The sequence below is a fragment of the Thunnus maccoyii genome, chromosome 22 (assembly GCF_910596095.1).
Source record: "Thunnus maccoyii chromosome 22, fThuMac1.1, whole genome shotgun sequence".
Lineage (NCBI taxonomy): Eukaryota > Metazoa > Chordata > Actinopteri > Scombriformes > Scombridae > Thunnus > Thunnus maccoyii.
Genome location: NC_056554.1, coordinates 2,896,987 through 3,041,165, shown reverse-complemented (window position 1 = coordinate 3,041,165; position 144,179 = coordinate 2,896,987). Strand labels below are relative to the sequence as shown.

At 39.7% G+C, this 144,179-nt stretch overlaps 2 protein-coding genes across 10 annotated transcripts; both read left to right on the top strand.

Annotated features, from left to right (window-relative positions):
- The first annotated feature begins 3,717 nt into the window (after nt 1-3,717).
- arsj (arylsulfatase family, member J) lies at nt 3,718-17,050 on the top strand. 2 transcript variants are annotated; one of them, XM_042402264.1, is made up of 2 exons: nt 3,718-4,775; nt 14,868-17,050. In XM_042402264.1, the coding sequence occupies exons 1-2, from the start codon at nt 4,465-4,467 to the stop codon at nt 16,261-16,263; spliced, it is 1,707 nt and encodes a 568-aa protein (XP_042258198.1). In that variant the 5' UTR covers nt 3,718-4,464; the 3' UTR covers nt 16,264-17,050. The 2 variants fall into 2 exon arrangements, with proteins under 2 accessions (XP_042258198.1, XP_042258199.1); XM_042402265.1 differs by lacking the exon at nt 3,718-4,775 and adding an exon at nt 6,030-6,222.
- A 15,957-nt stretch (nt 17,051-33,007) lies between these two features.
- On the top strand, nt 33,008-142,735 carry camk2d1 (calcium/calmodulin-dependent protein kinase (CaM kinase) II delta 1). 8 transcript variants are annotated; one of them, XM_042402383.1, is made up of 20 exons: nt 33,009-33,346; nt 36,087-36,181; nt 80,286-80,345; nt 85,562-85,616; nt 95,003-95,068; nt 97,761-97,833; nt 110,774-110,876; nt 112,175-112,258; nt 113,602-113,696; nt 115,351-115,473; nt 115,583-115,666; nt 115,899-115,941; nt 118,527-118,564; nt 124,820-124,879; nt 127,487-127,531; nt 129,672-129,720; nt 139,029-139,104; nt 139,217-139,311; nt 139,823-140,051; nt 141,049-142,735. In XM_042402383.1, the coding sequence occupies exons 1-20, from the start codon at nt 33,285-33,287 to the stop codon at nt 141,050-141,052; spliced, it is 1,539 nt and encodes a 512-aa protein (XP_042258317.1). In that variant the 5' UTR covers nt 33,009-33,284; the 3' UTR covers nt 141,053-142,735. The 8 variants fall into 8 exon arrangements, with proteins under 8 accessions (XP_042258316.1, XP_042258317.1, XP_042258318.1 ...); XM_042402382.1 differs by lacking the exon at nt 141,049-142,735 and having other exon boundaries at nt 33,008-33,346; nt 118,524-118,564; nt 139,823-140,055; XM_042402381.1 differs by lacking the exons at nt 97,761-97,833; nt 141,049-142,735 and adding an exon at nt 99,961-100,033 and having other exon boundaries at nt 33,011-33,346; nt 118,524-118,564; nt 139,823-140,055.
- The last annotated feature ends 1,444 nt before the right edge of the window (nt 142,736-144,179 follow it).

Here is a 144,179-nt window from a genome sequence, read left to right as displayed (position 1 = left end):
TTTGAATTCTTCTCACTTTTTATATGAGGAAATATAAACTATTATGATACTGCAGCTATTGTGCTAAGTGGTTTAAACAGTTTTCGGGAATATTTATGAAAACAAATACCCTCTGGGTTGCCATTAACCTTTGGCAGCGGTTGAATGAAGACTGAGAGCATTGCTAAAAGACACGGTGTCAACTACTACTGAACACTGAATGTCTTACTACAAGGCATTTTTTCCCTCCATTTTTCAGTAAGCTCACATAGCATTGGCTGTCAAGTATAATGTAAATCTCTTTCATATTCTGTAGTGTGGATGGCAAAAGACTAGACTGTCAAAACTCACAGCAACAAATAGTCCTTTAACATCAGCACTTTAATTAGAAATTAATATATTTAATTACAAATTACTTTTAGTGAACTACTTTTAGCAGCCCTAAAACTTTGACTTCTGCAGGATATTTAATAAATATCCTGCAGAACTCCAATAAAAGTGAGAAAGCCTGTAGAAACCGAGTTTGTCCTGCCACTGCAGCAACCTGAGACAGTAAAAAGGATTCCTCCATAACAATTATGTCTGGAATTTAACTAGTCTATCCATAAGTAATTTGGGTATCCTTTGCCACCCACCCACCTAAATACTTTCCGACAACAAAGCATTTACAGTGAAGGATAGTTCTCCGGTATGTACCGACAGGCTGGAGTATTACCTCTCTCCAGTGTCTTGCCAATGTGTGTTGGGCATGGTTAGAAGGGTAGGGTGGGGGTTTGGCAGCAGTCTGCACGGGCACTTTCCTGCTGTTTAATGCAACCATCCAAAAAAACAAAGGATTTCTTGGAAACAGGGGGTCTGGCACTCATTTGGTCTGAGCGCCTCTGGGATTTTATACTCGATGGCACGCACTCGCACTAAATCCTGGCGTGGCTCTTAATATCCTGTGCCACTGCATCATAATAGTGGGCTATGGCAATGAGTTGTGACTTAGGATGAGATCACCCAGCTCCTTGAGGATGTTAGGGAGCTTGAGGTCACGTCTTGGAATGGACTGAACTGAACTGTTTCTGAGTGATACCAGCATGACTAAGGGAATTGTACCTCTCCTGCAATGCTGAGGACTCATTTTGTGAATTGGATTTGTGCTCCAGAGAAATGGGATGAATATGAATACATCTCATTCCAACACGTACTGTAATGATTCATAAATTTATGCTCATTCTGGTTACATGCGTAGACACGCTGGAGACTCTCTCCTGCTTGCTATTTGCTCTGGACGCTGCTAGCTGTCAACTTTGTTTTCCAACCACAAAATTTATTCATCTCCCAATACCACTGTGCTGCTGGGTGTGTTTGTGCATGTGTGGTGCATGCATGCATTTCCAGGACCTTGAGAGTCAACGCATGTGAGGGTCTTTCACAGCCGCACTGTACAGGCCCCCAGACACCTCCTGTCCAATTCAAAAGCTCACAGCAGGCCTCTTTATATAGGATCATACTAATATGGGAAGTTATGGAGTAGCACCAGGTGGAAGTTGTTGCTGCATCACCTTTGAGTCACCAAACACCCTGAATGAGATAAAGCCCCATACAGGAAGCCTGTTTTAGACACTTTGGGCCTATTCAGGATTCATTTTGGGGCTAAATTTACCTTTAAAGATCAATGCAACCTCAATGTCTGTGCACAAACTACATGTACTCCTGAAAACTTGTCACTGTGTGGTATTTAAAGGAAAAATAAATACCAACATGAATCAGATATATAGTAGCTATGGAGAAGGATACCAAAATGTTACCTTGGCCAAATTAACTGAATATTAAGGTGAGCTAATTTTAGCTTTGTTTGGCCAACGAGCCCTAGAAATGTCCACAGGAGGCTGTCCACAAGCATCCCTGTTCACTACGACTCTATTTGAAAAACTAAGAATAAATGTCTGAAAATCTGTTTGTGGAATGGTAACCTTGGCTCTACATGTCACTCATCGCCTATGTACTTATATTTCAACAAAGAGAATGTGAAATATATCTCTCCAGCTCTGTTTTTGTCATGTATATGCGTTCTCTCTAGGGCTGAGGCATAAATTAGATGCCCAGATTTCAGGAGTGTAAATCCAGAAAAGAAAAACAAATTGTTCTACTCACCAAGGAGGCACCATGAAAACAGATCAATTCTTTGGCAAGACAGTCCTGAGACTCCACCAACTCCATCATCAGCGCTGATATGTCCAGTCAGTGTGTGATTGATACCTTAAAGCAGTAATGGAAGAAGTACTCAGATCCTTTATTTAAGTAAAAGTATCAATACCACAATGTAAAGATACTTCATTACAAGTAAAAGTCCTGTGTTTAAAATCCTACTTAAGTAAAAGTACAGATGCATTAGCAGCTAAATAGCTAGTTTGAACTGCTTTATGAGGGTCACAAAATAAATCTCAGGGGTCGTGAGATGATAGATTGGGTCTGATAGAAGAAAACATTTGGATTCATTTTTCATGACTTTTCTTTAACTTTTGCATTCTTAAGCAACTTTGAGATTAATGTCTTTGGACCTCAAACAGTTATTTATTTGAAACCATTTGAGGGGAAATGACAAAGAGACACAAATACACACTGATTTTTTTGTAAGAGATGACCAAAAAGCTCAATCTTTAACAATGTTTTCTAATTTATAAGTTAATCATTATGTTATTTATGTAAATTTTTAATCTGAAAAGTAACTAACTAAAGCTGTAAAATAAATATAGTAGAGTAGAAAGTTCCCTCTGAAATGTAGTGGAGTGGAAGCATCAAGTATCACAAAATGAAAATACTCAAGTAAATTACACGTACCTAAACATTGTACTTAAGTACAGTACTTGAGTAAATGTACTTAGTTACACTGCCATAAAGCAAGATGATGTTATTGATGATCCTGCACTCATACTAGTTATGTTGCTACCTTCAAGAGATGCTGGGAAAACGGCCTTTATGTGTTGATTGCACATTAAAAGACCAAACAAAATGATAAATGTGTAATCTGTGTATATGAGGAGTTTTCTTTCACAACATGTCAGTAACATGTCAACATGTCACCTCTACAAAATGTCAATGACAAGATGGAAAAGTCACGTAGTAGCAGCGATGCATCTGAAGATGTGTTCCATTGATCCAACATCCTGAATTTTAACATCACCAACTAACAACTTGAATGACTTATATTAAAAAATTTAATTACACATCCGCCCACCTTTGCCTTTGACTTAATTAAAAAAATAGCTCTTTCACACATATTAAGCTTTGCAATTGTCACAGCACAGGAATGTGGCTCCCACTGAGGACAATGAAGTCATCTGTATTTTTTCTCAGAATTTGGCAGTTTCAGCAAACAAGCATGAGTTTACACTGAGCAAAAAACAAAACAAACAAAAGAACAGATATTTTTATAGGCTGATTACAATATTCTAAGTACTGACTCATTCTATTTAAAATTGACTTCTTTTATGCCAATAAAAATAAATGAAAAATGAAAACTTGGGGCAGGAGTGTGTTGGGGAGAGGGGACTCATGAGCCAAGTATTCCTAAAATCCTGGCTACAGTCCTGTGACAACCTTTTACCCAAACACTTTCACTGCTGCTGTGATGTTCTTACTGTAATATTGAGATTACACATCCCAGATTCGCCGCCAAAATGTTCCCATTTACTAAGAAACCACAGTTTATTTTGGGGGGGGGGAGGAATTCACTGATTTATTCATTTGGAAGAAACAGCTGTGGAGGAGCAATAATGTCATGTCATCATACATAACAATGTGAGTATTGCCAATTACAAATAAGGAAAAAAAAACGGAGCAACAGCGACCAAACATTACGCAATGGCTACATGACAGATTTATGCGGCGTTGCCTGTCTGGAAGTAGGAGTATTCGAGCTGCTCGTGAACTCATCTTGATGTAGTGTAGTGCAGCTAGTAGAGGACACACATGGACCTGCCTCCTCAGACACTCAGTAGTGTCTGCCTTCAGTCCTCTGTGCGCTCTCAGTTTGGAAGGACCGCTGTCAGGCAGCATGGAGGACATCTGCTGCGGACACTCTGCACCACCTGCTCTGCTGTCTGCTAGTTTTTGGGAACTTCTGCGCGTCTTTTGACAAAAACTACACAATCGGAGGAATGACAGACTGTAGTGACAAACCTCCGTGTGATTTCAACTTGTAGTTCTAAGCTGTGTGTGTGTGTATGCTGACTCAGGTGTATCTTGTAGAAGTCAAACACCGCCTGGTTGGGAAGTGTATGTGCTTTTCCACGTTCATTCATCGATAGTTTTCCCCCCCTCACAAACCGCCAAACTGTCAGTGGACTGTTGTTGGAGAAAAAGACTGAACACGATGCGAACCCGATTTCCAAGTGTTGCTGTTCCCCCTGAACATGTGCAACACGCCGCCTGCCCCACAGCGCGCCCCACCGACCGACACTAACCGCTCCTGGGGGGTCTAATTCTGGCTGAAACATGTTTATTTTGTGGGTCCCGTTGAGTTTATTCCTCGGGTTCATCATTTCTCAGACGTGGAGCGTTCAGATGTCGTGGGAAAACTGGAACGCAGAGCTTCGCAACCGAGGAAATGAATTCGACAAGCAGAGCTCTCAGCCGCACATCGTTTTTATCCTGGTAGATGACCAGGGCTTCCGGGATGTTGGGTACCACGGCTCCGAGATCAAAACCCCGACACTGGACCGGCTGGCAGCGCAGGGAGTCAAACTGGAGAATTATTACGTGCAGCCGCTCTGCAGCCCGTCCAGGAGCCAACTCATGACCGGCAGGTACAGTGCACCAGTTTCCACACCCTGGTCCTTCAAGAGCCCACATTTATATTTGGTACAGTGGATTAAATGCCTCACAAAGGGAGTCCGAGTAGTCTAATGCATCTGTCAAGGAGTCTTGAAAAAATATATTGAAAAAAGCTTGGAATCAGCTGAAAGAATTCAGGTTATCATCTATGATTATAGCTGACTGTCCATAGTATCATGTGGTGGTCATGTGGTGTCATGTGGCTATCTAATAACATTTTATTATTAACAATATTAGCCTACATGATCTGGGTGAAGTCAGTAAAATGTGCAAGATGACTGAATGCATGGAGTTAACAAAAATCTTCAATTGTTTTTCAAACCTTTATTAATATTCAATTAAAAAAAGAACAAAGAACATTAAGATACAAAACAAGATCAGCAGTAAGATCTCAGCAGGATCCAAATGATAATATGAAAATATATATAATATCACTATTTAACAAACCTCTAGGGTTGGGTTCAAAGTTCATTCATGATCTTGGAAGCGGATGAGAAAACAGTTATCCACGAGGTTCATTTAGGAGCTGTTCTGGAGCTTTCTGTCACATCACATGATCTTAATCAGCAGATACAATCCAAGATGAGAGATAAGATTTTGTCAGATCTTTCTCAGCTTTAAAGCCAACATTGACAAGAACACGTGCTAAAAAAAAACATTTACATGGTGAACTGGGCGAACTCCACCTGTTGATGAAGATCACATGACATGTGATTGAAAGCTCCAGAACAACTACTAAACGGACCTTGTGGTAAGATTTTTTTTTTCTCAAAAATTGTAAGGCATTTCTCTAAGATGCACAGAGAAGAAAGTGACGTCAATAATGGTACCCAGTGTCAAATGTTGAGCATGAAAGTATTAGCAGTTTGACAAAAGACCTTACTACTTTCTGATGCTTTCAACTGCATCTCATGATCTTCTCGCATCTTGTGGATTGACTTTGCTCAGCTGAAACATACTGGGTTGTACTCTGCTTGGGAGGAAAAAGCAAGAGAGTGGGCTTTGAGAGACTTTTTTTTTTTTTTGTCAAACTAATTTTTAAGTGTTTGCAAATCAGCCGCAGCAGCGTTGCCCCAGCAACCACCTCATGTTTTAGCAGGAAGCTGTTAAGAGATATTAAGGGCGAGGGCTGGGTACCATATACTATATCAGAGATGGGGGCCAGGGTGGGGGTGAATTGTGGTCTGGCTTTGTAGTTTGCTCACAGCATGTTTCACATCAGCAGTTTCCTTCTTCCTACATGGTGCTCTGCAGGGCTTCTCCTCTAGCGCCTCCACCATCTGTTCCACTCCTTAGCAAAAAAAAAACGGAGGAGGCTTGTCGGGCACCGATGTTTTTTTGGCAGGCATCCGAGATAGTAATGAGAAAAGAGCAGCCACCTCCTCATTCTTCTGCCCTCCAAAACATTCATGTGGAAATGTAGGTGTATATTCAATTATGTTTCCAGGCTTTTGTTCCTGAATGTACGGTTGCAGAGGAGTATGTGTGTGGTTGACTTTGACTGAAGGAACACCATCCATCCGTGAGTAAACATTAAAACATCAGGTGTCTTTGTCAGCTGGACAGACTGAGGCTCTCAGAACAAAGTTATCCAAAATCTTTCTGGCACGCTTGCAGAGACTTGTCAAGGCAAATATCAGATGGAGTAAACGACTCAATCCAAGACATAAGCACCTCATACTGTAAGAGCCTGATTAAGTTTTTACAGGCTGTTTAGACTGTTACCTTGGCAACCACCTGCATCTGAACTCAGTTTCATGCTCACTGCATATAATCAGATTTTATTATTACTTTATTTATGTTTCATGCTTTCTGCAGATATTTGCCACGGGCTGCTAGCTGATGTTTTTTCTCAAATGTCACCCAGATGGATATTTGTCTTCCTCCATAAATAATTAAATATACACAAGAGATTTCATGGTCAATACAAACATCCTGAGACCAAATGATACAATCATTCAGTCTAGAATGCAGTCGTTCCTATGGCAAGAAAATTGTTTTGGGGATAAGGCTGTTTTTTTTAAGAAACATTAACTTGTTTGGAATCCCTAAAAGGCAGATTTACTGTTCAGCTGAAACTCCCCCAACTCAGCTGTAACACAACACCTGCACACTGGAGTGAAAATCAACGTTTCCATATGAGGAAATATGAAAAACCCAAGGAAAACCTTTGTTCACTGCTGGTGTGAATAGATCAACATGTATTGTTTGACCTGACAACGTAACTTGTGACTTGTAACTTGTGACCTGGGTTTTACATCATGTCTGGCACTGCTCAGCTTTAGGATGAAAGGTACTACAGTTTCATTCTGCAGTAAATCTACAGTTTAACTTTACAGTTAAGTTTATAGTTAACTAAAGAAAGCCATGACTGCTAATGCTCTCAGCTATACATTCTACTCTTCTTGATCACTGTATTTAAATATAACTGAGGAGGATGGATGCAAAAATAGTTTATGCTTCATACTTTCATAAAGAGTCCAAATAAATAAAAGAAATTCTAAAAAAGTACACCAGTTGACAAAGGCATGAAATTACAAAAAAATTGTGTACACACATACATACACAACAGAACCATGTTTACACAGTTATGACGTTACAAATCAGTAGTCTTACAGTTTGCGTTGATTTGGCGATTTGCAGGTCTAAAAGATGTGCAACATCTGGGATAAAAATATCTAGATATCTAGGATACATTGTCTCAACCATAATTCACTTACAATATTTAAAACTCTATTTCATGTTGTTGAAATGTAGTCATTGAAATGCTGTTGAAACAACAGTTATCTAAAAGCACTGACATTTAAAAATGTTCACTTTCAACCACATTTAGCCAGATGTCTTTTTACCTTCAAATGACCAAATCAGCGCTTATAGGGCTGGTATGAATGATCAAATACAGGTTTATGTGAGCCATATAACCAGTTTCTTTTAAATTTAGTAATAACTTGAGGTTTCTGGGTGAAGCTGTATGACAACACTATGGCTCAGAAAAAAAATTTATCTATAGGTGAATCCTAGTTGTAGGCCAAAATAGATAAGCCACCATTACTGTGGTGGCACCTCGCTCGTAAACCAGTGTGTAACACTATAATTCATAAGGATTTCCACAGGAGGTCCACATCCTGGCAAGCAGAAGCACAGTATGTATCCCTTAGCAAGTTGAAAAGATTGTGTCAGAATTAAACCATATGGGAAAATAGCATCCATGTCAAAGATGGCAAGAGATACCTTTTAGTTTTTGAAAACTAAAAGATACGACCTTTATGAATTGATAAGGCTACCAAAACCAAGCGGGAGAAGATAAAAGGGACCTAGCAGATTACAAGAAGCAGTTGTGTACAGCTACTGTTGGAACCGTAGCAAAGCACTTTAACCTTCCAGTAACAGGAGCTTGTGAAAAGATTTCCACGCTATCCACCCCCTGGGAAACTCGGCATCAGAAAAATTTCAACCTGTCTGGTTTTCTTTAAGCTGCACTGATGAGATTAGAGACTTAACATGGGAGCTTTTCTTCAAGTGCAGAGTTATGTGCTCTTCAACCCTGTCACTCTCCCACTGATCTTTCCTGTGCGAGAGAGGTGGATTGTCAAAGGCAGAGGTTGCTCCTTGTGGCAGCCTCTAAAATTGAAAAATGTTTGAGGAATGCATGCTTGACCGAGGAAACAATTCCACTTGGTTTTGACGATGGAGCTCCTTTGTAATTTGGTAAGCCAACTTCTAGAGTGTCAGTGATGATTTCAGAGCTTGAGAGCTATGTTATCATACCTGTCCAGACAAATCCAGCATGTGAACTCTCTGACATGCTACATACATCATAAACACAGTATTTAGCTCTTGCATCAGCTGCTGAATCTCTAAGCCTTTGCACTCTTTTAGATTGGTCATCTACATGCTTGTCGATAAGATTTTGTTAATACCAATTATAGCCGGTTTGATGTTTCCATTAATATCTCAGACAACTGTATATGTACTGCACAGATAAATTTTGTCCTCATACTCACATCCGCCCACCTTTGCCTTTGACCACAGGTGTTTAAGCTGCAGTCACTCTTGTCAAGCAAAGAAAAAACAGATCGAAAACTAAATTAAATTTCATTATCAGGCTCCTACATCGCTGAAAGAGCTACCATCCATCAACAAACAAAAGATGAAGAATGCGCTCTGGGGTCCCAGGGCAATGAGGAGCAGACCTTGAGTAAGGATAGCAGCTAGATTGCAATAAGCTCCTCTGTCATCCTTGAACACTGCACTCCTATATTATAACCTGCTGGATTTGAATCTGGTCGAAACCTGAAGGAGCGTGGGGTTGATTGTTTGCTCAAAGCAGCTCTTTTTCACTCTGCTCCTCATCCACTGTAGTTCCATCTCCTACTTATCCACACACTTCCCATCTTTCCACACGTATCTCAAACTCGTCTTAGCCTCTCAGTCACCCATTTCTTGTTGTTTCAGTGATCTGTCACTCTTTCACTTCCCGTCCTCTCCCCACACTGGTCTGTCCTAGAACTCTGGGTGAAGTTGCACAATGATGAACAGAGTCAGTGAATGTTTGAGGTGATGAATAAGCAAGGTTTCTGGAGAATTTTGGGTCTGGATTTGTTTAAAAGGAAACCTTGAAAAGAAATACCCCCATTACCTGTAAGATTCTATAAAATTGAGAACATAAGAGCTTAAAGGCCAAGGAATTAGCAAAACTGAAGGGAGTTATGCAGAGATGGCAACGAATGTAAATGAAAAGCCTGCCGAAAAGAAGAGCTAAGTAAGATGAACTACTCCGGGGCTGACTTGATTAAATGCAGAGCGCCAAGTTGTGGCTGCTTATTTGAACCATATGTGAGGAGGAGCTGGAGTAATACAAGAGAAGGCCCCGGTCTGGGCAGCAGGTCTGCTCAGGAACCTCCACAACCTCATTGGATGGAGCAGTGGCCAGTGCACTTGACTTGTGAGACTTGAGCGATTGCCGGTGCTCAGTGATTCGAGTTTAATGGCGTGTGTGATTTGTTGGCCTTGTGGCTCAGCGGTCCTGTAAATAAACCAGAGAGATAGCATGATAGTAGTAGCCTTTAAGATTGTAACTATATTTTATTCAAGGAATTCACCAGCACTCTATGCATGATAAGATATGGAAGCGAGCCACTGTCTGTTAGAAGTATTTCCCGGCCTGTGCGTGGCTTGAATCTATGCTGGGTAAAGGATGTAGAGATTCCTGGCCCAAGAACTTTGGTTCCTGTGCTGGGGCTGCCCATTCATACTCTGCTTGGGTTTAAAAGACCCTATAAATCAGTCACATCGGACATGTGGAGGGACTGCAAGGAAGGAGGGGAGATCTCCAGAGGGCAGTAGTTACTAGAGTCATTATTTTAAGGCCTCATAAATACTAAAGACCTAGAACTGTCCTTCAGGTGCCCCAAAACCTGTAAAGTCAAGACCTAGTTCCCTTGTGAACCCCCTCGTATGTCAAAGAGAAACAAAGCAGGGATACTTTGAAAGTCTTTGCGCTCTATCTTGTACCGTTCCGTCAAGACCTTGGGCTGGTTGGACTGATTTGTGGAGGGATCATAGGCTGCACTTAGCATGACATTCTCATTACATGGCTGTAACCTTTTGGTATGTGAGCACCACCAAACCTGCAGGAGCAGCAAGAGCAGGGATAGGGGCTCTTAAGGGGTCAAATCTTACACACACACACACACACATACATGTCTTCATAAATTTGCAAATACATTCTTGTGTTCTCCTTTCACCCTAAGTTTTGCAAGGCTTTTCCCTTTCAATCCCATTACTCTCTTGGCATTGATGCAGAAGTGCTTGACAAATAAAAATAAATTAAGTGAAATGCTGAAGTGGAAAAATGATCCCTCTAAATGGAAGATAATAGAGCATACTGCATCCAAAAGTCATTTTATAGACATTTATAGGCAAATAACAAGGCTAAATTTACCATGTACTTTGCTTGTGGAAACTCTGGAGAGATTATGGGGAACAAGGTTTTTTAAGTACTCACTTTTCATTGAGTTAATCATGTATTATGTGGGTTTTTTTTCATCAAAATAGTGGATGGAGTAAACAAGCAAACAAGTCTTTTTTCTAAAGAAACACATTCTTGTGCCAGGCTTGTTTCTTGGTGTTGATGTTGTTGTCTTACCCACAAACACATGTTGACTTTACTTCTTCCCTTCATTCCCATCCTTCTCTTAGCTCATTGCATTCAAATCTCATCGCCTAATCAACAGACCAACAATGCCTCCTCTATCTCCCAGTGTGCATGTTTGTAGTTGGGTTTCAGAGCTCCCCCTGCCTAGACCACCAAGTGACATGAAATTCTTCCCATCGCCATATGAAACCTAGACTCTCTCTTGGCTCCCATCAGGGCCGTAGTGGTCTCATTTTGAATTCACTGACCTGACCTCAAAGACTTTCAATGAATAGCAGTATCAAATTCTGAATTGTGCCGTATTATTATCCTTAGGAGTTAAACATTTTAAAGGTCCTGGGGATAAGCTTTGAAATCCGTGGGAATCGTTTTTGCCAAGTTGTTGTGAACATTCCAATTTCCCAACTTATTTCCAAAGGCTTTGTAGGCATCAAACCCAGATGGCATTTTGTATTAGCATTTCACAGTGCAGAACAGTGTAATTGTCAGCAGACAACAAACAACTCTGCCACCAGGTTTGTCCACAGTGTCTCCGCCAGCTGCAGCTGGCATTGAAACACACTGGTGATGAGGTGTGTCAATGGTCAGGGTTTGCCTCAGGACATTGGTTAGTGGAGGTGGAAAGGGCTGAACTGTTGCACAAATGCATACATATGGAGTGCAGTTCAGAGTGCCTCATGATAAAAGTTAAAATGAAAAGAACAAATGGGGAAAAACAGATTATTCAAAAGTGCCAAAAGCAGACAGAAAGAGCATATGAAAGCAATTAAACTAGAGTTCATAAATGTGTCTACAGCCATGCTAGCTGCTCTGTGAGGCTGTACTTTAAAACAGCAGAGCCTTGAATTAAATGCTAACTTCAGCATGCTAACATGCTCACAGTGACAATACCAACATACTGATGTGTAGCAGGTATAATGTTTATCATGCACTCCACCTTAGTTTAGCATGTAAACAGCTAACGTTTACTACTTTGCACTAAACACAAAGTACAACTTTGACTGTATTTGGTCATGATTTTTGGTCATGAAATTATTGAACAAACAAAATTTTTGACCTGATATTAGTGCTAGGTGAAAAATCGGGATCAACAAAATCATAAGGATTCCAACTGAAAACTAAACTTGCTTATGCGGGGTCCACCTCAAGATGAATTACTATGGAGAAAAAACATTTGAAGTTGGACATTTTAATAGGGATCCAAACAGTCATTGACTTTCACTATCTAAAATTTCCAAAGGAACATGCAAGGACTGAAAATCTGAACAACTAAGCTTTTAATGCTGATGATGATAAATGCTAAAGTTGACTTCAGTACTCTTATATCATAGATCTCCTGACATCATGCCAAGGTTAAGTAAACTTCTCCAAACTGAAACAGAAGTGCCTATAAACTAAGATGATGGTCAGCAAGCTGTGCTACAGAGAGGAGTATGTATATGTTTGCAGTTGCAGTCTGTGATTTTATGGGGATGTGTTCTTAGTGTATTGTTTTTGTTGAATGTAGGATTTGAGTTGTAAATCACTGAATTTATTGCTGTGTTTGGAAGGTTGTACACACCACATGGAGGTGTAAACCTTGAAGGACGTATGCATTTTCAGTGGAGAGTGCTAAACCTGACCACCCTCTGGTTCTCCTCCAGCTGAATCCTCCTCTCTGGAAACCTAAACCAAACACTTAATTTTCACTCCCTTTCCCTGATGACAGTTTGACTGTATGCCGCTAACCTCAGGAGAGAGAGGGAGGGTCAAAAGAGGGGAGAAGGTGAAGAGGCATCTCGCTGTGTCTGATCCTTGTCTCCTGGGTGTCTTGCTTTCGCTCAAAGCAGACGTAAGGAGTCAGACAGAAATGAAGTCACAGCTCATTGTTCTTGTCTTCAGAGTGCTTCCAAAGTTCCAGCTGGGTTGCTTCACTGTGGGCCAAAAGCACAAGGCAGTCACAGTCTCAGTAAATATAAAGTTGGCTTGCTGTTTTAGAGTTACCCAACTATTCCCACAGCTCTTAGCTTTAATTGATTGCATTCACAGTTGCAGTTAGTAGTCCACTCAGTACTAAGCTGGATATCCTTTGAAAAACTTTGATATTAGCGCCAGATTGAGGTCTTTATGGGTCAAAAGCTTTAGCTCAAATCCATAGCAGATATATTGAAGACCTACTGGAACCCGAAAAGCATAAATTCATTAAGAGATCCAATACAAGAGGAATGCGGTCCAAATAGACCCAATGATTGTTACACCCCTTCCAAAATGTTATCAACCAAAACAGTGAGACCACCAACACTGACAGCAGCATGATGAACCACCAATTACTGAGCAGCCACATTTGAAAGGAGGAGCAAGATAATTTTGCACTGCATTTGCTCCCCTCACCCTCTCCGTCTCACCTACAGAAAAAAACATTTTTCTTCTTTGATGAAGGTTATCAGGGCTGATGGATCACATGGATCCTGTCCTTATCATACATGATGTTACACAGACCGATTTCCACAGTGATAGAACAGGACCCTAGGTGGACTCAATTAAATTAATTTCACACCTTGTCCAACACCAGTTGCCAGATTGCGTTTTGGACACTAGGAACCAGTTGGACCTGGACCTGAGAGTAATTACAGTGTTGGTTGATAATTCTCTGTGGAATTTTCTCTATGATTAGCAACACCTTTCACATTACACATAGTCATTTAACCCATTTTCATAAAAATATTGACAAGGGAAGCTTAAAATGAAGAACTTTGCCTAAATAAAATAAAGTCTAAAGTTAGAAGAGTTTCCTGATTTTCAATCTGAATAAAGAAAAACAAATTTCGGTCTGTACACAAAATGAATTAGGATTTGATACCCAGCCCTACTCAGTACTAAGCAACTGGCTTTGTTATAGAGGCATCAAGTAATTACAAACTGAGATAAGATACCTAATTTGAGCAGTGGGAGTTCATAAACATTTCTTGCAGATATACTGTGGTGTAGTAGTAATTTTTTGCTATGTAGCAATCAGTCAAATAAATTACCCCAAATTTTGGACTGACCTATGGTAAATCCTATCTTCTCTGCCAAACACACTTGCAAGTTTACAGTTGCAATGTAAGGTATTGGAAAAATTACATAATAATTACATACACATTGCATTCTAACTATATAAAAATTCCTCAATATATTGTGTCTGTCTATAACACATTAGTAATGTGTTAGCTTGCTGCCAAAGTGGCTGCCACAGCATCATTAGCACCAGGTCAAAACTCTGTTTCCTGTCTGGCCTTGAGTGACGGGTCTTCTGTTTTTGCTCTGGGCCTCCCCCCTCCACCTACTATTACCCATCCACCTCCTTTCACTGCACTGTTAGACATCAGCTGAACATTAGCCTGCGCTTGGGTTGCCAGCCTATAAGCACTCAGCTCTAATGTGTTTGTTTTGGATGGGGTCCATTGTAATTATAATTGGATTGAATAATCTATCAGTGTGTAATTTCCAGTACAAAGATTTTCTCTGTGACTAGACAAGATTTTTCTTTCAAAAGGTCTATGAGAGGAGTCCTCTGTGAGGGGATTATGATATCGAAATGTCATACAGTAGCATGTGAACATAATGTAAATAAGCCTATTATCCTATATACAGCATAATCCTATCAGTTGTAATGTCATGGCAGACTGAACTATCATGATTTGGTGCTTCCCTCAGTAACAGACATTAATTTATTGTGCAATAGCTAATGGATACAGTCCTTTTTCAGTTTTGAGTAGCATATATTTTCTAAGTGAACAATGTCCCTAAAATGATTACAGTAATTGTTTTTCAGGTATTTTATATTAGATGACCAGCTTTCATCAATTGCATATTTGCATATAAAAGTTGCATATTTCTTTAAAATTGTTAATGTCTCTGATGGGCCAATATCTGTTTCATTTTATAGGTATCAGATCCACACGGGCCTTCAACACTCCATCATTCGAGCTACCCAGGCCAACTGCCTACCACTGGAAAATGTCACCTTGCCCCAGAAGCTCAAGCAAGCAGGATACTCCACACACATGGTGGGCAAATGGCACCTGGGCTTCTATAAGCGTGGCTGCATGCCCACTCAGCGTGGCTTTGACAGTTTCTTTGGCTCCCTGCTAGGAAGCGGGGACTATTACAGTCACTATAAATGTGAAGGGCCTGGCATGTGTGGCTATGATTTGTATGAAGGGGAAGAAGCCGCTTGGGAACAGGACCGCGGCTTGTACTCAACCGTGATGTTTACTAGAAAGGCTATCAGTATCTTAGCCAATCATGACCCTCGCAGGCCCTTGTTTCTGTACTTAGCCTATCAGGCTGTTCATTCCCCGCTGCAGGTTCCCGCCCGCTACCTCGAGCGCTACAAGGGTATTCCGAACCTGCACCGCCGTAAATATGCTGCCATGGTTTCCTGCCTGGACGAAGCGATCCATAACCTCACATTAGCGCTAAAACGCTACGGTTATTATGACAACACAGTTCTGGTGTACTCCTCAGACAACGGGGGCCAGCCATTAGCGGGTGGGAGTAACTGGCCCTTGAGGGGTAGTAAGGCCACTTACTGGGAGGGGGGCATCAGGGCAGTAGGCTTCGTTCATAGTCCCTTGTTGGTGAACAAAGGGACAAAATGTCGATCTTTGGTCCACATCACTGACTGGTTCCCCACACTGGTGACCCTGGGTGAAGGGGCTTTAGACGAAGATCTAAATCTGGACGGGTATGATGTCTGGGAGGCTATCAGTGAAGGCCGCCCCTCGCCTCGCCAGGACATTCTTCACAACATTGACCCAATCTACATCAAGGCCAAGAATGGTTCGTGGAAGGCTGGATATGGTTTATGGAACACAGCCATCCAGGCTGCAATCCGAGTGGGCCATTGGAAGCTCCTGACAGGGGTGCCTGGTTACAGTGACTGGGTGCCTCCCCAGACCTTCTCCAACCAGCGGTTGACCAATCGCTGGCATAATGAGCGTGTCCGTTGGGACAGGGGTAAGTCCATCTGGCTGTTCAACATAACCGCTGACCCTTACGAGAGAGTGGACTTGTCTCAGCGCTACCCACACATAGTGAAGAAGATGCTTATGCGGCTTGCACAGTACAACAAGACCGCAGTTCCGGTACGCTACCCAGCGAAAGACCTGCGTTCTAACCCTCAGTACAACGGGGGCGTGTGGGGACCCTGGTACAAAGATGAGAGGGAAGAGCAAGAGGAGGATGAGAGATACAATAACCTGTTCACTAACCATCTTGGTAAAAGAAGGTGGAAAAAGAAATCAAAGAACAGAAAATTGAAAAGGAAGGTAGATGAGTAGTCTGCCCCATTTGTGAAAGACTTCAGTTGCTTTTTCTCAGGGATTGACACCTCCTGTTTCAGGATTGTCCTCTTTAGACTTTCTATTTCCATTTAGTTTTAACTTGACTCCAGTATATACTGTATGAAAAAATAATGCAGATGGACCTTTTGAAATGCCTCAAGAAAATATGGAAAAGATCCACTCGTTTAAACACTACTGTCATGCCCAGACACAACTAAGACCTCATGTTAATGTAAAGGGCATTTAATGAATGTTTATTTTTCTAGATCTTGTTGCATGCTTGAACTGTTTTCACCTCTAGATTGTTCTGTAGACTCATGTTTCACTTAGAGTAGGTAATACATCTTCATAGACAGTTGCCATAAATTTTTGGTGACAGAAATAAAGTAAGACATAGTTCTATTATGTTGATTACAGCGATACAGTATCATTGAGACAGATGTAGGATTTATGTGATGTGTGAGTTGATTCTGGTTTTATAAGCACAGACTGCCTTAACTTAGAATAACAGATTTTGTTTCCTGTTTTAGATAATGTCTGGTCTGGCACCAGGCCAACCTGAATGTAAGACAAACAAACAAAATAAAAGCCCCAGACACAAAGCTCTTTGTCTCCTGCAATCTCTCTAACTCTGTCTGGTTTGCATTTTATTACAGTTAGATCTCTTTTGTTCTGATGACAATAAGTACTCTTGTACCTGGAAAAGCTGGAATATCTCTCATATTTAGAAGCTGAATCACTGCCACTGAGTGCATTTGTAAATGGAAAATACAATAAAGTGGGATCTGACCAGTGATAAAGACCTGATTTCTTTCTTGCAATGCCTGCCTCATCAGTCATGGTGCACTGTACAAGCAGCCATGATCGAGGAAAAGAGAAATTGAACTATTCACATGGAGTGAACATAATTTGTTCATACTGAACCATATTGTTCATACTCCTGTTGCTTGGCACCCATATAAACAGTCACCAAATCCCCAGCTTAAAATGTTGATGACTGACTTGAATTGTTCATGAGTTTTGCTGGTAGATGTTTTGTTGTATTTTATAGGCCAATTAGCTATTTTAATGACACTAAATTACTTCTAAATTTCCTGTACCCCAAAAGATTTATAGTTGCCTAAAAATGAATTGGAACAGGATACTGGAACATGTATTGTACTATTTTTATTTGCTTTCCCTAGCTTGTCTATTTGTGTTCTTAATTAGCTAACCATACAGTTTCCAAGAGCAATTTATTTATTTAAAGGGATCCCCATTAGCTGATGTCCATGGCACCAGCCAGTCTTCAATGCGAGTCTGTTTTGAGCAATTCGTTTTGCTATAATCTGCTAGCTTGTTACAAACCCATGAAACAACAGGAGCTCCGGAGAGAGGGGCTTTCCCTTGGAAAAAGTGCCAGGCTGCATTGCACATCCCTCCCATCCACACTAACTTGGATCCCTCTGCCTCTGTATTGTACTCAGTGCCAAGTTATGACCTCAGACCATTCAGGCACTGACTCAACTTTCACAGCGGCATTTGTGTTAACAGCTTATGCTGATATGAAAATGGTTCTTTCGATCCTTAACCTCTGTAAATCTGAAGCAGGTGAGGTCTATTTGGGTTAATCGTGCTGGTTTTCCTCAGCTTTTTCACTTTGAGTTGTGTCAGGAGGCCAGATTATACCCATGGGAAACAGAATTTACCTGGTTAAGCTCAGGTTCACTCTTGACCATAAACTACATGGGATGTCCTCCCTGTATTATGAGCCACAGCTGAGAATTATAGAAGATCAGATTCTTATTTTGTTACGTCGTGCTGAATTTCCTCTCCCATGGACCATAGGAACAGTTAAACCCTAGATTCTCTGGGAATTCACATTTGCTTTCAGTTATGGGCATTAGCATCCCTCTTATGGGAAAAAGCAAGGGTATTTTTTTTCCTGTAACTGAGCTTTAAGGCAATATATCAAGATCCCTCACCATGCCGCCTCACATTAAGAATGCCCATTACTGCTCATTTGGAATGATATGAGAAAATAAACCTGATGGATGGCAGAGCCAGAAAGCTTTGATCTAAGTGAAGTGCGGCAGTACAGTTGTGCCAAACTGCGTTGGTTTTCTTTCAGCTATGCACTGTGTGAAACGTATAGTTTTGGTTCTCTCATGATCAAGGTGCAAACTAGCCGAATTATGTGTAGCCAACTGGAAAGAGCCGCCCATCTCACTGCCAAGAGTTACATGTGAAACACCATGACTCAGCTAGGCTTGAGCTCTGAATTATCTCTCCCAAAGTCGAGTGATGAAAAACGAGACAAATATCAAGCAGCTGTTGTCCAAAAGAATCAGAATTAATACTGAATCCATGAAATATCTTGTGAACACCACCCAAAATGCCAAAACACATTTAATGCATGCAATGCATTCACTCACAGCATGACACTCTGCAGGGCTGTGCTTTCCAGCTATTTGGCGAAAGTGTGACATTCCATTCGTAAGAGGTAGTTGAGAATTTTTTTCAAGTGGTTGTACAAGCATAAGAAATGGCTGCTGTCATGTTTGACAGTGATGTCATAGGAAGCCCTGCCTAGGAAGAGGTCTAAAAAGTCAAATAATGGGCCAATATGATAAAAAATGATACATCCTCTTTCCTGTAGGAAGCACAAGGGTTCATATGTACATACTGAAATGTTTCTGAAAATGTTTCACGCAGGAAAATACATACTGCTCCATTGTAATAACAGGTCTACCTACATGAGTTAGAGCAACTTTGACACTTGTTGAAGCCCACGAGAAGATTTTAAGTGTGTGAGAGAAAACAGAACAGTGAATTAGCTTGATGGACAGACTCTCTTGGCTAGTAGTCCTGTTCCAGACATGGGGATTTCCTGTAATGAGCAATTTCACCCATGCACAACTGGAACTTCTCTTGGCCTTCAGCTGAGGACCAGCACTCCCACTTTATCCAGTTTATGACATATGGCCCCATTTTGCACTTCCCTGGGACCACTCCCTTAATATCTTAATATTTCTTCTTCTTCCTTTCATTACTCTTGTTGAGTACTTGCCCTTTTAACCATTCACCGTTTCCTTTTCTTTTTATCCCAGACATTATTCCTGTAATGCCTTTTTTACGTGCTGTTCATCCTCCTGTTTCTCTTCCATGCTTCCATACTTTGCTCAGCAGAGGTCCTCCGAAAGTTATGCTCAAGTCCAGACCTGTGGGGATTTTGTTGTTGCACCAGCTGTGTTTCAATGAAGGCCCAGATCTTGCACACAAACACATTGCCGTCCATCTCTCAGCGGTAGTTAGCCTCCAGGCCTGTTGTCCACTCGCCACCCCCTCCACCTCTGAAAACTCTTTGACACTCCTCCACCTCCTTGATGTCTCCTGCAAAGCACGTCACAGAGATTTTCCCCTCCACTTTCAGAAGAATTAATCAACTGCAGATGATGAGCTGTACTGTACTCCACCCAGAACGTGCCGGCACATTTCTTGACATTTTCAATCCAACAAGTTTGAAACAGGAGTGTTGCACACTTTAAAAGTGCTGCATGTAACACTTTATAACATCAATGTATCACTGTCAAAGTAATTTTGACACCTCAGCATAATTGTAATTATAAACAGAAGACTGCTGGAGACAACTGGCAGACTTTTTTCCTACACCAGTGATAATATTAGGGTTTCTCAAATTTAAAGCCATATTAGCCATACACCACATTGCTTTTATTGAATATATATATGAAAAGACACTTGTAAAGCAACCTGGGTTTTTGATGTGCATAAATGCAGCATATATCCTATTACATCTGGCTCGGTTCATACATAAATTAAAATACAAAGCCGAGGCCATTTAAATCTGTTAGTCCTGTTGAGGCTGGTCTTTTACCTCCAACAATAAACCTACCACTAAATAGTATTATAGATGTATTATTATTATTATTTCCAGTCAAGACCAGTGTTGCGTTACAGTATTATAATTAATTTTTGCAGTAAGTTTGAATAGTGTAAGGGATTACAATTTGAAATTCAGTAATCATATTACAAATACTAATCCCAGTAACACTCTTACACTTGGGGGTCAGTGTGCTTGCAGTCTTACAGGGATTCATGGAGTGGTGATCTGCGTTTAGCTCTGGACACTCCGGAGGAGGAGATATGTTGTCTTATTCACATGTTGTGTGTTCTTAGCTGGCTTACTAACATTAGCTATGAGTATGCCTTCATTCAGGAGTCACCTGACACTAGTTTAGTTCAGGATTGGAGGATGTGTGAATCGTGCAGCTGAGGTTGGGACTTCTGGAGTGCTGTGCAGTGTTGCCAGACATGTGATAATTATCGTTTTTGTGCGATAATTTTGCCCTCAGACTACCTATTTCTGGACATCCTATAACTACGTCAGTATTTTTTTTTTTTTTATAGCCACATTACAATGTGGCTAGATTTGTTGGAGGTGTTAATGGTTCATCTCAATAAATACGTGTTTTCTGAAGATTACACATTTATTTGTTCTCTTTGTTATGACTTGCATACAATAATTTACCTCAAAATATGACAATTTTAAGCCTCTGGTACAATACTTCAACATTTCCCATCTGGCAACGCTGGTGCTGTGTGTAGCCACTGAGGCTACACTAACACTAACTGTTGGATTGTCAGTAAATTCTTCCAAACTGTCTCCTGCCTGCTTATTAAACCACAAATGTCTCATTTTGTAATTGTTGTTATGTGTACAAAAGATGCATGTGGCTGTGGAGGATTTTGAGTGGAGGAGTTGAGTTGCTGACAGCTGATTAATGAAAGAAAAATTATGCGTAGCTTAATATAACATGTTACTTTTGCTGCCGAGTAATAAGTAAATAATGTTATTACTCTTACGATGAATAATATGTAATCAGTAATTAATTACAGTTTTCAAGTGACTTGCCCAACACTGGTCAAGACCTACACTTTCTGTGCCTGTGGCTAAGATTTTAGTTTTTTAAATTAATTTGATTCTTTAGCCAAATCTTGACCACTGAAAGGTCAGGACAAAGAATTAGCAGCAAGTTATGTAAAGCAAGCACCAACAGACTGAAAAAATGAGACTAACTAAAAATTATTGGCTGTGTGTGTTGTCAGTACACCAGTCATATAAGCTACTGATATCATAACTCTTCATCTAGCTTAACATGTCATTTCAAATGAGTTTACCCGGTGTTGTTGAATATGACTTGAAACACAAATTGGGATATTATCTTAAGTAAAGGAAATACAGTATCTCTCCCACTATTTCAGATAAGCTAATTTATATTATCATTAAAGCTGCAATGGCACAGTACCGTGGCACTGTGTGAAATGTATAAATTAGGTTCTCACATGATCAAGGTGTAAACTAGCTGAATTATGTGTAGCCAACTGGAAAATATATAAAAGGAAATACAGTATCCCTCCCACAACTTCAGATAAGCTCATTTATATTATATATATATCATTAAAGCTGCAATAATTCAATTCATTTGGCAACTTAAGGGCTGTAAACAAGTAATAAACACAACATCTGACATATCGTATATGTCAGATGTATGTGCGTACATATATCTGTCCGCTGTTTGGTGCTGAGGAGGTAGTGTACAGTGGGTTTATCAGAGCTTTTTCAGAGAACAGCTGCCTGTTGTTCCTGGAGGTTGATAAGAGTGGTGAGAGTGAGCTAAACAGCAGATTTTGCCAGCTGTAAAACCAAAACAATGAGCTAAAAGATGTTAAAATGCTCCATAGAGCTGATGGGAACTGCAGAGTTGGGATTTCAGAGTGAAAAATTTACTTCTTGGACACCCAATAAAGCAATCTGTACACCCCTGCATTATAATGCTACAAATAGCACCTTTACCTTTCACTAGACCGCAGGGAAATAACACATTGTCTGACCACTTTAGATTTACACAGGGCTCTAACAGTGTGTAGTGAGCTTCTTCGTGTAAAGCCCACTCAGCATAACAGACATATCTTTAACAATGAAGGACCAGTTAGATCAGCAACACTTGTTTCCCACATTTTACTGAAGAGAGAACATTGTTTTCCTCACTAATTAACCGCTGATGTAATGTTCAGCTCATCTCTTCCTCATTATTCAAATACACACAATCACATCCTTGTTTGATTAATGTTTATACTCTGAGCATGAGTGCGGAAAGATGAGGTCACACACCACCTGCCGAGTCGATTACATTGAATGTCCGAGCCTGCAGTTTCTCTCTATAACATTAGTTTAATTAATGGTGTGATCCAAATGTGGTGATGCCATTTGCTTTTTATGTTAAACCGATGTCATTAGTTGTGTGAAATGACTTTCTGGCAATTATTTCTATCTCTTTTTCTCAGCTGTATTACTCTTGCATTTTTTTATGATTAATTTTCAAACTTTTTCACTATTCTCTTCTGTCATTCTTTACCTGTCCACACCTTTCAGATTTCCCTGTAAAGAGGCATTTAACCTACTTTCACTCCATCTTCTCTGTTTGGCTGGTTTTGGGTCCAAACCTTTGTTGGCCACAACAGTGATCTTTTATGCCATTTCATCAAGTACAGACCTGGAGTCAGGACGCGGTTAGCCTAGCTAAGCAAAGACTGGAAGCGGGGGGGAACAGCTGGCGTGGCTTTATCCAAAGTTCAATATGCACCCACACTTCTAAAACTCACTAATCAACACATTTTATCACATTTGTTTAATTAGTTCACAAACAAAAATGTATTAAAACTGTGCTGGATGTATTTTCCGAATAACAGCTGGGTGCAGTGACTGTATGCAGCTTCCCGAAGTCTTGGCACCACAATGAGCAGGGCTGCCAACTCTCGCACATTGACTGTGAGACTCAAGCAATTGGCACTTTTCACATGCTCTCACACCACACATACATTTTCTCATGCAGTGAAAATCAAATTCATAACTGATAACTTTGCAGCGCGAAAAGAGGACACTGACAGTGCTCAGACAGAGAAGACAGAGCAGCACAGCACAACAGCAGTACCATGCAGCAGCAACTTATTCAGACCATTTCTGGGGAAAGCCAGAAATATACACAAATCTGTTATATTGTAATTTATTCCTACGCATGCTGCTCAGAGTAATCTTACTCAGCATCTCTTCTAACTTAATCCAAGTGGTTAAGTGGTGTAGAAATACAGGAAATTTGTTTGAAATTACAATTTTTTTTCTGTGGGAGGACCCCCAGACTCCCTGCCAAATATAACCAGGCGCCCATGCATAGACATGTTTACTTTTATTTGGATAGACTTCAGAGACTAAAGTGGAGACTGTTGGATGATGGGAGCGACTTGGTGAGGAACATAGATCTTTCTCATCCTATCTTTTGAAGACAAATTTGTGTAATATCTGGATTGTATATCAAAAATGCTACCCAATAAACACAAATTAGCAAAAAGATTTGTTCCCAACCTTCCCCTTCCCCTCCCTCCCATGGGAACAAATCCCACTCCAAGCTGAAGTCAGAAGTTGGCAGCCCTGACCATGAGTTTGCTAGGTTTGGTACTGTCATGCCTGTACAAAGACCAAAACCAAAACCTGTGCTATTGTGTTATAGCCAGAGACACTTGACAGAAGTGGTACATGTAGGCAGATGGATTAACTGTTGTTTGTCAAGGCAAAAGTTTCAGCATGTAACTCCCCCTAAAACCACAAATTGTCGTTTTCATGCCTCTGTTTGTGTACAGATAAAACAGACAAGATCCAACATGTTAATTAGTGATCTTTACTGTTTACAGTCTCTATGCTAAGCTAAGCTAACCAAGTCCTGACTCTAGCTGCTTTTTTAACAGAGAGACATGATATACTGTAGATCTTCTCATCTCACTCTAAGCACAAAAGCAAATAAGTGTATTTTCCAGAATGTTCAACTATTCATTCAAGCTGTTCAGATGTTTACAACTGACTATTTGAGTAGTATTGTTACAGTTGGCCTTCATTTTTTCTTCCATGTTTGACTATCCTGGGGGTTTGTTTAAAAATGTCCAATCATTTGACTGCTTGTGTTTCCACACTGGAACATCTTTTTAGTGTTGTCTCCATGTTCTCACATCTCACCAATTAAATTGGTGAGTACAACTTACTATAATGAAGGAAATGATGGCTATGTTGCAATAAACCTGAATTATCCTTGAAGAAAAGAAAAGTCATACTGGATATAGGACATGATCAGATGAGTTGCCTGTTTTAATGTAGCCTCATACAGTAGCATCAGCTGGATGACAAGCTTGTCTGCCAGGTCAGCAGAGCAAGAGGGAGGAAAGAAATGAAGCCCGTCCTTCCTCCCCCATCACCTCAGTGTGTCTGGCCGGGGGGAATCAGAGGCCCGTGTGTCAGATCCTGTTGGAGTTGATGTATCACAGCTGGACTTTCACCTCCTCTTCAACCTGGTTGAAGCTCAGGTCACGTCACCAGAGCGTGATTGATCGATTCATAAACTGTTGTGCTTTTTCAATACACACAATACAGTTAAAGAAACACACACATAAGCGCACATGAGGCTAAAGCCAGATGTGCTGAAAAAAGAACAATACACAGTATGCTCACACATGCATGTGAATGGCAGTTATAGTCAGTTTTATTTATAGAGTGGTTATCAAAAATCTGAGTTTATGAGGTGCTTTACAAGGAATTCCAGAAAAAAAGGTTTAAAAGATGTAGAAAAGTAGATATTTTTTGAAAGAAGCGTTTTAAAAGGCATTTTCAATCCTATAGTTGGTTTGCTGGTAAATTGTGTTTTCCCCGTGGTTTGGTTTCTCTTCACCCAGAAGAATATTTAAAACAAGCCATAATGCATCACTAGAACCACCTGAGAATGCTCACTCTGCTCATTGGTCAGATGTGTCTCGGGTAGGAGCGAGAGTGTGAAGGAACAAGAGTCTGATTAAACCGGACTAACACTGCAGGTTTGAAACTGGCCTAATTTATTTTTTAAAATGACATCACCCATAGTCTGGTTTCTTTACATTATCTTGTGTAAATCACCCTTTAAGCTTGTTATCATTTCTCAGTATCGTTTTAAATAATAAAACTGTACCCATCAAAGTAAGTGCATTGCTTTTCTTTTTTGTCCTTCACAAACTGACTTCCTGGTTCAGTTTAAAAATTGTGTGCACAAAGTTTTCCTGTGAAATGAGGGATTATTACAGGCACTCACTTTGTTTTACATGTAAATACAAGTAGTGGTAAGCTGTTGTGATTCTTGCCCCCGCAGTCTTCATTGCAGCATTGTTCCTGTGTTCCCGGATCTCTACTTTTGTGAATAAAATGTTATTATAACTGACAGAAATGATGACCATAACTATGAAAACATAGTAGTAATAAAAAGTCTGTCCAATAATAATAATAAAAAGAAATATCCTTTAAGTCTCAACAGCAAAGTAATACACATTTCAGATCAGACAGAAACTGAGGAGAAGGTGAGGTGGGAAATCCAAAATGAAAGCAGAAGAAGACAATAGAATATATGAAGCAGGAGAAAAAGAGGGAGGGGAAATTACATGGCAGCCCTCCACGGATCCTTACTGTAAGCGCAAGGAGGTCAGGCAGGATATGGGAGGGATGAATCGCCTCCTCCTGATGACTCCCATATGGCGTCATGCCGGACCACTCAGCTGTTCACTGTACTGGCAGAAACCCAGTCCTCCATACACCTCCTCCTTCCTTTTTATTGCCAGTAATGGAGAAAAAAGACTGGATACATTTCAGCTGCAAGACTTAAAACCTCTCCACCTGTCACATGCCAGGGTGTGTGAAGGAAATCAGAGGCAATGGAAGGTTGGACAATACTGGACTGCAATCACATGATGGCATGACGTAAGCCTCGGGATCACCTTTCCATTTGTTTCCTCTTGGAGGAATTTGGACGTAGTGTTAATATGTCTGAGAGTTAGTCTGTGTTTAGCCAGTGGGTAGACTCATCAGTGAGGTTCCACTTTCATATGATGCAATTTGACTGATTCTATACTGCATGTGCAGTATGTAATGTAGAATTTATCAATGCTATAGAAGATTTTGATGGATAATTTGATTCTAATGCAGCATTTTTATCAGATTATAGTCTGAATATTTGGTGTGTTTGCCTGGAAAATACCTGAAATGATTTCTTTTTGCAGCTCTAGTGTAATCACTGTTGGGTAAAAACCTGTTTTGGTTGTTTTTTGTTTTGTTTTGGTTGCATTCAGATTGAATTGAAGTGAATTTTTCACCTTGCTTTCTTCCTACAAAATTTTTCTCTGGACTGTTTGTGCAGTCCTTATTAACCACAAACAGCCCATTTGCTGACTATACATTAGCTGTAGCTAGCATTAGGTGTGGCTAGCAAGCATCCATCTCTGTACATTCATTAAAAGTCACACAGAAACATTTTCAAGTAGCACTGACCTCTTCACCTCAGTTCACACCGCCTAGAATGCATTTGCATCGTTTCACATTCACTTGTGTCTTTCCATTGACTAGAATTTGCTTTGTGTTAAATCTAAACCAACTCTATTGCCAGACAGGAATATCAATATTTAGCGGTTCTGCAAAACCCTGGATTGTCCAAGGAGGGTTGAATCAAGGGCAACTGGACTTCTTGGTTGTAGATAAGTACAGTTGCCCTCAGTTCAACCCTCCTTGGACAACCATGACCTGGATGACTGAGTATCTTCACAGACAAAACCTTGGATTACGTCCAGTTATGTTTTTTCACATTTAATGCCAATGTTTTTTAAAATTATGACTTTCGACAGTGTCTGCACATGATATCTACATCATAGCTAAAGTGGGGGAAACATCCTGGTCATGGCAAATAAACTATGGTTAGGGTGAGACAATTTAAACTCTTGGCTAATGTTAGAGAAAGATTGTGGTTACTGTAAATAAGGCAAACATTAATTGCAGGTTTGAGACTGCATGTGATCCCCAGAACTGCATGAAATTCTGGAGGACCACCTACGACTCCAACCTCTATACCCTTACTTGCCAAGTCGCTACATACAGGCCACACTAATTCCTGCATTGTCACTGAATGCGGTGGATCATCCTACATCCTTGGCTGGTCTGAACATACAGTCAGAATTGTCAGCCTTTTATCATTTTTGTCTTTGGCTATTCTTTTTGTCTTTTGGCTGAACTGAAAAGATGGAAACCACCAAAACCATAGACACTTTTTCATCTAGACATAAACAAAGTTATGTAGGAAACATTTTGTACTGGGAAATTTGGTACTTTCAGCAACTTCTTGAGAGGGTAATTCCAGTTTATTACAACTTAGGTCTTGTAGTTGTAGCTGTTAGTCCTATTATTTCTAATGCTAACATTGGTACTTGCTGAGATCTTGGAATGCAGGGCAAGAAACATGAGCAGTCAGACAGGTTTTTACCAACATTCCAGGTGCACTGACCATGGGGTTTGCCTTCAAATAAAGTTGTTTACTTTAGATAATCTAGTTAAACTGTTGGCTTGTTTACAGTACAGTGATAGATATACTGGTCAAACTACTACTCATTTGCATCTTGAATCCAAAGATATTGATAACCATATCTGCAAAAGTCTAGCATGTTTTTTGACTTTTAACCATACTTGTTTCAAAAAGAGAATTAGAACAAATTTACAGAAATAAAGTAAATTAAGTATCAATTACCAGTATCTTAAGACCAAAAATGTGATCCTTTAGAAACGACCGTCAGGCACACAAGAGTGTGAAAACAGGAACATTATATTAAGGAAAAAAAAAAGAAAGAAAATCATTGACATTGCTATCATTATTAGCCTTCAAAAACCCATATGTTTCAAACTTTAGTGTTACGTTATGTAACTACAGTATGTGTGAGAAGAGTTTTACTGCAGCAGTAAAAGCTCAGTCTCCTCCAGCCTCCTGGGTCTCCACACTGACCTTCTCTCCCACCACCAGATGGGAAGGTTGGATCGTCTCTTTATAAACTCCATATGCTGTCTACAGCTCACGCCAACACCAAGTGAGGAAAAATGTACGGTTGTGTGTTACAGTATAAATCTCTGCCTTCAAAAATCTGATCCCACCGTGCATTTAATGACACTGAGTAACATGAGGCCACCTATGAGCTGAGGCAGGGTAAGTTTATTTTGTCCAAGTGTCACTCATCTTACAGTGTGTACTGTTGTTCTTTTAACATTGTGCTGGATTAAAAAAAAAAAAAGTCAACAAAATGTAAGATATGCATGAAGACACCTGATTGCCTCAGGTGCTACTGACACATTGGATGTGTTCCTATTTTAGCTCCTCCACTTTTTGTCTCCTTTCATCACCTGTCAGAGTCAAGCGTCCTGAGAGTTTTTGTCTCACTTGAGCTGGAAGAACAGCGCCCTCCTCCTGTCAGGGCCCCCACCTACTGTCCTCTGAGTGGCTGCAAGAGTGTGGAAGCTTATGAGAGCTCACTGGGGCACGCTTGATTAATGAACACATCATGTGACTCACATATAATCAGATGGCAGTAAAAAAAAAATACACATTCAGGAGCTGAGAGGAGAAACAATAATAAAGCAATTAATTTGAGTTATCTAGAAGCATGTGAGTTTAAATGACGTAACATTATTTGGAACAGTTTCTGTCTGATAACATTTTTAAGGATGTTTCCCACAATCAAGAAGTACAGATTGTTAATATGATCATTGACATAACTTTGTGTTGTTTGGACGTGGAAAATAATATTCATGCTCAATCCAACATGTCATAAACGTAAAGGAAAGTCCTGGTTTATTTTAACCTGATATGCCCTGGTATACGCTGTTTTGTGCAAGTCCTCATTTCCCTGAATCTCTATAATGGAGCTGGTGAGTCACAGTGGCCACATTTATGGGAAATACAGTGTGCCAGGTTGATATAAACTGGAATTATCCTGTAGTGGTGTTGTGCAGTAGTCTGTGGTGAATTGTGGGATACACTTGGCTCTGAATACAACTTCCAAGCAATATAATTGTTCATCAAGTGCGGGTTAAATGTAATGCGTATTGGTATTTTTCCAGTGTGGAGCGTATTTGCCTACCACCTGCCATCACTTCAATGTGTATTTATGTGTGGCTTTGGGAACAGATCCACTATTTATGCTTGTTTTATGGTAATTTGACTAAATACCACTTCATTAGGAATACATATCATGTGACCACTATATAAACCAAAGTAAAGAGAGGTCTTAAAACCAGATGTTGACACAGCCACCAAATTAGCTAATATTGTTGGACTCAACTGTTGATACTGTACTTGAGATGCAAACTTCCTATTAAATAACGTAATTCCTAACAATTTATCTAATTGCCCAAACCATTTGTCAAGCAGGTGACCTGGGCCTTTTGGGGCTCCTCTACACTGGGGCCCTGGGGCAGTTGGTAACTCAGCTTTGGTCATTTGGACAAAATCATATTGAAAAAAAAGGATTTGGTGCCTGAAAACATATGAATTATATGCATGAATGAGCACTGTATAAAAATCCCAGCAATAGCAACTATTACCAAACACACAATGTATGATCATAATATTAGGTGCATAGTTCATTCTTGATCTTAGAAACAGTGGTTCACTCAAAGGCTTGCTTGCTTGTTTTGGAGCTTTCCAATGTGTCACACAGCCTTCAACAGATGAAGTCTGCATGGTTGTCATGAAACTGCAGACTGTGTGATGTGATCAAAAGCTCCACAACAAGCAAATACGTGTACCTTGAGTGGAGATTCTTTTGTCAACTAGAATCATTTCTATCACAATCACAGGTTAAACAACATTATCAGGCTCTCATCTTCAGAACCTCTATGGATGTCTATGAGGATGTCTTGTCAGTAGGTGGCAGCAGAGAGCAGGAGGATCCATGCATAGGAGACATTTCTGGCCCTTCTAAAAATAACTCATCGTCATGGTGATGCCGCTGATGTAGTTACATATGGGCAGCTTACTTTTTGTTTCCTTTACCAACATACAGCCATGCAGTCATTCCTCAATGAAATGTTATAATCTGGGAGTATTTGCAAGGTGATAATCACTCCACTCAACAGCACACATGTGATAGCATTTCAGTGTTACAGAGAACTGATGGTGGTGATGATGATGGGTGTTCACACAGCCTATAACATCTGTAACTCTCTCTGCACAGGAAGCAGCCAACAGTGTGTTTTACAACCTCACCTCCTCACTGTTGGATTAGATCAGATTATAGGCTGAACGGGGATTAATGGAGATCAGTTAACAGCAGGTGTGCAAGGTGAACCTGATGAGGCTCTTTTTGAAGTGGTTCTGTGCTGGGACAGAACAGTTGGGATTTCTTGAGGGTTGTACTTCTAAAGAGGTTTGTTTTCTTAATTAAATTGCTTTAATATTTTTGCCGGAAGACATACAAAACAAATCAGTTTTAGAGACACCATGACCTAATTACTTTGATCAGTCATTAGCAGGAAGCTAATGACTGACCCAATATATTACAGTAAATGTGTCCACAGGAGCTACTCTGTTGCCTTTAAGGTCTCCATCTGCACGTATACATCTCACAACTCAGGTTAAAATAAAAGATGCAATTAGCTGAGAGTGAAAGCTCATCCCTACCCTCAGAAACAGTAGTTTGACAAATGGAGGTAGTTGGTTCAGTTGTGATGGAACATCTACAGTAAATCCATGCAGTACAGCAAACCAACACTGCTCACAGCATAGACTAGTAAGAGGTCAAAGGTCATTGAGCAGGAGTCATCGGATGGCCAGACAAAGATCAAAGAGGCTAGGCTGTTTTAGCAGTTAATATAAAAATGAACATTCATACAAAGGCATTTGGAATATCAGTACCAATTAAAATTCACAATATTTAAGACTTAATTCTTTGTTTTCCAGTGTCTTTCTGCAGCTGTTTCACCACCACCACAATCTATTTACATTTTCTGTGAGGAGCTCCTTCATTCCTTTTAAGCTTTAACATTGTGCATTACAAACTCTAACTTCACATCTTAACCCCATATACAACAATGTGACCGAAGCTCTATACATAGATGAGTAGTCTGAGTTATCTCCATAACAACTGAGCCAACTCCATTTGCTGATGAAGACTAGGGGTGAGACATACCATGAAATTTGGTTTTGATCTGATATCAAGTTCTCTGTTCATTGCATCATCACATGCATGTTAAAATATACAGCCCCGAATATTCTTTAATAAAACAATGGAATAACAATAAAAAAAACAGCTTTCTAGTGTCAGACTCTGCACATACTGTACATCATTCTGCACAGTGAAGTAACTCATGCACAACAGTAACTCATGAGTAACGTGTGAAAAGGAACATACAGCTCCTGTTCTACATATTACTTTAATAAAATTTAACTCAGCACATTTTGTTAAGAGTTGATGAGAAATGACATTAGTTTTAGTTTGGTAGTATGGGTGGCACACATCTCTGTCATTTTCTAAAGGGGGGCACAAACAGATCAGTGTTTCTTAAAGCCTTTGAGACAATGTGGACCCCAATGATAATCTAGTTTCCTTGTTGTCTGTGGTGGGAAATGCTGTGACGAAGCAAAATATAACATGTGGAGCTCGAAAATAGTTGTTGAAGCTGCTGCAGAGAGAGGAAGATCAGATGAGAGCGCCACGTATTGTGTTACTGGATTGTTTCTGGGTGATACATTTATTACAACAGTGTGTTTTTAATTTACCATCTAAAAATAGTTGTTTCCATTGTAATTTTTTGCAGGAAAAGTAGAGTTTCTTTTCTAATTGGATTCATTTATCTAACTTCACTGAATAGTGTGGATTAAATCAACGAAATCTAAAACAGGTGTCTGCGGTTGGACCTTGTGTTTATAGAAATGTGCTTCAATAAGGTTTTAGACACTTGTGAGGTGAGAAAACATGTTCAGTTATTCAGACATGGTAGCAGGTCCACCGTAAAGCCTCTAGATGGAGGCCTTGTGCAGCATTTCTAACAAGGAAGCGTTCGGAACACATTCTACTTCATCAAGCGAGACACCGCAAACGGAGTAACAACCGGATACTGGTTTATTCACCTCCAAAATAAAACAAAATATTAAAGTGACCAAGTCCCAGGTAAAATGAAATTAAACTATATATTCAAATGTACACAGTGGTACACTTGTCAAAGTACACGTTCACAAGATAAAATAAATATGAAATCAAAAATTTGTCATCTATTTGATAATACTTTATTTGAAGCCATATTGTTGTACAATGGAGAGCATGGGATGACAGTGAGGATGATGGGTCTGGGTATTGTTAATTTGTAATTGAATTTTGAGTGTATTTTTAAACATAAGAAACATTTTTCCATCCATTTCCAGATTATACTAATATGGGGCAGAACAAAAAAAATGTTTCACTGAAAAATTATTTAGACTTCTGTTAAAAAAAAAAATCTTGGGTAAAAGAAAAATCCTGAGATTAAAACCTTTAAGCTTAAAATGATTAAAATTAGGATAAAAAAAATTAATAGTTCAACATGCAATTTAAACAAATATAACTTGCCTACTCTGCATGATGGCAACTTTACAATTGAATTTACAGGAAGATATTAAAACGTGTGTGAAAATAACGATAAATTACACGTAAAGAGGAAACAGGATTTTAAAATTACGTAAAATAATAATCACTAGATGAATTGGGTTGAAAACAGGTTGAAATTTGTGTTTGAAATGACTGAGACAACCACAGCTACAGTCATTAAAATGCATGTCGATTAAGGTTTTATGTTGAAGTTTCTCTACCGGATGTGTGATATTCTACATTAACTCGCTCTTGACAGCGCTCAACTAATCCAAATGTCTGTGTAGAGACAAACAGAGCAGACAGCAGAGGACCCGGGTCTGCAGGAGCAGCCAGGAGGAGGAACACCGAGCCTTCAGCGCATCCAGGAGTCACTGACAGGTCTTTCCTCACTTTGCTTTTGTTTCCTTCCCTGAAAGGCGACAGCGGCACTTTTGGAAACACGGGGGAAGATCTGAGGAGAATATTAAAGCGACTGAGGCTTTCAGTTTCCAGAGTCGGTCTCCTCTGCTCACCTTAACATGGCTTCAACAACCTGTACCAGGTTCACCGATGAGTACCAGCTGTACGAGGAGCTGGGAAAGTAAGTCCTCTTCATTTTTACATCTTTTTTTAAATAAAAAATGTGTTATCAAGTGGACTCTAAAGTGGCCCTGCAGTGCTTTCACTGTCGGTGATTCACCGAAATCTCCGACAGAGACCTCCGCCTACCTGTTCCTACCTGGATAGCTTCCCATTCAAAAACCTTTTTACTTGTTTATCGACGAACAACCCGCGAACACGAAAAAAACATTTAATAAACCACTTATTGAACCTCACTGTCTCATGTTTTAATGTTTGTCTCAACTTTTTGAACTGCTTTTCCCACCTCACTGCCGCACTACCGTGTATTTCAGTGGAGGAATATCTTGAAAAAGTTTTAAAAAATTTAACAGAGGCGCCACCAGGTGTGTTGGAAGTGGAGCTGAGCGACATGGACAATATCAATTATCGCGATATTTTGACCAAATACCTCGATATCGATATTACAACAATATTGTAGTGATGACTATTAGTGCTTTCAAAATACACAATGAGATTTTTGATAAATAATCATCAGTAATGTGGATATAAGTGGGTAAAAGCTAATAATAGAACAGCTAGAACAGTCTGGTAAGTTCAAAACTTTTACATTACAGCACAAAGACAACACTTATACCATATCATGATATTACAATATCCTAAATCTAAGATGACATCTAGTCTCATATCACGATATTGATATTATATTGATATATTTCCCAGCCCTAGTTGGAAGTAAGGCCGAATATAATAGTAGCACGTGATAATTTGTTGGTGGTCTTAAGTTTTGCTGCTGCTGCTTGCATGTGACCCTGTCGACGTGCCAGATAAACAAAAATTAGCCGTTAGCATCATTAGTAGCGCAGGTTATTGGGTATTAATAAGCTGTCACATGCCTTGCTCTGAACCAGCTGTAGTGAAATGATGTCCACTTTGAATAAGACTATGATTATAAGATGATACGCATCATCAGCTGAATGTGTTTCTCAGTAATTCGGTTTGTGTTCGCAGAAGTTTCCGCCCCTTCATGCAATATGAGAGGGGTTGAATTCTTCAGTGGTTTGCCTGGAGTTCACACACAAACAACAGAGTATTCATATTGACATCATTTTTGCTTCTCCCTACTATGTCAGTGTGTTTTCTGTGAATCGTTGCAGACAGCTAAATGTGCTCACAGGCCGACTGTGTTACTGAACAAATGCAAGAAAAACATGATGTTCAGTTAGGTTTCAGAAGGTGTGGTGCTCTACTTCTTTGCTCGGCTGCAGATTAAATCTTGTAATTGATAGCAAAGAGCACAGCCAGTCCGTATTTAAAAAAAAAAAAAAATAAATCACAGTGGAGAACTCCGAGCTGATATACATCAATCTTTTGTCACATTAACTAAATATCAGCAGTCACATCAGTCATTGCTGCATTCGCTCTGCAGGTTTGGAAGTTTTTGAAACAGATCATTGATGCAAATATTTCTCTACTGGTTCTCTGGAGGTTTACTGAATGTGCACCATCCACATAGTAATTCAGATTCTTGGTACTCCAGCTGCCTATTTTTAGACCTATTTCTAGCAGGCCTTTAGGGTGGGAATATGTGAGCTGAATTAGTCTTCAGATTGTCAGGTATGTCAGGATTGTTTGTATTCTGAACACTCTTGTTGAAATCTGTTGGGTTCTCCAGGTATGCAGAGCAGTGCTACTCATGACATGTTGACACTTGCTGGCATCCTTTAAATACATTCTTTATTTACATGCCTTCATGGAATGAAAAATACTTTTATATGGTTCCACTTTCCATTTATATCAGAGTATTGTTGGGCAACATGGATAAAATCTAATATCACTTTAGGTGTAAAACCATTTATAGATAAATAGCTAGATGGGAGTTAAGTTTTTGGTTAATCCACTGAATTAAATACCTGACAGTCATGTTACTGCAGCTAACAATCATTTTCATTATCAATTAATCTTTTGATTATTATCTTGGATTAATCGATCAGTTCTTTGGTCTGTAAAATGGTGAAACATGTCAATCAGTGTTTCCCAAAGCTCAAGGTGACGTCCTCCAGTGTCCTGTTTTGTCCCAACCAACAGTCCACAACCCAAAGATCTTCAATTTACTATCAGAGGACTAAAGAAACTAAGAAAATATTCACATTAGAGAAGCTGAAATGGACAAAATTTTGACTTTTTTTCTTGATTAATTCCAAACAGTTGGTGATTAATTTGATTGGTTGGCAACTAATTGATGATTGCAGCTCTAGACTGATGTTAAAACCACAGCGGACTATCTGACTTGTCGTAGCAGGAAAAGCAAAGGTTACTGATAACACTAATGATGGCTCCATTCTGTTGAAGTGTCTCACAGTGAACCAGCACGCACAGTACAAAGCAAACTGAAGCAGCTACATGGAATTCACCCATTTTTTTTTAATTTGATTATTTATACCTGAGTTTTTCCTGCTGTCTCACATGTCAAAACGTCTGGAAAAGGTTTATATTGCTAACAGTCGGGCTAAAATGACCAGAGACATTAAAGCCGTAGTCCACCTACACTGGCGTTTTCACTTGCATTGCCTGATTAGACCTCTTCTCCTGACTGTGTGGGTGTGAACAGACTTCAAGGAGATTCAGGAGGTCAGAAAATGATCATTGTAATGCTACGATTCACTATTTTAATGTCGTTCTCAATATTATGGCTGCCTTTGAATATATTCTTGTAAAATCTCGTCATATATTATATTGACTGGTTCTTATGTGTCATGCAGGGGTGCTTTCTCCGTGGTGAGGAGGTGCATGAAGATATCCACAGGGCAGGAATATGCCGCCAAAATAATCAATACCAAGAAGCTGTCTGCCAGGGGTGAGTAACCTTTTGCTTTGGACAAACTGTACCAGTATTGTTAGTTTTTTTAGACGGTGGCAAGCAGTGGTACTCTGCTTAAAAACAGTTCCTTTTTTAGCCATGCTACCCCTCAAAGCGACTTCCTTTCTGACTGTACATGTTTTTCTCACGCCTTCACTATTTTGTGGTAGTCATGTCTGTAGTGGGGGGGCGGTGGTGGTCAGGTTCCAAATGGTAGCAGCAACTCTAACCGCACATCCTCCTGCTTTTAAAGTCACTTTCACTTTCATGCTCTCCATCCCCCTTTTACATTTTTTTTTTTTTTTTGTAACTCCACTAATCAAAGTGGCACTGACACGAAGGAGGCCAGCAGCAGCTCCTTTTTTTTTTGTTTTTGTGACTCATTCCGCGATATCAACCGCAGCCGCCGATTGGCGATGAGCTGTACATGACTCACAGCGCCGTCTTTCACATTAAAACACAAGCCAGTGAAAGCAGCATGTGTTGGCAGAACTGAGAGAAACTCTCGCTCCGTCCAGGAAGCGGAGGCCCCCGGATTCCTTTATTTTCCTCTCCTCACCTTTTTTTTTAATTATTCTCTCCCATCGTTATCTGTCGCGGCGTAGGCCGAGGCTCCCGTTGTCTGGATGTTTTGTCGCTGATTGATCCAGGCGTAAGACCCTAATGGGCGCATAACGCACAATTACACAAAGGAGATAGGCTTGAAAAGGCTCACAGTGATGGGCGAGCGATAGCAGCGGTGGCGGCAGATGCAGCGTCTCATGGGGGAAGCAGAGCAGAGGGGGTGGTGGGGGGGGGGTTTCCTCACAGATTTAACAGCTGCATGAAGAAAAGCTAGACGTGGGAGTACATTTGTGGTTTCAAAAAAAAGAGAAATCACTAACAATGAAAGGAAAAAGTAAAGAGATTTTGCTTTGCTCAGTGATGCAACAGTGTATATAGTAAAAAACTGAAAGCTTTTGGTTCCCTTGTCTAATCATCGCTGCCTCAGCTCCAGAGGTGAGAGGAGAACACGAGCGGCGACGGGGAGGAGGAGGAGAGGAGAAACAGAGGAGAGGGCAGAGGTTTTATAGAAAGGGAGTCCATGATTGATTCCACACTCGGATTGCTTTGGCCGAATTCCTTCGCTGCGAGCGTGAGCCTCCCTCACCTGAAGGAGAAAGCGAGAGTGAAATGGAAAGAAGAGGAGGTGTGTGTGTGTGTGTGTGTTTGATGTTGATGTAGGGCCAGGAGAGCGTTCGTAAACAGCGCTCGCTCTGGTGTTTGTTCAAGGTGAAAGCTGACTTTTCAGGAAGTGATTAAAAAGTTCTACGTAGTTATACAGTATTATCCAGTGAGATTTGTAATTATTCAAGGCTACAGATGTGATTCAAGATAATACTGGTTTATTTACAACTTGGGTAGTTTTGCTTGTCATTCTTAGGGGTAAAAATAAGCTATGGACTCCCAAGTTCACCGCTGTGGAAAATAAAAAATGACCTACGCTGTAAATAACAGTGCAGACCAGTAAACAGCTGATTTACAGCAGCCTCCCCAGTCTTCTGAAACTGGACTGTGACCAGACTTGAATACTAGCGTCCTGTGATGATCACAGTATTCTCTTAACTGATGGAAAGGATGAAACTATGAAAATAAACTCCCAAGTTGTAATAAACCAGAATTATCTTATAATGCTTGAACTGAAAAGAAAAAAAAACCCTCCTTACTTAGACAAGTACCCAGTTGTCTCCCATGCTAATGAGCTGTTGTCGAGCTGTCCGCCCTCAAATGGCATCTAGTCTGAGGCTACCATAACAATCACTTTTGAAGCCTCTACTGGTGTTTGTGAAGTTCCATTCTCCCTTTCTTCTTGCCATCATTGTTACTGCTGTGATTTCCCTGCTCTGTGGCCTCTACCCCCACCATGATAGCCATAGCTCAGCTCACCACTGGTCCCACCCACACACACACACACACACACACACACCACAGTACGGCTAAAAATGTCCAAACAGCACTGAAAAACAAAAGTCAGGCAAACAGAGGCTGATAACATGCAACGTTTCTAGCTCTGTCTGTTGATTTTTTTTTTTTTTTTTTTAAAGGGGAACTCCACATCAGCGTGTGTTTCTAGGTGTTGAATTGTAAAAAAGTTAGTATAAATCCTTTTGTGGCTCCAGAGGAAGCTGTGTGGCAATTGATAAATTGCCTCATGTGATGTCACTTGAGTCAGTGTCGGTCGAGGACTACAAGTTTGAAAATGAAAAAGGCTACCAGACCTCTGTAACCCGCTCCTCATCTCTGCTCGAGGCTAGCAGCTATTAGCATAACATGTCCCAATCTCCAACCAAACTGTTGGCAGTAAATTTGCATTGTGGGTAGTGTAGGAAGGAAGAAGAACATGCATGGAATAAAATAAGACAATACTGCTGGTTCTGCTGCATCAGTGTCGATCGTGAGTCCAACAATGTCATAGGAGCGCAGTGATTATTCAGTGGAGTCCTCTTTTATGCTAAAAAATTTCACATTGCATTGTCAAATCATGAAAACCACTATAATCCAGCTTTCGGGGGTTTCACATGACAGCAGTGGTACGCTGAATAGACAGAAGAGAGACGGCTCTGAAGGCACGTTCTGCCTTCAGGCAAACTGACAGTAGCGTACTGTTAGAGCGGCTGATAGATATTGAAGCAGGCAGGCTGATCTGAAGGTCACGTTCAGTGAGGGGAAACCCCACAGTCGCTGCCAACACTGCTGCTGCATGATGAGAAATCCCAAACAGAAATCTTAACATCTCATCAGAGAGGCTTTATGTGGCAGTAAACCTCAGCTTCACATCAACACCAGTGATTTCTGTTCTACCTTTCCAAGGAGTACTGACATGACTATCGCAGCTGAACTTTTAAGGATTAATCCGTGCTTTTGGGAAGTACACACAGTTGTATTTACATCCCCATCTGTTTGCGTTCACCTTTGGTTCATCTGATTTAACAGTGAGATGACGTATTTGTGGTACACCGGGGTGTTATGAATAATTATATAGAACCCGTCTTCAGCATTGAGTTGTGGCATCCTGTGAGAATATATTTGTACCACTAGTTGAAGTATCCTGTCAAAATATATTACAGCAAAGACACAGTGCAAGGTCACCCTTTTACCCAGGGGAAAAAGGAAGTGGGCCGCTGATATGTAGATAGGACACAGCTTGGATTGAGAGCAGTGGTGTGTCTCCATAGGGGGAAGCCTCAAACCGATTGGGTATAAGACATGTTAGTTTCTGTCAAGACCAGTGTTTCCCCTCTAAACACTGGCGGACCGCCAGGCCAACAAGAACCCTCACCATTCCAGCAAAACCTTTTTTTTTTTTTTTTAATGCCAAAAATAACAGCAAAAATCCATTCATTTGGAAATCAATAGTGCTTGGGAGCTTCTGTGCAGCGCTGTTCTGAAACCTGTGTCGTTGCCTGGGAAACTCTTGGTAGCGTAGCTCCTTTTAAGGAATAGGGCGGTGTGTAGCGAGTGTGTGTGTGTGGTTGAGCAGCAGAAAAGTGACAATGAATGCAAGCGGAGCAGAGGAAAAGGTTAGCAGTAAGTTGTCAATCTGGCAGTAAATGTACAGTACAGGCTACAATTTGTCAGTTAATAAATGCTGCAGCTTCTTAAGACCAAGAAAAGTCTGTTCCTGAAGTTAGCAACAATGGCCTAACCTGACCAGGCTTAAGGTGGATCAACCCTTAATGTGGACCAGTTAAGGGTCAATCTCAGCCGCTCCTAATATCCACCTCAATACTTGAACACTGACTGAAATCAAGTATTGAAAACTGTCAAATATGGAAAGTAGAGTGGCAACCAGCTATCATCCTCATTATCAATTAATTGGCAGATTATTTTCTTGATTAACTGGTGAATCATTTTATTCTATAAGATGTCAGAAAATAGTGTAAAATGTCATCTCAATTTCCCAGATCCTGAGATGATGTCTTCAAATGTCTTGTTTTGTCTGATCAACAGTCCAGAAAAACAGATTAAGTTTATAGTGATCCTCACAGATGAGGTTTTGAACAAAAAAATCTAAATAGTTTTCTGTCAATCGCCTAATCAATGAATCGATTAATCATTGCAGCTCTAATGGGAAGTTGGTATCAAATTCTTGCTTGACTTTTAGTCTTGCTTAAAGTTCTGCAACCCAACTGGTTGCAGAACCAGAATGCACGTGAAAAATATTTTAGAGTTCAAAGTGATGTCATCAGAAGTCTAAACAGTCTAAAACCCCCCAAAATGAAATTTACTGTAATTTACTGAATGCTAATGATACTTTGTGTCTGCGGGATGGGAAAGTGTTTGCTAATGCGTTAACCATACCAACCACTTTTTGATCAATATTTCCTGATATAAATTAGTTTAGGAAGTTTTTGTATACCTGCTTTTGTTAAGACAAGATAAAGCTTTCATGAAGTTTGGGATGTTACTGCATGTTAAAAAGGAATTTGTAGAAACGGACACATGTTTTCAGTTCTACTTTTGAAAAAAAAGTCTCATGCACAAGTTTATCATTTCTTAAGAGCAGTTCTCCTGCTGCTATGAGAGTAAAAAGGCAGTGTTTTTATTTAACACTGTTTTTTAAAATGATGATGAAAATCATTGAAGTGAAGGTGAGAAAGCTCACTTGTGTTATTTATTAACTCCCCCACTCCCCTCCCTCAAAATAAAAGCTCTAATACTTGGACAAGCACAGAACATGCATCTGAAACATTATCCAGATGTAGTGAACTGAAAGCCTGTCTCCTCTGACATCACATGCTTGTATGAAGGGAAAACTAGGACAGTGGTTAAACACAGACCTAGTGATGCTTGGACTCGGTGGAGTGGAAATGATCACTTGACAAACCCACCAGGCTGTGGAAAAGCCAGCTATGGTCCGGGAGCCAGCCATTCTGTCGTTTTTTGCTTCTGGAAAATACCCGAGGCCCCAGCCACTCATGCTCTTCATTCCCATGGAAACAAAAGAGACGGAGAGCTAAATATAGTCTGTGGGGTAATCTAGGCGTTGAAGTATATTACAGTCTTTGTTATGTTAATTGCGCAAGTACATGATGCTGTTGGTGTTCTATGAATTACTCAGCTCACACATTTAGTTCACCAATCAACAATAATATTTTTTTGTCTTGATTCATTTACACACACACACACACACACACACACACACACACACACACACACACACAAACTGTAGCTCAGCATGTCAAAGCCAACTGCTTTTTATGTCAGCTGTAAGCCCGGCAACAGGAGTGATGACCTGACCCTTGACCCTGCGATTTATATCGAGACTGGGTCAGCGGTACCTAAATCCCTCCTGCCACTACTTCCTTATCCACACACACGCATTAAATACTCATGCACACATACACACACACACGCATAAGGAGTGCCTAAATAAAGTGCTCTATCAGAGGTGTGTGTTGCCAGTGGTTGGCTTAGCAGCTAATGACAGGGGCTCAACAAGCCATTTACACAATGCCCTGCTAAGACCAGACATGAAAGAGATGGATCAAGGGAGATATATACAGTAGTGTGTGTGTGTATGTTTATAAAGGGGAAAGAGACATATGAAACAAATCAGATTGTGTACAGTGTAAATGATATTTGAGTGTCTTGTCATTGTATAGTGCAGCATATCTCATCCCTCAGGTCCTGGCTAACCCATATGGCCTGTGATTTGGAGGACCAGCAAGCTGCTCATACAGACCCTGTTGACACAAGCATAAGTGATGAGTCAGTAACCCCTAGGAGAATGTCCTTTTGTCTCTGTCACTGCTTAGATAGTCTGTCTCTCATGCCTAAAGTGTGTCCACTAACTCTAATTGCTGTTGTCAAAGGCTGTAAGCTGTTGGCACTTAACACTTGACACCATCTTCGCATCATACATTATTTTTTTATTTTTTTTATTGGAACACAAATCTGTGTTCCAAAATTGTTTTTCCCGGTATTTTGGTGTGTTAAGACAGAGAAATAAAACACCTTCCAACCCCCCACCTATCCCAAACTCTCAGAAGGAGACAGAAAAGAAAATGCACACATACAAAAAAACTAAATAAAATAAATAAAACACACACACAAAAAGTAAATAAAATAAAATAGGGAGTGAAGAACAATAAGAAGGATGCTCAAGGTGCCCACCTCAAAGAACGGATGCACTGAAAATCAGTTGGGGTCCAGACAGGTAAGAGTATTTACATATGAGGTAATAGGCTGCCATCTTTTGTAGAAATTTGCAGTTGAACCTCTTAAGGAATATTTCACCTTTTCTAACAACAGAAATGTTAAATCATTTAGCCAGGATGTAGCAGAATACCTCTGTGGGCTATGAGTGAGGCAAAAGCAACATCAGAATCTTTCTCAGTGAGACTGGCTGGTATAAGCTACCCCAAAGATGGCTATCAAGCAGCAGGGTTCTAGTGTAATTTTAAGGGCTTCACCTAACATTAAAGAAACAAGGCCAGAACTCATTAATTTTCTGTACAAGAAAAAAACATGAGTATGATCCGCCGTTGATGAGCCACATCTATCATAAGTATCACTTGTACCTGGAAACAACCTACGAAGCCTAGCGTTTGTAGAATGAACCCTATGCAGGACCTTAAACTGAATTAAACTCAGACAGGCATATGAAGATGTAGAGTTGACCCTGACTAGTGCCCCTTCCAGTCATTCATCACATCAAGCTCAAGCTCCTTTTCCCAATTACCCCTAACCCCTGCAAGAGAGGCCACACCTGAGGATGATATAAGGTCATATAAAATTGAGATCATAGCACATACCTTAGGGAGAGAAAGCACCTCAGTGACAAGAGAACCCGCTGGAAGCTGAGGGAAGGATGTAAAATATGTGCGAGCATAATTACGAGCTTGAAAATACCGGAACAAATGAGATTGGGGTAAATTATACTTAACACAGAGATCATTAAAAGTGGCAAATGAGCCCTCTAAATATAAAGCTGAGAAGCAAGCCAGGCCTCTCTCTCTCTCACAAAGTGAAAATTGTATCTAAATTAGAGGGAGGAAACAAGTAGTCATTACAAATGGGCTGCATGGGGTGGGGGCATGGTGGTGTGGGGGGTTTTAAATGTTGCCTGAATTGTTTCCAAATTTTCAAAGAAGAGAGCACAACTGGATTTCTAATGTATTTGGGAAAACAAGAAGTCAGGGGAGCACAGACCAGAGCTGCCAGAGATGATGGGCAGGAATAATTGTCCTCCATTATACACCAATCAAGGTTGGAAGAGTTACACCAGGCATGAATTTTTTGAAGATTGGCTGCCCAATAATAAAATAAAAGGTTAGGCAATGCAAGGCCCCCCTCTTGTTTGCTTCTCTGCAGTACTGCTCTACATGCTCTTGGGTTTTTGGCAGCCCAAATAAACTTTGAAATTGTTTTGTCTAACATTTGAATAAATTATTTTGGTAGGAATATTGGAAAACACTGGAAAAGAAACAAGAGTCTGGACAAAATGTTAATTTTAATAGAATTCATTCAGATCAGATTTAATTTCCATAACCAACTTTTTAGAATTCATTTTATGGAGAGAGGGGAGGTAGTGAGCAATGTTGACACCTAAATAACAGAAACTAGTGTGGGCCAATTAGGATGGTAGGGTACCTGATGGAATTTGTTTAGCTGCTGCATGTGATTTAAAGTAAAAGGTCATCAGCATAGAGAGATACTCAATGTTCTAGTCCAGCTCTATAAATACCAGTGAAGAGTGGGGAGGATTTGAGTACAATGGCTTCTATCACTTCAGCAAAGAGCAGGGGGGTGATTGGGCAATCTTGTCGGGTTCTTCTTGTCAGAGAGAAGTAGTCAGACCTTTGGGAATCAATTGTCACACAAGCAGTGGGGCCAGAGTATAAAAGTCGTATCCAAGAAATAAATTTAGACCCAAGACCAAATTTCCCCAGAATAGAAAACAAATAATCCCACTCAGCCCTATCAAAGGCTTTCTTTGCACCCAATAATATAACCATTTCAGCAGCTTGAGACGTACCAAGAGAAAGCACAATATTTAAAAGGCTTCTAATATTAGACATAATTGCCATCCTCTAACAAACCATGTTTGATCTTCAGAAATTATATCTGGCAGGCAAGGATCCAAACGGAACGACAAGACCATGACTAGAAGCTTTACATCTGAATTTAACTAACTTATTGGTCTCCAGCTGCATCAATATTCAGGGTTCTTGTCTTTCTTGAGAATAAGCGAAATTGAAGCTTGATTTAAAGTATAATAAAGGGGCAAGTAGGTGGGAAAACGTCTTGTAAAAGTCAACTGGAAATCCGTCTGGACCCAGTGCTTTGTTGTTTTGGCCTCCTCTAACTGTATAGGTTTATACAAATCCTTTGTCTTATTGAAATCTATAGTAGGGATATTTAAGCTATCTAAAAATTATCTATTGTAGTCTGTAGTTAACAGGGGGTTCAGATTAATAGATATTAGAGTAAAGGGAAATGAAGACAGTTTATTTCAGTTGGATTGGTAGTTATGGAGTGGGAGGGGTCAGACTTGAGGTATGAAATGAGAGGCTGACTAACGTTTAAGTTGGAGAGCTAAGAGGCGGCTGGCTTTATTGCCATATCCATACTATGTTAGTCCACCTTAAAAGATATTCTGCTTTACCTGCGGAGAGCAAGTCAAATCAGATTGTAGTTTAACCCTTTTGATAAACAGGTCTGGACAGGTCTGTGCTGAGAATTGCATCAGTCAGCTCTTGCTGTTTTTGTTTATTTTTCCTGGCCAAATGTCTGCTGTATGAGATAATCTCTCCCTGTGTTGTAGCTTTTAAAGTTTCCTATGACAAAGAGGGCGAAGTTGACTCAGTCCTGAGGCAAACACCTCATGTCTTTCCACTACATCGTTCAACCAGAGGTCCCATTCATTCATGAATCCACCAACATACAATCTGAAATTGATGTCAAAGTCATACATGAGTCAAAGGCAGTACTGCACTATTGGCTATTTCTAATGTTATAAAACAAGACCTTGTAGCAGCTCAAAATAGTACAGTATATAAGATAACATGATGCATGGCAACGCAGGATGAATAATAACAATTCCAGCTTGATGACTGCAGTTGTTTCCATATAAACTGAATGTGGTGGGCTGTGTGATACTGTACTATCTTTAAAATATATGATAAGTAGAGCTGAACAATTAAGTAATGGTTTAGGCAATTGACAGAAATGTAATCAATACAGCCCGACTAATAAGGATATTTGGTAGTTTAAAAACTGCTAAATATAGTGGAAGATAGTAATTTTATTCTTAACATAAACTCCTGATGTACACAAAGAATCTTTACATGGATCCCTTAGTTTAATACGTACTGAGAACAAGATGACATATTTATTACAGATTAGTGCAGATGGGTTTTTTTCTTTTTTGGTTGATGATATGTATAGTGTGCTCTGCTTTTCCTGCAGAACCTTGTTTCTCAAGGTTTTCCCTGCCTGTAAATGTGTCGGGAAACCCCTGTGTCTGTGTCATTGACTTGTCCTGAGTGTGAACAACTTTGTAGAGCATTCTCTCAGCAGCATACAGTACACGCTACAAATACAACTATGTTACTGCTTGAACAGAGTGTTTGTTGACTCTTTTTTCCAATACCTCAGTATTTATTTTGGTACCAATGTGTTTGAAGCATCAATTATCAAAAACTGTCAAATACCAGAAGGTAATTCACAATTTTGACAATTTTAGATAGTATTTATTTAGGCAAAGTTCCTTTACAGCCATTTGTGTTTAGACATCTGTTGGCTTGGTTAAAGAAAAAATCCAAATATAACCCAGCCCTATTCTTTTCAGTCTTTGACAACATAAGTAGCTGTGTGAATAGCTGTCAACATTGATATCTGGGGTGTGATTCCACCCATGTTGGAAATTCCTTCTTGTTTTCTGTCTGTCTGCTCTGACAGCGCTTCACAGGGGAAAACAGATGGAGGTTTGTTTTATCTCCTTGCTTTTCTTTATCTTCTATTCACTAAGGCTCTGTAAGTCTGAATTGATTTTTACATGAGCATAAAACCTCAGTGTGTTTAACCCTCCATGATTCAGCTGAGACAAGAAGCTCTGGAGCTCTTGTACTGTCGGCCTTCAACTGTATCTGATTTTTTTTTTTTTTTTTAAAGACAGGGGGAAACACAGGAAGAAAGATTTGAGGTTGAGACACACCAGTGAAGATTAACTGTGGTCTAATGACAGAAAGTTATATGTGTTTGTCTATTTGCAATAATTCACCCTGGACTCCCTCTTCTTGTAACTGATGCACAGCTGCTCACGGCAGGCTAAAAATATCTCATTAGAACGACGCGAGGGAGCATGAAAAACAGAAATCAGGCTGCCATGTAATAGAGCAACTGTCAGCGGGAGTGGAGGACTCCCCAGACCTTGGCAAAAGGTATTTTCATCTCTGTGTGCCTAATTTCCCCATCAATCAACTGCCAAGAGAAAGACTTATCATTCCACTCTGTCTTTTTTTTTTTTTTTTAAATGGTGATTAATGTTATTTCCTTCTCAGCTCTGGCTCAATGTGTTCAAGCTGAAGAGGAGATGAGTAAGTGAGAGAATGACAAGGATAAAAATAAAAGAATGGAGGATGTGAACGGTATAAGATGTGTATGATAAAATAAACACATGCCATAGAATCAGATGAAAAGCTGCATAAAAACAGTCAAGGAAGTGTGACCTTTATTCTTTCTTTTGTGGAATTACTCAATGGCATTTTTTTCCGTGTGTTACTGACGATATTGAGATTTATAAGTTGTTTTAATGCTTAGTTGGTAGGCAGAAGATGGCAGGTACTGACTGTTGATGATGAAATACATTGGTGAGAACTAAGCTGATTTGTGTGCTATCAGTCACTCAATCAAAGCCCACAGGAGGCACCTCATCAATACTGATAAGCAGCATTGTCTCCTCTATTGTGGAATTATAACACTGGATGGATTTCTGTGGATTAGTGACCCATTCTCTCTGAAGTCAAGCCTTTGTTCGATGAATCAACCCGGAGAAGAAAAGGAACAAAAAAGGTCAATTTGTCTGCTTTCTATCAGCTAAAACCATCTCGAAAACAAATAGATTTTTGAGGGCTGACCTCAGTGATATTTTAGTTAGTTAAGAATTGTTAGATTTAGTATTAATGAACAAAAATAATCCATATAGTGTGGAAACAATTGGCTGATTTATTGGTAGATTAACTGATTTAATCTGTTTTTATATCATTGTAAAGTGAATATGTTTTAGGTTTTGGATTGTTTGTTTGACAAAATTAGTGATTTGAAAGAGTCAAATTGGGAATTTCAGCCATTATATTGACTAAACATTTAATTTGATTAGTAAAAAATATCAATAGGTTGCAGTTCCAGTGCCATAATGTGCAGAAACTTTGTTGGGTGTCTCTGATACTTTTTACAAGACACTAAAACTGAAAATGAGACAGGGTGAGGAATGATTTTACTGGCCAGATGTCTGAAATGAAACTATGTATTAAAACAATCCACCCATCATGTCACATGTAGAACACATACACCAATATATACCAATTTTTGGCATCAAAATCCATCAAACAGATGTTTTCCCCCCTGCTAAAATGTACCCGTTACCATTCACCTTTTTATTTTCTCTTCTACCTGGAGTGTCATTAACCAGGACCTCCAGGGTATCCTTGGCCATCCCAAGGTGTTCTCTCATTAATGGGATGTGTTATCCCTCAAGCATTTTCTGGATCTGCCCTGAATCCATCCCAGCTGGACATACTCTGAATACCTCCACAGGGAGGCGGCCAGGAGGAATCCTTATTAGATGCCCGAACTGCCTCAACTGCCCCCTTTCAGTGCGAAAGATCATTGGTAATAAGAGGTTCAGGCTCAGCTCCTTGTTAGCTATTCTGTTTATAATTTTCACAAGCATCTCAAGGAGCAGCTGTCCGGTATGGTGGCATCAGGATTACATCTCTGCCTTTTGCAGATGATGTGATTCTGTTTGTTTCACCAGACCATGACCTCCAGCAAGCACTGGGATGGTTTGCAACAGACTGTGAAGCAGCAGAGATGAGAATCAGCACCTCCAAATCTGAGGCCATACTCTACTGAAATAGTAATAGCAGAGGACTTTCTTTGGAAAGGGCACTCCAAGTGAAGGAGTTTAAGTATCTTGGGGATCTTGTTCATTAGTATTCGTGTTTCAGCTGCAGAGTCAGTTTGTCATGGCTACAGGTGGTAAGCCTGATGCCACTCCCAGCTTGTCTGATTGGTGTCATCCACTCAGGTGCTGTCTCTCCCCATCTCTTTGAAACATAGGGATAAACTGGAGTATTCCCTCTGGGCTTTATTCTAAATCCTCATTTAGCCAAGTAGGCCAGACACTCGAGGGATAGGCTGCCTGCCTTAATTAGGGCTTCTTTGTCTGTCAGATAGAGACTGGGTGCTCCAATCTAGGGAGGGCATCTTCTGGCAGTGCACTTCTCCGCCTTAATAAACCACTCTGCTGGCTCTCTAAGAGCACAAGATCAGTCCCCCTCTGTCCCTTTTCTTATCTCTGTCCTCTATGCACTTCCTGTGAATGGGAAGAAAGACGTCATTATTCTTCATGGCATTGACCTCCGAACTTTGGATCTTTTGTGTTCATCACTTGTTCTCTGAAGGGATAAAGGTAGAGTGTAATGTGTTAATGACCTGTGGGAGCTGAACTCCCCTAACTCTTCACATGCAACTCCAAAACACCCACCCTGATATGTATAATGTATTCATGTAACGCATCTGCAGTCCACAAGTGTGCAGAGGATGGGAGTTTCCTCCCGCAGCAGGATTTGCCCTTGAAATAAAAAAAACAGGTAGTTCTTTTCATAATGTTAGTCCTTGTCAGTTTCACAGAGGTGAAAAGAGATGAGCTTGGAGAGAAAGACATACATCCACTGAATACACGGTTCAAATATAAGTGGAATCAAGCTGTGAAAAGCTACAAAATATTAAAAAGACTGCTTTGACTGAAAACAACTTTGGAAATTTAGATTCAGTCCATGTCTGTAGCATAAGGCAGTGTTCAGACTGGCAGTTTCTCTGCTTGAAAAAACACGACCATTGATTTGATTCAGCAGGGCTGCCAATGCAGGGTCACCTGGCAGAAAAGTTCAGCATGGCTCTATTTTCACCACAGTGCAATGTAACATAATCTGGTAACACACCTCCTTAAGTTTGTCAAGACAGAGCATAAACATTTTTGCTGTGGTATCTTTCCAGAGTTGATAAATCCTGTCTCATAGTTGGGATGGGTATTACTTGTTATTCTAACTGACCAAATTTCAGTCATGTCTGTATGTTTGATAAATTCATTCCTTCATACAGGCTGCCAGCTACCTTTTTTTTTTTTTTAAAAAAAGCACAATAACGAATCTAACCATATAAGGTTAGGTATACAACCAGTCAGAGTTAGCTGTGTGGGTTCATTTCATAAATGGAGTTGGCGCTGTTCCACCGAGCAGTTTTGAGTGATGCATTATTAACCATGCGTGTCCAGTCTAAGTCAAAGAGACAAAACAACGCAAATATTGGTGACATGCAGCTGAAGTTGGGTGCAGATGAGAAACCTGGTGTCAAAGAAACGTCACGGCTTCAGTTAATGAGATACAGATACACAAAATGTAAATACAGTCTTAAAATAGCAGAGTAGCAGAGTGCTCAGTGTGTGTATGTGGAGAGTGTGGGAAAGAGGTGGTGAGGTTGCACTCAGGGCAGACAGGTGTGCTGGCCATCAGAGCACATTCAGGTTAGCAGTAAGCTAATATGAATATGACAGTGAACATACATTATAAGCTACAGTTTAGTTTAGTTAGTTTAGTTCAGTTGTGGAGCAGTGAAGGAGTCTCCTCTGACCACAGCCTGGAAGCTGAGGCAGGTTGCTTTAGATGCAACAGGCTAACAGACTTTCTTATTAAAATGTCATTTTATACCAGAAATAATCTCACTGATGAACTGAGTCAAAGGCATAAATGTGTTGTTTAAATCTTTTTTTTTTTTTTTTTAAATATTTTTATTCATTTTTAGTCACAAGAGATGTGAAATAGAGCTGGTTTTAGTTTGATTTTCCTGTTTTAGCAAATTTAATGGGTTCTTAACTACTGAATAAGTGTAAGAAATATTAATCATAATCCAAGCTTTTCTGTTTGTTCTTCAGCATAAAGAATTAATAAGGTCCACTGTGAGGACAGAGAATTTCTGAAAAGGTGCAATTAATGAAAGATATTGTTTCATTAAGTGTTACAAAGGTAAATGTGAAAATTAATTGTGATATTGATTTTCAATGTAATGCCCAGCCCTAGTTTACACAAGCCAGAGAACGTAATGAAAGCTACATAGGAATTGTGTTATGAAGCACACTAACTAAAGGATTTATTTAGACCATTAAAACTGATTGTGTTAACTATATTAAACAGTTTGAAACAGTATACACAGAACCTTTTGCTAATGATGACCCCATGTAGTTAAAACGGCAACCTGGGGTCTCTCCTGTAATAATTAATGGTTACCTCACCACTAATGGAGTTTGCTGAAGTTGCCTCATGTCTCACAGGGACACTGTCTGAACCATGTAAGTAATACAGCCTCCCTAATTTGTGGACAGCCCAAACATATTGTGTAGCAACAGTAGAGGTGAAAAGCTGCCAGAACCATGCGAAAGGCGTCGATCCTTCCAGGGAGACTCTTGGCAAAAATCTTGTTTTGTCTCTCTCCTTCCTCCTCCCATCAATATGTTTTCTCCCTCTTATGCTCAGTGGATGAAATCAGGGATTGCATCACTCACACACTGGAGATGATTTGAGTCATGTTTTTAAATTCAGCCACAGCAAGAGATTTTTTTTTTCTGGCTCAGAACGAGGCTTGGGTGGTGCAGCAAGGCAAGACTATGTGGCTTTGATGATATCCAGAAAATGTGGAACCTAAAGCACCTCTATTCTATCCTATCTGTTTCCAGACTCTGTTGGACGGTAAAGCTTCAGGTTGCTCCTTTCTTCTGCCTCATATTTTAACTCCAGTAAGATGCAGTCATGTATTGACTACTGTAAGATTACTGTACGTGATGTTGCCATGACAGTGATGACATACTTCTAGTTCTTTAAAACATTCAACACCAGAAAAACACTATAGCTGGAATCTAACCTGGCCATGTACTGCATCTCTTCATGTCTTCCTGTTTTAGTCATAAGATTCAGATTGTAAGTGGCCCTTTTAGATGAATTTGATGAATACACATTTAGTCAATAATAATGTCTCTAAGGCTGTTTTAATGGTAGAAGAGAGGAAGAAAAGGAAAGGTTGAAAATGAGGTTGATTGATGGTGAAAACTTAGTAATGAAACAGGAGAGAATGGAAGTATAATGTAGAAAACATCCAGATCTGTAAATTCTGTGATCCAACAAGCGAGGGGTCAAAATCTGTCTCCAGCAGCTCACTGGCACCCTGATGTTACACTTTGATTGAAACAAGGTCTCCCTTGAAAGGAGTGAATTTAGATAGAGATAGAGGGCACAATGGCGACATAAAGAGGGGAAAGAAGAATTAGGATGTGAAAAAGAATGGATACGGACAGAGGTTAATGATGTTTTTGTTCCTGCAAAGGTTTTCTTTTGCAAGCGATATAGAGAAGGGGTGACAGGTTAAAAGGACACAAAGTGGGTGAGGAAATACAGAGTGAATGAAAGAAAAAAGGTTGGAGTGTGAAATTGCAGAGAGTTTCAGCTTTGTGGAGAGAAGCAGTGATGTCAGCCAAGGAAAAATGATCAGTGTGTGGGCGAGAGGTAATGGAAGTGAAGTTCTACTCATTGTGCTGTGCAGGAGTGACTGGGAGGAAAGGATTGTCTGTCTGGTCCAGCAGTCTACTTTAGTACATATTAGTGGCCCTTTCAAATGTTTAATATCAGTGTCAATACAGTAGTGTAATTTTGGTACAGGAGGATTCTTAATGTCTGTGGTGACTTTTCATTGTGTCACCAGCAAGTCCAATTTTTTTTTTATTTATCTAGTGAGTGAATATCTCAACTTCTACCCAATGGATTTGCACAATATTTGGTACAGACATTCCCCATCAAGTATGAATTGTTTTTTTTGTTTTTTTACCAAAGCCACAAATACCATGCCTCGTAAATCCACTATTGCTTAGGCGCTAGTCTTTCTGGCTACTTGGTAAAGTTGATATTCAGTTCTGTTCTGTTTTTAACTGGAATATTGATAGCAGCCTTTATCTCATCAAATTCCTGTCTCTGGGAATGTTTAGAAATAATCATTGCTGGTCAGTCATTAACTTATTTAGACTGGGAGTGTACATATTTGACACAGGCTATCTGAGGTTTCCCGCCGATAGTAGAACTGAATAGATGCATTTTTCATAGAACAAGATACATTTAGTGTTGTCTTTCGGTTGTGAAGTAAACATGTCACAGTGGGAAGAGGAACACTCTTAAGGGTATTGGACTGTTTAAATGTTATGTCAGAGCTGGTGTTCTGCCAACCTGAGCCAGATAACACATGAAGTCAACATTTCTTATCACGAGTTTAGTTGGCTAAACATGCGACTTGGCCTGTTACTGTAGTTTTTTGCGGCGTGACCTGATCCGCAACTCTCCAATCTTGACTGATTGGATCTGACAGTAATGCAGCTGTCGACTTGGTTTTAATTATATTCCAGCTGCATTAGCTGTGAATGTTATCTCTGTAAACTCTCATTCACACATCACTCACAAAGCCATCATGCTGAATGTGGCACAGTTTATAACAACATAACCCCTCTTCAATCACACCTTATTTCTCACTCTTTTCTTTTTTGGCTGCTTTGTAAACATCTGCTTCCAGCTCCAGCTTCCAGGTTTTGTTAAGGGTTGGCTTCAGAATGTTCTTGGCTTTCTTTTTATTTCAGTCTAATAAATATCGTGGCTGGACTGTGAGAGACGAGAGACTTGGAGACGAGTGGAAATCAACCCAGACAGATGGTCACTTTGCTCTGTGGTGCAGAGCAGGGCACAGAAACTGCAGGCTTCCAGTGAAATTCAGGGATTCCACAGATATTTCTACTGTGGTAACAATATCAGCTCAGTGATGACTAGAACATATACAGCACCCAAAACCCACATTTAAGTAAAGCTGTATTTCCACCAGGAAATCATTCAGCAGAGTCAGTAAGCCTGTTAGCATGCTAACCTAAACGTTATACCCTCAACATCAACATGCTAGCATCGTCATTGTGAGCATGTTAACACGGTGATGTTAGCATTTAGCTCAAGTACAGCCTCACAGAGCCACTAGCATGGCTGTAGACTCTTAGGCGGCGTTCACAGCGACATTAGCGCTGTGTAAAAAAAAATGCAGCCCTCCCCTTTTATTTTAATGGTGGCAGTGTGTTGACAGAGCGGGGGTGCCACCATGGGCTCGGCCAAACACTGCAGCAGTCGTGAACTCCGTATTCGACTGTTTACCTCGCCATCGTTGTGAGGAAAGATAAAACAGTTGCCACTGGGATATCTTTCCAGAGTTATAAAACCTTGTCTGTGAGTATAAAATCACTGTGGTTGTGTGTTTTGGCTTCTGATAAGCCTTTAAATGCATTAATGTGTAGCTCCAACTCGACTTCCTGGATTGTATTATAATGTCTCACCAGTACCTTTTAAACAACCTCCAACGCAGGCCTTCAATTGATTTAACACAGAGCTGATTTCGGTCTGAATGCAGCCTAAATCTATCGTTATGTTTTACTGTACCTATTAGGGATGTGCAGAAAGCCCACTATTTGTATTTGTATCTGTATTTGTTGAGGCAGCAAAATTATTTGTATTTGTATTCGACTGCAGATTGCGATTGTAGACGACTGTGCTGACTACTGAGCTAAACCTTTACTTATCACCTCATTGCAGACAGACCTCTAACTAACAAATATTTTTAAAAATATAACAAATATTTTTTAAAATATTTGTATGAAACAAATATTTGTAAAAAACCCATTATTTGTGCTTTGCCGAATAATGTATTTGTATACACCCCTAGTACCTATGTACCAATAACTCTACCTATGTCATGTTACTCCAGGATAAATGAAACCTTATCATTCAAAAATATTCAAATGGTTTTGTTCTCATATGAAATAGAGCAGAAATTTCTTTTCATTACATTTGAGTCTTGGAATGATCACGACGGCCACAGTGAAAGATAATTGAGGTTGTGTCACGCCGCTGTCGAGATTAAACGCCTCCACTTGAGGGTGACTCAGTTCTATAAATTGACTCAAAGAGCTCCAGGAGAGGAAAATATGTGTGTGTGTGTGTGTGTGTGTGTGTGTGTGTGTGTGTGTGTGTGTGTGTGTGTGTGTGTGTGTCCATGTTGTCTTATGTGACTTATGTGTTCAAGCAGTTTTGTGTGTCAGAACATTTGTTCGAGAGGCCTGATTGTCTCATTGTTCTTAGTTCGAGTCTGATGATGGTCATCAAATGCAAATTGGTGGCACAGGTGACACCCTGTTAAACAAATGAGACAAAAGAGCTATTACAGAGAGACTTGCAGGCACCAGTAAACTGAACTCCATTAAAACACACTTGTCACGCTGACAGTCGACAAGTATGAAGAGTTTTGTAAATAAAACTTCATGTTTTGAGAAGCTACAGCTGCTCTCACAAACTGGCTAGTAGAAGAAAATTAAAGCAGAAAGCTTCATTATGTAAATATAAACATGTCCCTTGCCAGGAATGTGTGATTTACATTTGCTGCCTTTTTAAAATAATCACCATCAGCTGATGATAGCGATGGTTTTCCACCTATTTCCCCCCACGCAACACAAAAATAAAGCAGCCTGAGCAGGCCATGATATGATATCACACTTTTCCCCCTTTTTCTAATCATGTGTTTATGTGGCAGTGAAACCTCTCGTTATTTTAAACTGATTACTGATGCTTGACTCTGTAGCTCAAATATGGAGAAAAGACTGCAGTCAAAAGCTTAAACACCAGTTCATACAGCCAACTTCTATCTGGTTTTTTTACCACCCAGGTCTTCCATCCATCCTATTGGTATTACAAAGTTAATATCTAATATCTGGGAACACTGTGTCATCGCTAAAATGTCATCTGACAAGTTATAAAAAAAACCCTCCAGGGTAGCCAAGCTTACTTTGATGAGAACACAAAGCTGAGATAGTAAAACTGTACATTCACTACCACAGTGTGACCAGTTTGTGAGTGCTGAGTCTAACATCAAGTCAGAGGAAGCACTAAGTTTTATGTGAAAGAGGAAAAGCCGCGTCAAGACCACGCGCATAACATCAGGAGTCCGCTTAAAGCAACTCTAATCTATATGAAATGCCAAAATGTCTCTGGTTCCAGCTTCTCTTCCTGTTTTAAGTAATTTTTTACTGAATATCTTTTTGGTTTTGAACTGCTGGTCAGACAAAACAGTTACTTGTTGATGACACCTTGAACTCTAAGAACTTGTGATGGACACTTTTCACTATATTCTGACATTTTATTGACTTATTTCAAATAATCTGCATTAAAATTATAGTTATTTGCAGCCCTTGTGTAGTAATGTAACTATATTTCTGCACTGTGATAATCCTGTTTACCAGTCATGCAGTGTGATCCCTACCTATCATAACCAATAGAAATGATGACCAAAACATCAAACATAAGATCCAAGTTATAATAAATTGGGATGTTCCTGAAAGATTAGAATTTAAGAAAATCTCCAGTGGCCATATATTTACATGATCTATCGTATGGTTCGACCCTCGCTGTCATCATGCGAGAATGATCTGAAATAATATGCTGAGCTGCTTCTCGCAGGATGTTTCAGGACACATTGAGTGAAAGCAGGCCTCGGGCCACATTCAATGGCGGATTTATGTTTTGTTGTCCTTGCATGTGTAATCCAGGGTTTATAATCCCAGTCTCGTGCTGCCGTCACTGCATTACAGCCAGAGACTCACACACCTCCTCCACACTGTCTCAACCATTCTGGATTATGTCCTCTGCTGCCTTTGTTTTCTCTCACAGTCATACATCTGTCAGAAAGCCCTCCAGGGCAACAGGCAAGAGTGGTTTTGGACAAATGACAGCTGGGAGTTAGGAGGAGGAGGAAGTGGTAGTCTCTCTCTGAGTGTTCAGATCACATTTCAAACTCTGTGCCATCACCAGAGGTCCTCTACAGGGCTGCAGATCTTTTCCATCCATTCGTAGAGGAAAAGAGACAGGCGTCATCACTGCTTCAGCCAGCTCTCAGCTTTATTTTCTAGATGACAGAGATACTTTCAGCTGAATATTAATGCAAGAATCTTGATGTCGTCATTGCCAAATCATGTCCACTGAGCTCAGTGTGAAGCAGGTAAACATAACAGCATGGTCCCAGTTCAGCTAGCATGACCTCAGTACACATATGCTCCCATCAGAAGCAAGAACACACATTTCCAGGATTGTTCTTGCACATATGTCTGTGACACACATGCACGCGTTCCCTTAGGCTGATCACTTTCCTCTTTAATCTCATACACCGAATCAGATTAGGGTATTGCTCTAATGTAAGTTTGGCATCAGCCCATGTTTCCTGCTGTGCGTGTGTGATGTGCAGCATCAAATATGAGCGCACACACTTGGAGGACAGTGCAATAAATTAATCTTTTTGTCCCTCTTTTTTTTTAAAGCTTAACTGAAGTGCAAACATTGCAACCCTAGGCACCAGATTCAAAATCCTGCCTTCACTTTCTAATTGTATAACACACCCTGCTTGTGTCTGTAAATACTCGGAAACGACTTGGACAATTAGGGCAGGTTAGACAGGGGTTAAATTCAATGGAAAATTGTAACAGTGTCCCCATTCTGTGCAGCAGAGTGCAAGCCAACAAGTTGACTCATTAAACAAACTGTTTTTCTCGACCGTCCGTGACTCACGCCTGCAGCACAACCTCTGGAGCTGATGAGACAGAGAGAGGAGAGAGATGGTGGAAAATGTGGCAGGTCATACCCAGTTGAAGACTCATGTTTTGGGTTAAGAAATTTCAACTGAACCTCTTAATCTGCTGCACTCAAGCGTCTTTTTTCAAAGCGTGCATAGAAAAAGTTCTAGATCTGCGTGTTTAATTAGCAACCACACATCCTGCCTGTGCTACATCCATATATTCATGCATGAATAGGCTTAATTACATAAAGAAACACCCTCAAATTGCTACATGCACTACTGAAAAGATTTCTTTGAAATACCTAGTTGCCTAATCATAACACTGTGAGGTGGAGGAAATGGAAAATATGACAAAGTTTTAACTAAACCAAAATGTTTTGGCAATTTAACAAAGTTCTTGTCCAAGAAGAAGAAAAAAAAGCATGAAGCAGGTGACAAATACTGTTGGACAGGCAAAGGAGTAACGGTTTGAAAAGTGATTCGAGCCACTGGAAGGGAAGCACTTCACTGTCTTGCACGATGATCAAAGAGCTGCAATTAGCAGAGAAACATCTGTAAAAGACATCATCACTGAGTGTGACTCAGAGCCATCAACTTCAGAACAAGTGGTGAGCAATTTGCTTTGAATTGTTGCTTTGTTGTTTTAGTTGAACAATTGCAGCGTAACATTTGGAACATCTTACCAATCAAACAACGTAAAGGTTAAAAACACATTAATGGAGAGCGAGTGCACTTGTCATTTGCCAGACCCTACTTATAGATCCTGCAGGACACATGGAGCCGCAGGTGCTCAGTGATGCAGCACTTGAGAAAAAAGATGAAATAGTCAAAGAGGTGTTGATGGCGTGAAGGAGATGCTGTGTTATAGAACTAAATCCCACCTGTAGCAAGTCTTCCTTAAAGCTGCTAATCAGTATGCTAACAGTGGATCACATGTAATGTGAAAGGTAATGCTACTGACAAACCCACAGAGAACTATCACCAAACCTGCAGTTCCCCTCAGCCCTGAGGGGAGCTGAGCTTTTTAGCCTCGTATAGCTCAATATTTTGGTTTTAGGGCCTACAAACTCTTCTTTCATGAATCTTATTTCCAGTAGCAGCAGGCAGCTGTTTTCAGCAAGAACACATGTAAGTTAGCAACTAGCTGGTGAACATAGTGGAGAATTTAACACCTAAAGAGCCAAATATCTATTCAGGAGTTGGTGGAGACCAAAACTTTCACAAAACTTTGCATACATTCTACATGTAAAAGTTATAGAATTTTTAAGGATGAGTGTGGTGGAAAAATAATCTCATTCTCTCTTCTCCTTCCTTTTTCCTCCTACTTCTTCTCTCACACTGGATTCCAAATGGATTTTCTCAGTATGCCAATCCCATCTAAGCCAATGTGGGAAGAATATGAACTCGGTGGCACTCTTTTTCCCTTCAACATTCTGTAAAATCAAGGCTGTAGACTGTACAGCTTTAATTTTCCAAATTGCTTGCTAATCATCTTTCAGCCAAGCCCTGAGTATCTTACTCTAGCTACTGTGTTTCTACATGCACAGAAACCTGGAGAAAATTTTAATATTTTTCCCCACTTGTGGTAAATGTTGAATCATGGAGACGCTGTGGTAGCAAAACACAGACAGGTGGGAAAATGACCGGAGAACTGCCTGTATGTGGAATACATCGTCGGTGGTCTTGGAAATTTGACTCCGCAGCGTTGCATGAGATTGGAAGATTATGTTAGAGAACAAAATCATGGTGTGTGTGTGGTGTGTTAAGAGATATTTTGTTGGAGTAGATGTAATGCACCTTTTTAATCTGGGAAATTCCATCAGGAGAGGATGTGATGCGTGGTGGTGAGGATCTCCAGGAGTGGGAGGATTCAAATGAGGGGTTCAAGCTCAGCTACTGTACAGATGAGCATCTTTAAAACTTGTAGGTCATGGTCAGGCGTATATACATTTTGTATGAATATCATTATTGGCCAGTGAGTTGATAAAATTACTAGTACCTTACTAGACATCTTTTTAGTTAGGTCAGATGGAGGCTGGATCACGTTTCCATCACAAACAAACCACTGTAGAATTCTTTTAGGACCAGACCACTTCCTCTAAAAGGCTCTTGATATGGTTGTTTTGGACTGTAGCCGAGATTACATGCAATTGCCATGTTCAGACCTGCCCAAATGAATCGTATCAATGGGGAAAACCAACCAGAGTCTGATTCAACCAGAATAATCAGTGTAGGTCTGAAAACATCCATAGTCTTACAAACTGGAGAACAGGAGTTTCAAAGATGTAGTCTAATGAAAACATGCTATGCTTTATGGGAAATGCAGGATCCAGTGTTTTCCGAACTTAACCCATTTGAGGAACTAAAAGCTAGGATACGTCGGCCTCTGCTGCAGTGATTTTGACCATTTTTTTTTATAATCTGTCTCACATACAGTACCAGTCAAAAGTTTGGACACACTTTCCCATTCACTTCAATGAGAAAGAGTGTCCAAACTTCTGACTAGTACAGTATATCTCCCAACAATATGAAAGTACAATTAATTGCTAGAATACCCATTTAAAAGGAAACTATTTGCTCTCAACAGCAGCATTTGAGCTGTATAAAGCCTCTAAACCTCATATCACAGTTCTGCTGAATGCAGACGTTAACGAAGGGATGCTTCTCAACATGGGGTTTGAACCTGGGTCGTTCTGTGGAAGAATGGTGTCCTTAATGGTGATGCTGCTGTGCCACTGGAGTAGATTCCAGGATATGAGTCAGTGAACCGTCAAGATATCACAGCGTCTTTCTGGATAGACTGATGAGTTGGAGAGAAGTGCAGCTGATACAGCTGACATTGTAAACCTGCCAGGATTTAAACGAGATCTAATTTTGCGAGTGATTGCTCTGTCTGAGTCTAGAGACTTCATCGTCCTGCTTTGGCGGTCTTTGCTATCACCACGCACTCTGATGTAAAAAAAAAAAACAAAACGCACTATTCCCTGATGCATGATAAAACTTAAGAGTAAGCCACATGAAATGTAGTAGTAGCCTACATGTACATGCTACTTAGCACTACATCCCTTTATGTATTGTTAGGTCCTTAGGAGTCCTGTGTACTCATCTTTTTCCATCCTCCAAGCCTATGTATGGGGCTCTGTTGTGGTTCTGTTGTACCTTTTTTGACATGAATAAACCAGTGACACACTGTTCAGATGTCAGGAAGGATGAATGAAGATACAGAATGCTCTTCTTTCAACACAGGCACAGAGACCTTAAAATATGCTCCTGTAATATGTTACAATCTGTTGTCTGTTTCATAGTTTTGATGAGATATTATATATTATATGTTATTTGTGAGATGATGGATACAGGAAGAAAAGGAGAAAAAAAAAGAAAAAGGTAACGAAAGCTGTGAAATCAAAAAAAGAGAAAAGATGAAAGTGAGAGATGTGAGAGTGTGTGGGTGGTGGTAAATAAAGGTCGCCGGCGGGGGATGTTCTCAGAGCCATATGTGCCTGGGGTTTGATAGACAGGTCATGTGCTGTCATGTTTTTGCTTTGCAAAACCAACATACTAGTCTGTACAAACCTGTTTTTCTTAGGAATCTGTTAGTTATTCAAAGAAGGTAGAGACACAGACAGCACGTGCCACCACAAGGTTGAAGAGGTCACATATATGATCCATGTAAACGCTAAAATGAGTTTGCAAAGCTTATGGAGCTCCATTAGAGGGCGAACTCTTATTTTTTCTAGATAGTAACCTTAATCTCTTAAACCCTGGATGATTGCAGTGCTAACTATTTCCCTGCAAGTCTTATTCCCCTGTATGTTTGTTTTTATTTGCACACATATGCGTTAATGTGTCTGTATGTTATCTAAGTGCGCCCAGAGAAATGCCTTGGAATGCAGAGACACCCAGTAGTTTGTATTTTTAGAACCATTAGTACGACTGTAGTCAGTCAAAGCAGGTCTTGGCTTGTAGAGAGTCAAAGAAAATACAGGAATGTGTGTCATTCACTGATGGGCTGGCAGCAGTACAGTTTACATTTTGGCACAGAAAGTTGTCATACTGTACAAACACCAAAAAACAGTGGAATATATAATAAGTTATTTGATTCCAATGCAAAAAAAAAAGAAAACAGTCCCTACAAATTCTTAGTTTTTCTTGTTTTTCTATGCACCGTATCCAAAATGCCACTGTCACAATTTTGATGAAATTTTGGTAATTGATGCACTTTCCCGCCTTCACTCAGACATATTCAGCCTCATACTGATTGTCCCTGGTGTGAAGAGGAGGTTCAAACCAAAAATAGACCCAATTTAAAAAAGAAAAACAAAAAACAAAAAAAAAAAAACCCCACAAGGGCTATGTTGATGTGGGCATGCTGCTACAAGTACTAGTAAGGAGATGAAATATGATTCTGGAAGTTCAGTTTGAGTTTAAAGGCTTATCAAATGCCCAAACACTGCACAGCAGTTCCTATTACTTTGTGGCAGGATTTTACAGCTGTGGAAAGTTATCACCACATTAATCTTTTTTTTTTTTTTCTCAGTCACAACATTTGAGAGATGGGAATTAGAATTAACACATTGAACGCCATACACACTACAAGGTGTTCTACTATACCTAGAAAGTGCACTTGCACATTGTTTGATGTGTCTGTGGTTCATTAAATACTGAGAAGTGAGATCTCACTATTTTCTGTGATTTCTCTTTCCAAACTTGCGTACCCCGGAATATGATTTGTGACATCACAACTAGTATGGAAGCCAATCATGGTCCAGAAAGCAACCACGTGTGATGTGGACACAGATTTTCCTTTTCTGCCATTCACATTATCTGTATAACCTCAGTATAACCGCAGGTCAGCATTATGATGATCAGATGCTCCACTATAACCACTCATACATATTGAAACTCGTAACATTAAGAGGATATGCTGAAAAACAGATCAGATGATTCTGTACAGTTGTTTTTCCTACCTCGGAGATAAAGAGGAAAATTTGTTCTACTGCCTCATAATCTAACCAGTATGGATGAACAGCCAAAAATGAAAATGAACACCGTTTTATGATAAATTATCAGCAGTACATTGTTTAAAATCAAACTGTTCTTATGGCAAGAAATCCCAGGAATCCAGGCCAAAAGATTATTTTTATAATCCTATAATAGATTATTCTTTGGAAGTAATAGTTTTAAATCGCTTCCATAATATTCTTATAATTATTAATATTCCTTGTTCAGTGGTTTATGTAAGACCTCCACTGATAATGTGTCCATGCTGTGGCCATTGCTGGCTTTAATGTCACTGCCAGGATTAGTTCTGCACTTTTAGGTGTCAGGAGAGGAATCTTTAGAGTTTCCCTCTTATCTGTTTTATCTCAGAGCCAGTGCCCTCACTCTTTTCCAGCCCCAGATTAGAGGAAGGAGAGGGGATTTAAGGCACTCAGCCTGAGAGGAAGGAGGGAGGGATTTTCTGAGCTCCCTCCATCTTTATGCTCTACCATCATCACAACACAGTCTGCATAAAGGCTTCTAATAAATCAACTTTCTAGTGCAAATATGACACTATTCAACTTACAAGGGGTTCATTTGGTACAAAAATGCTATATTTCAATATCAAGTCATTCCATTTCTTTACTTTTTTTGAAGCAAACCTGAGAGAACAGTTGCTCCCTTCGAGGTTGCCACAGAAACAGCTGTGTGATGTTTAAGTACCTGATGTAACCACACATTAAACCACTTTCCAAGTTTCAAAATCCTTGCAATACTAACATCAAATGTCATTCATACTTGGATATAAAGTTTCTGAAAGCTATCAAATGTTTCTCACAGGAATAGGGGAAAGCCTTGGGGAGTAGGTTGTTGGAGCAGGATGGCGTTATATAGTGTGTTAATGAGATTATTATGATATCAGATGGATAAATTAATTAGAAATAAAATGAAATTATGCAAAATGTGCTTGGATGGCTGTTACGGCATTTTGGGATGGGATGCCCAATAGTAGTCTATATGTTGGATTATGCGTCGAATATTCTATGCATTGTACAGTTGGCACTGTTGTTAATACAATCTCTGAACACTGGCAGGGCTTGGTATTGAACCTCTAGTTGATTAATTGATTAGTTGATTTGAAAGAAAAGTAATCAGTAACTATTTTGATAATTGATTATGAGTTTAAATCATTTTTAAGCAAAAATGCCTAAAAAATTGATGGTTGCAGGTTCTTAAATGTGAGAATTTGCCGTTTTGTTTTGTTTTTTTAGATTTCATTTTACATTGTAATTATAGTTGTAATTTTCACAGTTCTCTGATGTTATTGACCAAACAATTAATCTTCTAATTGACATTGAACATTTATTCAGATTTGTAATGTTAACTGATTGTTTAATCTTAATGTCTATAGCTATGCAGATGACATCCTGTTATGAATTCCAGAAGGCTTTGGCCCCATTTGATAGTAATAATGAATCATTTTCAATCTATCTTCATTGCAAAACTTCTTGAAACAAAATCAAGATATGACTGACATTCCAGTTGGCTCAGAGGAAAACTGTGTCCACGTTTATGTTCAAAACCATGGACCAAGACAAAAAAAGACCTCAACTTTCAGGGCCATATCACGGATGTGAAATAATAACTGATGTACTATAGTTTAAATTTACGGCGTTATGCATTTGATTTTGCCTGATGCAAATGACCTTTACAGAAGAATTAAAGTTCTTAGTAAATGTCTCAGGTTTAATTGGATTGGCAGACTTGTTATAGCGCCCTCCGGTTGGTTGGTGACATATTTGTTGCCTTAACAGTTGAGTCATGTAGTGTTAAAATGTGGATGGATATTAAAATCCTTGTTAAACGGGCTGGTAGAAAGAAGTCAGTGCTACTTCACATACTATAGGCTAAACAATTGAGGTCGCCAATGTGGTATTTTGACTGCTGGCACTCATCTCTCTACAGATATTATACAAAATAATACAGGACTATTTACTGCCATTATGAAGTAATGCTGACTATATCCTGTTGCAGGCTATTCTATTTCAATTGGATTGTCTTTATTAATTTTAATCTAGGCCTACTTGTGGTTTGTGTGCTTTCTGATCATATATAATATGAAAAAGCCCTTGATCATCCCAGATTTGAGCTGAAACATGTCATTACCTTACTGCTCCCAATAATTAGGCTATTGGTGTCCATGTTAATAGCTCTATACGCTCATTGACAAGATGACCTTTAAGGCTAGTAGTCATTGCATGCACACACAGTCAGACTGGTGGATTGACAGCCAGGCAGAACTGCAGATACAGATATCCATTGTATAGACAAACATGCAGACAGACAGAAGGATCTTAGCTCGTAGCGCTTCGTTGGCTTTCAGCTCGATCCACCCCTCTATCTCCACTCCCTTGAGAACAGAAAGCAAAGAAGTGTAAAGAGAGAACAGCTATGAACGGGGGTGTGGGGTGGGTGTGGGGGGGGGTTGTAGAGGGGCAACAAAGTGGGAACATTTCCTATAAATATTTTGTAGCTCGAAACGACATAGTGTAAACAGGTAGAGATGGAAAGAGTGTGTTTGTCTGTTTAGGCACCAGTGAGTACGCTTCCTTTCACCTGTTTCAGTTCTCATCTTGAATGGCTGCATGAAAAATAAACCTGAAAGAAAAAAACAGAAATCTAATAGCTGCTCCGCTCAGCTCATCATTTTGACTCTTTTCCTGTGTCGTCTCTCTGCATACATTTATATCCATCACTACAGTTTTTTTTACAAATTTGATTCAGCTCACGCTCCCTTCTGTCCATTTTCTCACCAACTCAATATATTCACCTCCAATTCTGTCTTGCACCTGCCCTCCTCTTCCTCTCCAGCTGACATCCCTTGATTCTCCTTCCTTTTGTATCTATTTTTCTTGTCTCTCATATACAGTGAAGTATATTAAAAAGATTTGTTTTTCAATTGGTCTTTTGCTACTTTTACCATCTGCCATTACGAAAAAGTGTTAAGCTTTCTTTATGCAGGGATAAACAACATGCCCAGCCCTGTCCTCGGGAGTCTTGACTCAACTTTCCAAGTCGAAATTCCAAAGAATGTGTGGTTTGACCCCAGCAAACTCTCTATTGAGAAAAGCTGAAATAATCAAAATACCAAAGAAGATTAAGTCAAGTTCACCAGTTGCAAATTTTACTTTCATAGTAGTATTTGTCTGGTTGTCATTTTAATTTTGTTGTGTCTCTTTTTTGGCTCGACCTCTGCTCATAGTGTGGGCTTGTTCCTGTTACATTTCATTTATGAAAGCACTGAAGCTTCAGCCAATATTTAGTGAGTTTATTGAGAAATTAGAGTAAATGGCACTTAATCCTCCTAGGTGAATAATCATAACTCTCAACCCTAAACCACTCGCATTCATCAACAACTACAGTGGCTTGTTGTTGATCACTGGATGATTTATTGCCCAGAGGATCCATACAGTCATTAACCTACTGAAGCCTGGCTGTCATGGGAAAAATGGGAAATCAATGAGTCTAATATGGAAGACGTAGCTGGATAAATGGCAAAGGCGTTTTGAGTGAAAGCATCGCTCTTCTTCTGTCAGTGACATCCATATCTAACCATATTCAATCCATATCGGACACAGGAGATGCCAAAATTCATATGTACTGACACTAGCTTTAAGTTAAAGTTTGGTGATGTTGCTAAGGTTTTAGATAACAGTCTGTTATAGCACTTAAATGGTTAATGTTAGATTTCAGCTGTCCTACTTCTCAACTAAAGCAAAAGTAGCATTTTTATGACCTCGTCTTCTGGAGTCAGTGTGAAGGTTACTGTATGGTCGCTTTCTTCCGGAGAGTTTTCAAAATGTATTTGACAGAGAAAACTCAAGGGAAGAGGGGAGGTCATTTAACAAAGGAAAGAAAATGTGCTTTCTGACTTTGTCAAGTGCTGGCAGGAAACCAAAAGGGGAACTTTAGAGGATGGCATTTTCCTGCAAGTTTCAAGATGAAGTGCATCCTTTAACTGTGAAATAACCATAATTATCTGAATAGTCTGGATTTGATTTGTTTCAAATAAAGTTCCAATACACACAAAAGAAAAAAAACAAAAAAAAAACCAATATAAATAAACTTACATTTGTATGGGTAGGATATATTATAGAGCTTATGTGAAATATCTGATGAGTCACCATGACCTCAAGATAGTGAAACCACCAAGACCTCTGATAGTGAAATAATAACTCAGATTTATTTTAACAACTTAGACCATCATTTGTGTCTGTTAAAATAATAATGTACACACCAAAGTAATTACTGAGATATGGGACTGGTGACATCAGGAATAAACTCTTATTACACAGGAAAACTGAGTGCGCACAACTACGGTAATTGTGGTAGGTTGATGTGGAAGCAGGAAACCGTAGTGAATGTTTACAACACACGGTGTAGTGACTCAAATGATGACTGAAACTACAAGAACACCCAACACACCCAACTTGTTTCTTAATAAATGCTCTTAGCTGTTAATAGCTACTGCTGCTCACTACAGTTGTGAGATTGTTAGTTATGTAAATACTACCACAGTCCACCAAACCGTCTGCTGGAACTAAATTCTGCACTGTACTATTTAGCAATCTTGTTACTTGCGCTTTACCAGAAACCACACACGACTGTGAACCATTTCAAGAAAAACCTACCATCCCTCACACAGAAGCAGCTGCCACATCAGAGCTTTTGGTGAGTGTGTGTGTGTGTGTGTGTGTGTGTGGAGGCTTCACTCTCCTGTGCAGAGATGATGGAGATGAGCTGGAAGCCACCTTGAGGTGAGAGAGAGCTGAAGAGCTGTTAAAACAGTTTGACACCTCATCTCAATCAGCAGTGCCCGCTAAAGGCCTGTGCATCTGCAGTGAACACTGTGGAAAAAGTGTGAAAATGTAGAAGAAAATCATATCTAAAACAGAAAACATACAGATAATTACACTCAAGGAAATGTTATTTTTTGCTTTACAACACATTTAAATTGTGCACCACATGAATATTTCAAAAAAAAAAAATTTAGTACATCCTCATACTGTATGTTTAGTTGCATGACTGTTTCACATGACAACAACAAAAACATCCTGTACGTGATATGTTGAATTCATTACTCTGTGATATTGCAACAGTCATCTGTCTACACTCAACCTTAGCATGCTGCAGCCATGCATAAGAGTGAATTTAGAGGTGGCTAGCTTTCTGATACAGGAAATAAAAAGTGAAAATAACAGTTACCTAGCAGCAGGAGTTGTAAGTGGGAAAACAAACTGTATGTGCTGCTATTGTAGTTTTGAACAAACCTATACCTACAAATGATAAGCACAGAAAAGTTAGCTCTAAATGATCAAATCTCATGCTAATTCATTCAAAAGATGTACTCAAAAAGCTGCCAACTGTAGAATTCAGAACTATTTAGCTTTAACTTGATGTAAAATCTAAAAAATGATAAAACTGCACACAGTTATGTTGCAGAATTAGGCTCTAAGCAGTATAATAGCAGAGAAGCCCATGTGTAGCCAACCCTCAAAGATAACTGAGCCCTTCTGTGGTTAAACAATTAATACTGGCGGGGACACAGCCAGGCTCATAGCTGATAGTTACATTTTAGAGTAAGAGCCTTAAAACAAACAGACTTCAAAAACTGGAAAAGAGTAACGTAACCGTGCAGTTCACTGACCCTGAGGAGGAAAAAGTAAAAGAAATGTCAGCAGGGAAACCAGCTGGTCCATCCATCCCTCCCCCTCCTTCTCTTTCTATCTAACAGCTGGGCCTGTCCTCTTCCTGTTTACACTACATCAGCTTCATCACATGAACAGCCCAAGCCATCAGCACACATGTTGTAACTGCAGTCTGTTTATTAGTATTAAACCTCTCTTTGAAGGCAAAAGAAAGCCAACAAACATCTACAGTATGCCGTTAGCATAAATATTAGATCCATGCACTTGAGAAATGCTGATACAAGTCAGTCATCTGAATATCAAATAATCTTTCACGTATGTTTGCTAGGATGAATTTCTGCAACCAATTCTTAATATCTGCATTTCATCATTTGTTTAGTCATAACCTAACCTCCGGAGTGCCTTTTCATCCAGAGTACATCCTGCTAGACTCTCATCAAAACTGAGAGATGAATGTGAGGAACGGCCGGGTGTGTGTTTGTGACAGGGGGCTGTCAGATGTGGGATTATGATGGATGTGACGCTGACTGCTCATGACAGCGTCTGAACGTCTGGTCGGTGATGATAGCGGGCAGAGCGCTGACAGCGGTCCCCCCCCCCTCCCGCCGCCAGCGGTGCCACCTGCCTGCCCACACGCTGACTTGTTATATCACCTCCCACCACAGCCTGAATGGCCGGGTGTAGAAAGTGTGCCTAGGGTGGGCATTCAGTGAAAGGCGCACGGACAGAGAAACATAGAGCTTAGCGCACGCTGTATGTGTGACAGCGGTCTGACAGAGGATTCCTGCTAGCAAGGCTTTATGTCTGCTGATAATGCCTGTGTGTTGCTGACAGTGCTGTAATCTAACTGCGCACGGTCATGCCTGTCAAAATGAGTGTAGCCACTGAAGGACGTTAACTGCTGAAAAACACATGGAGGCATGAGTGTGAAAGTTCATTCTTGAGTTTGGAAAGAGTAGTTTGACAAATAATCTGTGCAGACCATTTTATACTGTGAAAGTGGTTTATGCATTAGCATTAAATAACAACCTTTTTCTAAGTAAAGTATAATTCAGATTAGGGGTGGGTAAAAAAAACTAATTCACATTAGAATCACGATTCTTTGATTCTGAATTTTTTTTTTCCTTAATGTAATGACTAAATAATTACCTTTCATGTGGGTGGAGCGGAGCAGCAATCTCCAGCAGTGACAAGACCAGATGACCAACACACACAGCAGCATTAAGCAATTTAAACCAACTCAGGGGCAGAGATAATAACTCAGTCTGTAAGTCAGTCTGTGCTCAGTCTGTTTCACTTCAAAAACCCTGCACCCGCTCAGCGTCTCGGACAATGATGACTTTCTGCTGGAGATATAACGTTAATAACAACACAATAGAGCACTCCACCTCCCTCTCTCCTTCCACCAGAGCAAACACACCAGCTTCTGTTTTCACAAAAGACATTTAACCAGTGATGTTGGTCAGTAAATTCCATTTTGTTTTTCTCATACAGGCAGAAGACTGGTAGAGACTTTCAAATGAATTAATTAATGCAGTTAACTTTTTAAAATCAAAAAGCTGTGTATCCTCACACAGTTTTCTCTGCTGACAGCTGTGGCTCAGGAGGTAGAGCGGGTCGTCCACTAATCGGAAGATCGGCGGTTCGATTCTCCTCCAGTCCACATGCCGATGTGTCCTTGGGCAAGATACTTAACCCCAAATTGTGTGAATGTGTGTGAATGGTTAGTTTCCTCTGATGGGCAGGTTGGTACCTTGCATGGTAACCTCTGTACCCATTCAGTGTATGAATGTTTGTGAATGGGTGAATGTGATTTGTAGTGTAAAAGTGCTTTTGAGTGGTCGGAAGACTAGAAAGGCGCTATACAAGTACAGTCCATTTACCATTTACCATTGCTGACAGTGACCTTCATCAAGACCATTTATCTTAACTGCCAGTCATGTTTCATATTGCATTTCAGTGGACTAATGGCACCAATGAATGGTTTGGCACACAGTGTACTGGAGTAGAAAATAGCGCTCTGTTTCTGTACATTCAATCAAGAATTGTTTTTAGAGAATTGACTCTGAATCAAATCAGACACCAAGACTCTAAATCAAATTGGATCTTGAGATTCTCAAAGATTCCCACCTCTAGTTTAAAGTTAGAAGAGCCTGAGGAGCTCACCAACCATCAACCATTCTTCACACTTTGGGTACTGATTGAAATTGAGTCGAAATCCAAAACAGTATTGAGGTTCAGTACTCATACTGTATGAAGCTCCTCATCATGGATCCAAACAGTAACCCACTCCAATATTCATTCATTTATTCTCTCTCTTAACTAGTTTGTATATTTCTAGTCCATTGCACCGAGCATAGAACCGTCAAGGCTGGAAGTTAGCATCAAATGTCCTGAAATTCAACTTTATATCACTTTGAAAAAGTAGAAAAAAAACATGTTTTTATTCTCAAAGTTGTCACAAAGGTATCAAAAAAGTAAAATCATTGTCATTTTAATGACTCACTACTAGGATTTAAAAACCACAGCTAGCCCTACCAAAGAGTGAATCCAACTTGAAATACAACTGTGTTTGATAGAAGACAGATAACAATAGATCACAATGTTTTATTGTAAGAGTCTCACTGTTAATAACTTTGAAATAAAAGGTGTTACTTTCATAATGGTTTTATTCTACTAACTAGGCACAAAACCTTAACCACACAATTTTACCCACATTCATAACTCGCAAATGAATCACCACTGATATTGATTTTATATATTTTTTTCTCTAATCCGTCCTTTTCAAATACTCTGCCTCAGCTCAGCCTCTCACTTCTGTCACACTCTTTTTTTTTATATATATATATTCTTATCAGCTTTCTCCATTTCTGTCTCCACTTCCCTCTCAGTCCAAGCACACACACTATGAATGTTGAAGTTAGACCTGCTCTTTGCTCACACCCTTACAACATCAGTCCGTGTGTGTGTGTATGTGTGTGTGTGCGCGCACGCTGTGGGTTTTGGGCGCAAGTTATTTTTAGCCTCTTACACATGACCTCAGCCGGACACGTCTGGGTTTGTTTTGCTTCCACTGATGCCAGTCTGCACACATCCCTCTGTGTGTCTCTTGCTTCATATATATTCGGAACACATTCTTTTCCATACTGCACAATTTCAGAGCGTGACTGACAGTTTCTTACTATTACTTCTCTTGTTCTCCAGCACCCTTTGTCGCTCTGTTGTCTTTAGGTAACTTAAACCTGAACACGGAGGCAGGCAAAGGTGAAAGATTAAGCTCCTCCATGAACATAGAACGGATGCTCCATCTTTTCCTCTTCTCTTCCCTGACAAGCCTGCTACAAGCAAGCTAACTGCTGTTTTTGAATGGGTGGTTTCTGGATCTTGAATAACAGTTTTTCCAACATTTTACATGTTTTATTGAATTACTTTTCCTGTCCTTGGTACCCCATGTTACCATAATGGTGGCTTCAGCTGTCTGACGGCTGTCGTCAAGGTTCAGCGTACGGGTCGGACTTCTTTGTGTGGTCTCTGAGCTGATGCAGTGGTTAAGTCCCGGCTCTGGCTGGAATATCCTCTGTGGCTTAAAGTGGGCCAATGAGATTGGGCTACAACTGAGCCTGAGTTGCTCTGTGTGTGTGTGTGTGTGTGTGTGTGTGTGTGTCTTGCTGTACAGCAGGATTTGGCCCGGGGATGCCCAGACTGAGATGATGGAGCAGAATATGATCTGAATTCTAAGCAGGACAGACGGGCACAGTGGGGATAGACAGGAGCTCTGGGTGGATGAACTGCTAGACAGTAATTGCTGTGGGTAGACGTATAGAAATAAAATCTCACATTTTATATTCTTTGATTACCCTCTGGTTTTGTGCAGCATTTAGAGGTGGAAGGTACAGACGGGTGACAAATTAAAGGATAAACCAACATAAAGTGTCTTATTAAGGTGTTGGACCAGCAGAACAGCTTCAGTGAGCCTCGGCATTGATTCTACAAGTCTCTGAACTCTACTGGAGGGATGAACATCATTCTTCCAAAAGATATTCCCTCATTTTTATGATGGTGGTGGAGAGTGCACGTTGGTTATACCCGTTATAGCCTTTTCCTGGTTGCATCCCACTGCTCACCCAACCTTTCTTTGGTGTCATCGTAGTAGATATTTATTGTCATACATGCAAAACATAACAGCAGTTTAGAGTGTGAAGAATGAAAAAAAAGAGAGAGCTTGAGAGAGAAGTTCAAACCCTGTCTACTCTCACCCCTCCACAATCTGACAGTCACGATTATCAGATTGTCTGTTTCAGAAAGTCCTGAGATCTGTCGGACGTAGCCCCTAATACTGGCGCTGAAAAGGAACTTTAGATCTGACAAGCACTCGGTTTGAAGCATACTGAAGTCTGTAGCACTACTGTGAGGTTTGGTGTCTTCACTCTCCCCACAGGAAAACAGAAATGGCTCAACCTCAGTACAAAGCGATTCTGACCCTGCAATGTTTTTGAGAATGATTATCACCCTGAGGTTTCACTTATGTAATATGGTGCTAGATTAACATTCGATATCATGGTTAAAAAGTTTCCCCATCTGTGCTGTTAGCAGTACGTACAGTGTGTACACAGATTTTAAAAAGCCTTCTGGTGTTCTGAGTCAGATTCATGTACTTAATGAACTTGTATATCAAGGTCAGAGAATCACATTTGCTTTGGTTTTCTTAAAGCTAGCAGTCAGATATTGAAAATCTGGCGCCAGAGTGGCCAGTAAGAGTGAGACATACTTCCGAAGAAAAAATCGGATAAATAAAGAGAAACAAAGGCTGCTGCGAAAGAAAAAGTAGACATTACACAAACATAATCGCTGAGTCAAACCCTTCAGTGGTGATCAGCAGAGCGGTGACTCAAACTAGCTTCCAGGCTAAATGCAGGACTTGCAGGCCTATGTCACACACAACCAGCCACTCTCCCATGTTTTGAACATACAGTTGAGACATCTGGTAAGTGTGTGTGCTCTCCTTTTGACCTCAGCTTGACTCATTCTCTCCCACTCTTCATCAGCTTATGCACAGACTACAAACACATGCAGATGCTCACATAGAGAACCCTAGAAAGCTACAGCTAATTGCATTTTGACAGGGCCCTCTTATTACTGTGCCTCCAATTACACCCACACCCAAGAGTCTCCAGTGCATCTGCAGCTCCACCAGCGAATAAAGCCGCCTTGATTATGACTGCTAATGATGATTGTCATCTCAAGCATCAGAGCAGACCTGTGAGACAGATCTACTACCCTTCTGTGGCGCTGCACAATGAGGATTCGCGTGTTGGTGAAAAGTTTGTTTACATCTTTAAAATTATTATCTTATTCATGAGCCCGTGAGCTCTAATTGGCTAAGGATGTGTGTTTGGGCTCCCTGCCAGTCTTAAAGGAAACAATGATCAGCAGAGTGATGCCGGAAAAAGTTTTGTGATTGCTGTGTCTGACTAGCACATACCTAGATTTGGCATTCATGATTAACAGTTATATGTCTGAGTTTATAGAAGACTCTGCTTTTTTTAAAAGATGTTCTCCTTTGGTTCTCCACCTCCAAGACCCCTTAAGTCTTATTTTCCTACAATACAATCACTTATATTATACCCTGCTCACTTCCCAAGGCTGCAACATGCTTCTCTTGGCTGTAAGTAAGAAATATATTGTTCAGAGACATTTGCTTTGCTGCGTCTTTATATACTTAAAAAAAAACCTGCCTCCAGACAGAAAGTAGAATCAACCAATCAATTTGTCCAATGCACATGCAGAATTATCGAAATTTGAGGGGGTGTGTGTTGGCTCCTTTGCGACCTACACATGCCCATAAAACCCTTAAAGATATATATATACACACAATACACAATTGTGCATGTGCAGTCCTCAAGTCGACCAAGAGTTTGACCAATCACAGTGCCAGATTAATTCCCCCTGCCTTCACCCAAATATCAAATTGGAATGATCATGATTGACAAATGCGTAATGTCATTTCAAGAGACTGCAAATTGACAGCAACATAAATCGATTTCATCCCTCTCATTCCCCCTCTTCACTCCCGCTGGCTGCTAAGTGAGGACACTTCTTTTAACTCTTTTGCAAAGGTAAATGGACTGTTCATATTCAACCTGCATTATTAGGTCATCATACAATTAAGTAATAGCCTACGTATAATGAGAACCATTGTATTAAGCAGCTCTAAAATATTTATTTCACTATAGCCACAAAGTAGTCTGTCTAGGCTGGTTTTGGTTTTACAGCTTCATTATCGTCATCTTTTAGTGAAATTATGTTCGTTGTTAAGCTTTGTTTAGGCAGGTGAAAGACAAATGGACAAAAATAGGCATAAATGACCAACTAAGAGTACTGACATCAGCAGATATTTTTGTAAACAATCTGTTAATGGCATCAAGAATTTTCATATCAGTGCATCCCTCACTTTTTTGTCTTTTTGACTGCTGCATGTATGTAAATGATGTACTATTATGCGTATCTATGCAAATAATGTACAATAATTCATTGTGCGAAGAGCAGTGATGTGCATCTAATGCATCTAGGTTGCTGAAGTGGCACTCAAAAAATTTGTCCAGTTTGGCAGGTTTGCAGAAAGGTGCAACTGGTTTTCATCTGTATAAAAATGGTAAGAATGTTATAAGCCTTTGACTAACAATTATTTTTTATTGTTTATCTGCAGATTCTTTTTTTTACTTTGATTAATTGATTGTTTGGTTCATAAAATGTTCAGAATTAATGAAAAAAGCCCAAGGTGATCAAAATACTTGTTCTGATTTGAACAATTTGAATCCTATAGATTTTTAGTTTTTTTTTTCACATAAGATAAAGAAAAGCAGCATATCCTCACATCTGAGCAGCTAAAATTAGAGAATATCCAGAATTTTTGCTTTAAAAATGACCTTAATGTTTGGTTATCAAAAAGTCAATTATTTTTTTGTCATTCAACTAATCAATTAAATGACTAAAATTTTTAGTTCTTAATAGTGTGCCAGCTTGTCCCAAGGATTAACATATAAGTAGAAAACTTAATAGGACCAAGGGTAGAGCCTTGGGGCACCCCACCAGGTGATGGAATATTTCCTGTTGGAGACAAACCAGTGGCACTGACCTGCAGTTTACTCTGTCAGTATGATATGATCTACAGTGTTGGTTACGGCACTCAAATAGTAGGAAACATTGTGCCAGCTGATGATGTAACCCAAGGGTAAACGTATGAATAGAGAACTATGTAGGCCTGAAGATGGTGCCTTGGGGCACTCCACAAAGATGCAGAGGGGAAATCATTGAGAGTTTTGACAGAAACTTCCTGTAAAGGAGGTTTATGGTCAAAAGCATCTGTCAGAACCCTTTTTTACATATTCTGTTCTCTCCCTATCCTTTCCTTGCCTTTTCTGTATTCATGTTGACTCTGTGATATGCATGTTGGCATCATCAAAAAATGCCTGAGTCTACTGGAGTGTCAATTTGAAGGTGAGAGCCAGGAAATGAGAGGAACTACGGTATGTTTCCTGGGGGAATGGAAAAAAGAAGGGGATTTTGTGTGGATGGGGCAGTGCGGTGCACCAGGGGTATATCCTTCTGTTTTACTGTCTTTTTTTTGTATCACATTCACACTCTGTCTCTTGACACCAAACTCTATTACTCACCCACTACTTTAATAACAGCAAGTGAAAATGGTGAAGAATGACAGTACTTACCAAGCTGTCAAAGGTCAGTCACTTGAAAGAATGTTTTTTTCACTCTTCCACTAAATTTAAATGAGGTAATGTTCGGATAGCCTGATCATTTGTTTGCTCCGAGATGAGTATGTGACACTAATGTCTGTGTGGGCACATTGAGGGATTATTTTTTTTTAAGTGAGTGAACCTGCAGGCACTGGATGAGGAACCAGATGTGCTGCTTTACAGTTCTGTGGAGGCCGTTCAGTTGGCTGCATTGAAAATAGCTGCTGCCCTCGTTTTCCTGGGCCTGATGACGATGTTCTCAAGCTCATCTGGGTTTTCTAAATGGGCCAGCTCCAGAGCGATTCACAGAGAAACATCAAGGAGTTGAGGGGAACATCAAATTATGTCTTTGTTTTTTGTGCTTTGGTGAAGTAGAGTGCTTTATGGACTGGGGTAGACACCATGGTCTGGTCCAGCAGCCCAGTTTTTGCCTGCTGTTACAAAACTGTGACTAAATACAGCAAAACACTGAATGTGTTGGATTTTGTCTTCGTAATACCTTTTAATTTAATGACCATTACATTTTATACATCAGTAAAAAGGCTTTTGTTATTTGTAGTGCCGGGAGGAAAAAGGTGAAGATGAAGGAGACGTGAAAGTCAAATGAATACTAACACTGAAGAAGTGTTAGTTTCAGTCTTGCACTATATCAAACTTTGCATAGAAAAAAAGGAAGTACCACATGCATATACATCCTTAGTCATTACTGTGTGAATCTTCTCACTTTTGCTTGCTTCAAAACCACTGTCTTGTCCTCTGTGGAAGAAGTTGGTGGGAAAAAAAACAGTCTAACAGGACACTTTTCATATTTTGCTGCTTTGACACAGTTAACTGACTAACACCGGGATTGGCTTCATAAAGATGGCAGCTGTGGATGTTCAATTGCATTTATATTTGATTCTTTACTGTAAAAAAAGCATATTTTTTATATTATAAATCTAGGACTGGGTATACTGGGTTTGCTTAAATAAAATGGTCAATAAAATTGGCAACATGTTTATTTAAATCAGGAATTTTCTGAGCAAAGAATAACTAAATAAGAATATGAATCTGACCAGGCATTCAAGATCAGCTTTCAGCACTTGACAGTTTTTATTACACTGTGATTTAAAAAAAAAAAAAAGTATTTTATATAGACTATATCTTTTCACTTTCCTCATATTATGTCTCAAGATAAATGTTAGCAGTCATTGGCACTTATAATTGAAAAGGATACATCTAATTCTCCATCAAGCAGCCCCAAATGTTACATTAACATACATCAGGTTGACAATGAAGACTGAAGAAAGAGAGACTAGCCAGGAAAAGGACCAGTTGCATGTGGTTGCAGTGAGGCTGGAGACAGTGAGTGAGCTACTCATGCTGTAAATCCTGTTATGTCACAGATTAACAGCGTGCCATGCTGCAGGTGGAAAGGGGTTATGTAGAGAACGAGAGTGCGGTCAACGTTCACCCGGTGACCAGGATTACAGCCCCTGTAAAAGCACATCCTATTGATCTGATTAGGATTAGAGATTTATAAAGTGAGGTGCGATTTGGAGGTGGTGTGATCACATCTGGTTGGAGCCAGGCTGGGATTACAAAGCAGCAGGAACCTGTCTGAGAAACGCTCTCACTCCTGTCAATCAATTGACTTATTTGGTGCTCAGTATGGGGTAATATGAAGATGCGACTCCATTGACAGATAACTGACCATGAAAATCTTATTGTTATTTAGAGATTGGCTACATATTTCACAAGGGAAAACTTTGACAACAGGAACCACACCCATTTTCACAGCCAACAGATACTGTTTCAAACACAGGAAGAAAACAGAGAGAAAATAAAACCAGTGAAGTGATGTTACACTGCTGAAGCAACCTCCGTCCCACTCCACATGTACACATAAACACACATTGTCTTTCTCCTCCCTTCCTTCACTCCATCCTCTTTCTTTTTCAGTCTTTCCTGCACCCATCACTGGCACAGCTCCCCCTGCAAGGCACACTGCAGCACTGCAGTCTTAAATTAACTTAAAAGATCACTGGAACATTACTATAATATAATAATAATTATAATAATAATAATAAAACTTTTTGAACATTATCAAGCACTTTACAGGAAAAAGACCTCACAGTGTAAACAATAGGAGCAAAAGCAAACAATAAAACCATGAAACACAAATATATAAAAATCATTTTTAATGTAGAAAACATCAAATGGCAAATTTGGCAATTGGAGCCCAATAATACATCTACAGGAACAAAATGTGTGTTGTATCAAACAAGCAGACTGCAAACACATTTTGGTACAGACACTCAGGGACAGAATGTCTGTACCAGATTTCATGGGACTCCATGAAATAGTTGTTGATACATTCCAGTCTGGACCAAAGTGGTGGACTGGCTGACCAACTGACCAACATTGCTATCCCTTAAGCAACGCCGCCTGCTAGCTCGTCGAATGACAGTATTGGCAATGCTGTGATGTGTTGATGTATTTATATCATGAATACACACAGAAGCAACAAACTTCCAGTGGAAGTTAAGGAGAAAAGAGTTGCTACTGAGTGAGATCACTCCCTTTTTTGGAACTATGGAAACATTAGTTCTACAATAAACCACAGTGATATATAAACACAGTAAGAAGATGGTAACAACTTATTTCATCATGTCAAGTAGAAGCACCCAGCTGAGTACGAGGAAAGCCAGAAATAACACGAAGAGAGCAGAGGAAACGGATGATAGGCGTGAACAACCGAACAGACTTACTACACTGGCACAGCCTAGTATAGCCCAGTCATTAGCAAGATATTTTAATAATGACGTAAATAAGAAACTACATTCCCAATGAATATAGTTATTGCTTTAAAACGATGTCATGATTTTGCAAAGGTGGTTTTTGCAACATCACCCATTCCTACTGTAATGCATATTGTGAATACATGAGCTTACCTCTTGTCTACAAAGAAAAACCTCTTTAATATAGCTGTGTCAAGCTCATTTACGTCTCACAATGGTGAATAATACATACTTGAACAAGAGCGTTTTATTAAATATTCAACAGTCTTTTGGGTAACTTAGTCCCCATTAATTCAACATTCTCAAAGCCTCTTTATTTGAATAGCAAATCAGCTGAATTGGAGACGACCCCAGCGACACCTCGTACTGTCTGAGCTGCTCACAGCTTCGTACTCTATTGTATCCTGGTGTTACTGCTACAGTGTCTAAATGATTTTTGATAAATTGACCTGTCTTTCTGCATTCATTTGTGGATAATTATTATCTTTATCAGTCTTTTTACTGATAGATGCCACTTTAACCTTGATGGTTTTAAGAGTAATATAAAATGTGGTAACGCAGGGACGTTTTTCATGTCAGAGCTCAGTCAGACTGCGACTAAAAAGTGTTTGATTATTATTTCGTCTCAAGGACACATGGAGAAATGTTGTCATCCTTTTTTGTTTGAATGTTAAGTAACATAACTGTCTATGCAAGGGGAGAAACGGAGACTCTAGCTAGTTATTCTTGTACTGTTTAGCCCACCATTGGCTGTGGGTTGACTTTGTGCTATTTTATAGCCCTGTGCTGTTTTTCTTTTTCTTTGTCAAAGTAGGTATTGCTCTAAGATTTATCTTGACCTGAAAAAGATCAATCTCCAAGACTTTTAGTAGCTCTGAAAACTTGGAGGCAATGGAGTAAAATACACATTTGTGTTGTAAAGCAATGCAACAAAGCTGATGTGAGCTGCAAAATACCAGAAAAATACAAATTCAGCAGCCGTGGGTCATCAGTTTGATAAGGTGTTGCAGGTCTTGTAGCTTGTGTTTTTAGTTTTGTGGTGCTGAAAGCAGGAGCATCAGTTAATTTGCTACAATCTTTTTTTTGCCACTTTGATGTGAAGTGGCAATGATCAGTCACTTTTAGCAGCCATAAATATACAGAAAATTTCTGTACCCGCCTAATATATTTTATATGTAGTATAGCATTGCCCCAAAGTACAAGATTAATCTAAACAAGCAGTTTGTAGTGGTCCAGCTGTTCTGTCATTTGTGGGCTCCCATAGAAAATATTGACAAACCTTGCCAGACTGTAGTAACATATAAATAATGTTATTCATATATTATTTAGAGACAATTTGTGAAAACACAGTTGGAAGTGCTGATGTGGGGCTTTCACATAGTATATGTGAAACAATTTTTTTAAAACTGAATTATTAAAATATTCAGTGATTTACAGTGACATCCACATACTTTCAATGAAATAAGTACAAAAACAAGTAAATGGACTGTATTATAGTTTTATATGGTAAATTTCTCTGCAGTATTTGTGTGTGAATTGTACTTTCTCAAACTGACAAAATGAGGCTTGACTTGTAGCTTTCTGTTCTGAAAATAAAGGATTTCTTCAGTGTAGTAAACATGAACAGCACAGGTATGGTGCATATATTGCAGTCTCACCATACAGGTTTGACCAACTAACACACACATACTGCACTGGAGAAGTGCCAGAGTTTTCCTCCAATTCATCTCCTGGCTACAGTGCACAGTAATGACTTATGACTGTTAGTTTTATTGCTCATTTGTTCCCAGCAGGAGGGAGATGTGGGCGGTGTTTGTCAAGTGGAATCTCTGTAGAGAGAGCGGGTTGAAGAATATCAGGAGGGCTCACCAGACAGATGTGACAGATGTGTCATCTTTCTTTTTTTTTCTTTTTTTTTTTGTCTAAACAGATCACCAGAAGCTGGAGCGAGAGGCCAGGATCTGCCGCCTGCTCAAGCATCCCAACATTGGTAAGGTCTTATTTAGTATTCCCATTTCTATTTCCTGTATCTCTTTCTGTACTCCCTCTCATGTCATATGAAAGTCTATGTATAATACATATCCATATACTTCAAAACATACAAAGGTTAGCCTGAAGGTATACAGAAGATGTATAGAACGTTCATTCAAAATTGATGCTGCACACTGGATTCACATTTTTCCCCCTAAGTGCTTTTACTATAAATGCAGGTATGTCTTATGCTTTTGCTTATGCAGGTAATGGCCATTTAAATGTCAATCATATCTACAAGTGCACATTCTCGGACAATTTTCTTTTCATCACTTAGCAGGACATTGACTTGCATTCATTCCCTTGAGATTAACCCTAACCACTACATGTCTAACCCTAACCCTAAAGGGGACCAGTATACTGCATCAGAACTGCTTGTCAGGTGGTTGAGTAGTTTCTGAAACCGCCTCCCCTCACACACACATCTCACCAATGTCTAAAAATTTCCAAAAATGGAATTCTAACATTCACACCAACTTCATGTAGTGATCGGCCCGCTGTGTTGAGGTGAGAAAGGAGTCAGGGTGTGAATTTCTCTTTCAAGCTCTCTCTTTTTTTTTTTTTTCATTCTTGACACAGCTATTTTTGTCACTTTTCATGTGAACAAGTGACTGCAACACTATGAATGTCTTCCAGGTGCTACTTCACCTTCAAGTGTGGCTATTAAGAACAACTTTTAAACAAGTCTGAACCCCTAAATTCAATGGTTTACCCAAACCCTAAATATGAGGTGAGACTATGCAACATATACAGCCTTGTATGGACTCATCTCATAATGTGATCAATATAAATACACATTTATAAGAGAGCATAAAGAATTTTAACTGTAAATGCACACAAATACATTTTGCCTGAAGCCTTTGAGCAAGAGGCAAGTCTACAAATAGATAGCATCTGCATACCCTTCCCCCCTCCCCAACACACACACACATACAGACACACCTCCCTCTCCCTTGCCTTCTTGCCAAGCAGCTGTAATTATCACCTCAGTAATGACTTTGCTGCACACTGAAAACTGGCATTTATTTGTTATTTGGTCCCTTTTCTTGTCTTTTAGTGAGAACGAGGGATGAGAGGGTGGGAGCAACAAACCAATGAATGATTGGGGGGTTATTTGCTGGTCTATTGTCACAGTGTCAGATATTGACTTACTGACATCACATAGGAGGGTTTAGTTAAGTGAGGGTTGTTTGACTTAGGTTTGGGTTGGCAGAACCAAACCAAAGCTTTATTTTAGTGCAGTTCAGTTCATTTTTGACAAAGGTTAGTTAACAGCTGGAATAAAAGGGCCATTTAAATAGATATTAACTCTGCTTCACATTGGTTCCATTTGCTTTATATGGCTTGTAGACATATATCTCATAATTTAAGTTTCCATAAACCATTTAGGGATTCTGGATTTTTGAAGCAGATAGCGGTATCGATTGACTTCCACATTATAAAGAAAGTCATGTATTTTTTGAAACATCAAACCCAACATTTTGTGAAATCCCTTGAAAACCTTTTTACATACAGACATTCAGAGTGAACACAACTTGAGTATGTGCACTAGTTTGAGCCGGTGAGTAATGAGATTCTCCAGCGACACACTCCTTCTCCTCCTTTCAAGAGGGATCTGTCTCTCGTCAGATAGTGATTGTGCTGGTAGCAGGTAGCGTAGGTCTCGCTACTTTTCATTCAGGCAGCATCCAGCTTTGGGAAAGCCCTCATTCCTTAAAGGTCGTAGCAGTGATAAATCTTTCAGATGTCAATCAGGAGATGTCAGAGAATCCCCACAGGGGGATCTTCCCCTTTTTTAATCTTTTATCCATCATCTCATTCTCTGGCCTATCTGTCTTTAACCTGTCTTGAGTACTTTTCCCAGAAGTACCCTACTTTATATTCATACAGTCACATGCATTCATGGTACAATCAATCTTTGAGTGTTTGTTGTATTACCAGTGGACTCTATCTTCCTCAGGGAAAAAATGGAAACTGGCATATGATGTATTCCCTGCTAACCTGATAATGTGCTAAACACAGTCAGTGATGATGTCACTGAAACACAGAGCCAAGATCAATTGTAGCAGAACTTTCACTGTGCCTGTTAAAGCTGTATTTTAGTCACTCTAAATGCTAAATGATCATGTATGCTAACCTGGCTGCTTTAGAGTTGGGGGTTCGCTAGCATTTTATTGAATCTGAATCCACTATTGAACCCACCTAATAAATGTTCACAACATGCAGCTACAAGCTGAAAATGAGAAGGTATTAAATGTTAATTAAATGTATCATTTATACAACAGGTGTACCCTACTTACTTTTGTTCTCCTTATTTTTCATGTGCAAATACTGGAGATCCTAATTCATAACTATTAATTTGATCATTTTTAATTAGATACATCAGATAGATTGCTTCAGTCAAGAGGACTTGCCACTCTATTGGTCTGTTTAACAGCAAGAACACACAGTCCACTCGTGATCATACAGTGATGTTTATGGGGTGGCGTTTCCTTCTCCAACAATCAATCTTTGGTTGAATACAGACACTGGCTTGCATGAAGCACATTAACCAGACAAATGCCAAGTTTTCAGCTCTGTGAGGCACAACGTTGAGCTATTGAGCTAATGAGCTATTTAGCAGCTAAGAATTTACCCTCTTCATGCTAACATTAGCTAATCAGCACTAAACACAAAGATGAGACTGATGGGAATGTCATTAGTCTTGCAGGTATTTTGTCATAGATTACTATTCAGAATTGTGACCTGATGGTGGCGCTAAAGGAAAAATCAGGGGATCACCAGAGTAACTACATTTCATCCTCACGGGAACATGAAATTCCATGGCGATCAATCCAGTAGTTGTTGACATTTCAGTAGTGGACCGACATTGCTATGCCTAGCACCATGCAGCTAGCTAAAAATTAGAAGCCTTCTACTTATATGTTTTGTTCATTCCTCTTTGCGAGTGGAGAGAGATAAGATATTCAATAAGAGATTAGTTGGCTTTGGAGCTTAGCAAATCCAGCACTGTATGACCTTCGAACTGGATCGGAAACATAACTACCTATAGAAATATAGACCTAGGCTGGTCTATGACGCTTCATATCAGCACAATAAAGATAAAGATGATAAAGACAAAAGACCTACGCTGTCAAGTCGTTTTTGTCAAGGGACTGCTCCCTTAAGGACATGACACTATGTTTATCTATGACTGTGACTAAACTGGCTATAGATTTTAATAACCAAGTACAGCAAAGCTGTGTAGAGATTGGAAGAAGCGATCCTGCTACCACAAGCCCATTTGTATAACCCCTGAGCTAATGCTATAATAGGTCCTCTGCTTCTTGTTAGACATACAACGATAGTGTCAGTTTCATCCCCCTTCTCACTTCATATGTCATTTCATGTCCATGAGGCAGTGTAGCTAATTGGCTCAGTGAAACCTCACCGTCGGCAGTGTTCTTACCTCTCCGCTGCCTTTGTCTTCTTCTTGTTCATCACAATGAAATGACAACCTTGCTCCCAGATATTCATGCTCATTCACAAAGACCAGAATGCTAAAAATAGAGCTGCAGGAGTAATGCACAGAAACACATTCAAATGAAGAAGCATGTTAGCAAGCTTGTATATTAAAAAAAACAACAACATATAAACAATGTTGTTCTGCATTGATGCGCCGCATGGTCAGTGTTTTAACATTTTACTGGAAGTGGAGCTTACAGATATTGTGAAACAAAAGCTCATTATAAACAGTGCTAAACACATTGTGCAATACATTTTAAGTGTTAGTGACATTGAAGTTAATGAGATTTTCTGATGATTTTATTGTACAATAGAAGACGTATATAACATGCAAAAAACATCAAAAATGACCTAGCTAATGCAAATCAGTTAATGTTAACATTTTAAGTACGACAAACTTTAGCTTATTTATTTTCATTTCAGATTCATAAATTAATTCAAAATCATTTCCGTAGAATGTAAGGTGAAGGAGCATAGACTACAGCCGTGCACTCAGATGGACAAATCAGTGAAAAAATGTATCTGAATATAGTCTGATGTTAATATTTCAACAGTGTGTATAACTGTCCACTCAAGGGCATGCATACTGTATGTGTTCAAAGCTGGATCTACAGCCTCTTAGAGGGAATAAATGTGAATATTGTTAATAATTTATTTCTGCATGCATATTTGAATGAGCTGTGAGTATATGTAGATAGATGGTAGGTATAGTTCGACTGGCATCCATTTTTAAAGACCAGTGGTGACCATTATATCTGGACTGGAGCTGTTGACTTCTCCTGCCAACATCCATGAGGTTATCACACTGAATTCCTGACAATTCTGTAATCAAGATTTGGCCTTAGAATTACTTAACAACTCAGTAGATTAATTGTGGAAAGTAATGTTTAATCATTCCAACAACAGACATCTTGCCTGCTTGTTTATTGGTAGCTGCACTTATATATTCATTTAAACACTGACATTCTCTGGGTTTAATGAAGTAATGCTGCTAGGGCTGGTTGGAGGACTTACATTTGTCTATGACAGTAAGATGAACGGTGCATTTTAAAGTCTTCCTTGTTGATAATGTTGCAAGGAGCAAACAACCAAACAAAAGAACCCCAACATGTTCAACTGTGTACTTGCACTTCCCAGTAACTCACACACACACCGAGAAAGCCTCTACTGCTATCCCAGCAGATCAGACTGTGGTTGTACTGGGAAGCCTCCAGGTGTGGATGTATAGTGTGTAACGAACTTTGTGTGAATGTCAACAGGGCTTGCCTAGAAAAGTCAGCAGATACAATCTATGAGCATATGTTTTAATTTTAATCTCTGTTCAGACACAGTGACATTAAACCTGGCACCCTCAGTGTGACAAGGAAAGACTGTTACCGTTAATGAATACAGATGAAAAATATCAAAGCACATGAAAGGTAAAATAGAAAAAGGTAGAAAAAGCAGAACTCACCACAGTGTTTCCCCTTAAGCACACTTCACGCTGAGACAAGACAACAGTACACCAGTGTTCAGTGCTCAATTTGTGGGTAATTAAGTGTACATAATTCTAACAGTTACCTACTGCTGCCAGTTCTATTGCCAGTGTGGCAGGTTGCCCAGCGCACTGAAGTAGTGTTTCCATAATTAAATAACTTTCTCTCTTTCTCTTCCTTCTTCTGTCCTTCACAGTGCGGCTCCATGACAGCATATCAGAGGAAGGATTCCACTATCTGGTCTTTGATTTGTAAGTACAGACCTGTACATCACTTCAAAGCACCTTTTTAGACGCTCACCGTATATTCCACATGGTTAAACACATGCAAAACACACCGTGACACACATACAGTCATGCACCTGACAGCTGCCAATCAGATGCCTTCTCAGTGAGGTATCCTGGGAGATTCAACGCAGCGTGTTGGTCTGCCTCCTCTTTGCTCCATCTGTCTCAGCAACGCTTTGTACTCAATCTCCCTACATCCTCACCATGCTCACACACTGCACAGAAACATCAGAGGTAGCACATGATATAGACCGGATCACACAAGCACACTGAGATAAAAAAACAAATGAGCTGGATTGCATCATATAGGACCTTATACATACACTTGAGCTGTCTAGATAATAAATAATGTTAGCTGACACAGATGGCAGGTAGATTACTATACTCACTCATATGTGTTCACCAGCCATCTGCTGCTTCTGTCTCTGAATCGTCTGTTCATTAGAAACTGCTAATCAAGTAATAATCTGAGGATATTCTAAAATGCTCCTCTAAGTAGATCAATAATATAAAACTGAAACATGTGTCAACACATCTTAATTGTTTCAGTGACAAAATATTTAATGTATTTCATAGCTTCTGCTGCTCAATTTGTGGTTACAAGTTTTGAATATGTTATTTTGTCTTTCAAAATTGTAGAAATTCTGTTCGTTTAAAGTGTGTACACAAAGAGAATAAGAGACAGATATTCCCAAGAAAAAAGCAAAAAACAGTTGACTCTACTGAGAAGAAAAGAAAAACAAACAATAAAAAACAAATATATATCGTATCCAACCATCCAGTTCTACAAACTTCTAAAGCTGGCCTGCTCCAGGTCTGATATTAGTGGATTAGTGTATTCATAATTATCATAGATAATTATGAATTATGAAATCAAGAGATTATTAATATCAATCAGTAATTCAGGCACCAACTGTTGATATTAGGGGAGTCTCACACTTGAAGGCACCAATATGTTGGACCTGTTAGGAACACAGTTGGTTATTAGCAATAATTAACAATTATCAATGATAATTAATTAATTATAAAACTTAATAGAATTATTGATATGAATTAACAAATACAGGGCACCACCGGGAAACCGGGACCAATAACCAAACAAGGTAGTCTCATAAAAGGAGTTCACGTAGAATGTTAATATCTGAGAAATATCAACATTCACAGCTGAACAAAGAAGGGTTGAATTCCAGCTCTGACTCCTTCAATCAGCCACTTTTCACAATATATAAAACACAATAATGACAAAAGAACTTCTCTTCAAAGATATAACAGTGTTTATTAAACTTAAATGCTTCATTTAATAAACTACTATTCTAAAATCTAATTCTACCAAAGCAAACACAAACAGCTATGTACAGGGTTGAACATATGCAGGTGTGTGTGTGTGAGACAAAATGGTGACGTGACCTGACATGATGACGTCGTGGGTCTGGGATGCAGATGTGACTATGGGAGGAAGTCACGTCACACGAGAACCAAATGGCGGAAGTATGGCATTGTCTTCGTTAGACAATAGCATGATGGCGCTGCCTGGTGGTCAGCGTCTTGCACTCACCCAATTCCGTGTAACATGTTTGTCTGATGGCGGATAAGGAAGGACAAAGCAACGCTTTGTCCGATGTTATCTGACCATCAGATGTGTAAGAAGGTGTCGGTACGTATGTGTTTGTGCACGCGTGTGTGTTAGTCGCAAGAGAAGGAAGAAAGAGGAGAGAAAGCGATCGTGAGGGAGAGAGAAGCGGTTCCTCTGTCCACAGAGAGCATGTGTATGGACGGCAGTCTGTAATGCACGTTGTCTGGTTTCTGATTGACAAAGCAGCTTTCTCACTCACAGTGGCACAAACACAGCAGTAGTCCCGAGCAGGATAAACACAAAAACAGTCTAGCATGGTGGACACAACTAAACAGGCAGCAAACTTTAAACACTCCGCAGAGTAAAGCAGAACAAATGGACTAGGCGGTCCATCAATGCACACAATAAAACAATAGCAATAAAGCTTAAAAAGCTAAAAGCTAAACAACAGCACTGAGGCTGAAACTAACACACAATAACGCTGCCTCTGCCCAGACTTAAACCTCTTACTTGGTCGGTTCAGAAAGCGAGCAGAGTGTGTGTGTTAAGTCTGTCTTTCGGTCCGGCTCGGATGCTATTCTTGGCGGGTTTTACGGCAAGCTGATTCTTGGGGAAAGTCTTCCAGTGGGGGAAAACACATGCGTGGGGGACCTCCGTTTGTCAAGCTGACTCACAGAGGGACACAAGTTCTCCCTAGCTCAATCGACATGGAAAGGCAATGTTTCTCTGTGTGCGTTCAGTTTTAAAGGGGCGGTGATGTCACGGCTGTGTCATCCTGACACTCCTCTGTGCAGGAGCGTCTCTGCCAATGAGAGACTGTATGTTGAGACCATTTCCTGTTTAGCACCCAGGTGCGAAATTGGAGCATGTTGGGATATGGAGTCCGAAATGGACTCTCATTGTTCTCAACCGGCCGCCCTTTCTTGTTATCAGGCCTTGTGACTTGCATGCAGGCCTGCCTTTGTATGACCCCATGGTTGAGGCCCAACACAGGAATACTGGGTGCTGGGTGAAGTACGCTGGTATGATATGTCACTCTAAACTATTAGGTCATCATACCATCAAGTAATAGCCTACCTATAATGAGAACATGGTTGTATTAACCAGCTCTAAAATTTTTATTTCACCATAACGGCAAAGTAATCTGTTTAGGCTGATTTGGATTTTACAGATACATTGTCATCATCTTTTCAAATTAGCTGAAAATCATATTTTCAAAAGTCAAATTGGCTTAAAATTTGATCACTATATGAGTTTTATTGATTATGGAGGTGTAAACAATAAAACCATATAAACCCAGCAGCAGTGGTATGTAACTGTATAGCCTAAGTGAAATTGTGTTCCTTGTTAAGCTATGTTTAGGCAGGTGAAAGACAAATGGGCAAAAATAGGCATAAATGATCAACTAAGAGTACTGGTATCTGCAGATATTTTTGTAAACAATCTGTTAATGGTATAGAGAATTTTCATATCAGTGCTTACCTCACTTTTTTGTCTGTTTGACTGCTGCATGTATGCAAATGATGTACTGTTATATGCATGTATGCAAATTATGTACAATAATTCATTGTGCAAACAGCAGTGACTTGCCTCTGACGCATCTAGGTCACCGAAGTGGTACTCAAAAATTTGTCCAGGGTTGGCAGGTCTGCTATGCTCTGGTAGGACGCCAACCAGCATTGAATCAAAGGAAGATTGATTTAAATTGAGAGATAGAGATGAGTTGTCACTGAGCAGACAAAGGCAGGGATTAGGCATTATTGTAGATCCTAATAACTCTGACTGCGTTGACATAACATGAGTCCAAAAATCTCTGATCAGTGAGTATTCCCAAAACATATGCGTTGTTGTGCCCGGCATCTGAGCCTGGCTGTGAGTATGTTTAGGACTAGTAATTATGGCTCAGGATTTAGATTGTTTTCTTGGGTAACAGTTGGAGCTTTTTTAATGATGATTTTAATGAGGTACCGGTCCATTGTAGCAGCCAACTTCACTACAGGTGCAGGATTGCCTGGCCTCTGCCAGGTATCGTAACAGCAGCCCTGTTTGTGAGTGTGTGTTAGAAACGGAAACGGAATGAATTCAATGAAGATAAAATGATGGCTCAATGTAGGGTTAAGATATCGGCCTAAACTGGTAAATTTAAAAAAAAAAAAAATTCTTGGGGCAATTTTTGCCCCTCGATTGTAGATTTTAGGTGCGTTCTGAAATTTCTTGGGGCATTTTTGCCCTTGCCCCCCATTAATTTCAGACGCTGATTACAATAATCAATTCTTGAGAAAATAAATGCATGAATAATTTTCTTTATGTCAGAGGATAATAGGAATGATCTGATTTTTTTTAAACCATTCAAAGCTGATTAAAAATAGGGCTGAACTACCTTACTGACATGACTGAAAATTAAAATGGAATCAAAGATGACTCCTAAATTCTGACATTAGGCTTTATGGAAGGCGCTAGGTTAACAAATGCGTCACTGGAATCTGATATGTCTAATGACCCGAATAGGATTAATTCTGATTTTTCTTAATTGAGTTGGAAGAAGTTATTAGACATCCAGCATTTGATATCCTTTAGACAGGTCTTTAAAGAAATCAGACTGCGGGGGGATCCTGGTTTTACAGACATAAAGTTGTGTGTTATCGGCATAGCAATGAAAGGAGATCTTATGATTGTATAATAATCTACCAAGTGGAAGCATGTAAATACAGAACAGAAGAGAACCTAGGAAAGAGCCTTGAGGTACTCTGTAGTTCATAGTGGCAGTAGATGTTACCAAGTTACCAAGAGTGACTGTAAAGTGTGAAAGATGAGATGAACCACTTGAGAGCAGTGTCTGCAACCCCTGCAAAGCAGACGTTAAATCAAGTAAGTTCAAGGCAGACCCTTTACCAGCATCAACAGCAAGGAGATCATTAGTCACCCTAAGTAGAGCAGTCTCAGTGCTATGTTTTTCTCAAAAAACAGTATGGAAAATATCATGTTGGCTTCTGTGGGCAGTTAATTGTTTGTATACAAGATCTTTGACAGAAGTGGGAGTTTGGAGATTGATCTATAATTGTTGAGTACATAAGGATCTCAATTCTTTGAGAAGAGGTTCCACAAGATGGTACATAGCCAGTGGCTAGTGAGTTGATAATGGAAAGAACAATTGGAAAAATATGTGGTGGGACCTCTTTGAAGAGTCTGGATGGGATTACATCTAGATGACATGAAGAGCAGTTAAGCTGACAGTCAGTCTCCAGCAGACGAGGTCAGTTCAGAAGAGGGGAATGAGACTGTAGGTGGGTGGGTAATAGTAAAGTTACAAATCCGTGGTATAATCTGACCCCTGACTTTTTTCAAGTTTAGCTGTAAAGAATGATGGAAGGTTCTCACATGCTTCTGATGAATGATCAGGGAATGAATTATTTTTTAGGACCACTGCCACATGTTCAATAGTTCTGAACAATATTCTGGGATAATGGTGGCTTTCAGCAATAATATTGGAAAAATATTTTTTTCTTGCCGTTTTGACAGCAGAGTTGTAATTGGACATTAGATTTTTTAACTGAGCATAATTTACCTCAAGTCTGCTGTGTTTCCACTTAAGTTCCAGGGAGTACCAATTAGACCAGTTTTACTTTTGTTTTTGAAGGGAGCAATTTTGTTAAGAATGCCCACACAGAGTGAATTAAACTGATCTACTAAACTGTCAAGGGAAGTATCTGCCATGGAATTATTGCATGATTGGTCAAATTCCCTAATAAACATGGCTGAAGTTGAGGAGTTTATAACACATCTCTTTAAGCAAGTGACTGGGGAACTGGAGAGACTGCAGACAGAAAGATTGAAAGTAATGGAGAGATGATCAGCGACAACAAGCTCTTTAGTTGACAGACTGTCCAGGGTAAGTCTATGATATAAGACAAGGTCAAGAGTATGGCTCCACTCGTGAGTAGAGCCAACAGATTAGTTAAGCCAAATGAGTTGCACAAATTTTTTAAATCTAAGGCGAATGGATCATTTGCACAATAAATATGAACATTAACATCACCCATAATAACAATTTTATAATAACTGGACATCATAAATGATAAGAGCTCTGAAAAGTCAGAGATGAAGTTAGGTTTATGTTGAGGGGGGCGGTAGAATACCACACAGACAATTGGCATTTAAACTCATTGCCAAGTATTAATTACAGCTACATTACCTACTTGGCCCAAGGAACTAGGTTTAGATAAGTGGGAGTAGTTGGGGGGGTTGGGGTGGGGGGCAACGCACACACATTATCCTTGGTATGTTGAATTTGATGTGTTCTGTTAACTGTGGGATGAGAGTACTGTTGACCGCTTCTTTCACTGCCAACTGGTTAAATCCTAACAGCAGGTCCTAACAACATTAGCGATGGCATCGTCCAGATTTTCTTTAGGCATTGTAACCATGGGTTTTTTCTTCAACAGCGACATACTATTGCCTTCCCCTTTGCCCCCAGGCTTTCTTTGAGACATTGTACATTGTGCGTTATCAAAATTGTTTGGTAGATTAATCAAAAAGGAGTTTAGGGGTTGTTGAGGACGAGTTACAGAGCTACACGTGCATTGCAGTTGAGGGCCATTTGGAAGTGATCATCGGTGTGCATGATTTTGTAGAAAAATGGGAAATAAACGTGAAATTTACATCTCACGCCCCAACATTTCAGCTCCATATGTCCACTGTGACATATTTCAAGGTTGTTAGTCAATATGAGCTTTGTTTCCTCCCCAATTCCAATCTGTTCTCATGAAGCGTATAATGTGAGCTATCTGCCTCATTTTCTGCAACACGAAGCATTGCATAGATATAGCTTAAACATGAAAAAAACTATTCATATGAAAATAAATCATTTTTCTTTTATCTGCTCCTTATGTCTGTCTAAATATTTTTCATTGTCTATTTCTAATTCTAATTCTGATATGTCATCTTTATTGAATTCAGCAACCTCCTTTGCTGTCGTCAGGTTTCATCCTCACAGTGGTTCTCAACCTTTTTGGAGTCAAGGACCCCCACATTGAAACACATCACTGAACACTGAACCACTGCTCTATTACATCCAAATTTCTCAATCTCTTAATACAGCAATTAATTACTCTTTTCTATGAGTGAACCTAATATCCTGCTTTCTCTCACTTCATTTAATCGTCCTCCCTCCCTTCAAACCCCCACCCTTCTCTCCCTCTTCCCCTTCACCTCCCGCTTTCCCTTCCTTGTGTGCAACCTAATCTGGCAGCTAGAAGGAAATTGCTTTGAATTTCTTTTAAATGCTGTATTTAATTTGACTAGTGGCCATAAAAAAAGAACAGAGGGTGTTCCTCTCTTGGCTAAAAGACAACATAGGGATAAAAAAAACATTCCCCCCTTTTTCCTAAATAGAAAACCTGCCTGAAAGGATTACAAGACAGACTACAAGTGGGTAGAACAAATTAACCATGTTTGACCATATTATATCTCCAGAGGTTTACTGGACCTCAATTTCAACCTGATATTTATTGAGCATGAGTTGAAAAGCATTGTAACAGATAGGAACAACATGCTAGATCAGAGAAAATCATTTTACAATTCATTTTTGGATGACTTCCTGGCAGCTGAATGCATGCCAAGAATAACACTGTGTTTTTACAACTGAATTTGTCACAACACCAAAGTCATTCAAATTTCCATGAAAGTTTAATATGAAAATCTCTGAAGACTCAAAGTGATAATGTTTTCCAGAGGCAATGGAAAAAGTTTTGCCTTAAAATATCCTAAAAGTCATTCTCTGTGTTTTGGGAAATTGGCCTAGAGGCCTACTTTTAAACATCTTGTTACATGTTAAAGGGAAACAAAGGGAAAGGGAATGTACATAGTTTGTACATTAAAGGGGACCTATCTTTACCTACATTGTACATTAAAGGGGACCTATCTTCGTGTCAAACGTGGCCAAAGTGTCAAATAACAAGGTAAGCGTATGTAGAAGTGATCCTTGTGAACCAAAAACACTGGTTTCAGACTTCTCTGAATGCTCAGTTTCCAACGTTTTTTTTTTTCTACTTTCAGCCCAAGCTGATGTCGGCTTGTGACAGATTTCTTTATATGACCATCTGCTCCACGCACAGCATGAGTTCACTGCTCTGCTCCACTAACACTGCTAACAAAGCTCTGCTAATTCAGTGAGGAACATGTTTCATTTCCTGTAAATTCTTCACAATAAAAGTCTCCCATTATTTAGTCATTTAAAATTTTTTAATATGAAGCAGTAAACCAGGAAATGTTGGGTTTGCATTAGCGGTAACTTAACTTGACTTTGAAACGGCTGCGCCTCAGCAGGCTTCTAGAATGCTGACCAATCCGAACAGAGTTGGCTCATCAAGAAGGGGGCCTTAAAGAGACAGGAGCTAAGACTGCCTGTTAGAGACAGAGACTGAATTGAGTGGCTACATAAAGGGCCAGTGTAGGATAAATAAGTTTTTTGAATTGTGAATCATGCAAAGCTACTCTAGTGGAGTCCCAGAATAAAAATATAGAGCTGGAAATGAGTGTGATCGATCCTCTTTAAGGTCTGTTTAGTCATCATGGGGTGCAAAACTGTTAAATCAATTTTTCTATGGTTCTGGGGGATTTTTGTGAAGTCTGTTGAAATAATCCTGATGATGTCATCACAGTTATCTTGGCTTGAAAACGTGAAATTTGAGTGTGGGGTTAAATACATACAGTCATTTACAAAGTAGGGTAGGTCTAATGAAGGCAGATATTGAAATGCATTATGGGAAATGTAGGATCCAGTGTTTTTGTAACTTGCCCTATTCTGGGAACCAAGGATTTGTCTGCTGCCTTAATTTTGTTTTTCAATATTTTAAGTCCTCTAATTTTAAGAAGTAAAATATTCAATCACCACTAGGTTGTATTGGTTTGCCTAAAATTATGCACACCCATTTGGATATTATTTGGAGATATTTGGAAGTGATTATGGGATTTTATGAATTTCCAGTTCACCTTCACTGCACCCTGATCAGCTGAACATATGTGGTCAAGCAGTTAACGCTACAGAGAAGGGACACTTTTTGTACGTATATGTATATAATATATACACAGATACATACATATAATATGTATGTGTGTATGGGTTTATTTTTATATATATATATCGAGTAAAAATGTCAGTTTATCTTCATTATTGACAAAACTTTTATTGTGATCCCATATCAAAATCATTTTATCGCCCAGCCCCACATACAACTGTTTTCACAGACTGAGTTAAGTGTGTCCCTTTTAAAGTTACCAATATAAACATTAGTATTTGCATCAGAAAAATGTTACTACAGTACTACTACAGTACTTATGGATTGAGATTTAGGTCCAACTGCTGGATCTCAGTGTTTATACTATGTAGTGCTTTATTGCATATTTATTGCACCTTGGTTGTTATCCAGTGGTGTTGCTCAGCCACTTGGAAAAGCAATCTGGAATTGAGTCATAACCTCATGGAAAGACACGGAAACTCCTTCCAGCTGAATAAACAATGTCCATACACAGTGTGACCATATCTGCTGAAATGTGTTATTGTAGTGATTTCACCACAAAAAGGCATAGCATCATGCTTTTGACCCAGCTGGTCTGAAAATAATCTCTTCCGGATGAGATTTATCATTGTGCAGTACTATTAAGCATTTTGCTCTTTTTCCTCTCCCAAAGGTGAAATGAACATCTGTGGTATTGCAGGTCACTTCTTTTCCCTCTAACTTTCTCTTTCTTTTATTCTTTTTGTCTCTTTCTCTTCCAGAGTAACCGGTGGTGAGTTGTTTGAGGACATTGTTGCCAGGGAGTACTACAGCGAAGCCGATGCCAGGTCAGTGTGATGCTTAGTCAGGCTGCATAGATCACATGTCCTGTTGATATTTCTGAATTTATCGTATGTGATGTGAAATATTCAGTTATTCTACTTTGGGACCATAAAGGCATATTCAAGACAGACAGACAGATACACCATAGCGTGATTACTATACTTGTATCCATCATTATGAAACTACATGTTTCAGTGTATATGTGAATGATAATGTTTGCAACATACAAAATACACAAAAATACAGTTCTTCCTCGTTATGCATTGGATACATCAGTGCATAAGTGTTTTCTGTTGTGCTGCCTTTGATGTGCCTTTTATGCCTCAAATCCTCTCTTCCTACATTTCTTGTTGTACTTTGTCCTCTGATTATGGATCTGCTTTTCCCAATTTCACCTTTTTCCTTCTTTATTGAAAATCCACTCAAAAAAGAACCCCATCTGTTGTGTCAGCCATGCCAGTCACATGGCTTTATGGAGGGGGATGTTGATCAGTCTTTCTTATGGTCCACCACTTTGGTCCAAACCATTGACTGTATACAAAGATGGACGACATGACAGCTCCCCAAAAGTGAAGCCAAAGAATCTCAATTGCCCCCTGGTGGCTGGCTGAAGTATAGTTCATAAGTCCCGCCCCTTCCATGTTAGTGGATGGGACATGAGCCAAACTAAATAAGTACACATCAAATACATTATCCCAAAGATGGTTTCTGTCATTCTAGTTAGTTCTTATCATACTGATGTTTGTCCAAGTGTTTATTTTTCTGATAAGTTTATTTTTAATTAGATATTTTACAATATAGAAAGGTGGTGTGACATCATGATTGACAGCTGCTCTCAAACTTCAGGCGCCACTCTACTGTGCAGACTCTGGCTCCAAATGGCATCACACATATTGCATATTGGTAGGAAGTGGAGATGCGTCACCATAATTATTTACTGTCAGTGGTCCAAAGTAAAATATCTCAAAAATTATTGGATGCATCGCCATGAAATTTTGTAGACATTCATGGCTCCCAGATCAATCCCAATGACTTTGCTTCCAACTTTTGCTCTAGTGCCATCATCAGGTTCACATTGGTGATTTTAAGTGAAATGTTTCTGTTGGATGGATTATCATGATATTTGGTACTTACACTCACCAACCACTTTATTGGGAACACCTAATGCAATCCAATACAACACCTGTGCCATAAATTCTGCTTTTATGAAGCTTATACATTTTCAGTTTTTGTTGACATCGTCAGAAAGATGATCATTCAACTTTATGTTTATTGTTGAGATCGTAGTGGGTGGTGGTGGTGTACTGGAGTGCCTTATATTGAAAAATGTATAAGCTTCGTAAAATTGCATTGCATTAGATTGTATTGAGGTGTTCCTAGTAAAGTGCTCGGTGAGTGTACGTTCATGTTCCTCTCAGGATGAATATTAATCACTTTGGCGCCATCATCAGGTCAGAATTTCAATTTGTCCAGTGCTTTGGTTTGTTATCTACTTGCAAAACTAATTACATTTCTGTCAGCCTCAGCTGTACTTCATGTTTAGTGCTAATTAAGAAAAGCTAGCATGCTAACTTGCTAAACTGGTGAACATGGTAAACATTATACCTGCTTTACATAGACAAGGTAGTTTTTGTCATTGTTAGCATGCTGATGTTAGCATTAAGCTCAAAGCACTGCAGGCACAGCCTCACAAAGCAGCTAGCATGACTGTAGACTTTTAGACTTGTTTACAAGTAGCCCAGTATCAAGAAAAGCTTCATCCCAAAGCACGTTAAATGTTCCTATAAGATTTAGTTTTTAGTTATTTTGAGGATGTTCAGTTTTCCATCCAGCTTGGTTATCTCACTGGTGTGCTTGAAGTTAAATACGCTGAAGTTTGTCTTTCAGTTCCAGGATTTGTCATCAAGAGTAGTAACTGTTTTGATGTCATCTTAAAAAGAGACTTGTTCATTTATGAAATAACGAATCAGAATTAGGTTTTATTTGATCATCTGGATTCTATTTTGTGGTGGATTTTGATTTGTAAAAAATATTTTAAAGGTTAAATCCAAAAGAGCTTTTTAGATTAAAAGATAATGCATGTGTCCTTTCTATCTGTTCTATTTCTAAATTTCTCTACTTTTGAGTGGCTTAAAGGAACAGTTCAATATTTTGGGAAACATGCTCGTTCACTGTCTTTCTGAGAGTGAAATGAAAAGATAAAGAGAGTTGTTGTAAATCTCATAGCTGTGTTTTAAGCACAGAGGTGGTATCACAACATGGTTAACCTAGCTTAGCATTTCCCCCCGCTTAGCAAGACTGGAAGCAGGGGGAAACAGCTAGCCTGCCTCTGTCTAAGGTAAAAAAAAACAACAAAAAAAAAGACCTCTAAAGTTTCCTTATTTGCACAATATCTATTGTTTGTTTAAGTCTTACATGATCAGAAAGGTAAAAATGTGTTCTTTCAGGGGCATTTCCGTACAGACATGGGATTGATATTAGTCTTCTCACCTCACTCTTGAGAAGAAAGCAAATAAGCGTACTTCCCAAAGTGTTGAACTTTTCCTTTAAAACCTTCCCTTTGTCAATCAAGTGTTTGTATTTCATGTGTCTGGTGTGTTCTGTCTGCCCGTTCTTGTTTCTTAGTTCTCTGACATTTACCTGTTCTCCCTCTTCCTCTCCTTTTTGCTTCTGGCCTGGTCTCTCTCTCCTCCACAGTCACTGCATACAGCAGATTCTAGAAAGTGTAAATCATTGCCACATAAATGGCATAGTACACAGGGACCTAAAGGTTAGTAAGTGGAAACAGTAACAGCAAAAAGACACAGGCCTGCCCTCCTGCGGCACCTTGCCTCGCTCCTCCACTGCCTGATCAGTCGACCAATTAACCAATCACCGAGCGCCGCCTCCTCCAAAACCACACTCCCTCCCCTTCTCTGCCAGTCACCCTCACACACCCCCCCACCTGACAGGAAATCCCCTGCTGCAGGGCACTGTGGGTAGGCTGGCTGGAGAGGAGGCGGTCGTGTAGTGCTGGGGGGGGTTGGTAGATCTCATCATGGCCTGCCTCCCCTGTATGCCAGGGCACAAAGTGCATGTAGCATCTGTCCAAGCCCATGCTCTGACACAGCCACTGTGAGGCTGAGGCCTGAGAGAGGAGGAGGAGGAACAAGAGGAGGAAGATGGGGCTTTAGATTCCATCTATATAGGTGTATGACAATTTGTATTCTAAATTATAACACTCAAAACACAAAGTTTAATATGACACTAATTTATGCTTTGATGTCAAATCAGAATTAAAGCCGTCAAGCAGCGTTTGAATCAACAGCCCCTCCACTGTAAGTAAGCACCACTTTGACAGCATACTGTAGATATCAATTACTCATTTTTGCACTGATAGCTGCAGTCCACGACTGTATTTAAGGGAAATATGTAATTGAATATGTAATTTTTTTAAACCAAAACTGTGATTTAAATTGTGATTATTTTTTAAAAATTTAACTTTTTAACATTTTGTGACTCTACATAGGCCTGGTTTTAAACAAGATAAGTTTTTATCAAGCGTGAACTACCTGAACGAACCTATTGCTACATTAAAAATTCATCTCTTTTAACATCAGTAAGTTACAGAAAAGACAATTCACATATTAACCTATCAGTGGTTCTGACAGTACTTTGGGGTTTTTTCACATAGCTCTGGCTGTCAGTTCTGTCAGTTATGTTAACATTGTAATTGCTGAGATTTTAGAACTCTCTAAAATTTTGTCGAAAGGTGCAAGAAACCCAAGCAGTCAGATGATCAGAGGTTGTAAATTGAACTTATTTGAAAAGAAAAAAAGACAAATGGTAAATTCCACAGTTTTCATGTGAAATGAGGGATTTTTAGTCACATTTCTGGTGTGCTTACTGTACCTTTTACTTCTGAATTATCCAGATGATTTAATCAGTTTGAACTGCTGGTTTGTTTGCAACCTGTCTCATCCTCATCTGGCAATTTTTTTGCAATGTTGCCACTTGTTGAGATTTCATCTTCATAACTAATAGAACTGATGGCCAGAGATTAAAAAATATAACCATAGCTTTCTATGACCTTACAACAGGCAGAATTAACGTTAATTAGCTACAGCTGACAACAGCAACAGTTGTCTTTATAGCTGCAGAGATTGACCATCACCAACTGTACTTTCAGAAAACCTTTTTACAATTTGTTAAGACATTGTTGTGGATGTAATAGAAGTTACATTTTTCAGTTTAAAAGTTGCATTCTTTTAAATTGGGATGTAAAAACAAGTAATAATTCAAGGCTAGTCTACACCAAACTGTCTTCTTGTTGTAACAGTAGTCAGTCCAGTCAAATAATCTATAGAGGTGCTGTTGACAGTGCTTGATACACTATGTTTCGACCCACCCCATGTTAAATGGGGCGGGACAAAACCTCCAAACTTATTCACACTGACAACTCATTACTGAGGACCAGTATCAGATTCAAACCACACCTCGCCTCAGCTCCTGTGCCTCTCTCCTCACCCTCCCAGGGTCCTGCCTCCAGTTGGCCAGGAGCTAACACCACTTCTGTTTTGATACTCGGGCAGAGAATTGGCTGTGTGTATGTGTGTGCGTGTGTGTGTGTGTACTGTAGAGCAATTTTTTTTTTTCTTTTCTGAGCCTGTGACAGCAAACATCAATTGGTGACCATGGCAACACAAAAAAAACATTTTGAACACTCTATAGAGTAAATTGTCCGTTTTTCCAAATTACCCCTCGTTATGGCCTCTCCAGGTGGGTCAGTTGCCACATTGCTGTACAGTCTCCCCACTAACACGGCCAGCAGCTCCCCGAGTGTCAAAGCAAGCTCACAGCTACAGACAGTGAGTGGTAGCTTGTCACTAACCCATGGCCCCCTGGTGTTTGCATGCAGTCATTGCATTCAGCAGATCCTAGAGGCTGTGCTCCACTGCCACCAGATGGGTGTGGTCCACCGCGACCTCAAGGTAAGTAGACACACGGTGAATATATTTTAGTTTCTGTCATGTGGCCTAAGTTTCCTCCATACATCCTGTTTCATCTTATAACTGTACTTTGTGTTAATTTCTTTACTTTTTATCGACTTCCCTAAACATCTATACCCAACTTCTTTTTTTTCCACGTTTATACTTATGTAACTCTACCCCTCCTTTATAAAACTCATACGCCTTTACTGACCCACTCCCCTCGGAGATGTTTGGTTACATCTTCCAGGTTCATGTTTCAATAAAATATCAATCTCAACGCCTCCACTAAGCAAAGGAAGCAGCCAGTCCGCAGGCCCCAACAATGGTTACTGAAAAGTGTTAATGGTCCTGGAAATAAGATTGGCAGTCCTCCACTCAATTACTCTGCAGCTGTAAACAGCAGCGCATACTGTTTATGGGCCTTGTAAAACAGGCACATGTGTCTGGAGAACATCTACTGTGGTACTTCAAGTTACAAGATTCTTTTTCTTCACAGACAAGATATGATCAATCAATAAATAATGACAGAAGTAATGCAGTGGTTATTTATAAAATAAAACTATAGAGCATTTTATACCCATGTTCGAGAAAACATTTTATAGACATTAAATGCACAAACAACAACTACAAAATTTAAGGTGAATTTTTAAATTTTTGATTGTTTGGTTAGTTTACTGATTCTCTCATATGTATAATTATTTATAGTCAGAAGTGCAATGCAGCAACAGAATCTATACAGTACAGAAAAATAGCAAGGTAGGAATTAAGTAACAAACAGTCTTAACAGTATGTTCAGTATAAACAGTATATAATAGTATAAACAGTGTCTGACAGTATTAAACAGTACAAGCAGCTCAAGTGTGCAATGCAGCATCAAAACCAAAACAGAATTGAAATGTACATATAGCATCTTCATAAAAATACTGTGGCTGAATGTATTAGTCCCTGTACACTGAGGTTATTAATTACAGCAGCTGTTACTGTGTTGTAGTTACAGATACAAGACAGTACTACAGAATAGATGAGAGTGGACCTCTGTGTAACGTATAGCTTACATGGCAGCATAGTGCAGTATGTGTGTGTATATGAAGTCAGTTGTGCCAGACAATTATGGGGGCAGTCAGACAGATTAAGGAGGGGTATTTAGTGGACTGATTCAGAGCAGTTATAACTCTGGGGGAAAAGCTATTTCTCAGTCTGGAGGTGCGGGTGTAGAAGGCCATATAACGTCTGCCAGATTGAAGGAGTTCGAACAGACGATGACATGGGTATGTGGAGTCCTTACAAATGCTGGTAGCTTTCCTGAGGCAACGTGAGCTGTAGATGTCCTCCAGGGCTTGGAGCTGTATCCCAATGATCTTCTCTGCGCTGAAGACAACCCACTGAAAAGCTTTCCTATCAGCTGCTGCTGTGGGTCCTCTGAGCCCAGAAACCTGAAGCTGGACACTCTGAAGACCGGAGCGTACTTGTCATCCTGTGACCTTCCAAAGTTGATGATCAGCTCCTCTGTCTTTGCTGTATTAAGGGACAGGTTGTTCTCTGACCACCAGCACACCAGGTTCTGCACCTCTACTCTGTAGGCCTTCATCACTGTTGGAAATCAGCTTGTTAACCGTTATGTCATCTGCCAACTTAACAATGGTGTTAGTGGCGAATGCAGGAACACAATCGTGTGTGAAGAGGGAGTAGAGGATGGGGCTCAGTACACATCACTGTGGTGTACCAGTACTCAGAGCTATAGTGGAGGACAGGTGGGGGCCCACTCTCACCACCTGAGGATGCTCTGACAGGAAATTCAGGATCCAGTTGCAAAGTGATGAGCTGAGGCCCTAGCTGGTGGAGTTTGGAGGTGAGCTTGCTGGGGATGCCAGTATTGAAAGCAGAGTTGTAGTGTACGAATAGCATCCTCATGTATGTGCCCTGTCTCTCCAGATGAGTCAGGACAGCGAGAAGAGCTGGAGAGGTGGCGTCCTCTGTGGATCTGTTAGCTCTGTAAGAGAACCGTTATGAGTCCAGTGAGGCAGGGATGATGATGGCTTTGATGTGGGAGAGGGAGAGACCAACCTTTCAAACCACTCCATTATTGTTGGTATGAGGGCAACCAGACGATAGTCATTCAGATTGCTGATGTTTTTTTTTTTTTCGGCACCGGCACTATGACGGCTGACTTTAGGCACTTGGGGACCGTTGCCAGAGACAGGTTGAAGATTCTTGTAAATACTTAAGCTACCTCCTTAAGTACCTGTCCTGAAACTCCGTCCAGGCCTGCAGCTTTGCATGGATTGACCCTCCTTAGTGTGTGCTGCACATCAGGTGTGCTCAGTGTGAGAACCTGTTCATCCTCTATGGCCAGGATTCTTGCACTCGTCACATTGTTGCCAAATTCAAAGCGAGCGAAGGTGTTGAGCTTGTTGGCCAGTGTGACATCACTGTGGGGGTAGACAGAGCTGCTCTTGTAGTCAGTGATAGTCCTGATGCCTTGCCACATGCTCCTAGTGTCAGGTTTGACCTGGCAACACTATGTGCTGTAGTGTCACCTGATGTAAAAGCATTATTGCATGCTCTAAAAGTATTATTGTGTGCTAATTATTTGCCTGTTTAATCAGATTCACAGTGGCATTTAAGTTTACTTATAGTTATTTCTGGTCACATATATATGTCTGTTAGTATCTCGCTGGCAAATAGTTGTAAGTCTTTGCAGTGTGGTCAAGTGCAGCGTCTGTGAGGTAGACTGTATCAGCAACCCATAACTGACATAGTTGATATTGAACTGGTTAAGAGAGAAATTCCTATGATTTGTTATTTTCAAAGTTGTCATGATTAAGTAAATTGCTAGAGTTTTTGCAAGGCCTTCAGTATGCTCTAAGTAAACTGGTTTGTCGTCATTTGTCCATCTTTTGTGTCTTTGTTATTTGACAAGATTAATGTTACAAATGGGGACAATGGAGCACACTCCCCTCATGCGATGCACCAAAAGTGACAGAAGTAGTTGAAAAATGGAAAAAGAGAACCTGATTGGGAGTTCAAAACCTGTATCCTTTCACATCTGAACAGTCACTGCTTAAAGTGGGTATGATTGTTGGATTGTCTTTTGTGAAGTGAGAAAAATCATCTGAGATACTGATTCCACTGTTCCAGAAAGGGGGTTTCAGAAGCAGTTGAACGATCTGACGAGCACTGTATTTGAAGCAGACTTGGAAGAAATGGAATATTATATTCACAATAACAATATTGTGAAGTCAGCAATCTGTAACCTCACCACTAGATGGCATTTAATCCTACACGCTGGTCCTTTAAAGGGGTACTACAGGGATAAACTTGGGGGACATGTTTAAAAAATGGGGTGCAGCAGTAGCTGACTTTTGGTTCTTGGCATAGGTCAAATTCCAAAAACAACTACACCTCACATAATGCAATTTTATAGTGTCTCATTATTAGATCCCCTTCAAACTCCTCACTCCTAGTTTATAAGGCAGACTTTCGGTTAAAATTTTGAATCAAGAACAAGCTCTTATGTATTTTATACCAGGTGGTTATTTTAATAGAATAAATAATGTTATTTCACCTCTTAATACAGATTCCCTTGTTTACTATAGCAGTATTGTGGGTGTGTACTGGGAGAATTACGTACCTCCATGAATGATACCCCTTGTCCTGTCAGGAGCTTTGGAAGAATAGAGATGTCATTATAACTCAATTTTTTTGAGGGTGGACTTTAAACTAAACATTACGTCCACAGTAGTCTGGTTAACACCTCTAATGCTACTTTTACTCACTGTGGTTTGGTCATCTCTGATTTGCCAATCAAATGATCCCAGGTGTGTCTGAGGTTAGGTTTACCTTCAGCAATAATGAGCTCACATTTTGCATTCACCGACTGCCTCTTTTTCTGCTCTCTGATTGGCTGTTGCCAGGCAGCTGCACCGGCTTACTGCAGAAAAACAAAGACAAAACAAATACAACCAAAACAAATAAGCAAGCTGGAGAGCAGTGGCACGATGGGAAGCTCTGTTTTGCCACATTGTATGTGTATTCATGTGATTTCATCTCACAAGATAATGATTTTTGGTAGCACACGGAGTCCAAAACACCCACAAACAGGTGCCTAGGAAAGCAAAACATAGCAGTCGTTATAAAGTTCGTGCAAAGTTTTATGGTTTATGTTGAGAGTCTAGACACATGCCAGTGGAGTGTCATAAATTTTTGTGGAGCAGTAACGGCACATACAGGCCTCCTTTAGAACCACTACAATTATGCTTTTATTAGAGCAGGCTGCTCTAGCACTCCTTTAGCATGCAAGTTTATTTCTGACTTAAGATCAGTAGGTGCAACAATATAATCTCAATTTAAAGTCTCACCAGCTTTTTCAGAGCTTTTAACCAGAGGAAACCCACTCACACAGACCACTTTCCACTTGAAAGTGGTCTCAGACTTTTGGACCCAACTGAATATCTCAATTTAAAGATCAGTGGTAAGAACCCTCTTACACAGAGCATTTTATCAGTGCGGAAGAGGATATATAGATCTGACCACAAAGAGCGGATGATAAGAAACCTGCCCAGACTTGAGACCACGATGGATGCTATAGACTCAACAGGGACCAAAAGAAGCATCCCAATGGTTCACGCTTGCATGGCTGGGCTGTCAGTCACAAGGAGTCAAGACTTACCATAAACCATTCAACATCTCAAGATCTTTGCTGGTACATTCTAAAGACAGAAGCCCTCTAGAGACAAACTGTACATTGATGAAACAGCAGGGAGCCTGGACAAGAGACTGAACAAACACCGGAAAAGACCATCAGAACACCAGACCAAAACCGCTCACAGCATAGACTAAGAAGGAGTCAAAGGTCATTGAGCAGGAGTTAGTGGACCAAGTAATATTCACATTCAACGCCAGAGACCATCTTTGTGCAGACACAGGTTACCAGAGGTTATCCCCCCCCCCAGCTCATGTTACTTATGAAGAGCATCACATGTGTTGCTAGTAAGTGGACTGTGAATTGAAAAGTGTCACAGATATTAATTTCTTTGGTCAAGAACAAATGTACAGCATTAGATGAATGGTAACATCAGGATTGGACTCATTGTCCTCTGATTGAAGGATAGTCCATCCCCAAGCTGTCCCTTCTCTTTTCTTTTTCCCTCATTTAAATCACGGATGTTCTCTTCCTGTTTCACCTTCCTCAACCCTGTTGAAGAACCACTGACTTGACTGTGTTTCCCAACTTTTGAAACCAAACCTGCACCATGTCATTGTCTAGCAGTAATTAATGTCACTGTGTTGTGGGAAAGAGCGAACTTGTAAAGAACAATTCTACAAATGCTTGAAAAGAAGCAGGTCAATACCACCAAGTTCACAGGTCTGCTGTATTTTATCTTAATACTGACAACTTGCTTTGATGGTGTTAGTTTTGGTTATAACAGTAACTATTTCTGCTATACACTGCAGTGCTTTTCACAAATTTAACCAGTTATTTTGATTCAATTTTGTCTAAAGTAATTAGATTGATAATGGCAGAATATTGATCTGTGCAAATCTAGCAACAGGACTGACTGGTTTCCTTCTTGTTCTTCCTTTTGTCTGAGGTTTTCTTCTTCTGTTTACATCACATTTTTTTGATGAAGTAGCTGCAAAATCTATAAGTTCATTGACTTCATATTCTTTTCCAAACGCTGTCTTTCAAAATGTCTGACTCTCTTCCTAAAAAAAAGAATAAAAACTCAGGGGACAGTTGTTGGCAGCAAGTGCAGTGTGTGCATTTGTCAGTAACAGTAGTAGTCCTCCAGATTAAAGCAGAACCCTCAGGCTGGTATAGCAGGCCAGTAATTTTATCTACTTTATGGCTGCCTGTATCAGACAGAATCCAATTACAGCTATTACACACCAGCAGCAAAGAGGGAGCATGAATCCTTATCAATCTGATATGAACTATACTTTGTACTTTACACACATACAGAAACCCAGTGTTAGTGTGTGTATGTGTGTGTATACCCAACAACCATTTCAATGTTGAACATACTGTATGCTGATATGACAAGCCTCAGTAATGTGGGTAGATGGTGAAGTTTGCCACATCCTGTACATTTTCGTCAGTGAAATGTTTACTGGGTATTGATTTGTGTTCATCACCCTGTAAGTTTGACTGCGTTTGCATGCGTGTGGCTGTTGTAATCTTATCTGCAGGCCTGAAACCAAACTAGGCAGTAATTAGAGACTGTCGGAATGCTTTCAGTCTAGTGATGAGTAAAAGAAAAAAAAAAAAAAAAAAAAAAGGAAAGAAATGAGGCATCAAGAGGCGTTAGAGCACACTGAGTGCCTTCCATCCATATGGTACCATCTGTGTGATCATAAAGCAGATTATAAAGCACTTCATCAAATCCTCTAGTGATGCAGCCTAATAGGAACACTCTTTTAGTTTTGATTTGACTTTAAATGACAACTCCAGTTTATTACAACTAAGGTTTTATTTTTCTAGCCTTAGCCATTGTTTCTGTCAGCCATGAATAAAACAAAATAATAAAGTTTTAAAGTGAGGGTAGCTCCTGGTTCCAGAAGTGTATTTCCACATTCTGTATTTCCATTGCAAATTTAAAACTATTGGAAACTGGACTCCCACTGGTAATGTAACAGCCCTATATCTTTTATGTTTTGGCTACTACCTTGGCATTGACAGAAGGCTCTACAATAACCATGAGCCTCAGCTGCTATTGCTATGGAGAAGAAGCCAGTCAAAGGTGTGAATTGGGCCAGTTTGAAATGCTTTGTTGTTGCAATTGCTGAATTCATCCAAAATTGAAAGATGTTTAGCTTTCACCTACTGTCAATTTTAAGCTCATGATTGGATGTTTCTTGCATCTTTTGGATTTGTAGGAAAATTCTCCCTTAAAATTTATATGTACACAGTCTTTTTTTGTTAAAGAACCAGAAATTTTCTAATGCCATCAATTAATCGATTATTTCCTCGATTAATCAATTAGTTGTTTTGTCCATAAAATGTCAGGAAATGGTGAAATACGTCTGTTTCCCAAAGCTCAAGATGACGTCCTCAAATGTCTTGTTTTGTCCCGACCAACAGTCATTTGAGAAGTTCAATCAGAGAATTTGGAAATTTTCTTCTGAAAGAATGACTCAATGCTTAACCAATTATCAAAATTGGTTAATCATTTAATAGTTGGCATCTACTCGATTAATCATTGCAGCTCTAGAGAAAATGAAAGGGACTTTCATTCCCACAACTTTGCTGCAGAGATCTGAGGAATACAGCAAGTTTGCTACAACAAAACCCAATCAGGCAAGAAACACGAGCAGCCAGATGATCAAACGGGTTGGTAACAAGCCAGCAGTTTAGTCAGATTATCTAAATTACTTTATTTGGTGGTGAAACCAAAAGTGATTGCACTAAATGTGATTGAAATGCTGGATGCACAGGAAAACTGTGTGCACACAGTATGCTAGGCCTAAGTTGAACCATAGTTCATCTACTTCAAGTGGGTCTGTAAACTGTGATTTTTATCATTCACATTCTCCTCTCCTCTTCCAGCCTAAGTTGGCTGACCGCCCTGTTGCTTTGTTCCTTGCTCTTAATGAATACTTTGGGGTGTACAGTATTTATCATAGCTGAAAGATATTATGGCCAAAACTACAAAAATAGGACCCAAGTTGAAGGTTAGGACAAGGTTAGGCTTAGTGGTTAGAGATTCTCAATGGCATCCCCCCCTGCAGAGTGTGTGTGTGGGGCAAGTGTCAGTGATATGCGGGGGGATGCCGACGTGAAACTGTAGCAGGGCAAATTAAACTGTGGCAGTTTAATACATTGGTTGGAACCCTGCCCTGCCAGGGTTAGGGTTAGGGTACACAGTTGTCTGAAATGATCAAACTCAAACTTGTTTTCCCCTTCTTCTCCATGCCCTTCATTTGACCCTTACCTGTCCACCAGTTTTCCATGGTTGTTTTCCAGGGCTGGGATCAAGTGGTTGCAGTGGGCTGGGGTGGTGGATGGCAGGGGGGAAAGTTTGCAATGACTGCATGATGCTGTTGACCTCCACCGTCTCTTTCCCTTTGCCTCCCTCCTTCCTCCCCCTCAACCTCTGCCCACAGCATGTCCTCCTGAACCGCACGTCTCAGCATTCACACATGCTCTACTAACTGCTCAAGACACCTTGAAATGCGCACATTGATTTGACACTTCAATTGATTGCAGTGAATGGCATGACTGATGCTGTCTGGAATGAATACCACAGACTGTATATAAAAAAATATTAAGTATATTAAGAGCTGTACAAGCCATAATTCAGTCTGCGCCTCTTACAAACACATGAAATTCAAGTACTACAGCCAGCGGTATAGGTTTTTTGAATAATTTTGAAGAATTCTTGTGGTATTGTGGCTTGCTGATGTCCAGTCAGGACAGTTGGAGGCAACAGGACACAAGTATGTCTAGGCCCGGTTCTTGTGTCTGGTTTTATAAGCAGTCAGCAAAAACATCATCATTGCTATTCCCCTGAAATTTTAGCTTCTGAGATTATAAATCCAGAAAGAGTCTTTTTATCGGTTCCATTTTACAAAATTATGCATAACTAGAAAATATTTTTGGTTACATTTGAAGTCCCAGTGAAATGAAATATACGTTTTCCCAGTTTTAATCCTGTGTTCATGTGTTCATTGTTCATTTATCTCTTGCTGTATGCCAAGTATATGTCAGAAAATCAGTATTTTACGACAAAATCTTTTCTCTTCCTGTAAAATGGTTTCAAATATTTGATGACTCATCCTACACTCAGGGGCATTTACAAAAGTTCATCCAATCAAATGTGACTTTGGGGTGAGTAGCTAGTCACACCCATCTTATAAAATAGCACTTGCAGCATTATAGAGAGAGATGGGAAGAGATGTGCTTTTGGATATCAGTGGGCAAAAAACTTTGTTTTCATTTCCAAAACAAGGTGTTATCTCGTGCCAGATCATCCTCCTCCTGATCTAACAACAGGTTCGGGTGTGTTTGGAGCCAACAGTCCTCTGTAACTCCATTTCTCTCTGCAGCTGAGCCCTGCCCACTTTTTAATGGTCTAATCAAATGCAAATGATTTAATGTAAATCCTTCTTGTAACTGTACACCGCTCAAATATTCCATTTCACTGGGAAATATGTCACAGTACAGAAGCTAAAGACACTCTAACTTCTGTTCCATGGGGCCTTTAAGAGAGGAAAGAACATTAAAGCCATGGTTATCAAATCAGGTCTATTTTAAATTTAAAGCTGAACTTTAAAAGTTTTACTCTCCTGGTCACAGGTGAAATTATAAATACACATAGCCTCCTCACCTGTAGAACAAGCAATATGATCTATATGATCAGCTGTCCATGTAATAAAGCATATCAAAAAAAGTTATTATAGAACATCTGAGCTTCATTAAAAAGGGGAGATAGAAAACACTCAGTAGCCAGACATTTCTTGGAGGCGAAGTTAAATGTTCTGTTGTGTTGTGAAGTTTGTGTAAGAAGTGTGGATAGAGCAGTGATGAATCGCACTAATGGGGATAACTCAACTTTGTCTTTCCTCAGAGGCTTTCATGGTGATTTACTTTGTAGTTATACATATGAAAAGTGTCAAGTCAAATTAAATAGATCGGTTCGATGTAACCCCCCCCCCCGCATTTCCCCAAGGTGTGGGTGTAGCAGGGAAAAGCACTGTTTGACGCTCCAACAATTCTGTGTTTAAAGCATACTGACGCCCTTGGAGGCTGGCCATCTATGTGTCTAGTTCTCATTGGATGATTTACCATATTACAGGGTATATATTGGCAGTGCTTTTACCCATGCTGTAAAACACCCTGACAAAAGGCCCTGTGCTGAAGTGTGTAAAGCATTCATATATATGTGGAAGTGAAAATATAGTTAAAAGTATACTGCATGTGATGTGAATTCATGTATTGTATGTGACAATCAGAATGAATTATGGCTTGCACGCCCCCCCCCCTCATAATGTACGACCAGTGTGCACACTGGTGTTCAGGTAACTGGATGTAATTGTTGCCCAATATAAGCAGCTATCCTTTTCAACAGCATCCTTTCCGTTTGTTATCATCACAGTACGGCTCAGTCGTTGTGAATAATTTCCTTTTTCGCTCCATCAAGGAAACTGCCTCAGAAATGTCAGCAAATACATTATTCATTCCCTCCGAACCTTTCCCGAAGCCCCACCCGCCCGTCTTCTGCTGGGAGGGGTTGGCATGAGTCACTGTCCACCTCTCTCACCAAGTCCATCTCCACCAGCTGGACTTGTATTGCCAATTTGACCGCAGCTTGCCAGCATCTTGTTGAATGATACGTACCACGTGCCACTGGGCTGAGGTCTGCAGCAGCCCCTGACTCAACTTGAATGTAATCAGGCTCCACATGAGTCAGTGGTAACTTTGTATGTGTGTACAGGCTGGACTCTGAGTCTGACATGCCTCGCTCCAGTAGACATTTATCTGTTAGACTGGACAGCTGCTACAGTTAGCCTCTAGCTCGGCCTTTAGTCCTAGCTGCTGAACACTCGAACACACATGGATGACATCAGTCCCTGATGTGGTTATGCAGTATAATAACCCTTCCCATAGTTTTAAAAGCTGCCAGTAACCAAAACACTAGATCTTTTAATACTTACCTCAGTCATGTTATTTTCATTCTAAGCTAATATCACTCTATCCGTGCAAGATGCTGAAAGTTTTTATCTATGTTACTTCACTCCAAGCCAGAGAATTTGCTCCTAGCCAGCAAGTTGAAGGGAGCAGCGGTCAAACTGGCAGATTTTGGCCTGGCCATTGAAGTGCAGGGAGACCAGCAAGCATGGTTTGGTGAGTACACATCACTACTCTCAATTGTTTTTTCTTTTGTGATCCAGTGGTAATTTCAGAGCGTTTAATGTTTGGATTTAAGTGAAATATGTCACTGACAAGATATAGTCCCAGTACAGCCCCAGTACTCTCCATTGGGGTGGGTTATGCAGTTGGTGTGTTGTCACAAATGAAAAATACTTTTCTAATTCAAGTTATAAAAAAAAGTTTATATTCCTATGTATGTTCTTCAGATATGGTATTTCAAAGTAGGAGAGATTCAGCAAATCACAGTACTGGTCCAGGAATGTATTTGGTTGAAAGGACTTATGGTGTGCAGTTCTGGAAACTACATTACTTTTAGTGAAGAAAATGTCAGCTGTCCTTGGTAATCGTACAGCTGTCATACCTGTCAAGTATAGATAATAAACCCCCATTTAAAATGTCTGGTCTTCACAGTATGCATGTGAATACAATTTTACTTTCTAAATTCAAACCCCTTTAAGTTTTTCTGCACCCTCTCTAAGATTTTGCTGATGCACAAATTCAATTTCAGACATCTCAAAATAGTTAATTGTCTCTCAGGTATGAACGGAACATTTGTGTGCTCATTCTGTCTCCTCTCAGGCAAGGTCCTACTGAGCTGATTACAGCGTTGTGAAACAGAATCATGGAGTTTTTTTTTTTTTGTTTTGTCCTAGTTTAGTAATTCTTTAAACATCCAAATCAAATGAACATCTATAACTATGCCATTTGATCATGCAGAGCCTAAGGCCTAAAGAGACTAGGTGCGCCACTGCTCTCGGCTCTTATACCAAGTTTGAATTGGCTGGAGTTCAGGCCCATTTCTTTCTCCTATTCCCTGCAGAAAAGAGAAATAATTAGTCTATTCCCCCAGCACCAGCCGCCATCTGGAACCAGTTCAGTTTGTGTTCTGACTTACTACTAGGCGTACCAAGCGTCTCATTTCCCAAAGGGTCCGCTGGTACTTTGAGGCTTTTTTTAAAAGTAGGCTGTGAGTCACTGGTCGTGAGCCAAACTACATGTTCACAGAGGGATGTTTTCTTTTCCTGGAGCGTGTTAACCTCAGCTCATAAACTACACTTTATGAGACCACAGCTTTTTAGTTACCTTTTAGGAGACGATCCTACTGTAACAAGTTTATGATAGACTTCTACATGCAAGGAGGTAGCAAGTTTAGTATCAAGCTAAACAAATTAGAGATGCGTAGCACTGTTAGAGCTTTTATTACTAGTGGGGTTGTACTGAATTATCTGTGTGTGTGTGTGTGTGTGTGTGTGTGTGTGTGTGTGTGTCAGGTTTTGCCGGGACACCAGGGTACCTGTCTCCAGAGGTGCTGAGGAAAGATCCCTATGGGAAGCCGGTGGACATGTGGGCCTGTGGTAAGACATTCTGCTAATTTGTATGTTATTGCAGGAAAAACTGTTGATTTGTCTAATTGAGGCAGGCACACTGAGCAGCTGCTTCGTATTAGTCGCACACAAATGTCACAGCCTGAAACAGCCAGTCAGACGCCTTCCCCAGGGAGTATCAAAGAGGGCTGCCTCTACTTCAAAAGAATGATGAAGAATACATAACATGATGGGTTCTCCGGTGATTAGGACAGCTCTGAATGTGCTTCAGAGCACAACAACACAGCCATGTCAATCTCTGTTAAGCCACCGTCAATAAAACTGAACACTTGTTGCATGTCATATTAAAAGCCTACCATCAGCTGAAAGGGCGTTATCCTTTCTCTTTCCTGGTAGGCTTTTAATGTGAAACATCTACAGGAAATGTTGAGTTTCATTGATTGTAGCTCAATACTGTGAATCACAAGTAATTGAAACTAATCAGTGAATGAAAACAGCATTTTTTTTTGTTTAAAACTAGAAACTCAGAGCAGCAGATGGTGGCAGGTGGTGACTATGACATGGCTAATGTACATTATGCTGAATTTAAAATTTTAAAAACAGAACAATTCAACAGCAAAGTAGCGTGCAAAAGATCACCGGGCCAGAGTAAATTAGATGTCAACAAATTATGGTGATAGTAGTTGTAAAGTAGTAGAATGAAGAGGTAAATTAGGTTCATAAACCCTCTGACACACCTCTCGCAGAATAACACCTGGTTGCAAATGATACTCTCCATAATAAATGTTTTTGAATTGACTTTAGTTTTTGGTTATCTTTGATCTGTGTGTGTGTGTCTGTGTGTGTGTGTGTGTGTGTGTGTGTGTTCGTGCCGCTCTCCAGTACAGAGGGCTCCGACCTCTTGAATTAATCATTGATGACACTCACTACACTTCTGATGGGCCAGGCCACCTGGGCCTGAGATGTCAAACACACACACACACACACACACATACACACGCTCTTTTACACACACCTGTGCTGACTCACAGTCCACAGAAACAATAGTCGGTGTTGTGTTTGTGGTCACGCTGTCTCATTGCCAGACAGAAGGCCTTTCATCTATTTCCTGGCTATCATCCAGCCAATCAGAACCCACGGTTCCCAGTTACACCAGCAAAGACAAGCACTTGGTTTGTGTCTGTTGCCACGCTGTTCTTTATTTAGACATCATACAAATTGTCTATATTTATCTATGTCTTTATTTCTCACTTCACAGACTGTTTGTGCAAAGCTATGGATTTGATAGTTGAGTCATTAACTTTGTTGTATGATTTTGGAAGGTCAACTTGTGTGTACTGATATCTAAGTGAGTGGTCTGTGTGTGTGTATAGGTGTGATCCTCTACATCCTACTGGTGGGATATCCTCCATTCTGGGATGAAGACCAGCACAGACTCTACCAGCAGATTAAAGCTGGGGCTTATGATGTGAGTTTTACACTTTCTGTGTCACTCTCTCACTTTCTCACCCTCTTAATTAAATCATTTTTTTGAAATGTTGGTATTTCCCTGCTGTTTACTCCCTCTCCTTCTTTATATTTCTGTCAGTGTCTGTAGGAAAAGCGTAGCAGAGCAGACAGGCTGTGTAAACATTAGGGGTGTGCCCGAATACAAATACGGTATTCGGCAAAGCACAAATAGTGGGTTTTTTAACAAATATTTGTTTCATACAAATATTTTAAAAATTATTTGTTTTTGGGAAGAAAAAAACAAAATCAAATACCAGCGAGCAGGTCAGTTTTAGTTGCTATCTCAGTCTCTTTCCACTGCTCCGCTGTTACGTCTATCAGCAGGTCTCAATGAGGGGAGTCACATCCACCGGCTACATGACGCGTATTTCTTAATTTGGACATCACTTTAATTTTCATCTTTAATTTTCTAAAATTAAAAGCGTAATAAAAACAAAAACAGGACTTTTAAGTCTCTTTCCACTTTTATTCGAATACAAATAATTTTGCTGCCTCAACAAATACAGATACAAATACAAATACTGGGCTCTCTGCACATCCCTAGTAAACATCATCTTGTTCTCTTCTGACCAACCTGCCAGATTGGTGGGAGGAAAGGGAGATGGAATGAAATATGTTAATAAAAACATAAAACTTATAAGTCCAGTAAATTGGACCTAAAGCTTGAGCTGGGTCAGATCACCTACACTGTTAATGCACTGACCTTGTCTACACACAGAAATGACAATGAAACACGACGGCAAGAATACGAATATGCAGTGAAATTCCTAAACAATGTTAATCAGAAATCACGCAGGGCAGTTGTAAAACATCACCATAGAAACAGTCACAGATTAATCCGGAGCTGATGAACACACAGAGATGTGGTTATAGTTTGAAGGTCTACTCTGTGTAGTGATACTGAAACTACTACTTAATACCTTGATACCTTAATTTGGGGAATCTACACATGTTTTTCTCATTTAAGAAAATATTCTAAACAACTCAATGCATCAAAGTTAAATAAAGAATTTTGTCTTAATAAAATAAAGTAAAAGTTAGGAAAGTTTTCTCATTCAGGGTTAAGTCACAAGGTATCTGATCAAAGAATGAGTAAACAAGCCTAAGAATCAGACCAGGTGTTCGAGGTAAACTTTCAAAACATGACATGACACATATATTTCTTGTGGTTATTATTGTAATCAGGTTCAATACAAGGCCCTAGCCTCGAGTACCTACATATAGATTGTTGGATGTTCTTACATATTTGTATAGAAACAAGTAAATAGAGTTGTTTTCTGTCATCTATAAAGATCAGTGTCATAAGAACCAGTGCATGTGGCAGTTTAGTCAATAACTACAATTTTATTGCAATTTGTTAAAGGATGTGCAAATATTTTTAATAACATGCAGGCATAATCCAGATATGTTAACACTGGAGATGTAAAAATAGATATTGGGCAATGTATTGAAGATTGATCGGGGAATCTGTCAATGAACAGATGTATAAAGAGAGCGATTTGTGATCTTTGTTTTGTATTTAAATAAAATAATTTCTTTAAAAGAGGGAAAAACGTTGAGTTTGGATTAGCAGGATGTTGTAAATGGTTTCTGTGATGTTTCTTCTGCAACAGTTCCCTTCTCCAGAGTGGGACACAGTGACTCCAGAGGCCAAAGACCTGATCAACAAGATGTTGACCATTAATCCAGCCAAGAGAGTGACTGCAACAGATGCACTCAAACACCCCTGGATCTGTGTAGGTGTCACACAAACACACAACTGAGATCCCAGGTTTTCTTCTAACAAATTCAATAGTATGTGAAAACAGCTTCCAACACCACACACTTGTGTTTCTGTGTTCACAGCAACGCTCCACTGTGGCGTCCATGATGCACAGACAGGAGACTGTGGAGTGCCTGAAGAAATTCAACGCTAGAAGGAAACTCAAGGTCAGTGGCAACGTAGGCTGACGAACATGTTCCGATCCGCTCTGACCGTTTAGTATTCAACTGCTGCATTCACATCTAGTTAGGAAGTTAATAGATTTGGTATTTCTTCCTGAAAACACCGCGTCACTGGAAAACTCTCCAAAAATCAGCAGCAGAATATCTAATCATTAACCTCTCAGCCTGCGTAAACACAGTAGTCTGTTTCTCTCAGTGTGCATTTCTCTCTTCATAGGGTGCTATCCTGACCACAATGCTCGCCACTCGCAACTTCTCAGGTAGGACTGATCCACTTATAACGCTGATTTATTCCTTCTAGCACTGCCAGAAGTGTCGGTCTCTTACACGATGATGCCTCGTTGACAGAAATCCTGTTCTTAACGACTGTTTTTCTCCTTCATACCTCCTGAACTCATTCTTTATTTGAATATTGTTTAAAATGCTGCTCTTTCGAGTGCAGCTGTTGTTCAAATGTGCTGGCCTTTAAGAAGCTCCATCTGTCCTCCATTTTTAGTCGCTATCAACAGAGACTGAATGACCACACAGATCGATGCAGACCCATCTCCACATCCCTTTAAAGGGCAAAACATTTCAACTGAGTCTAACATTGATTGTATCTCTTATGACAAACGACAGGCTAGCTTACATTTTATTATTAACGTGTTACTTTTGTAATATCTAAGCTTGCTGGTGTTAAGTCAATATCAGTGCGCAGTTTCAGTGTAAACATGCCCTCGGTGTTTACTTTTGTTTTTCTTCCCCCCCCCCCCCTCTTGTGTGGTTACTCGTGTAAGGTAAGAGTTCTTGTTGTAGTTGGCACTTGTTCAGTGTCACGCTACACTGTGAGGTTTGGTCCTGAGGCACGACATGTCTACTAAAACACCAGTATAGAGCTTTCAGCTGATGTCATGCATCTGTTGGTGGCCATGATGGAGGAAAACATGTCAAATAAAAATGTTTAACATGCAAATGATCAGATGGTGATAAAAGTCAGGATGACATATGATAGTTTGTGTTCATGTATTGCTACATTAATCCTGGTGATGAATAAAGGCACCAAATGTATTTGTTCAATGAATATTATAGATTCAACTTTTATGTAAACAGTGTCACGGCTCTTGTCAATCAGATGTAATTGTCTTTTTAATAACCATCTCTTAACTGTTTATTATAATGTTTCCTCAATTTGAAAAAGGAAACATAATTCACAAATATGATGATACTTTGTCACATGTAAAACATAATTTGTTTTATGTGTACATACTTATAAATCATTGTATGTATATGTCTACAGTACGTAGTAAGTTCTCATATATACACATATGTATAGATTTGTCATATGTGCACTATAGAATTGCCAGTTCTATGTAGGCTCAGATCTATATATTTAATCTATATATCTATCTATATATATATATCTATATAATATAGGTGTTATAGAGTATACATCCTCCTACGTAGTCATTTGTGATATGTAAATGTAATTTTTATGTACAGAATCATTTATTATATTTAGTTTTGCCACATTACTCTTTTTACACATGAAAGCATCCCCCCAAAAAAGATTTGTTTATACATATTGTGCACACCAGTATAAATTACTAGTCATATGTACTGTATATATACCAGCTTAACAGCCATAGAGTGTAAACCATAAAGTGTACAGTGTTTTATGAATATAGGCCAGAATCGATATATTTTATTAAAATAGGCCCAAGTTTTACATATTTCAATTGACAGAAAACAGAACAACCATCACAACATGATCATTTCTTATGTATAGATTTCATTTGAAGTATTCAGAATAACATGGAGAAGTGTTTTTCGTAGTAGTTCATCTTATTTACATGTGCCAGGAATCCCACTTATATCACTGTTAAACTACAGGCACAGTGTCAGTGAGGTGTGAAACACATGTAGGCAGCATAACAGTGAACATTAAAGCCCCCATGTGTCACATATGGAAATGTTTGACTGTAAGTAATGTGATTACTAGTAAACAGAAAACCAAAGTTAAGCCATCAGAACAATTTGAATGTTGCTATGATCATATAAAATGTACATATAAGGACTTGAAGTTGACTCACAAAAAAAAACTGCACCTGATGAGACAATTTTGTTTAAGCTGTATAGACTTACTACAATATATATTATTACAATGTAATAATAATCCACATTTTTCTTACTAAATTTTCCTCCACTATGGCTGCTAAAAGATATTTGATGTCACTGCAAAGCCTCTATCAGTTACTAATTATGCACATGTCTTTGATTAATAAATCACTCCTGCCAATAAAACCTTCACACATGATGCACAAAACCCCTCAAACCCCCCCCCCCCCCCCCCCCCCCCCCCCCCCGCGCTGCTCTCTGCTCTCCCTCACACCACCAATCATCTCCTTGCATGTTAACTGAAGAGCAGGTGGTCGTCCGTCGACCGCCGAAACCTGAGGAAACAATCACCTCTCACATGATTTTAGCTCACTCCTCCTTCACATTTCAACAGTTTTTGTCATGTGTTTTTAGATTTTCACAAAGGAAAGTGCTCGAGTGAAAGTGGGCAGAGAAAAGAAAAGAGAAACTAAAGAGCTCACTTCCCTGGACGCTGCTGCTGCTGCCAGTGCTTCCTATAGTCTTGTCAGAATGATCTAATTGCATGTTACAGACTAATGATTCACTAAGTTTTATTTCACCCCCTTGATTTGATTTGCATTTTTTCTCTTCTGCTTTCAATTCTAGCCGGGCTCACTTTGAGGTTGCTAGTAATTGGCCGGCATTGAATAGACGTTTGTGTGTGCTTGTGTGTGTGTTCATTTCAACTGATTTCCTTACATTGTTATCTTTTTTTTTTTCTTGACAGCAGCCAAGAGCCTGCTGAACAAAAAACCGGATGGTGTCAAAGTAAGTTCAGCTTCCGTCTCACTGTTCACACTTCTTTGTTTTTATTCCTGGTACAAAAAGGTTAAATGTTCCGTCCTGCTGTTTTATGTACTGCAGTATATCAAACCGTGTCCTTCAAGTGTTTCTCAAACGCTGTAACATTGTCACTGAACTCTGCACCGCTGTTCGGGTAGAAACAGGAGCTCAAGTTGCCTCAGTGAGTGAAATCTGTCTTTCCTAAGCAGCTGTGATGGATATTTCCCCAACAATGATCCCCCTCTGCTTTGTCACTCTGGGGAGAGAGAGGGAGGAACATCTATTGTCTGAGCTAAGAAAACTGTTGTTAATAACTGATGATTAAATTTGGATTCATGGATGGGTGTTGGGCTTTCTCCACTCAGCTGTCATAAGATGAAATTCCTCCATTGACACCACCAAGAAGTGTGTGTGTGTGTGTGTGTGTGCGTGTCTCCTGTTTCCACATCTCGAAATCAGTTACTTAATTTCACCCTTGTTAAGGATGGTGATGAGCCAGACTCTCTTCCTTCACCAGAAACACTCACATCTCTAAAGTTTTTTGGGTTTTTTTTGGACTCTTGCACCTCAACATCTACATCACTCTAAATCCTGCTACCTCACTGTGGAGCAGTTCTCCTGTGCGCTCTGTAGATTTATTTCCGACGTATTTTCCTTTTAATCACACTTTCTTTTCCTTGGCTTTTTTTGAGTTTTTCTTTTTCGGTCTTCTTAACCACAGTCATAACTGTTTCCACTGTTAACTACCAACCTCTCATCTGTTCAATCCAAACAAACGACTTCTTCACATTAATGAGGCTTGACGCATAGCTGTGGAGAATTTTTCCCAGGAAAGTGCTATCACACATGAGCAAATACAGATGAAAAGATTTCATAAACTAAATATGAGCATAATCACAAGCAATAAAGACACTTAAATGCTTCTCTGGGCTGATATCGATCACTTATATAATGTCATTAGAGGGGGCTGATCGGAAACAGATTATCACTTTGTTCCTGTTTGTATGACAAATTAGTTTTTGTGCTGAGTGTAGCATGCTTGATCATTTCTAAATCTAACCAGAAAGCATGAAAACATGCATTAGAAAATGAGTTTGTTCTCTAGATTGTACAGTCAGGCCTAGCTTCATTCTCTCTCTCTCTGGTTGTGTTGTGGCTGCTCAATGCAGAAAAGGAGGACAGACGGTACAGAACATTTAAGGGTGAGCTTGCTGCTGCTTGTTAGTCAGATTGACACCTGCTGTGGATAGTTAGCAGTAGAAAACCTTTGTTTATACATTACCTCACAATGCTGCTGGAGGCTGGGGAGGCACTGCATGACTGAACACAGTGAAAGCAACACACAGGGAGTCGGTATGGAGAGAAGTCTAGCTGCATTTCCAAGATACTCGCTGTTCAGTCATGTGTTTTTAAAAAAAGCAGAGACATAATACTCATTCTGTTCATATCAATGATATTTAAGACTGAATTAAAAAAGACATATATTTTCGGACGTTGAAGTACCAAATCATTCATCATCAATCAAAAAATATTTTCAAACACAAATAAGTCTTCTATACATGATCAGGACCAAAGCTACCATTGAGTTCATGCTTTGAAACAGCATTCACACCTTCAGTTAACTCAATAAATGAAACAAAAAAATCCCAAGAATAAAAAAAAAACTCTAAAGACCTTTTTAGGGCAGATCAAATTTTGTATGTTGCCTTGCTAATGTTGAACAGATCAAGGGAGTGTCTTAAAGTTAATCTTCCATTGATGTATATAAGGGAGATGACACAACATTGATGGTGTTTTCTCAGTTGAAATATTAAATTTGTACACAAACCAACCAAATTCAAATTCAAACCTTTATTATTAGAAATAACCAGAGCAGGAGACCAGTTCAGACCAAAAAGTTGCTGATCAATTCCTGTTTTTGTCTGATATGGATGACAGGAAATCATATATGTAAAAAGCACCAACTCAGCCAGTACTGTAAGATCAACTTTAAGGTTGTCATATAGTGTGTCCCCAGCCTAAGAACAAATTGTAGAGAGTAGTTTTATTTTTTCAGGGCTGAAACTTCTTTCCACATAGTGCAAATAGATTATATGAAATCCTGACCCTACTCCTTGTACAGTAGACTCAGAGGTAAAATAGTGCTCTAGCTTTGATCGTGTCTAATAGTACTTTAGTGTCGGAGTCATAGCAGATTCTTGAGTCCACCTTGTTTTGAAGAGTACATTTTTGAAGTCTGATTCATTTCCTTTTCCTGTTTTTTGGAAAGTGTTGCTGGCCTCCCTTTTATCAGTGTGTGTTTACACTGTACATGAGCACGTTATGAGACTTAGCTGGGTGTGCCATTGTGTGTTCCATTCAAACATCAAATCCCAGGATGGTCAAAAAATGTCACTGTATATTCCAGGTTTGTGACACCAGTAGGTGGAGTTTACATGTTACAGAATACTCCAAAAACCTGACGATTACTGTTATACTGTGCTAGTGTGCATGAATGAATAGGCTGCATAGTTTTCTAGATACTAGCTGACTTTTCAGTGATCGCAGGCTGTCTTCAATGTGAACCCGACCAAATATCCTGCAGCACAAGTAAATCAATGTCAATGAATCTGTAGTTCAGTTAGTGGATTAATTGGAGGAGTAAGTAAGTTTCAGCTACACGTGATTTCTTTCCAGAGTACCATGACTCCCTCAGCCAGAAACCCAACTGCAATTCATCCAGATAAACAAGAATACATCAACGGTCCAGTTTATCAGGACCCAGGAGTCCCCACAACTTACTGCCATGTTTTGAGCAAATGACTTCATCTATGATGTCATGTAGTTTAGCTTGCACAAATAGTAAAATGGATAAATAGGACCATGTTTGCTTGTATCAGTATCTCAGGTTATAGCAAATGTGGCAGACCTAAAAGCTGGTGACGCCTGTGAGTTCAATTCATAAATCTATGGTTCACTTGTGCACATGCAGTACTCAAGTCCAACAGCAAGAAGCAGCAGCTTGTAGCCTGCCGAAAAGCAAAAGAATAAGAAGAGTTCAACCAATCATAGCACGGGATTCATTCCTCCAGCCTTCACCCAAATGTCAGCGGGGATATGGTCCATACATCCATGATATGGTCATACTTGACAAATACATAATGACATTACAAGAGACTGCAAATCGATAACATGTCACTGATTTTAACCCTCTCGATCCCCCTTCTCACTCCAGCTGGCTATTTCCTCAAGTGAGGACGCTACTTTTAACTCCTTTGTAAACATAAACGGACTGGAGTGGATGTGTAAAACTGGCAAAGTAACGTTAGGATATATTGTCCGTATGTCACAGATTGTAAAACGTGACTTTTTCATAGTGTGTATTCATAATAATTGTTGCAGCCAAACCCGTAACTGTAATGAGAGGAGCAGTGGCACGATGGAAAAAAAGTGAGTTAATGTGCCACAGAAATAACATTAACGTTACCTAGAAAGTTACCAGGAGGCATGTGTGCGCAGGTGTGTGTAAAAGGCAGAATGAGCCTGTAGCCTGCTAGGTGTGTGTGTGTTGGCGCTGTAGTCTGTAACTTTGCCTACTCCAGGAAAATTTCAAGGAAACAACCCCTCACTGCAGTTTAAGTACAGTGCATCCCTCACATTTTTGTCAGTTTGCTGCATGTGTGCACATGATGTAGCCTACACATGTTATGTGTATGTTTGCAAATTATGTACAATAATTCATTATTCGAACAGCAGTGATTTGCATCTGACACATCTAGGTCGCAGAAGTGGTACTCAAAAAATTTGTCCAGGGTTGGCAAGTCTGAATGTGACATAAGCATGTTACAGTCTACCACTCCAGCCTGAATATAAGATGACTCTGATTACAAAAGGCCTGTTTGTAACAGCTGTTTACTGATAAAGTACAATATATGATATCTTTTACATGTATAGTCATTTTCAAATGACTAGAAAACACAGGATAAAAATAAAAAATAATAACCAAGCACTCACATTTTTAATTAAGGAATCTATAACCAGGTGGTATTTCTAATTCCATTTTACCCTGTCAAAGAGAACAGCATTAACCAATAATCAATCACAAGGTGATTAACAACTAATCGAGAGAGAGAGATGAGACGGACGAGAAAGAATTACACGTCTAGTCTATCAGTTTGAGAACTGTTTGGCCTTTTTAGCCATGCTAGCAACTAAGGATGGCAACATTGGCCAGGTGGTCCACTACTTTGGTGACTGAAATATTTGTACAACTATTAAGATGGATTGCCATGAAATTTGATACAAACATTCATGTTCACCACAGGATCAGTAACTTTTGATCCCCTGACATTTTCTCTAAGGCCACCAGCAAGTCAGAATGTCACGTCCAGTGCTTCGGTTTATGACCTGCAACGCTAATCACAGTCCCATCAGCCTCAGCTGTATGTTGTGTGTAATGCTGTTAAGCAAACTGTTGTTAACATGGTAAACATTGTACCTGCTAAACATCAGCATGTTAACACACTCATGTTAGCATGAGGGAGTTAGCTTCAAGCTCAAAGTGGAGTTGTGCCAAACTACAGCTTCACTGAGCTTTTAGCTGACAGTATAAAATATACCACAACAGTTCAAAGTAAGAATCCCAGACCAGCCCCTCTCCCCTTGCCCTATCCACTCCCCCTCAGTTTGCACATTCACATGGACGTTCGCAATTTTAGGTACCTTCCCAATCAAATTAGCGCGGAGTGTAAGTGGACTGTGAAACCCTTAAATAGTGAGTCTGCATCGGTGCAGGCTTATGATCATCCTAACAGGAAGTGCATGTGCAACAGGAGAATGGAGGAAACAACATATAAATGTAAAAGTTCCATCTTTCTACTTTGTCAAGTATTTTAGATCAAGCACACATACACATTTGTCACTTTGTCCCTAAGGTCGCTTGACTTGTAGCAAACCCACAAATGCTTGTATGCATGCACAGCCTACATAAAAATAAATTAAAATATGTCATATTTACCTCATGTCTCATTCTCATAAACTGTGAAACAGCATAACAGCTGTGCAAGCATGGCGTCTATCCGTTGCCATGGTGACGGCTGCTTCGTTGTTCCGGTAAAGTGGCAAGGGCGTCCCATAATTTGTCTATTCATTTATACCCTCCCCTTTCATCAGAAGTGCCCTCCACAGCTGCAAGTGTAACTTGATTTGGAGTGACACTTGGTGGTGGAGTGATAGTGGGTAGGGACTGGTTTGGGATTGGGCCTGAAAGTGGTTGGTGGTGAAACAGCTCCAGAGAACAACTCAAATAGAAAACAAAAAATAGCTATTGAATTTTTGAAAAAAACATTTTGCAGTCTTTTTGTTAGGTGTTACCAGCGTTGATATTCTGAAGTCACAGTTTGAGTCCCAAAGTTGCAAATTGCACAAATTGTGTCATTTCCTGCTAGAATAAAATGAAGTATGTTCATTTATTGTATACTAACTGCAAAAAACAGTATACTGTGTGGATAAGTATACAGTATAAACTGCATACAATTTGTATGGAAGTGGAACACAGCTTAGTCTTGTCAAAACTGTAATTTCAGAAAAAGCAAATTCAGGCCATATCGTGTATATAATCCCCTTAACTTTTCCTTGTGGCTCTTTGTGTTAAGTAATAAACCCATCCAATTAAATCAGATTTTTATTGTAATTCTTTTTCCCAAAGATAGAATTCTGTTTTTAGCAGTGTGCATGAGAATACTATATCATGTCAGGTACTGTCCATTTCTTACAGGCAAACAGCATACAGACTCTTTCTGGTTTTACTGTGGTACAGGCAGTAAGCAGTGCCCATGCAACAAGGAGAAGAGTAAAAAAAAACAGTATTACCTAATTCATCATTCTTCTACCAAGTAATTGAATCATTTGTTTCACTCCAGACTATCTGTCTCTCTTTATCTCTCTTTGTCTAGCTTTATGAGCAGGCAGGCGCCTGATAAAAATTTGGTTTATGAACTCTCCTTTTTATGAGCTTAAGTGATTTTACACAGTATACTGGGAGGTTTATTTGCTGCTGTCTAGTGCTGGACATGTCGCACATATGATGCACAGTGATGGACTGACTTAATGACACCCGCCATTCTTGACAGCAACTCTTGAGCACAATGTTCCACTTTTCCCTCCACAGCAGCTGCTTGAAGACCGATTGTTTGGACACTAAGCCTTGTCACTTCTGCCCTGTCTCGTCTGTCTACCTGTCTGTCCACTCTGTCCCTCCAGATCAACAACAAGGCCAATGTGGTCACCAGCCCCAAAGAGCCTGTCCCCACTCCTTCTCTGGTACACTGTCTGCCTGCCCGCCTGCCTGTCTGTATGCATGACCCTGTCTCTGTCTAACTACCCAGCTGTCCGTACTTTCAGTGGCATCTTTCCCGATTACGCAGTTCTGTTGAACTCCACGCCTTTCTGACTTTGTTGATGGTGGTTGTTTTGCTCCATAAAGCTTTAAGAACCACAAATGTCTTCAATGGTTGTGTAACATGAGCCGTCCACACGCACTTATGGATTGCTTTATTGCATTGCCACATTGCTGTACATGATCTACATTTTCCTTTGTTGTTGATGATGGCTGTAATGGCAACCCTGGGGCCATTGCATGTCAACCGTGGCTAATATACTGTTGCCACAGGTTTCAAGCCTTTGTTGTTAACCAAACTGGAGACAACACTGGTTTGTTATTAGGTTGGGACTTTGAGAGTTGCAAAGCTGGAGGAGCCACTTGCTTCAGAGGTATTTCTTACCATTGTAAATACCCATTTGAATATTTGTTGATAATAACCTCAATATTCATCAACAGAGAAACACAGGAGTCTCCTGGATAATAAACCAATACCATAGGTTTATGTTATGGGCAGCAGTTTTAATTATTTCAACCTAATTTCTGAGACGTCATGCTGTCTTTCCATCAGTTTGGTATGATCAGTTGCTCTAAATACTACAGTACCCATAAGCCTCAACTGCTGCTGCTGCTTTGGAGAAGACGCCAGTGAGATGCACCAAACAGACATTGTTGCAAACAAGGACAAAAAACACACCATAGTTGTAGAATTCATCTAACATTAAACCAGAATAGTAGTAAGTAAATGGATTATCAGGTTTGTGCTAAGCGTAATCTTTAGCTTCTGCTTGGCGTTAAGGATAAACACAACACAAACAGAATTTAAAGTTTGGTCATTCTATGTTTCTTACTCATATGCTCCTTGGGAGATTTAGTTGACTTCTCTCTACAAAGAATACTTCAACATTTTGGGAAATTATTAGTTTGACATCATTATTTATTCACTTTCTTTCTGAGAGTCAATATTAGTCTGTGTGTTAAGTAGGGAGCTGGAGTCAGGACGTTGTTAGCCTAGCTTAGCATGAAGACTAGAGGCAGGGGGAAACAGCTAGCCCGGCTTTTGTCTGTTCAAAAATACACCTCTAAAGCTTAGTAATAAACGCATTGTATCTTGTTTGTTTAATCTATACACAAAAAGAAATGTAAAAACTACAGTTTGTGGTTTCAGGGGTAGTTACATACTAGAACTATTTCTTGTCGAGGAACAGCTAGGCGCAATCACTTCCCAAAGTCCTGTTGTCACAGTGAGGTTGCCAAGTTTGGTACCATTGTGCCTGTAGTACCTTTGGGAGTCACCAGAAACACTGCACATTGGTGCTGGGTAGATGGATACACTTTTGTTCATCAAGAAATAGTTCCAACATGCAGCTCTCCCTACAACCACAAATTGTCATTTTTATTTATTTATTTATTTTTCAGGTAAACAAAAAAAGAAAGCGTCTGATCTTACTGCCAAAAAGAACGAAAATTTTCAAAAATGTTGAACCTTACCTTCAAAGTTTTAGATTTGTACCTTTTTTGACTTTTTTTTTTTTATCAAATAACTTTTTTCTAGCACCGTCTTTTGTACCAATGATTCAATCAGGAGAGTTTCATGTTTATCTAATTAATACAATACAACACAATACAATAACTATTGATGATGCAAAAAATGACTTACTTCCAGAATCCTGGACACCCAAAATAACTCCTTCCGCTTTGCTTCTCTATAGAAGAAGCCTGATTGGCTCACTGTTACACTCACAGTATCCATACACACATACAGCACTAAGCCATGACCACAGTAGCATTATCCTGACTAGGGACCATGTACTTCTGCCAGAAAACATGATCATTACTGTGACAGAGTTCACCAGTAGATCACCCAGCCTCGCCTGTCAGGGGTTTTACTCAAAGTTACATCATGTTACACAGCTCAGCTGGGACACTGTGAACACAGCAGCAGTGTACAGCAAACAGTTTTGCAATAGCATGTACTGCACTTGTGACTGGGAAATCCATCCTGACAATGTACTTGTTACTTTTCTGTTACATGGATTTTTATCTTTTTTTTGGCGTAATAAAGATATATGTTTGATGTATTTATGAAGTTGTGTGTAATTGGTCATATGCCTGCCTTTTATGTAGTCATGTTAACCTTTCCTGTGTGTTTTAGCTGTAGAAAAACCATTTGCGCTCTACAGCCGTTTGCCAGGAAATGCAGATATGTAGTCTTTTAATAGATCATCTAGCATGTTATCTGTGTTTGATGTCAGTTATTGTCACTTTCCTGTCAGTGTTGGTTAAATCTTGATGATCATCTGCAGTAAAAGACTTGATAAACTTTACATGAGGGAAGTGTTCACAACTTCCATTACTACAACATCCCTTCTATCTGTAATAGTTCTGTAGTATAGTGATTCTGTTTTTAGCAGCTTAGTCATTTTGCCTTTCTTCCTTCACAACTTCTTTTTTTCCCTGTTGAAAATGACCTTTCTGTCAAACTTCCTTTCTAACTCACTTTCATTCTGCACCAACTTCTCTTCCTACTGTTGGTCCTCTCATATCAGGAGCCTCAAACCACTGTTATCCACAACCCTGCTGATGGAAACAAGGTATACAGTTAACCGGATGCTAGTGTGAAGCATTAGCTTGCTGGTGACTTGTGCGTCATTTAGAATAGAGCCTTAAAGTTGTTTCTGACAATGATGTTCGTGTGCTGTTGGATGTTCTCAACACTCGACAAGGGACTATGGATTCTGTTAGATATTGCATGCTGTTTACAACTGTTGCATGTAATTCTTTGACTTAATGTTTCTTGGTCATCTGTGGGTACATTTTTGTGTTTTTAACAATACTATTCTGTTGTTTTCTGCAGTTGTCATTATGTATGATCTTCAGTTACATCAGAGCGTTACAATGAGTTTGTGTCATCTTACATGTCATTGCTTAAACCTCTGAGAAGCATGTGCTACTATTGTCATTGTAACGTCGGTCAGTTTTACCGTTGTGTGACAGAGGGATTATGCATGATGTTGGAACAGAATAAACATGCAATAACATGGATGCCAAAGCTGTTCCAAGCCAAATCCTTATCAGAATAGCCTCAACTCCATTGAACGTGTCTAGGTGATTTGCCTGTGCAGATGTATGGATCTCCATCATCTTGTATAATCCATAAGATGACAGTTTGAGAACATGTGCATGCTTGTATCTTTTGCTTTGTGCGGTGACATGGTGAATGGTGTAAGCTCATAGTGTAGCAAACGTGTTGTTGTGCATAGTACAAGTGTTGTGCAGAAACATAAGTGAACAGAATGTGCAGCCTTGCTTAAGTCATCACTTGTAGCAATGTAATATTGTGTGGGTTTTTTTTATCAGATATTTGTTAATCCTCAAGTAATGATTGGACCACAGTCCAAGTAATGTGTCATGCAAGATGAGATATTGCTTATGTAACAGTGTGATGAAAAAGGAAGCACGTGTTTTTATGAGTAAAGGAGTTTAGTTTTGGCTGTCATTCCTATCAGTAAAAATAAGCTTGTTCCTAACAGTAATTGCTGAGATCTGGGAACATGCTGACATTGCAAGAAGACAGGGCAAGAAACACAAGCAGTTTGATGATCAGACACACTTACTTGGAGGAGAAAACAAAGATGAACAGTACACTTATTACCTGTAAACATAAGTCACAGTTTATAGACCAAATTCCTGGTTCAACTTTCAGCTACTATACTTACTATGGTTGGGCTAACTATATGTATACACCAAAAATTCTGTATGTTTGTAATAAGTCCACCAGTGTCCACAATTCACTTTTATACTGCAAAATGTCAAGCTCACTACATATCTTAGTCACAGTTCTTTAACATACAAATTTAGGTGGTCTTTATCAATATCAATCATAGCCATTATCAGATTCGGGCATGCTCACTTTAGGTTTTACCTCCAAGTAAAATGGTTAAGACCAGTTTCCAAACTCGGGGGTCAGGACCCACGCAAAGGGTCACTAGATAAATCTGAATGGTTGTGAGAAAAGCAGAAAAAACATACTTTTTCTAATAGATTTATTTTTTCAGGCTTTCTTCCATGTTTTTATCTTGTGGACTATGAGATAATTGTACCCTTTATCAGGCCTCTAAATTATTCAAATCAAACTATCTAAAAAGGAAATGAATCTCTTCATCATTTCAAAGGGTCACGAGCCTAAAAGGTTGGGAACCAGTAGTAAAGATAATCAGACTTCATTGTTGTGACATCACCATTTCTCAGATCTCTGTAATTCGTTTGAGTACATTGTTATCGTAAATGATAGAAATGATAGCCAAAACTGCAAAAATAAGACCCAAATGGTAAATAAGCCTGAATAATCTTTGAATATCTAGTCTGTATTTATATTTCTGATCATGTTCAGTGACATTGTAATGAGAAATTCTACTGACATCTGACCAAAAGGAAATCAAACAACTAGAAACCAATTCTATGACAAAGTCAGTCATTCAATCGTCACAGTTTAACGTCTTCACTGTTTCTTCTCACCATCTCTTGGGCAACAATAATGTTTTGTTTGAAGTCTGATCCCAAATTAGTGTATAACAAGTGTTGAAGTAGACAATGATAAAATGACCTGCTGTGAATGAATGCTGAGCGGACTGATCTCAGTGGAAATAAAATGCGTGCCCTCAGCTTCTTTGTGCTTTGATGTCGTGCTGGTTATCCTCAAGCCTCATGGGATCTTTATTTGTCGTTTGACAGGAGTCCAGCGAGAGTGCCAACACTACCATTGAGGACGAGGACGTGAGAGGTAAGGACGCTCAAACTAAACTTCTGTTAGCAGGATGACTCCCATGCACCTCATTAAACAAGTCTGTTTCGACAGCGCTGCCTTTGAAGTTTTCAAATCACAGTTTAAGGTCACCTTTCTTTCCCCGACACGGTCGCTCTGTCTTACATTATAATTAGGCTTGGGTTAACCATGTTTTTCACAAAAACTTTTTGATAGCACCTTTTAATGCTGCTGGTTGTGTCAATTGCATGAATTTGTTCTTCGTTGTATATAAGTGTGTTTCAGTCTCAACCTGTTCCATTTCTCATGATTCATATTGCTTAATTTTTCATGTTGTAGCTGTCCTAACACCACATACTTAAAGCATGATCGGATTAACAGTTCAGGGGGGAAAAAATAGCTGTCGGACTTGATTGACCCTGTGTGTAGTTTCAAACATTAAAGATGCACTGCACAGGAGTTAGCTCAAAGCTAATTTGCATCCGTAGTTCTCCACAATCAAAACAAAAAAGCTTCTCTTTCAGTTCATTAAATCCCAGCAGACTGATATGTTGATAAATCTGCAGACGCTGAGAAGTGTTGTGCCAGAGTGCAGTGCTATTACACCTGGCTCTTCACTGCCTTTACCTTCATTAAACCATCTGATGACACCAGGCTGCTACAGAATAACCACACACACCTGTACACACATCAGACTGGTCAGCTATAACTTGATATTCTGCTTTTTTATGAAGGAGACGTCGAGTTAACAGGGATCATCAGCCTCTTTTCCAACTTTCTTCTTAGCAAAAGTAGCATCTCATGTTTCATCCTGGAAATATATTGAAGTGCAAACACTGTTGTGTGACCATGTACGTTGTCAGATACATTAGAATTATCGCTGAAATAGGGTCGGTCTGATATTATCATATAAATGGCTTCACCAAATCAATTTCTCTGTTTTTTTATTTCTATCATCATTATAGTAACTAACTGATGAAAACAACTACTTCATCTGTCTTTGGGTGCAGATTTGCGGTGATGTGTGTTCATGTCATGATGCTCGGAACCATCCAGACATTTCCTGAAGAAAAGTTTTCCATTTGTTGAGCTGTTGTTATCACGTTTAACTGTGATCGGCACAACTGTTTCAGTTCTATGAGAGCAGTGATGTGACTGGCTGAGAGAGTATTTAATAATAAGCACACATGCTCATCTATATTCACCTTAACTCAGCCCTTTTGCACGTTGTGCTGCTGCACATACATGAACCACAATAGCAGATGCGCATGCACGCCCACACAGCCCATAGGCCTAAGACCTACCGCGCTGTGCTTCATTAGTCAAATTTCAGATGAGGGTGCAAAATTTTAAACTGGGGGTGCAATGTGTGCTTTTGCACCCTTGTGCCCTTGTCCACTCAGGAGGAAAATTTATGATATTTAGATAGATGATCCAACAATAAAGAAGCCATTGTCTGATTTCACCTGTGGATTTCACATACTGTATCTCTGTTACTGACATGTAATCTAGTTCCCACACATCGTCAGCGCACTAGAATGGCTATCTGGTTGCCATGGTAATGGATTACGTCTGACTATTAACCACACCCCCATGCTCTGTCTGAGAAAGAATGTTAACTGATGAACAGAAAGTAACACTGGCTGGAGTGGTGCTTAATTGTTCAAGTTCAAATACTTGAGAGCAAAACATTAAAATTGGGACTCAAAATAAATAGAGTTTAGGACTCATTGGCTGTAAAGTCAATAAACTACAGTAAATGACAACAATGTGGAAATATTCTGCTGAGTAGAAGCAGACTTACACCTGATACCCAGCACTTCACAGGCTGTAGTTTGACAAAGGAAGAGAGTGAAGTGAATATTTGAGACATTTAATAGCCTAAGCAGTGGAATTGATTTGTGATTGTGTCTTTGTGTGTTTTGATTGTTCACTACATTGTGACCTTTTGATAGAACAGAGAATCTGTCAGGCTCAAGATTTGAATCCTTACACATTTGTAACATTTTCTAAAAGCATTTTTCCTTTGTCATTTTAGCATTGTTTTATTCTGGAGATAGAATAGAGGCTCTTCACATTCATATCTTTCACTGCAGAGTGTGTGTGAGTGTGTGTGCCAGCATATGTGCCGCTGTTCTTGTTGTACTGTACATACACAGGCCCATTAAGAGACTTACCACTGCCCTTTATAAGGCCTCCATTGTTATTCATGCTTGATGGGGTCATCATTCCTCAATGCTCCAGTGACCTTATTCAGCCAAGCTTTGAAATCGCTTTACACTGCTCTATTTATTAGATAGTATCAGAAGTGTGTTCCCAAAGACGTTTCTCCCTTCATAATTTTTTTCTGCTTTTATTCTTCTACTTGATAGTGTAATACAGCTTGATGATACAGCTGTCCCTCTGTCTTGTATTCATGACCTCAGTCAGAGCATCAGCGTACAATGATTCTTAGAAATCTCTAAGAAAGGAGGGGAAGGTTTTAATCATGACATCTTTTGTGATTTCAGCAGTGATCCCGTTGTTGAGAAGATATCTGTGGCAGGAAGTGGGAAGATAAAAGTGCGGGAGTTGTGATTATAGTACTTCCTATTTCTTGAATATGACTAATTTTCACTGATTTGATTGATGAATGGTTGGAGACTACTTGTCTAATTTCCTTTTGAATTAAAAGGATTTCGCAGTAGCGAAGTGGCCAGTAGCTATTTCTATTCGTTGGTGGCTTAGTTGAAAGATGGAAGCAGTGGTGTGCTTAATGGAGAAGGAGGTATTTTAATTGTAAAAAGGATGCTAAAGCTTTATTAATTAATTTATTTCTTTTTGGCCACTTGGGGGCTGAATTAACTCCACAGCAAACTGAAAACACAACATCTGTCATACTGTCTTCATAACTAATATGTTAGCAAGCAATTGCCTATTTACACATCCAGCATACACAGCTACATTAGCATTCATTTGAAGGCTGGTCTCCTACCACATGATGAAGGTAAGTTTGGTCTTAACTCTCCTTTTAGCTCTGTTTGGTCTCCACCAACTCCTGAGAAAAATATCTGACTCTTGACTTGCTACATGTTCCACTATGTTCACCAGCTAGTTGCTAACTAGCAGGTAGTCACAGTGGGTTTATGAGAGCTTTTTCACTGAATACAACTTCCTGCTGCTGGAAACCCGGTTGTCAAGAGCAGAGTTTGCGGTTTGGAAAATCAAAACGGTGACTGTCGCTAAACAATGCTAAAAAAGCTCTGTAGAGCTGAAGAGAACCACAGAGTTGGTGATAATTCTGTGGGTTCATCACTATGACGCACCACTTTCACTTTACACAGGAATTAAGTTTTGGCATTTTTACATCCAAAAATCATTATCACATATTTTTGGGTATGTTGTGAATACCATTATACACATTGCACATTATGAACATCTTGGATTTGGCAGAAAATTTGCTCTTTTACAGTGCAGACAACTTACCAAATTGCATTGAACAGTGTTGTGTGTTACTTAAAGCTACACTAATCAATATTTTTATATTAACAATGGATCAAATAAATATGTGCATGTGAAAAGGTGTTGCCACAGAAAATTGTCACCCACCTCGGCAGTTCCCCTTAGCTGTACAGAGCGTTTTAGCCTCTTTCAGCACATTGTTTTGGTTTTATAGCTTGTAACTTTACTGTTTTGGTTCAGTCTCTCTGCTCTCATTAACCTGTTTTCCAGCAGCAGCAGCCAGCTGTTTTCAGTGGAAAAGCTTTTATAAACCCTCTTTACACTGCATGCCCAGCACCAAACAGCTGACAAAGTTAGCAACTAGCAGGTGAACATGTATGCATTTAGCAACTAAACAGACATTTAGCTGCTAAATGCACCTAAAACAGAGCTAAAAGGAGAGTGACTATTTTGACATGCATTCCCTGAATGACCAGAAACACGACCTGAAATGAATGTTGCTCTGTGTCTGCTAAAAGTGTCTGCCAATGACACAACTGTTTGCTAGCATGCTAGCCATATCAACTTTATATGGTGATAATATGACAAAGTTGTGTTTACAGGTTATTCCACTGATAACTAACACTGCTTTAACGCAGGTGTAGCCAAACTTCATTGCCACATGTAGCACAGCCAAAATGACTCAAATTCCTCCCTATAGACTTATCTCTGTCTTGGTAGAATTTGATATCAGTGTTTTTATTTGACTGTTTCCTAAACAGGTGGACTGTTACTTTAATGCTTAGACCCATGTTCTTCCAACACAACCTTCCACCTGAGGAAAGAGTCTTACATTATTGTTGATATTCATCGGTTCATCCCTGAACATTTTTACATGCTCTATTTGGAGATTTGAGGGCCTTGAGCAAATATTCATTTCCTGCATGCTTTACATTTACTCTTCATTTCATGTTTTCCTTTTCTTCATTTCATTCATGCTGCCCTCACTCTGCTGATCTACATTTCTTTCCATCCATCCTCTAATCCATCCATTCATTTTTCTTCCTCTGCACCACTTGTTCCATCTCAGCACGCTCTCGTTCCTCCAGTCCCCAAATCTACCACCTTAAACACTTAGACTCTCATCACTCCATCTCTCACCAGCCTTCCTCCCACTCCTCCTCCCATTCTTCCTCCTCCTCCTCCTCCTTCTCCCCCTGCTGGTACTCTCGTAGCGATTGGCCCAGTGGTGAGGAGTGCTGCCAGTACATCCTGTGGACACTGGTCGCTGCCTTCCTGCTCCTCTTCTTCACATCTTCCTTTCTGGTCTTTTTCTCTGACCATCTCACCACATGCCACTGCGGCACCCATCACACCTCCACACAGGGCCCCGGCCCCCAGCACGGGGTGCCCCATCCCAGTCTGGGCCCCATCGACTCCCAGTGTAAGTCTCTTTCCTCAGTGCAGGGGAAGAAGCTGCAAGCTTCACCGCCTTTTGATGTCACTTAAGATATTCACAAGTGTATTGTGTCATTGTAAGCCCTAAAATCTAGAGAATATATTAGGAAACATGTGAGCAGTTTTATTTCCTGGATGCTGATCATTCTACAAAAATGAACATGTAGACAGTGAGAAATGTAATATGCACCTTTATCTGTCTCAAGTGTTTTCTGATGGAAGACAAATGTAAGCTTACATAGTACGTAGGGAACGACTGTAAGTATTGACAACAGTTAAGTCTCTAGTGAGACTCAGGGCTGGTGTAGTGAAAAGCTTGACCCCTTCAGTTCTGATGATTAATGCATGCAAAGTTTCTCATACCAGAGCGGTTGCTAATTGGTAACCATATGTAAGACTAGTGGAGTTAAAGATGCAGTGATGGTGGCTGGACTACTGAGCAGGCCATGGCCATGGTGTACCTGAGCAGATACAATGTGGATAAAAGTCAGTTTCATGCTGCAGAGTATCTGCTCTTTACTCAGGTGAGAATAGGATTGAAAGACAGTTTAAAGGTGTGTCAGGTCAGAGCGTTCAGTAGATTCATGATGGCACACTGCAGGCTAGTAACAGGTCAACACATCATTTAACATTGATATTGGGCTTCTATAGGAACGCTCACCCGACTTTTGATAACTAGGTTTAAGCAGACAGATGGCTTCAGTGATAAGATGGATATACAGTATGTTGTCTGCTACAGGTAGAGGCAAGATTTAGGCAGCAACAAAACAAATGAAACAAACAAAGAAAAGTTATTTTGATTTCTAATTTCTCTAACCGCATGTTTTTTACAGTGAATTTATGCTCAGTCTTCCTGGGATTGAATAAAAAATGCTACAATGTAGGATGTTCAGATACATTTTGGCTCTGTATTATCTCAAGAATATAATTTGTTACTACTTATGAGTATTACCTCATATTTATGATAACATGCATTAAACTTAATTTTCTTTTTTGTCTTTGTGGAGTTACTACAGTATGAAATGAACATGACAGGCTTTACAACCTGCATTTAGCTCCAGACTCAGACACAAGGTCACTTTAACTTCAACTCTAAGTGATTCAGCTCAAAATATTCTATTTTTAAAAATGTCCTGTCCTCTGAAAAAAAAGTTTAAGGATAAAAAAATATTGGATTCAAAAGACCTCTGTGAGACTTCAGTGCTATTAAAACTGAACCACACCTCGTCCACCTCGTCCCAGTGCAGAGCTGCTGTCTTCTAGCGCCTCTCACAGGCCAGACACTGTCATGACACCCTGAAGAACTTCTTGATGGAAATGAGTCTGTGTACACTTGTGACCCCTCAACACAGATATGGGAGTGATTTCCCCTTCTCAGTGCTTCATTTCATTCACAATAAAGCAGTGACTCACCATCAAACCTTGTATAGAATATAAACACGTCCACTTGAATGCTCTGAATGATATCAGCAGCTAAATGCCTTTCTGTGAGTTGTGTCACAGACTCTCAGGTGTTTTGTCCTTTGAATCTATTATTGATCGTGACGTCCTTCTTCGTGTGTATTGTGCTTTAGTTGACCAGCTTATTGAGACTTGGACTTGTTGAGTAATGTGTGTCTGGAATCAATGCTTTCACTCTTCAACTGTTGAGTACTGTAAGCTGGCACTGAATGTCTGGTCAGATTTGTTATCTCGTTTACTTATTTCATGATCCAACAGTTCCTGATTTCAGTCTAAAGCTTTCTGATTTTACACTTTTTCATTTAGGCAAAGTTCTTGTACGGTTTCTTGTGTTCAGACAACATGGAACATTTGAGGACTTTGGCATCTTTTGTGAAGTAAAACAATAGTTACTTCAACAATATTTTAAATTTAATGGGGGTTTTTTTTTGATTACACTTGCTAAAGTAGGGTACCAAAATCTATGTTGTGTTTTTTTTGGTGCAGAAACCTGGGTGTTGTTTTTGAAATAGTATAAAACATGTACAGTATCACACCCTGATCTAATGCATTCTACTCAAATAAGAAAGTAGCAGCACAGTACTCATCTCCTCCTGCAGTCACAGTAAATGGTTCTGTGCTTTGTTTCTTCTGGCCTGACAGTCGCGCCACTGCATATCTGCTTAGTTTCTTTATGTTTGTAACCATGCGCTCTGTGTGTGTGTGTGTGTGTGTGTGTGTGTGTGTGTGTGTGTGTGTGTGTGTGTGTGTGTGTGTGTGTGTGTGTGTGTGTGTGTGTGTGTGTGTGTGTGTGTGTGTGTGTGTGTGTGTGTGTGTGTGTGTGTGTGTACCAACCCTCCATCTCTCTGTGTACATACTCTAATAAGAGATCCCAGAGGAAAAGACTATTATTCAACTGACAGAAGCTCAAAAGGCATATTTCCTCTCTCCAGACTCTGACAGCAGCGGGAGCCAAGCTGTTCATATTGACTCACACTGATTCATTGACATGAAAAAAAAACCCAGCGAACACCATCAGGCTATTCAATACAGTCAAAAACCTGCTTAATACATGACACATGATCCAGGCTGTGCAATGTAGAGTCACTGTCAGGCAGGACTGTACTTAGTGTCAGTGCTGTCAGAGAAACACCGGTCTGCTTCTAGTGTGTCTTAAGCTGTTTTGTTGTGTACTGCTGCAGAAGAAGAAGTGCCCCAATTAATAATTTCTTAAGTGAAAGTATTTATCTCCCAGAGTAATACTTTTAAAATAAATATCCTGCGTTCAGGGTTTCCTTTCATTAGAAGTTTAGAAGTCATATGAGAAATAGTTTCTGTCATAATGTCAGCTGGTAATGACAGCTGGTACATTTGATCAGATACGCCAATTTCAGACTGAGATTTGTTTAGGTGGTTTAATTTCTTGTAAGTGTGTCGCCTGGTTCCAGATCACTGCTCACATCTGATTTGTTCAGTGATTCAAATCACTCGTACAGGCAGAAACACTGTACAGAAATAACAGCCTATTAAAGGGGAAATCCACTGATTTTACACATTAGCATGTTTCCAGGTGTTGTATGTGTAAAAAGTAGTATAAAGCCTTGTGTGTCTTCAGAGGGAGCTGTGTGAAATCTGATCAACTGCCTCAAGTGATGTCATTTGAGTCAACGTTGGTAAACCTAGACCTCTGTAGCCCGCTCCTCATCTCTGCTGGAGGCTAGCAGCTCCAGGCTACATCAACCGCTACTAGTATAACACATCCAAATCTCCAGCCAAACAGTCAAGTTGCATTGTGGGTAATGTAGGCACCAGGTTTTGTCAAGGAAGAGGAATGCATGGGATAAAAAAATACACCACCACACACTTCTAGTGGATCATAAGTGATGACTGAGAGGGATTACTTGTATATGAGTCTATACATTGTTTTTTAGGAACCTTCTGCATATTGTACCTTTAAATGTATTAGTGGAGTTAATATTACTGTAGTTTCCACCCCCAGCTTTGCTGGTGTGGACAGCAACATTCATGTTAAAGGCTTCCTATTAACAGCCAGTCATATACCAGGCAGCTGTAGCTCAGGTGGTAGAGAGGATGCAGATTGCTCCGGATGTGTGTGAATGTTGGTTATAAATGTAAATCAGTTTGTAAAGGTACATGTCAGCCTCATGGTATATGTAAGCAAACGTCTACAGTGTCTGTGTAGTCAGTGCAGTTTGCTATTTGCAAAGTAAAGTCCATCATGAGTGCAAAAGGACACTTTAAACTAACAGTACTTTAGCTGTGTCAGCCTTTCTGCAAAACCAGCCAATCAGAGGGTTTCCTGGTTATGATCTTGTCATCTTGTGTGTCCAGTGTCTCCTCCTGCTACTCCATACTGTACAGTCAGTGTGTGTGAGGCTGGAGCTGCAAGTCTTATTCTTGTACAAAAGAGGAAAGTGTACTAGTGAACATGTTTCACCTCTCAGCAGTTAGATTTTTATTTGTTTTAGTGTCACTTGAGGGGATCAGTGGTCATGTCAGTGTTCAGTTAGCGGGGAACAACAGTGGACTTGAGGCTGTTGAAGGTAAAAGCGGATTTACAGTATTGTGTGTGTTTGTGTGTGTGTGTGTAACTATGTGTAATGAAACATGTCATCATCCTGTTCTCCATCCTGTAACTGTCAGTAGTGGGTTTACAGTATTTACAGCCACAACAACAGCACTTATTCTTTGCATTCATTGTTTTCTAGCTCACCTACTTAGCATGAAAGGTAATTTCGATGTTCATATGTTGAACCATGCTGACTAACTTCCTACTGTACCAGTGTTTTCTTCACTCATTTTTGCGTGATGTTTGTATTTACCGATGTGAGCCTCAGTCCCTCAACATCCCGATGTTGTGACGTTTGGATCCATGTTGTCCTCATGTTCCACATTTGTCCACTCTTGATTTTAATGTGTGCTTCTGTTCATTCTATCAGGCGTCACTTATAGAAACCTAACACTTCCTGTGTCCCTGTGTCTCTCAGCTCGTAAGCAGGAGATCATCAAAGTCACCGAGCAGCTGATCGAGGCCATCAACAACGGAGACTTTGAGGCCTACACGTCAGTTCAACCACTTTTATTTACTCAAACCTTCAACATCAGACTGACAAGAGTTCTGCAAATGTTCCAACATTCCTGTGATTGAAAGCTGCCTTTTGTTGTTGTATCTCAGGAAGATATGTGATCCCGGCCTCACGTCCTTTGAGCCTGAGGCTTTGGGCAACTTGGTTGAGGGCACCGACTTCCACCGCTTCTACTTTGAGAACGGTAAATAATTGCTTTGGATCGTGACTTTGATAAAAACAAACCCTGTATAGTCCTAAAATCTGAATAAAAGTGAAAGTTCTCAGAGAGTTCATACCCCTGCCAGTGCAGCACAAACCTCTAAATGAGTTATTTAAACAGTAGAAAATATTTAGAAATGTTCCCTCTAGATTTGAATTTGAACAGACTGTAATCATGAGACACATGTGTGCCAGATTGATTTCATTCAAGAAGGTTCAGGAATTCAAAGGAAAGAAACAAAAATGTTCAAAAATACCCAATAATGCAACTTTTTGCAGGAGACTTTCAATGTAAAACATGTGTGTAGTGTCGAGTCTCTGATGGTAACTGAAGAGTAATCACTGAATAAAAATGTAACTATTAACAGCGCCCCTGACTCATAGTTGAAGTTGTGTAAAGACCCTCCTGATGTTCAGTGTTGCGTCACAGCTCCACTCAGAGTCCGTCTCCTGTTCCACCTCCTCACCTCCCTGCATGTTCTCTTCCCGTCCAGCTCTGTCTAAGGGGAAGCAGCCCATCCACACCATCCTGCTCAACCCCCACGTGCACCTGATCGGAGACGAGGCCGCCTGCATCGCCTACATCCGCCTCACCCAGTACATCGACGGCAACGGCCTGCCTCGCACCATGCAGTCAGAGGAGACCCGCATATGGCACCGCCGCGACAGCAAGTGGCAGAACATCCACTTCCACCGCTCCGGCTCGCCCACCGTCCCCACCAAGTAAGATTGATGCCAGAATGATGAGTTCACAAAGCTTCTACACTGTGTCCATTTCATCTGATGTTTGCTCATGTTGGTACATATTTGAATGTGTCTCAGAAAAAGTTTATTCATTTGTTTTGTGTTGAGATATCATAATCTGTTTCCAACATGTTGTAGGCATGTTTTATATAAACTCTGAAATGCACCGTGCAGGTTTACTAATCTACTCCCAGCAATCCTAAAAAAATAAATACGATGGCCACACAGCAGAAGTTTATATCATCATAACTCAGGATAATTAGTTTGTTCCTTTCATCCTCATTCAAAGCTCCAATATTCCCAGAAAGGATTTGCTTATTTGAGTCTAATCAGCTGTGTTTATCCAGCACAAACTCATAAATCAATCTGCGTGAGAGGGTTTCACAATCTGTGCAACATGTAGCACTGATGATTTGGTAAAACTCCAGAAGAAACCTCAAACACATGATTACAACAGCAGAATGTCGGCGTTGACGATTCAATCGACTATAAATGACTGAAATGATCAGTGATTGCTGATGACCCTGCAGAGTGTCATTCACTTTTTTTATTTTGGTGGTGGAGCAAAAAGTGTTAATAAGTGTTTATGAAATTGTCATCAGTCTGCTGTTATAATCCAATTACAATGTTGGCATCAGTTTAATCCAGTCCAAGCCAATCTCTGACAGCAGCCGTCCTACCAGACATCGATTAGGATAAAAGTCCCGTCAACAAATGTAGATGACTGACAGAATCTGGAGTATTTGAATCTGATGATCGTGGGATCATGGTCTGTTTGAGATCAGACTTAATTTTTTAATCAAAATATTTAAAAAAATAATGAATAAATAATTTCAGCAGTGGCGTCTCTGGTCTTCCATACATGTCATCTTTTTATATTTATCCACAAACGACATCACATACAGCAGCACATGTAACAGGAAACAAACATCATGAAAGAACTGTGCATCTAATCACCATGTGATTTGTGTTCCAGTTGAGAGGACGACCTCCGACTCCAAACACCCTCCAGCCTACAGCTGTCAGCTGACCAGACCCCGCCCACCAAGTGTCCATAAAATCCCCCTCAGCCAATCCCTGCCCATGATGATAGCTAGAGCTCCGCCCTCTCAGTGTGTTGTTTACATATTGTCGCTGCTGGACTGAATTACTGTAAATGTAAAAGAAAAACAAAACGAGGGAGGAAAAAGTTCAAGTCTTGACAATATCATTTTGTAGTGAGAGTGTGTGGTGACATCAACATCTGCAGCATGTTTTATTACTCTGAGGTTTTTTTGTTTTGTTTTTTTTTTTTTAGATCCAGTATGTTTTAAATAGAAGCTGTTTTCAGATGGAGGAGCCAGTTGTTCCAGTTAATTAATTTTTAATGGGCTGGTGAAATATGTGAAACCTTCCAGTCATCATGTAGTGAGAGTTTTTCATTTGAATATTGCACATATTGAGGACTCATGAGCTATTGTGATGTTTCTGCCTTTCGGCACAATGACCAATATATCACATATCTGCTTTTTACTCATGTATCTTTTCAGACTTGGCATCTATAAAAGCTCAGACACAAGCTTGCTTTAGTTTCGGTGACGTAGAGGTTTTGGTAATTGATGTAAATTGCTCTCTTTGCTTAATCTTCATCAGTAATCCATATGAGCTGAGTTGGCTAATTTTACAAAAATCAGTTTTCTTGTTTGCCGTTGGCACTAAGTATGTTTACTAGGAATTTTAACTACATGTTTAAAAGGGAAAATCAATTTAAACATAATGTTGTGTGTGTGTGTGTGTGTGTGGACTTTCATCATCATCATCATCATCATCACAGAACAACATGTGAGAAGATAGAATGTAAACTACAGAGACATTCAGGCCATTCTGCAGTCAGATCATATTTTCATACAGTAAGTCAGGAGCTGATTCTGTGAATTTTATCAGTTGTTCTATTTTGTTTTGTTTACTTTTTATATTGTGATTATTGATGCAGTAGCTCGTCCCTTTATCACATCATTATTACTCTCCTGTCGGCCCTTTTAACCCTTCATTGAGTCTTTATTGGTGATTCCCTCCTTTTATTCTATGTTAGACTGGTGTGCACCGATCATTTACCACACCATGTTTCACACTGGACTAGACTAAAGTAGAATCATGACACTGACATGAATGCCAACTTCAGCTGAAACATTTGGTCCAGGAAGTAAAAGTTCCATTCACGATTCCCACAATTGTCACTGTTATATCACCGCTCTTGTGATTTTAATTTAGAACCACTGTTAAATCAGGGGGACAGGAGATAGTCGGCACTCGCAGCAGTGTAAACAATGAATATTTTAAAACACTTCACAGTTTTCTAAAATTTCTATAGAAAAACTAAATTCCAGAAGAGAATCACAGGGAGATCACGTTCACAGATAAAGTCACAGGGGCTCACGTTTTTTTTTTTTTTCAAGAATGGTGAGATCTTTTTTTTTCTTGCGTTGGTGTGTTTAGTCATGCTGTCACTGAATTGTTCAGAAAACAGTTAAATCACATTTGTTCCACAATCATCACACTTTGTTTTTATCTTTCTAAGAAGCTTTGAAATCCCTGAAGGGACTCTGGTATATAATGTTACTATTATGGGACAAGTCTGATGTATGTTTAAGAAATATCAAATAAAGTGTGTGATTTATGCCAAACGACTTGCTTTTCAGTTCATCTTTTTTCTGCTCGTTATCTGCTGATGTGTTTAGATCGTTCACATTATTGCTTTTTCTGATGTGCTGCAAAGACTCAGGAGAAATAAATGAGATGAGTTTCTACATGAATCTCTACAATAAATCATTATAGTAACATATTTACTGAGTGAAATCTTACCATGTTTGATTGAGGCAACATCCACTTCAAACACATCCCATCATGACCTGTTGACAGTTAAACACAGACAGGAAACTTCTTCTCATCCAGGAGGTGCAGACTTTCAAATATGCTGCTGAGAGAGTTGAATTCACATTCCTGGACATGTTAATGATCCACTAATCACCATGTGTGTAATAGTGTGCTATTATTTGTCAGCACAATAATATAACCATCTGCATTTAAATGCCACCGTAGTGCCATATATATATATATATATACATATATATATATGTATATAACAGTGTCAGCTGGTGACTCAAAACATTGGGGAGGACAGGAGGAAAACCAACATGGACTCTCACAACAAACCGCATCAAACTATATCACTGTCACCCACCTGATGAAATCAGTGGGGTGGGGGGTAATTTTATAAGCCAATAAAACAATTTGCTTTTAAAAACAAAAACCCCTGAGTGGTGTAAATGCTGCTTCTTTAAAGACATTTAGCATATACATATTGTTTCTAAACAAAGAAGTGTTCATTTTAGCTATGCAGTGGTTCAGGATGTGTCATTTTACCAACATAGTTAAATTCAAATTTATAGTATTGTTCTATTGTGACAACAGATTTATGTTTTCATCAGAAACAGACAACATATCACATGATTTACATGTGTTTCCTGTGTATTTTCTTAGTATACAGAAATATATAAAGTACCACAAAGCTCATAATGTGTGTAGGTTCACATCAGAAAGTATGAATGCATGCATCAAATACATGACTTACACACTCTTATCTATGTGCACCACATATAAAATATAGTCTACAAAGCTGACATGTTAACACTAGGGGTGCAACCGGTCACAAAATTCACGGTTCGGATCGTATCACGGATTTGAGTCACGGATGAGATCATTATTAGGATCAGTGAAAATAAGGGGGAAACAAATAAAACTTTGTTTTCCATTTATTCTATAACACACTTACAGCAAGAAACTTTTGCCCATGGTCTCAAATGTAAACAACATTTAAGATGTCCAATGTTTAAATAAAATAAAATATATTAAATATTCAATGCTCAATTATTGCAATATGAGTGTAACCGGTTGACTCTGCGTTGTGTCGTAAGGAAGAGGCTCAGACGAGTGTCTCGTTGGAGGCCACTATTTATTCCGGCAACTGCACCCACAAAAGTGTACGCAGGGGTACAGTGAACTGAGCCTTAAATGTTCAACCTGTTGACCCTGGACGAGTAGCACGTCAGGATTTAACTATTTACACAT

What these genes read in the sequence shown, in the direction of transcription:
- camk2d1 (XM_042402382.1), top strand. Translation starts at nt 33,285, where the DNA reads ATGGCTTCAACAACCTGTACCAGGTTCACCGATGAGTACCAGCTGTAC. An exon ending in CAAGAAGCTGTCTGCCAGGG is followed by an intron (nt 36,182 to 80,285) that starts GTGAGTAACCTT and finishes TTGTCTAAACAG; the next exon opens with ATCACCAGAAGCTGGAGCGA. An exon ending in TCAAACACCCCTGGATCTGT is followed by an intron (nt 115,474 to 115,582) that starts GTAGGTGTCACA and finishes CTGTGTTCACAG; the next exon opens with CAACGCTCCACTGTGGCGTC.
- arsj (XM_042402264.1), top strand. Translation starts at nt 4,465, where the DNA reads ATGTTTATTTTGTGGGTCCCGTTGAGTTTATTCCTCGGGTTCATCATT. An exon ending in AGCCAACTCATGACCGGCAG is followed by an intron (nt 4,776 to 14,867) that starts GTACAGTGCACC and finishes TTCATTTTATAG; the next exon opens with GTATCAGATCCACACGGGCC.